The sequence below is a fragment of the Amphiprion ocellaris genome, chromosome 1 (genome assembly GCF_022539595.1).
Source record: "Amphiprion ocellaris isolate individual 3 ecotype Okinawa chromosome 1, ASM2253959v1, whole genome shotgun sequence".
Lineage (NCBI taxonomy): Eukaryota > Metazoa > Chordata > Actinopteri > Pomacentridae > Amphiprion > Amphiprion ocellaris.
The window spans coordinates 901,440-1,045,618 of record NC_072766.1 but is presented as its reverse complement, the minus strand read 5'-3'; the positions used below and the strand labels follow the sequence as shown (position 1 = coordinate 1,045,618).

The 144,179-nt window shown below is 38.6% G+C and overlaps 2 protein-coding genes and 2 long non-coding RNA genes across 4 annotated transcripts; 3 read left to right on the top strand and 1 right to left on the bottom strand.

Moving 5' to 3' along the window:
• The first annotated feature begins 15,673 nt into the window (after positions 1–15,673).
• scamp2l (secretory carrier membrane protein 2, like) lies at positions 15,674–27,411 on the top strand. The gene is made up of 9 exons (XM_023269380.3): positions 15,674–15,844; positions 18,065–18,142; positions 18,748–18,834; positions 20,136–20,265; positions 20,955–21,083; positions 22,605–22,764; positions 24,325–24,426; positions 24,806–24,923; positions 25,875–27,411. Exons 1-9 carry the CDS (start codon positions 15,677–15,679, stop codon positions 26,028–26,030), a joined length of 1,128 nt encoding a protein of 375 aa, XP_023125148.1. The 5' UTR covers positions 15,674–15,676; the 3' UTR covers positions 26,031–27,411.
• Positions 27,412–28,507: 1,096 nt separating this feature from the next.
• On the top strand, positions 28,508–52,599 carry bbs4 (Bardet-Biedl syndrome 4). The gene is made up of 16 exons (XM_023269386.3): positions 28,508–28,702; positions 32,805–32,847; positions 37,041–37,120; positions 38,626–38,689; positions 38,886–38,997; positions 39,190–39,262; positions 39,698–39,751; positions 39,839–39,966; positions 42,724–42,778; positions 42,863–42,931; positions 43,129–43,281; positions 44,419–44,590; positions 45,749–45,818; positions 45,916–46,060; positions 47,268–47,472; positions 51,883–52,599. The coding sequence occupies exons 1-16, from the start codon at positions 28,643–28,645 to the stop codon at positions 52,035–52,037; spliced, it is 1,638 nt and encodes a 545-aa protein (XP_023125154.1). The 5' UTR covers positions 28,508–28,642; the 3' UTR covers positions 52,038–52,599.
• Positions 52,600–57,428: 4,829 nt separating this feature from the next.
• Positions 57,429–139,423, top strand: LOC111567962 (uncharacterized). The gene is made up of 7 exons (XR_008599399.1): positions 57,429–59,565; positions 60,598–60,656; positions 91,592–91,723; positions 93,429–93,569; positions 94,324–94,398; positions 103,316–103,440; positions 138,910–139,423. It is a non-coding gene; the product is annotated as an uncharacterized LOC111567962 (long non-coding RNA).
• On the bottom strand, positions 59,571–61,857 carry LOC129347359 (uncharacterized). The gene is made up of 2 exons (XR_008599433.1): positions 61,506–61,857; positions 59,571–61,362 (listed from the first exon to the last, which is right to left on the bottom strand). It is a non-coding gene; the product is annotated as an uncharacterized LOC129347359 (long non-coding RNA).
• Positions 139,424–144,179: the final 4,756 nt, after the last annotated feature.

The following is a 144,179-nucleotide window of genomic DNA, read 5'->3' as shown; positions in this document are numbered from 1 at the left end:
TCTTTTACTGTAGGTTATTTCTTTAATCTTTTTTTGTCAAGATTTTAACCCCAACCTTAAAGATGAAATAAACCCTTAAATCACAATGAAAATACTTCTGTTGTCACAATCATGAGTTAGTCAGTTATACAGTTTATCAATTCAGCTTTATTTGTTTAGCACCTTTAACACAGATTACAAAACTAAACAAGCAAAGAGAAAAAACTATGCTAAAACTATGATTAAAACTCAAAAACAAAAAAAAAAAAGATTTAACATGGTAATAAAATATGTTGTGTCCAGGGGATGGAGGGAGTTTATTGAAGTCTTCTTGGGCTCACATGGTAAATCATTTAAAATATAAACTTGATATTCAGTCTAAGGAAACTGCAGAGTGACAGAAGAAGCAACAATATCTCCTGTTTTCTCCTTTAATGAGTCGACTCTTCTTGTGCTTTCAGACCAAAGAACTACAGACTCTTCACAACCTGCTCAAACTCTTGGTACAGGACCTCACCACACGGGTTAAGAAGGTTTCTGTCTCATTTCTACTCTGAAGCTCACCTTCTCCTGCTCAAACTGCTGACAAATGTTCCTGCTGCTCTAAAGTCTGGTCTCCAGAACTTCCTAAAAACTCTCAAAGTCTCTTCTGCTGCAGGTTGCTTTGTAGAACTGTTCCAGAAAACCTCACTAAACCACATGGAGGGGCCTCAAGATAGTCGTCCAAATGAAACCGTACAAAAACCAAACTAGCACAACCCAAACACTAAAGTCTACTGCAGCCTACCAGAGAACCTCTGAGAACAGAGAATCAGGACAGGAACTCTTACCTTCTGGACAACCAACGTTGGTTCTCAAACAAGAATACAGAATGTGTCTGACCAAAAACCTCTGAAGACTCACTACAGCCAAGATAAAGACACAACTCAGCTGCACCAAATCCACTAATCACTGCACACATTAGCACCATGTGCTAACTGTGGCTAAAGAACCACATTTACCAAGACAACTATCCAGTACAAAGCCCTAAAACACACCAAGAAACACATTAAAGACGATTTTACTGCTGGAAGCTGCAAGCCAACGCCTAAAGAACAAACTAAAGCAACGGAACCAAACCCGGTTCAGGGGTGGAGAGAAGCAGAGGAAAAGTTTGTCTGCAGCTAAATAAAGCAGGAAGACACTGAGCTGCTCAGGTGTTCCTGATAACACCAAGCAGCCACCTGGACAGCCAATAGGAACACAGCTTCCTGGAAGTCCAGAGGGCTGGCTTAGTGAAGGAAATTTAGTTTAAAGTTGAAGCAGAAAGTTAACAAAGAAAGTTGAAAACCACCTTCTGATCCCTGAAATCTCTGAGTTTTCACACAAAGAACACCTGAACATGTCAAACTGGTTCCATAGTAGAACCATCATTGTAAAAACGTCATAGTATGGTGTGTTGCTCAAAAAACATTAGGACCCAGCTGTCAGGGGACAAACATGTAAGAAACATGAGAACAGAGAGAACCCAACCAGTAGGTCACAGTTTATCATCATCTAATCATCTCCTGAAGTCCATATGGTGAGAGACATCAGTATCTGGTTGTTAATTTACCAGAGGATGCTTATAATCATGCTGATGTGGTCTGTACTCTACAGTATTTTAGTGACTCAATAAATGCCTACGTTGTTTTTTTTTAAAATGCTTTTTAGTTTTTAATAAACATTTAACAGCCTATATGTAATCAATAAATGGCCTTTGCCTATCTTAAGAAAAATTCACTCAGAACTCTATGTTAACAGTACTAAATAAATCAATAAATACATGCATACACACAAAAATAAGTTAATACATTAACTGTGTTAAGATAAGATTTAGATATAAAAAAAGTTGTTTATATTTTTGTAGAATCCAGTATTGCTCACTGGTTGGTCATTACATTTTGTTAGTTTGATTTCACTGTTTAAAATGATGCCACCTCTTTTCAGACAGAACCTGTGATAATAAAACAATACAAAATTTTTAGTTCCGTGTTAATAAAGCACTTAAAGCTTTAAGTATGGCTAAATGCTTTTTTCAAAATTAAATATATCACTCCTTAGGTGGTAGTGGCCCCAAGTTCAGTAAAGTTGGAAAGATATTCACAGATTCGAACTTCCAGCATCAATAACTCATTAGATATAGGTTGTCAAAACGTAAACGGTGCCTCTTTCCCATTGTTGCAAGGCAGACAATGTGCTACAAGCCCAGTTTTATCAACAGTATGTAACCGGGGTGAAAACTGAGGTTGAAATACATTTTTCCACTCGATTTTAGTTTTTCCCACATTTTCCCTGCCCCTGAATGGCTCATGACATGTGACCAGGTCACATGACAGCAATCATCCAATCGGTGACTTCTCTAGCCCTATATAAGCTGCTCTGACTCCACTCTCCTCAGTTGTGTGGGAGAGGAGCCAGAGACAGCAGCTGCTCAGGTAAGTTCTAACATATTGAATTTTCAAGCTTATCCATTTGCACAGTTCTAAAACTACTGTTTTGTAACTTTTTGTAGAATCCAGACCTGTACTTTTGTGTTGGGACTCTGCCTTGTTTTGTGCTTTGTGATCATAAGGAACTGGTGAGTTTGAATCTTAACAATTTTTGCTTGTTAGCATTAGCATGCTAATGCTAACTGCTAATGCTAACTGCTAATGCTAACATGAGGCTCCAGTGTTACTTTGATGTATATTGTTTTGTTTTATTGATGTAAATTTAATGTTAGCATGCTAACTATTAGCATGCTAACGCTAGCATGCTAACTTGACCCGAAATGATCTTATAAGGAAATGTATCATGTCTGGCAGCGATTTTGGCTATGTGTGACTAATGCTAATGCTAGCTTAGCAATTAGTCAACAGCTAACAAAGGCCTAAAGATTGGTATTTTGATTAATCTAGGCCAGGTGCCCCTGATCCACTACGGATTTCCTGTATCTATTCGATGGCGAGCTTCGATCCCAAGCCAGGAGCCTGAAGAAATCCCAACCCTTTGTCAACATCCCATGGTCTGGTAGGAGGCTTAGCAGCCTGCTCATTCTCCCACCTTCTCACTACTGAGCCCTTTCACATCCACCTACTCCCCCTCTGGACAATTTGCGCGTTGGAAACTACCCCCCTCAAACAATAAAAGCCCTAAATGAACAATTGCGCTCAGTATGCGTTTGGAGCCACCCAAATGCTTGGTCGGACCTTGGGATCCATTTTGTTTTCTTTTTCTAGTTTGATTTATTGAACTTCATGAGAAACAGAAGCAATTGTATTGTTGACTGGTTGTTGTTCTTTTGATTGATTGATTAATCTGTGCACAGAAATTACTGCAGTTTGTAAATACGTTTTGCTTTATTTTGTTCACATTCTTACAATATATTTCCACATTTAAAATCAAATTACTATCTCCTGGTCTCATTTACTGCACTGCCCTCCAGTAGCCGAATCTAACCTTCTGACAATAGCCCAGTATATATTTTCACCTAATTCAACCACTTTTAGTATTATCATTATTTAACGCTACACACTCCTGGTTGTAAGTAATTACATAATTACATTGTAATAAGGCAAACCCTTGCTACAAGTAGCTGTCTTTCAAGCTACAGGAATAACATTGGTGTCTATGGAGTGAACAGGGTCCGTCTGCAATTTGCAAAACCGCTGCAACAGTAAAGAGAGACAAATATTCAATAACTTCACTCTTATACATTGTAGTGTCACTAAAATCACTGCAGCCTTCAACTGGCTCCTGTTGACAAAGTGTTTTAACAGAAATGTAAATGCTGTAATTTGATTCTTTTAATGAACCATGTAACTTGAATGGATGTGATGCTGGTGTGACCACAGTGCACACGTCTGATGTTGCTCACAGTGGTCCAAGGAACGCTCAGGGAGTTTGTGTGTTTGCTCAGACTCAGGAAAAATTACAGGGAACATTGGTCAGAAGGCCTTCAAGATGGACTTAACTGTAGATAAGCTACTGTATTTAACTCAGGATGGATTTTCAGCATACAGCGGAGCTCCTAGGACACATTTCCTGGAGCTCTTTTTATCAATCTTTGTTTGCTGTACCAAGTATTCACACATCAACGTCTTTATGCATTTCAGACTTTGATAACTGTCAGTTTCATGTTACAGCTTTAGTGCCTGCAGTTCTCGTCAGTTTTTAGCCGTAGAGATCTGTTGTTTCACTCTGGCAACTGAAATAAGAGCTCAGTTTGGGCTTCTTCCTCTTGTACAGACAGGTAATGCACTGTGTGCTTTTTCTCCTTTCTGTTGCTGGTCGGCTCCATGTTCATTCATGCATGAAAAGCCAGATTATCGACCCTGTGAATCACTGAAAACCTACTACGTTCCCCACAGTTATTGGTTGTTCTCAGGCTATGAACTCCTAGTTGGTGGGTGAGGAGAAATACCTTGAATAAATCATGTTTGTGGAGTTGGGGGGTGGGTGTGTGGGGCAAGGGGGGAGTGAGACTTCACACCTGGGGCATGGCAGAGGTGTGAAAACTAATTAGCATCTAGCCTGCCTGTCTAGCATGACTCAGGACACCGATTGGATGAAACAAGACATGACAACAGAAAAAAACTGTCATGATTGGTTGAAAGATCTGTTGCTACTGGTAAAATCCATATGGCGGAGGCCGTACTATCCATCCACGCACCCCGTCAACGCTGCCGTCCTCTTCATCTGACATCATGTCAGTTGTGATGCCCTTCCAGAAGTCCTCTTCATCTGACATCATGTCAGTTGTGATGCCTTCCAGAAGTCCTCTTCATCTGACATCATGTCAGTTGTGATGCCTTCCAGAAGTCCTCTTCATCTGGAGCAAGGACTGTCTTCCTGGCATCCAGCAGCTGTGAACACAATCAGTACAGGAAATCAATACATTTCATAATTTAACAGAAAAATAATGTCATAGTGACCAGCAATACTATTCTAACCACATTTTGTATAAAACACACAATGTAATGAATCAAACTAATATCTCTTACCATCTTTCTTCTGTGGTGACTCCGGGCAGAAGACTTCATGGCCTCCGCCTGATCCGCCATGTTGAGTTGACTGTAGCGGTAGTTCCTCCATAGAGTTTCAAAATGCTTTTTACAATCAGCTGGAAAACAGTTAAATGAAGCCGTTATTAGCTTTATTATTATTTCCTGCTATTTTCAGCTATTGTTAGCTTTTGTTGCCGTTGATGAAATCGAAAAATTTAGAACAATTTTAAACAGGATACTTACATAGAAGGACGGCTGTCTCCACATCCTCCACATCTGGACTTCAGCCAAAGTTTTAACTAAATATGTCCTGACTGTCTCATTGTGAGGTGAGCCCAGTCTGTGAAAATAAATCAGAACATTCATTTACTACTCACAGCAGAATAACTGCAGAGTCAACTGTAAAGTCATTTAAAACAGTTTTAAATTAGCAGACAATTTGAATGGATGCATGAATTGTTTACAATCTACAGTACAACAATTTAATTGTGTGCATTCAGCTGACAAAGAATTATTATACATGCTTACAGTAAACATTTTTTCTCACAAAAAAGAAACGAAAAAGAATAAACAGTAGTGATGTTACGCTCGAGCCAGTTTGCTTGACACAGTGCCGAACTTTTGAAGCAAAAGTGTCCCGAGACAGTGTTTCGATCCCTGTTTCAGCACGCCCACAATCACGTGACTACCGAGAGTGAGGCCTCGTTACGTCCCAGCGTGTGTCGCGGTGCTTCGCGGGAACTTTGAAGGGGTTGGACATTTCAGTCTGTCCAGGTCTTAAAAGGGGTCTGATTCACTCCTCAACGGTTTTTAAGAAGAGATTACGCTAGCGCATTTGTCATTTTGAAAGAGGTTAAGGAGAGCATACATTTAGGTAGAATTTAGTTTAGATATATTTAGTTGCATTTCATACATTAAATAACACGGATATGGGATGGTTCTCCCTGCTGACGTCTGACGTTACGGTGAGCGTATTGCGTATTGCGTCACTTCCTGTTGTAGCGCTGTGTTGTGTTCTGTGACTGTTGTAGCTTATCCACTCCATCTAATTTGATATTCATTAAATCTGTGTGTAGCGGTAATATTTGAATCGTAACATACACTCGTTTTCTTCACGCACCCTCTCAGTACTTAATTCTAAGTTAATCTGTTATCTCTGTCCGCTAGCCTAGCACTTAGCAGTTAGCATGGCTTCTCCCTCTTCCTCTCCTTCTCTTTCCTGCTCAGTGTGTCACATGTTTAGTTACTCCTCTGCCTCCTTCAGTGATAATGATACCTGTAATAAATGCAGTCTGTTTGTAGCTTTGGAGGCGAGGCTCTCTGAATTGGAAGCGCGGCTCCGCACCATGGAAAACACCCCGCTAGCTGTTAGCCAGGCTCCCTTAGCCGGTGCGGACCGCAATAATATAGCTGCTAGTGTAGCTTCTGCTAGCCGTACCCTAGCAGCTCCCGAGCAGCCGGGAAGTCAGGGTAGCTGGGTGACAGTTCGTAGGAAACGTAGTCCTAAACTCAAGCCCGCTGTCCCGGCACACCACAAACCGCTTCACGTTTCTAATCGTTTTTCCCCACTCAATGACACACCCGCTGAGAAACCAACTCTGATCATTGGCAGCTCCGTAGTCAGAAACGTGAAGCTAGCGACACCAGCGACCATAGTAAAATGCCTCCCAGGAGCCAGAGCGGGCGACATAGAAGCAAATTTGAAACTGCTGGCTAAAGATAATCGTAAATACAGTAAGATTGTTATTCATGTCGGCGGTAATGACACTCGGTTACGCCAATCGGAGGTCACCAAAGTTAGTGTGGCATCGGTGTGTAACTTTGCCAAAACCATGTCGGACTCCGTAGTTTTCTCTGGACCCCTGCCTGATCTGACAAGCGATGATATGTTTAGCCGTATGGCATCGTTTCGCCGTTGGTCGTCTACGTGGTGTACTGCAAACGACGTTGGCTTTATAGACAATTGGAGCTCTTTCTGGGGAAAACCTGGTCTGATTAGGAGAGACGGCATCCATCCCACTTTGGCTGGTGCAGCTCTCATTTCTAGAAATATGGCTGATTTTATTAGAACTCCTAAAGCATGACAACCCAGAGTTCAGACCAGGATGCAGAGTTGTAGTCTTCCACACCTCTCTGCAGTTTCCTCTCAGCTGTCACCCTCCAGTAAATCACTTAGCTTTATTGAGACTGTGTCTGTCCCCCGACCACCAAAATTCAATAAATTAAGCAAATCAAAACTAAACAAAAGACATAGTAACCATAAAAATCTAATTAAAATTAATACCACTATTTCAACTGGTTGCAGCAGGAAGAATATGTTAGTCTAAATGAATCAACTCCTACTAGTCATACTAACTGTCATGTTCCTCGAATCACGGGCCGAGGAGGAGGAGTGGCAGCAATTTACCTCTCTAGCTTAAAAATGAACCAGAGACCTAAACCTAGTTACAGTTCATTTGAAAATCTTACTCTCAGTCTCTCTCATCCAGATTTAAAAGCTCAGAAACCAGTTTTATTTGTTGTTGTATATCGTCCTCCTGCTCCTTACTCTGAGTTTTTATCTCAATTCTCAGACTTTTTATCTGATTTAGTGCTCAGCTCAGATAAAATCATTATTGTGGGTGACTTCAACATTCATGTTGACGTGGACAGTGACAGCCTTACGACTGCTTTTAATTCAATATTAGACTCAATTGGGTTTTCTCAACATGTAAATAAACCAACTCATAGTTTTAATCATACCCTTGACCTCGTTCTGACTTATGGCATAGAAATCAAACAGTTAACAGTATTTCCCCGGAACCCTCTTCTTTCTGACCATTTTATGATAACATTTCAATTTACAACAACAGATTGTATAGGAGTTAAGAATAAATATCATTACAGTAGATGTCTGTCTCACAATTCGGTGACTAAATTTAAGGAAATAATACCCTCTCTATTTAGTCCAGCACCACTTACTGATATAATGGAAGGGAAATATTATAATTTTACCCCCACAGAAGTGGATTATATTGTTAATAATGCTGCAGCCTCACTGCGTACAACACTTGATAGTGTTGCACCTGTAAAAAAGAAAGTTCTATCTCAGAGAGGACCTGCTCCTTGGTATAATTCCCAGCTGCGGACTTTAAAGCAGGCGTCCCGAAAGCTGGAAAGGAAGTGGTACTCCACTAATTTAGAGGAAGTTTATGTAGCTTGGAAAAAAAGTCTAGTAATTTATAAAAAAGCTCTTCGTAATGCCAGGACAACATATTATTCATCTTTAATAGAGGAAAACAAGAACAACCCCAGGTTTCTCTTCAGCACTGTAGCCAGGCTGACAAAGAGTCAGAGCTCTGTTGAAACTTGTATTCCTTTAGCTTTGAGCAGTAACAACTTCATGAGCTTCTTTACAAATAAAATTATTACGATTAGAGAAAAAATTAATCTGGCCCTTCCTGCAAATGTCACAGATGTATCATCGATTACAGATACTTTAGAATTGGCTGTAAGACCAGATGGATATTTAGAATTTTTCACCCCCATACATCTCTCTGAACTCATTTCAATAGTTTCTACATCCAAACCATCAACATGTCTTTTAGATCCTATCCCAACTAGACTGTTCAAGGAGGCTTTACCTTTAATTAATTCCTCAATGTTAGATCTGATTAATCTCTCTCTAGTAACAGGTTATGTACCACAGGCTTTTAAGGTTGCTGTAATCAAACCTTTACTTAAAAAGCCCACTCTAGATCCAGATGTTTTAGCCAACTATAGACCAATTTCCAACCTCCCATTTCTCTCTAAAATTCTGGAAAGAACAGTTGCAAATCAATTATATGAACATTTACAAAGGAATAGCCTGTTTGAAGAGTTTCAGTCAGGCTTCAGAGTGCATCATAGCACAGAAACAGCTCTGGTGAAAGTTACTAATGACCTTCTCATAGCGTCAGATAATGGACTGGTCTCTATACTTATTCTGTTGGACCTTAGTGCAGCATTCGATACAATCGACCACAAACTTTTATTACAGCGACTAGAACATTCTATTGGCATTAAAGGGACAGCACTGGACTGGTTTAAATCCTACTTATCAGACAGGTTCCAGTTTGTGCATGTCAACAATGACTCTTCTGAGCATACTAGGGTTAATCATGGAGTTCCTCAGGGTTCTGTCTTAGGACCAATACTGTTCACATTATACATGCTTCCCTTAGGCAACATTATTAGGAAGCACTGTATTAATTTCCATTGTTATGCTGACGACACTCAATTGTATTTATCTATGAAGCCAAATGAAACTAATCAGCTAGCTAGACTGCAAGATTGTCTTAAGGACATAAAGACCTGGATGACCTATAATTTCTTACTACTAAATTCAGACAAGACTGAAGTCATTGTATTTGGCCCCAAACATCTTAGAGAATTGCTTTCAAAGCATATAGTTACTCTGGATGGCATTACATTGGCCTCCAGTACTACTGTGAGGAACCTCGGTGTTATCTTTGACCAGGACATGTCCTTTAACTCGCACATAAAACAAATCTGTAGGACTTCCTTTTTCCACCTGAGAAATATTGTGAAAATCAGGAACATCCTGTCTCAGAGTGATGCAGAAAAACTAGTCCATGCATTTGTTACTTCTAGGCTTGACTACTGTAATTCCTTATTATCAGGTTGTCCCAATAGCTCTCTGAAACATCTACAGCTGATCCAAAACGCTGCAGCCAGAGTACTGACGGGAGTTAGCAAGAGAGATCATATTTCTCCTATATTGGTTTCTCTTCATTGGCTCCCTGTTAAATCTAGAATAGAATTCAAAATCCTTCTTCTGACATATAAAGCTCTTAACAACCAATCTCCATCATATCTTAAAGACCTGATAGTACCATATTACCCTAGCAGAACTCTTCGCTCTCAGACTGCAGGCTTACTTGTTGTTCCTAGAATCTCTAAAAGTAGAATGGGAGGCAGAGCCTTCAGTTATCAGGCACCTCTCCTGTGGAACCAGCTCCCAGTTTGGGTTCGGGAGGCGGACACCCTCTCTATTTTTAAGACCAGGCTTAAAACCTTCCTTTTCGACAAAGCTTATAGTTAGGGCTGACTGGGTGACCCTGACGGGGTGAGCTGGTGTTTTCATTTGCACAACTGACTTCCCCTCTTGACGTCCCTTTAGTTTGCCCCTAGTTATGCTGCTATAGGCCTAGGCTGCTGGGGAACCTCTCTGGATGCACTGAGCCCTTCTCTAACTACCTATGTATTTACTATATATACCATTATTGCATTACATTCACTCTGTTTCTTTCTGTGTCCTTTCTCCGAGTGTCCCTGGTCCCAGAGCTGGATGCTGGATGCTTCAGATGTGTGGCTGTGTTTTATGGTCCTTGTGTCCCACCCCCCCACCTCTCTATCTCTACCCCTCTATCTGTATCCCTCTATCTCTATCTCTACCCCTCTATCTCTACCTCTCTACCTCTTCTGTCCCTCTCAACCCGCCGGGCCAGCAGGCAGATGGTTCCCCCACATTAGAGCCGGGTTCTGCTCGAGGTTTTTTTCCCTGTTAAAAGGGTGTTTTCCTTGCCACTGTCGCCTTTTGGCTTGCTCTGGGGGTCAGGCATATGGGTTCTGTAAAGCGTCTCGAGACAATTTGACTGTAATTGGCGCTATATAAATAAAATTGAATTGAATTGAATTGAAAATAGATACATACACAGAGATTCTCACACACACACACACATATCACATTATTTAGATAGATAGATATATATATAGAGAGAGAGATATGTAGATATAGATATATATAGATAGTTTGTGTGTATATACATACACACAAACATACATATATACCGTTTTAAAATATTTATTGCAAGTACAAAGCAGTGTCAGACAGGCAGTCCTGAGGCTTTTTCAGTTTTCTCCACTTAGATGCAGTTCTTACACAGAGCCAGCAGATGTCACTCTTCTGGCTGTGTCAAATGCTTCGAAGCAGTGTGTCATTCTTGATGCAATTGTGTCAAAGTGGTTCATTGCTTCATGAAGCTTCGATTTCACCATCACTAATAAACAGTCACCCTTGTTCCTAAAAGTACAAAAAGGCAAAAATAAAGTCACGTTTGTTAACAAAGATGGAGGACAACATGCTATCACTGCTTAACGTTACCAATTCAGAGCATTGTGCTAAAACTCACTAAAAATATCCTACAAATGGAATATATTCTTACCGCAATTTTAGGACTGTGCTCTCCTCTTTTCCACTGAATTTCCTCGCCGCTGGAGAAAGTGTTTAATTTGGCTTCCATGGCGGCTATCCTCTCCTCCAGCTTCTCCTTCAGCGGTCCTCTCTGACCAGACAGCCGGCTGATAACGCTCAATAGTTTCTTCTCAGAGTCTGTCGCGGGTCTGACTGGAACCAGTCGGTCATGTCCAGGCTGTTCTATGCGAGGAGTTTGTGGTGAGTCGGAATGGCGATACCGGGCCGCCATTGTAGAAACTCACAAAGACGACTTCTTTGTCTGTTCGTGTATCGCGCGGTTCTTGCGAGACGACGCGTGTGATTGGACGAGCAACTCTAACGTGATGACGTCAGTGACGCAGCATTCCTTAAAGTAACATGCCGACTTCTCCAGGTCAACAGATTTTCTCTATGCCTGCAAGATAAACTTCTTTGATCAAAAGAAGAAAAGGCTTTGCCCCTTACAGTGATGCCTCTGTCATATCATCCTAGATGAGCTTGATCTACACTACCAGTCAAAAGTTTGGACACACCTTCTCATTCAGTACATACATACATATGGAATTATGTTGTAAACAAAAAGAGTTAATATTCAGTATTAATCTCAATGTATAAATAATACAAATAACTAAAAACCATTGAATGAGGTGTGTCCAAACTTTTGTCTGGTAGTGTGCATGCAGTGTTGATAATGTATCATCAGATGAACCCTGAACACTGTAACTACAGTTGATCATTTTGCCATTTCATGCAAACTTGTAACATATTTGAATGACAGATTTAGAGCAGAAAGGTCAGCATCAAGCATGCCCAAACGAATTTTTGAAGTGATTAACAAGAACGGTGGAGCTACTCATTACTGAGTCCTACTGAGAACATTTTTTGTTCTGGTTTGGAGAGTTTTTTGTAATTTTTTGAGCGATGGTCTTAAACTTTTGATCAGCTGATAAACAGCCTATTTCAGTTTACTTGTTGTCTTCAATAAATTACTTTTTCAAAGTGCTTTTTGTCTCACTCCCCCTTCTTGCTTTTGCATATTGTAGCTCTACTTAAAACCTCATTAAGATCCAAATGTGCAAAAGGTAAATTCTAGCTATTTTTCAACTGGTCTTAAGATTTTGATCAGGTCTGTATTTGCTAGATGGTGTTTTTTAAGGAATCCATCCTTGAACCTCTGACAGAAACAAGACCAGCCATTATGAAGCAGTTCATAGCTATTAATGTCAGGTCAGAGAGTACTATATATAGACGCGTAATTGCAGGAGTTTCCAGGCTTCATCACCATCCCAACAGACATTTTTATGGAAAGTCGGTAGAAGTTTGGAACTTGAGGGGAACAGACACCTCATGTCCATCATCATTTCTACCTGTTGAGGGCATTGCTGGAAGATGTGTGGTAAACACATCCACTGTACAGGAAAGCAACATAAGAGAAAATGTGACTGTAGTCATGCTGCTCTGCATGGTGTTTGAGATTTAGGATTTTGACAGTGTTGAAAAGTGCCTGTGATGTGCTTTTATTTACTTTTATAAAAGCTGTATGAACCCTGATTCAAATAAAGTATAAACTCTATAGTTTTGTTTGTGTGTCCTTTTTCTCTTAAAAAAACTAATGCAAGTGTGAAAAGTCAACCCCCACCCCTAACCCCCCTACCTTACACCTCCACACCCACCAACCCCCCTACCTTACACCTCCACACCCACCAACCCCCCTACCTTACACCCTCCACACCCACCACTCTGATTTGCATTTGTATAGCTCACAGCATTTTCACTGACACTGGAAAGCTCCCCCCCTGGGACATCAGCCGTCCACGTTAATTCCTGGCATTTCTCGGTAGTTTTTTGTGCTGCCTGCAAATTGCAGTTCACTGCCATTAACTTGAAATTCCACGGAAATGTTCAGTGCTGTTTACAGACAAAAATCCCTACTTTCATGCAGTGTTCAGTGCTGCTTCTAACCTGAAAACTAATGTGACTGTTGGACCTAGACGGGTAGGAGTTACCCAGGGTTTATTTCTGCATTTTTGCTATTCGAGAAAATTTAATTTCTGATCAAAAATTGAAATGGCTTTGCAGTTCAACCCTGAGAGGAACCTCGGTGTTATCTTTGACCAGGACATGTCCTTTAACTCGCACATAAAACAAATCTGTAGGACTTCCTTTTTCCACCTGAGAAATATTGTGAAAATCAGGAACATCCTGTCTCAGAGTGATGCAGAAAAACTAGTCCATGCATTTGTTACTTCTAGGCTTGACTACTGTAATTCCTTATTATCAGGTTGTCCCAATAGCTCTCTGAAATATCTACAGCTGATCCAAAACGCTGCAGCCAGAGTACTGACGGGAGTTAGCAAGAGAGATCATATTTCTCCTATATTGGTTTCTCTTCATTGGCTCCCTGTTAAATCTAGAATAGAATTCAAAATCCTTCTTCTGACATATAAAGCTCTTAACAACCAATCTCCATCATATCTTAAAGACCTGATAGTACCATATTATCCTAGCAGAACTCTTCGCTCTCAGACTGCAGGCTTACTTGTTGTTCCTAGAATCTCTAAAAGTAGAATGGGAGGCAGAGCCTTCAGTTATCAGGCACCTCTCCTGTGGAACCAGCTCCCAGTTTGGGTTCGGGAGGCGGACACCCTCTCTATTTTTAAGACCAGGCTTAAAACCTTCCTTTTCGACAAAGCTTATAGTTAGGGCTGACTGGGTGACCCTGACGGGGTGAGCTGGTGTTTTCATTTGCAAAACTGATTTCCCCTCCTGACGTCCCTTTAGTTTGCCCCTAGTTATGCTGCTATAGGCCTAGGCTGCTGGGGAACCTCTCTTGATGCACTGAGCCCTTCTCTAACTACCTATGTATTTACTACATATACCATTATTGCATTACATTCACTCTGTTTCTTTCTGTGTCCTTTCTCCGAGTGTCCCTGGTCCCAGAGCTGGATGCTGGATGCTTCAGATGCGTGGCTGTGTTTTATGGTCCTTGTGTCCCACCCCCCCACCTCTCTATCTCTACCCCTCTATCTGTATCCCTCTATCTCTACCTCTACCCCTCTATCTCTACCTCTCTACCTCTTCTGTCCCTCTCAACCCGCCCGGGCCAGCAGGCAGATGGGTCCCCCCACATTAGAGCCGGGTTCTGCTCGAGGTTTTTTTTCCCTGTTAAAAGGGTGTTTTCCTTGCCACTGTCGCCTTTTGGCTTGCTCTGGGGGTCAGGCATATGGGTTCTGTAAAGCGTCTCGAGACAATTTGACTGTAATTGGCGCTATTTAAATAAAATTGAATTGAATTGAATTGAAGATGAGAGAGAGCAGGCCATACACTGAACAAAAATAAACACATCATGTGCCATTTTATGAAATATTTTTAATTTAAATTTGAATACAGCTACCTTTTCAGATGGCCTTTTATAGACAATGGTCAAAGGAATGTACACTTTCTGGTCACTATCTGATTATTGTGCGTCAAGGCCACACCTGACAAGCCTGTGGATTAACTGAACTGTCAAGAATTTGCTAAATTTAGTCTTCAAATAAAAGATAAGAGATTTTGACCTTTTTCTCAGTCCAAAAAGAAGACAGTTTGCATGCTGCATTTATATTGTTGCTCATAACACGACAAAAAAAGATTACATTTAGAAAAGTTAAAACAAAACTGACTTTAAGTTACATGTAGTTTTCATGGTGCAGATGAAAGATGAGCTTGAGTCAAAAGATATTCTGAGTGATTTCTTATCCCCAAATGTAATGCCTTTTTAATTTTCTTTTCACCATTAGTCTTCTGCACCATGTCTTTGTCATGATTACTAAATGTATTAGAAGGTAATTTTTATGCCACAGATTTTAATACCGCTGATAAGGTTAAAACTATTTTTTCTGTAGGTCCCACAATTGTCAAAAAACTGGCAACAATCAAACTTTTGAAAATAGAAATTCTAATTTCTATTTCTTTTTATCTAACAGTCATGTTAAAGTAATCAGTTAATGTGATTAATTTAAATTTAATTTTAAGCAACAAGTTTGTGCCTCAAGATTTCACTTTTAGATTTATAATTATTTACCTACCAGATTTGTTGACTGTGCATACTTCTTGTGCACATATTTTACTGACAGTCAAATATATATATATCTGAACAGAATAAAAGGCATTTCTCTTGAGGGGGGGCGTTTTTCCCCCGGTTTTTCCCCTGTTTTCTTGCCTAACTCAGATGTTTTTAATTATTTCGACAGCACCTGAAGGCACCTTAAAACCAGAATAAATGCTCTAAAACGAGCTCCACTTTGTGCGTTTACTGCTGCAGACTGCAGCTCATTCCAGCAGACATGTGGGCCGAGCAGACTGTCACGAGAACCGCATGTTTGGCACCAGTCCGCATTATTTCTAAAAATACAGGCCGGCTAATTGATTAGAAATGACCCGGGACAGGCGGCTTCCCGAAACATGACGCGGCCCACCAGGCGAGCCACGCATGCGCAGAGGCCCGGGAGGGCGCAGCACCATCATCAGCAGCAGCAGCAGCCGCCGGGAGACTCAGGAGTGTTCGGTGTGTTTGTTTCACCAAGATAAGCTTCTCTACACCATGTCGGGATTTGACACCAACCCCTTCGCCGACCCGGTGGACGTGAACCCCTTCCAGGTGAGCGAGCTGCTCGGTTTTGTGTCCGTTAGAGGAGTTGTGGAGGCCGGTTTGGTGTAAGGTGAAAGCGATATGCTGCAACTAAAACCTGTTCGGTCGGTTGCTGGGTTTGGCCTCGACGTTTCCTGGCTAAGAACCGTCACTGATATGAAGTAGGACGCGTTTCATGCTGAAGATAGTCTCTTTGTATATTTTGTAATTGGTACAGCGGTGTGTTTAGGTTGTAGGTGGGCTGTGAACTCACCTGCGCAGGTGAGCAGAGCCAGCAACAGGTGAGTGCATATTTAGCTGGCACCTGGGGCTACCTCCTCTCTAACCCAGCACTGATACAAACAGAAACACAGATCTTCAAGTAGGGGTTTCCAGCGTTTTGTTGTTTCTATCAGACAAAAAGATAACAAAAACAACATGAGGAAAAAGGCACAATACAAAACAAACGAGACAAAAATGAGAAACAAAACAACAAAAACACGAGACAAACAAGTCAGACAACAAAAGACAAAACAACAGCAAAAACACAACTAAATATTACAAAAATGAGCCACAAAATGACAAAAAGCACAACACAAAACAAAAAAAATTGACAAAAAAGTTACAAAGCGACAAAAAAACCGGATAAACGACGTAAAATTACACAAATGACACAAACAAGACAAAAAAATGACAAAAGCAAGAATCAAAATGACCAAAAAATAGACAAACAACACAAGTCAGACAAAAAAACACAAAACCATAAACAAAACAACACAAAGTGAAACACAAAATGTCAAAAATAAGACAAAAAACACAAGCGAGACAAAAAGGAAACAAAATGACAAAAACTTGAGACAAACATCAAAAGTCAGACAAAAGACAAGAAAAGCAAAGCAAAATAAAACAAATAAAACACAAAAGAACAAAAGAACAATAAGTTTGAGCAGTTAATGTCTTCTCTGGAATTTTTCCACTTTGAGGGACGGATTGGACCCTCTGGAGGGCTGCTTTTGGCCCACGGGCCGCATGTTGGACACCCCTGATATAGATGAACATATGTCTGTGTGGTGTGTTTACTTACAGATAAATTTGGTTGTTCACACATAAGAAGTTGTGTTGTAACTGAAGAAAAAGTGTTTCAGGGCCAGAGGTGTATGAATAGTGTGTGAAGACAACAGGAGGGCTGTTGTCTTCATTTACAGGCACCAAAAAATATAGTTTCCTTGTCTGAAAAAAAATTTAAAATTTAGCAAAAAATTCCCCAAATTTCTGAAAATTTGCAAAACCTTCAGGAAGAAAATTCCGATAATTCCTTAAAAGTTTCCCTTAAAAGTTTTATTTAGAAAAAAAATCCCCCAAATTTGGCAAGAAAATTCTTGTAAATATTTTCAAAAAATGAGTAAAAATCTTACAAAAAAATCCTAAAAACATCTACAGTGATTCCATATATATCAGTAAAACTTCTAATATTTTCTTAAGAACATTCACATAAAAATAAACCAAAATCCAGTGAAATTTGCTGGATTTTTGTTGATTTTTATGTGAATGTTCTTAAGCATTTTTAACATTTCTTTTATTCCAGCCAAAAAATGTTCAAAGATTTCCCAGAAATGTTGAAAATGTGGACATCAGAAGTTTCACTGTGAAAATATAATTTTTTCTCCACATTTTTAAACTTTAAAACGGGTCAATTTGACCCACAGGACGACACGAGGGTTAAAATAATCAACTGTACCTATACATAACAAAAATCTCAATCCGGCCGCTTAAGTTTGAACATTTTCTGGTTTTGTTTGTTTGTTTTGGACTCTACACTGAAAATCTTTAGGTTCACACATGTGAAGATGTCATCTTTGGCATTGTGAAAAGCTGACTGACTGATTTTAAACTTTTTTCTGACATTTTGTCAACCTAACAACAAATCAACTGTTTGATTAATCAGTAATTGAAAACAATCAGGTGCTGCATCTTGAGTATTGATTTGTCTCATGCTCGTACACAATGGTGGTAAAATACAAAGAGACGAGGACGTGCAAACACAAGACACGCTAGAAAACATTCTGTCTAAAAGAAAAAATGTCCTACATTATGAGGAGTAAAGAGACTGTGGCAGTAAAGTGCAGAGTTACAGTTGTGTGTGAGGACGTTATGTGTGAATGCATCTGTATATTCTGTTTGATTTAGATTCAGTCCTTTTCACATCATAAATCTGCTCTGAAAGTTCCAACATGTTTGATCTCTTTTCAGGATGCGTCGGTCAAACAAGCCACCGGCAGAGCCTCTGAAAACCTCGGGGAGTTCAACCCGTTCTCTGCTCCTGACACGGTCAGCTCTTGGTTCTGTTTTTAATCTGACTCCTGATGTGATGTGAAGGTGTTCCACCACGGAGAGGTCTTTTAGTTCCACTATCAGTCTAAAGTCTGAACACAAACTTTCTCTTTCAAATGAGTGAGAAAGTTTGGCTGGGGATTTTCATTTGCAGCTGGATAAACCCTCTTTGTTAGGCACCAAAATGGTAAAATAATCTGGTAATTTATGTATAAAATGGTCTTTACACTGGATTATATTCCAGTTTATTTGTGTTTTTACGACTTTTCTGCAAGTTATTACATGAGTTTACACTGTAAGATAAGCTGAAATAACAGCGTTATTAAGAGAAAAATGTGCAGGAATTTGCTATTAAACACATACAAAGTGAATGCTGTCATCATTGTGGCTCATTTGGAACTGGATAAACCCTCTCAAAAACGACCTCTGTGCAGGGAAATGGTGAAATAATTAAAATAATCTGCTAATTTATGTATAAAATGAGTCCACCAGGTGAACAAAGTGGTCTTTACGCTGGATTACGTTACAGTTTGCTGGTGTTTGTCTTTTTTGTTGGACTGGTCGTGCATTTATAAAGATTTAACACTTCGATTGTCTCTCAGGTGAATCACTCGGCCACCACCATCCCCGTCTCCGCTGCCTCGTCTCAACCCGCCGTGCTGCAGACGTCTGTGGAGCAGAGCGCTCAAGTGAGTCAGAAAAAGGAACTCTAATAAACTGTTATGGAATCGCATTCCACCGTTTTCTACAGAACATCAGCTGACTTTAATCAACCGAAGCGCATCAGACTTACGAGATCTGCAGATGTACGAAGTAGAGGATAACTAATAGTTTATTTTTGAAGCAAATATTGATGTTTTTTTTCTTTAACTCTTCCAGCAACATATTTGTTCAAGTAGTTTTCTTACATAGAAGCAACATTTAGTGTCAGATCCTTTAACCCTGGTGTCGTCCTGCGGGTCAAAATTGACCCGTTTTAAAATTTGAAAATGTGGGAAAAAAATATATTTTCACAGTGAAACTTCTGATGTCCACATTTTCAACATTTTTAGGAAATCTTTGAACATTTTTGGTGGAAAAAAAGAAATGTTAAAAATGTTTCTTAAGAACGTTCACAAAAAAATCAACCAATGGTTGAATGTTCTTAAAGAAAATGTTAGAAGTTTTACTATATATATGGAATCACTTTAGATATTTTTAGGATTTTTTTTGGAAGAGTTTTACTCATTTTTTGAAAATATTTCCAAGAATTTTCTTGCCAAATTAGAGGATTTTTTTTAAAAAATGAAACTTTTAAGAGAAACTTTGAAGGAATTATTGGAATTTTCTTCCTGAAGGTTTTGCAAATTTTCATAAATTTGAGGGATTTTTTTTTTTGCTGAGTTTTTGGACTTTTTTCAGACAAGGAAAGAATATTTTTTGGTGACTGTAAATGAGGACAACAAAAGGATTCTAAAGTCTGTCCTCTGAGAGACAGGAAGCCGGTGCAAAGACCTCAAACCTGGAGGATGTGATGGACTTTTTCTTTTTTCGTTCTGGATCAGCTGCAGATGTTTTATGGACTTGTTAAAGGCACTGTTAGAGTAATCTAATCTACTGAAGATAAATGCATGGTGCAGTTTTTCAAGGTGCTGCTGAGACATAAGTTCTCTAATCCTGGAAGTATTCTTCAGGTGACAGTAAGCTGACTTTGTAAAGGTCTTAATGTGGTTTTATAGGTGAGGTCTGAGTCCTTAAACAGCTGAATGTGGTGTGGGGTGGAAGTACTCCTGCTTGTAGTCTGGTTTGTAGATTTCCCATCACAGGGAGGAAAAATGCAGCAAGGGGTTTTAGGGATTGAACCCACTGGAGATCTTTGACTTTATTAAACCCCTATTTCCTCGACTCCTCCACCTGCCTCTCTGGTGAGAAGGACTGAGATGAGAGAATTGAGGACGTATGAAATAAAAAGCGACGGTGTTGAGAGTACGTTTGTTTCTTCACCCTCCAGGCGACTGCAGCCGCCGGCCAGGCCAACCTGATCAAACAGCAGGAGCAGCTGGAGAGGAAAGCAGCCGAGCTGGAGAGGAAGGAGCAGGAGCTGCAGAACAGGAGCACGAGTGGAGCAACCAACTCTGGGAGTGAGTCATGTTCAGTAGGGGTCGGCTGATTATCAGATCTGATATTCAGCTGCTGTTTCTTTTACTTATATATACAATTCACAAAAAAATTTACTTTGATATGTTGACTAATCTTGAGCAATGTCCCTCGAGTAGCACTGTGGTGATTAGTTCCAGATATAAAAGATGTAAAAATATTTAAAAAAAAAAAAAAAAAAAAACATAGCAAAAATACAGTAAAAATATAGAAAAAAATACAGTAATAATATAGAAAAAATATTGAAAAAATGTAGCAAAAATACTGTAAAAACAGAAAAATACAGTAAAAATATAGACAAAATACTGTAAAAATCTAGTAAAAATACTGTAAAAATATATTAAAAATATTGTGAAAATATGGTAAAATATATTGGATTTATCATTCATTTAATGGTATCTTCATTGAAAAAAACTGCTTTTCTTTTAAAAATTTTGAATGTTAGTGTAGATTCGTGTCATTAAATTTTGTCATTAAAATTTTTAGTTTTAATGCAGATTTTACAGTAAAAATTGCCTACAAATATTGGTTATCATACTTTTTTAAGACTAATAATTGGTCAACCTCTAGTCTGAAGTAGCTGCATGTGAGGAATGTTGTGTAAACATATGGACAATGAGGATTAAAACAAAAGTCAAAATGATGGTCCGGTTGTGAAATCTCTGTCTTCCAGCTAAAGAGAACAACTGGCCGCCTCTTCCAAAGTTCTCCCCAGTGAAGCCCTGCTTCTATCAGGACTTTGAGGAGGAAATTCCCGAGGACTACCGCAGAATCTGCAAGAGGATGTACTACCTGTGGATGTGTACGTAACCCTTCCTCGCACCAAGACCTGTTGGTCAAAAGAAATATGTATGCATTTATTTATTAACCCTCTTAACTCCAACTAATTTCTGGGCCCTTTATTTGCTCCTGTCACATTTTCACTAACTCTGGACTTCTTTTTTACTGTAATATAAAGTTACAGCACAGCTACAGCTCCAAGTAGAAATAACTCCAAATTTATCTTTTGTGCAGTAAACATATAATAAGAAAAATGAAAATTTAATTTATTTGATCATTCATGTGAAGAAAATGAAGAGTGCCCATAGATGCAACCAATACTGGAAAAAAGATTTTAGATCTCCAGTTATATTTCTGTTTGAACACAGCCTGCAGTTCATCCAAAAAGTCACAGAATAGTTTTCACATGATTCTCAGTCATAACTGAGACTCTAATGGTTTCATGATTGCACCAAGATGCACAAAATGTTCAGTTTCTTCTTACAGAATTTGGTTAGAACAAATTACTTTTTCTGACACATTTTTAAATGGGATTTTTAAAAGTAGAATGAAGTGATTTTGATGAAATGTGCCGATTTTAAGCTTCAGTTTGGTTAAATTATTTGACTGAAAGACAAGTCAGATGGGAAGTTCAAAGAAAGCTGAAAATGTGACTAATCTGTCTGATAAATGGTGTAATTTTAGCTATTTTTTGTTTGTTTAAAAAAACAGTTTTACACGCATGCTGGTGGGTTTTGAGGTTCAGAGGATTACAGGAGTTCCTCGGTTAAACGTACGGCGTTTCATTGTTACATCAGAACTGGTTACGTGGAACTAGTAATGAGTGCAGCGGATGAATACGTCGTCACACGGCGCTATCAGACAGCTTTGTTTACATCCACCTTGGATTGTGCTGCATTCACTAACTTTTTGTCCTTCATTATGGTTCCCAGTGTAAGTCAGACTCTTCTGATGCTTGGAAGAAAAGAAAAGCATCTCCATGGAAGTGAAATTAGATAGAATAAAACGCTGGGAACAGGAAGAAACACCGACCAACATGGGTCCAGTTGTAAAAACAGGTCAACATATTGTAGCAACCCTCTGTGATGAATGAGTGAGACTTTATCTGGTTCTCTGCTGGTTTATTGAACCTTCACACAGGTTACTGTGGACCGTAGTCAACGCCAGAATAACTAGAAAAACCCCAGAACTTAGCTCCAGAATTAGCCGCCGTTCCCAGCTCTCTCTACTGCTGAGTGCTATTGTTTTGTTAGCTTAGAATGAGCCTCTACATCTACAGAAGGAGCATGTCTTCTTCCAGATACATCAACACTGGTTCTTGAGACGGTCTTCTGCATTTTTATCTATATTTTTGCCAACCACTATAGGTTCTCCTACATGCTTAGAAGGAGAGGGTGCAGCTGAACTAAAGGATCGATATTCCCAGCGTTCTGTAGAACTCATTATCTGGAGCTCCTGTCTACGTATTGACATGTTCGTGCTGCAGATTGAGACCTTTCATCACCATCAGTCCAGCTCATTGGTTTCCTGTTTGTCTCCTCAGTCCACAGTGCCACTCTGTTCCTCAACGTGTTGGCCTGCCTGGCTTACTTCACCGCAGACACGGCTTCCGGTGTCGACTTTGGTCTGTCCATCCTCTGGTTCATCCTCTTCACCCCCGTGGCCTTCATCTGCTGGTACAGACCCGTCTACAAAGCCTTCAGGTACACAGTCGTATTTTGATTTGCACACAGGACTGGATGTTTTGTTGTACAATCACTACAGACGGGTACAGATGCAGATTAAACCGTGTTTTCACTGTACTTTAACAGAACTCTTATCTTCCAGTTCACTAAATAGGTTAAATAAAAAGCAACTTTACACTCAATGTAGTGTTCTTCCTCTTGCTTACAATTCAGTGTTTTAGTAGTTTTTTCTGCAACAAATGTTCTCTCTGAGACTTAAGCAATGCCTGAAACAGCGTTTAACCCTCCTGTTTTCTTCATTTACAGGCACCAAAAAATATTGTTTCCTTGTCTGAAAAAAATCCAAAAATTCAGCAAAAAATTCCCCACATTTCTGAAAATTTGCAAAACCATCGGGAAGAAAATTCCAATAATTCCTTAAAAGTTTCCTTTACAAGTTTTATTTTAAAAAAATCCCCCAAACTTGGCAAGAAAATGCTTGTAAATATTTTCAACAAATGAGTAAAAATCTTCCCAAAAATATCTAAAAATATCTGAAGTGATTCCATATATATCAGTAAAACTTCTAATATTTTCTTTAAGAACATTCACATAAAATGTGATTGTGACTATTCTTAAATAAACATTTTTTTTCATGTATTTCTTTTTTCGACCAAAATGTGACAAAATGTTGAAAATGTGGACATCAGAATGTGGACAAAGATTTGAAAATATATTTTTTTCCACATTTTCAAACTTTAAATTTGCAAAACCTGAAGTAGAAAAATTCAAAAAAATTCCTTGAAAAGTGGGCAAAAATCTTCCAAAAAAATCCTAAAAATATCTAAAGTGATTCCATATGTATCAGTAAAACTTCTGATATTTTCTTGAAGAACATTCACATAAAAATCAACCAAAATCCAGTGAAATTCGCTGGATTTTGGTAGATTTTTATGTGAATGTGGACATCAGAAGTTTCACAGTGAAAATATATTTTTTTCACGTCTTCAGACTTTGAAACAGATCAATTTTGACCCACGGGACGACACGAGGGTTAAATCCTCACTGGACTCCAAAAACACGTTTGCAAAAATATCTAGAGACTCTTTTCTAGAGACTGTTGTTTGGTTTTTACACCCACAGACTTCCAGTGGGTTTTTTCACTCATGTATGTAATATGTGTAAAAATATTTACATTTTCTTGTACAGTTTTTACTATTTCATATCATGTGTGTGATATTATTTTATTACCTCAGTTACTTCTTACTTTCTATTCTATAGCCTTATTATAGCTTATTTTATTTTTCTGTAATGTTTCTTATATCTTATTGCTTTCTACAAGGCACTCTTATTTGTGTGTTATATTGTTTTGTTTTCTAAGCAATAACTGGTTAAATAATTTGCTTCATGATACATGAAGCTTTATCTCACATTATCTCATCTTAAGCTTTTAATTTTCGATCTTTTCCTGACTCATTTATGCTTAAATGTCAGTTGTACTACTTAAATCTGTTGCCTAATATTTTGGTAAAACTCACCTCCTAAATACAGAATGATATTAAAAACGCGTCCTTTGTTTTGTCTTTTTTTCCTTCTTAGGTCCGACAGCTCCTTCAGCTTCTTTTTCTTCTTTTTTGTCTTTTTCTTCCAAGTGGCCGTGTACATTATCCAAACGGTGGGGATTCCCAGATGGGGAAACAGGTCAGTTTTAACTCGATAGTTACCTGAAACCCAGCGTGGGTCTGCACGGGTTGGCATGTTCCTTCCTGGACTATTCCCCTGTGTCTTCTCTCTTGCATTTCTTTGACAGATTCCTGCTGACCTAACCTGTCTGGGTTGCTGCTTTGTAAGTGTGTGGATCTTTTCTCTTTGGGCTTCTTTTCTATATCATATAATACTTGATTTTCTTCCATCTTTCATTTTCTCCTGCTTTTCCATTGATCACTGGGGCGGGCTAGGATTCAAATGTCTTTGATCCAGTAAATTAATAGATGTTGTTTCATGCCAGAAAACACACTCACTGTAAAGAATCGTCAGATGACCTGTGGTTGTTGTGTTTTTGTGCCTCTGGTTTCAACAGCGGATGGATCGCATCCATCAGCATGATCGGCACTAACCTGGCTGTGGCCGTGGTGATGATGGTAGTGGCCGGATTTTTCACCGTAAACGCCATCCTGGCTGTCATCCTACTGAAAATCGTACGCTGAACATTTATTTTTATTTAGATCCCAATTACTTACTGTCTTCCAACAAATACTAAGTTAAACCTACACCAACTGAAAGCCTGTCTAATAAATAGAATAACTCTATATAGCAAGTTAATCTCTTCTATAACAGAAAAATAATCAATTAATTCTTCCGTTAAATTAAAACCATAAGTGAGATTCATGGCTCATTAAATCCCAGCAGCATCTTTATGTGGAGAACAAAAAAACATCCTCATAATATTAAATGTCCAATAGTGTGCCTGTTATCTTCAAAGTAAATTTTTCTGCTTAAAATATTGAAAAGATGGTTTATTTCACCATAACTGTGACTCCAAAATTATCCCAAAGACACAAAAATGATCCAAAATGACAAGAAACGATCCAAGCTGACATAAAACTTGTTGAAAATGACTCAAAACTTGTCCAAAATGACTCGAAAATTGTTCAGAATTACTTGAAAATGATCTATAATTCCAGAAAATTTGTCCAGAATGACATGAAATTTGTTCCAAAATGACTCAAAAATTATCCCAAAGATACAAAAATGATCCAGAATGACAAGAAACGATCCAAGCTGATATAAAACTTGTTAAAATTGACAAGAAAATTGTCTACAATGACTCAAAAATTGTCTGGGTCAATCTATAACTGAGGGACTTCTGAAGTCCATGGCATATATCTGCATACTTTTTTTTAATTAAAAGTTTAAAAACTAATGATTTTATGTTCATTATGATCATGTCTTTACAAATTCCATCATTATTTATTATGGAAACCATCACTTATTAATAAAAATGACTGGATATCACTAAAATGTCATCTATGATACAAAAAGTCCTGTAGTTATGTATTGACCCAGATGTGGCTAAAGTCGGGCCTGATTCATCGTGTGATCAGATGAACCATCCACCCCTAACTGTCTCCGTGTCCCCGCTGTCCCAGGTCCATTCTAAGTACAGGAGGACCGGCGCCAGCTTCTCCAAGGCCCAGCAGGAGTTCTCCCAGGGAGTCCTGACCAACCGGTCCTTCCAGAGCGCTGCATCCAGCGCCGCCGCCTCCGCTGCCCAGGGAGCGTTCAGCAGAGGTCAGGGGAATTAGACAGTTTCCCACAGCCTCAGAGCCTCGGGAACCTCCAGCATTATTCACGGGCTTTAGGAGGGCTTGGTTATTTAAAGAAAAAGGGCAAAAAAAAACAAGGATGAACTTATGATGAGATCAGCCTAGTGAGGTGTCGCTATCCACCACTCCTGCTATGAAACTTTATTTACTTCCATGATCTTCTAGATGTAATGCCTGGTGCATGTCCTGGTTATTAATGAAGTCCCTCATCAGTAAACAATGCGTTTGAAGTCTGCTATAGGAAATGTACTGTAGGAAACTGAAACCAAGTGAAGTTAAACAGGAGGCAGAGTGGGTGTAAATGGAAAAATTATCAGAACTAACTCCTGAAATGCATTTAACACGACGACATAGAGGTCAACGTGAGATTATGTGCAGGGGAAAAGTGCATTTAATTCCTGTCATTCTTAATGATGCTGGCAAAGAGAATTTAATAATCTCTGGTTTATGTAGAAATAACTCTCTGGGCCTTAAAAAGTAAACACTCTTTGGATTATATTAGAAGCATATTTGACATGAGAATGTTTTACCATCAGTGAATGATGGATCCACGTAATGTGTGTAGACTTATTTAATCACAGCAGCAGCATGTAGAGCCTTAATTCTGACCCTCATATTTTAATAATATCTATAGAACACTTTACATTTTCTGCTTCCTTTCCTCTGAGACACACTGGATGATGATCCTGTTCCACTACTGAACTCTCTGAATCTGATGATTTCCAGATGATTATTGAAGTTGACGGGATGAAGTTTTTTTTTCTTTGTACTGTTTTAATCAGATTTTTGATGAAGTGAGGTGAATGAAGCTGAGTTTTAAACCGGGTGTTACGTTTATGTTTTCTGTCTAAGCCTGGCTGTGGTTAAAATGAAAGACGGGGTGCAGGTTTATTCATGTAACGTTACTGACATAAGTTTAGATGGATTTACTTTTTCTAAAAAAGTGCATTAATGAGCAGAAAGAACACAATATTTGTCTGTCAGTTATTTATTCTTTTACCTTTGTACCGATAGTAAATACACTGCAGGCTAAAGTCACATGTTTCTGACACATAGCTTGTATTTTCTAACTACTTGTTTGGTATTTTCATGTCTTTCCGTGTGTGTGTGCATATAAACGCTGTCTGAATCGCTTCATTTAGGGTTAACCTCGGTGCCTTTAAACAGATGTACCCTACCAGGGGATTTAAGCAAAGGGCTGTTGATTGTTAGTCTGATTTTTAGAAGAAGTTGTATCACGGTGAAGTTTCCCTGTCATGATCTGAATGTGTGTTGAGTCATCTGGTACATATCGGTGACTTATTTAAGGGTATTTGTTGAACTTTCTCAGTCTTAATAATAAATAAACTGTTAAATTGTTCGTCTGTTAAAATGTTTTAAGATTCACGGACAAACGGCAGATGTTGCAGCGACATGATGTGGAACCGCTTGTAGAAGTAGGTGCATGCATCTAGCTGGATAAGAGTGAACATTTTGGCAAGTAAAGAGAACAAAAGGTCAAACTGAAGGCTCATGTTACTGAAACATCTGGCCATCAAATCACCTCTGAAAGCTATAAACTGCGATTCTCATTTACTCTGGAAGTTTTCTTTCTGTTTTATTGGTATGTAAATTACCAAACTAGCTCTTTTTATGTCAGAAAATACAGATAGATTACAAAATGGAGCGAAGTGTCTCGATGAACACTTAACCCTGGTGTCGTCCTGCAGGTCAAATTGACCCGTTTCAAAGTTTGAAAATGTGGAAAATATATATATATTTTCACAGTGAAACTTCTGATGTCCACATTTTTAGTATTTTTGGGAAATCTTGGAACATTTTTGGTGGAAAAAAAGAAATGTTAAAAATGTTTCTTAAGAATATTCACATAAAAATCAACAAAATCCAAATTTCGCTGGATTTTGATTGATTTTTATGTGAATGTTCTTAAAGAAAATATTAGAAGTTTTACTGATATATATGTAATCACTTTAGACACTTTTAGGATTTTTTTGGACGATTTCTCCTCATTTTTCTTGAAAATATTTACAAGAATTTTCTTGCCAAATTTGGGGGATTTTTTTTTTTTTTTAAATAAAACTTTTAAGGGGAACTTTGAAGGAATTATTGGAATTTTCTTCCTGAAGGTTTTGCAAATTTTCAGAAATTTGGGGAATAATTTGCAGATTTTTTGGATTTTTTTCAGACAAGGAAATAATATTTTTTTGGTGCCTGTAAATGAGGACAACAGGAGGGTTAAACTCTTATCAGCTGTTTTTGTTATCATTAGATTTGTCCAAACAAATGCACCTTTAGTGGTACCAAGCATTAAAATGAACAAGAAAATGAAGAAAACAAGGGTGGTCTAACATTTTTTTCCATGACTGTGTAAATATTGTGTATTATTGTGATGACTGATAGTTCCCTCCCTGTAGCAAAGCCGCAGATATTTTATATTCTTCTCTATTAATTCACCCACTGGCTGCTCCAGCGGTATGTTGTGAATGAGATCGTTGCATAACCACCATGTGACTGAGCTGAAATCAGGTTCTAGGTGGAGGATCACCTGAGAAACACAACCAACTGCACGTCCGCGTTCCTCTGACGTCTCCATGGCAACGGCTTCTAGTGGCGATCACCCCAAGATGGCGGACGAGGAGAAAAGCACGTCGGTGAGTTCAGAGCCAAACATTCTCCTTCTTTTACTCCAGTCACCACAAACAGGCCGCTAAACGAAGAGACAGAGAGGCTGGAGGTGAACGTAACGTCGGGCTGGTGTTCGGCTTTTATGTGACGCTTAATCTGGCCGTTACTTAGCCGCTATGCTAACCCAGTTTAAGTCGGAGCTACGTTGATTAAAGCTACAGCTAACTGAGCTACAGCTAACTAATACTACTGCTAACTGGGACTAATCTCAGTCATTCCGAGGACGAACAGAGAGCTATCGGCTGAGGCTGCAGTCAGAAATACACCGTTTTACTTCGCATACCGTCAGGCTGAAAACGTTAAAATTCAGCTCTGCAGGAACAAACCACAGCTATACTATTAGCTTTTATTATGGCATGAAATATATGTGTTATTTATAAGCTGCTCTATAAAAAAAACCGTCAGGGTTTGAACTAGAAGTGATCCACAAGTGAGAGAAATATGGGGAATAAACATTGGATACAGAAGGGATTGCGCATGCGCGGGTAGCCCACTAATATGAAGCAGCTGTTGTAAAAACAGCAGAACACGCATGTAATCGGAGCACAATCCTGGGTTTTAGTTCGGTTTTCATTCAGTCTGGCGCACAGAACTGCATTCTGACAATGCTCCTTTTATAGAAGTGCTAATTAGGGAAACATTTCATTGTATTTATTGCTTTCTCATAGATAAATAATATAAACCTTACAAAGCTACCTGACAAGTTAAATATCAAAGATTTTACCATACTGTTTATCACATACATTTACCAGACTAATTTAAATATATATGTTCCTTTCTAGCTTGTGTATGTATATATATATATAGAGAGAGACAGAGGCGTGTGTGTGTGTGTGTGTGTGTGTGTGTGTGTGTGTATATATATATATATATATATAAAGATAGATAGATATATTCATCAAAAACTATTGTTTCCTTGTCTGAAAAAAATCCAAAACTTCAGCGAAAACGTTCCCCAAATTTCTGAAAATTTGCAAAACCTTCAGGAAGAAAATTCCAATAATTCTTTCAAAGTTTCCCATAAAAGTTTTATTTTTTTTAAAAATCCCCCAAATTTGGCAAGAAAATTCTTGAAAATATTTTTTTCAAAAAATGAGTAAAAATCTTCTGAAAAAAAACCTAAAAATATCTAAAATGATTCCATATATATCAGTAAAACTTCTAATACTTTCTTTAAAATCGAATTTCACTGGATTTTGGTTGATTTTTTTATGTGAATGTTCTTAAAGAAAATATTGAAAGTTTTAGTAACTTTAGATATTTTTAGGATTTGTTTTGGAAGATTTTTACTCATTTTTTGAAAATATTTACAAGAATTTTCTTGCCAAAGCTTTTAAGGGAAACTTTTAAGGAATTATTGCCTTTCTGCCCTTCTGTTTCTCTTATGTGCCCTAAATGTAAATCAGCAGAGGGCACCTTTTCTGGTTCTGCCCTAGACTAAACTAATTCTGCTCTGACATATTCAGTTGCTTCTCCGATATATAAATATATATAAACGCGATGTTTCACCTGACCCATACTGCGCCGTTCTAGGCATTAAACATAACCTTAAAACTCTTACACCCTCACAACAAAAAACAATCCACAGTGGTGTGGTCGTTGCAAAAAGGAACATTTTATCCCTCCAGAAAAACGAAGACGTGGTCTCATTTAAGACTTGGTTATCAGAGATCACCAGCTTGTTAAGTCTGGAAAATATCAGATCTACACAGGTTCTCTTAAATCAGCAGCCTTTGATAGAATGTGGAAACCTTTTTTTGTCTTATTTGTCTAGAACTATTTGATTCTTATGGTGCAGTTCTGAGTTTATATCTCCGGAATGTACTGCTGTGTGTATACAGACTGTATTCATGTCGTATGACCCCACTGATTTTTTTTTTTTTTTTTCATTGTTATTGTTATTTTTGCTTCTTTTTTTTCAACTTTTCTTCTTCTGGGCTCTGGGGGAGGGATGGGCGTATGTGTTTGATGTTATTTGTTGTGTCCTTGATTGTTCTCTTTGTAATAACAAAACTTAGAAATAAAATATTTGGGAAAAAAGTATCATGAAACCAAAACATCTAATTTCCACATCTGTCACAGGGTTCTTGCTCCTATTTAAATTTTTGTATACCTGTCAAAAGCTAGTCAAACTTCACATATGAAATAATAAATGCTGTACTTTAATCAGCTGTTAATCAGTTCAGATGTTGTCTATGAATGACACAAAAGTGTTTTTTTATTAATGATTACTGATCTGTATAACTTTGGTCTTTATTAACCAACATTAAAAAATATTATTCACAGCTTCTAAGCCATTTTTAAAGATACTTTATCAGAAAGGGTTTTTTAAAGATAAATTTAACACAGTTTTTTTCTTTTTTTTAAAGCAGCACTGAGTACTGTGAAGTTATGAGGTTTTTGATTAATTAAATCTAACATATTTGTCTCGGCTTCGAGAACTCATTAATTTCCTCGACTTTCTTGAATGTAGAAATGAATTCATAGAAATGAGCACAGAGCTGAATCACCACATCCCTGATACCCAACAAAAAGTCTGCATCCTTTGATCAGAATCAAAAGCTTCTGGAGTGTCGTCCTTTCCTTCATTTGATTCCTATTCAGACCAGATAGAATGAGAACTGAGCCTGTCTGCTGAAGATAAACAGAAAAACCTCCGCAGCCCACTCAGCGGCTTACTCAGTCCTACCTCTGATGAATGCCACCTTTTAAAGTAAACCTTCATTGACAGTAAAAGCATCGACAGACTCTTAAGCGAGCTTCGAGTCAGATATGCTCAGTCCTTTATCAAAAGCTTGCGTCAATAAATAAATATGGCACATATTAGAGAGGACAAATGAGCGTCTTCTTATTATATGGGCATCGGATCAGACAGCTCCATGAAGTCTTTGTCTAGAACAGGACTGTCAAACTCATTTTTGTTCAGGTTTCACATTCAACCCAGTTTGATCTCAAGTGGACCGGACCAGTTTTTACTTTATGATCAAACCAACAAAAGTCAGAGAAAAAAAAAGAAAAAAACAACAACAAGACAAAATATTGTGAAAATGAGACAGAAAACATCCAAAAAATGAGACAAACGGCACGAAATAAAGCAAAAAAGAGACAAAAAATTAGACAACCAGATTACAAAGCAACAAAAAAAATGGATAAATGACAAAAACGAGACAAAAAAAACACAAAATGGCACACAAAACAATGAATAAAGCAAAACACAAAATGATAAAAATAAGACAAAAAGCACAAGTGAAACGAAAAATGAGAAAACGGCAAAAACATAGATGAACAACAAAAATCAGACAAAATATTACAAAAAAGAGACACGAAATGACAAAAAATTTTATAAAACGACACAAAAAAGAGACAAAAAATTCGACAAAAAAATTACAAAGCGTCAAAAAAAATGGACAAACGACGAAAATGAGACAAAAACACAAAATGACAAGAATAAGAAACAAAACAACAAAAACATGAGACAAATGACAAAAATGAGACAAAAAAACACAAAACGACAAAAATATGACAAGAAACATACAAGAGACAAAAAGAAAACACAAAATGACAAAAAACAAGAAACAAAACAACAAAAACATGAGACAAATGACAAAGGTTGGACAAAAAAAGCAACAAAAACAAGAGAAAATATTGTGAAAATGAGGCAGAAAAAGACAAAAGAACAATGAACAATCTAGTATTTTACTTTATGATCAAAACAAATTGTCATGGTCTAGAAATTATTTTAAATTTATAGTTTTACTAATTTCCAATCTGCAGTTAATGTCTTTTCTGGAATTTTTACACTTTGAGGGCTGGATTGGACCCTCTGGAGGACCACTTTTGGCCCACGGGCCTCATGTTGGACACCCTGCTGTAGATCTTTATATTGAGCTGAATGATGCAGATAAAATAAAACATCTGACTCCTCTGTAGAACATTCCAATCTGTGGGGCGAGGCTGATCTGTTCTGGTGTGGCCTCTCATTCATGGAAACACTGACCTATAGATAAGCTACATATGGACTCGTTGGTGTCGTTAAATATTTATCTGATTGCGTCTCGTGTGTTTCAGCTTCTCGCTTCAGCTGAGGCCAAGAAACGTCGTGCACCCAAAGGTATGGTAAGACCACTGCAGAGCATTTCACTCAGTGAATGAATGAATGAATGAACGAATGTTTTATTTTGGGAGTGTGAGGGGAAATAAAGCCACTAAAACTAATCAAAATATTCAAAACAAAATAAAACACAACAAAACAAGGCAATAAATAATAACCTAACATATCAAAAAGGAGCAGGATCATCAGTACCTCCACCTCCATCAGTCATCAGTACCTCCATAGTTATTCATGTACAGATTTGCAATCAACACAGAAAACAAATAATATAAATATACAAAGATTAAATAATCAGCGATATACCTGTGTCAAAGCCCCTCCTCCTCCCTGTATATCTTTGTCCTGCTGTTCACCCCTTTAACACCTAAGGGTCATACAGGCCGCCTGGATTTTTTTATTTGGGCTGTAAAAGAGTCAGAAATCATACTATGATTGCTTTTACCCCTTTTATCAGAACAACCTAAGATTTCAATATTTGGCAAAATCTGACGCATGTTTAGGCAATCTACCAATACTTTAAAGTGAAAAAAAAAACAAACAAACATTGACTTGACTAAATTAGGAACTGGAGTTGAACATGAACAAAATATAGACAACAAACGTAAAATATGAACTGATATGATAAATATTTACATAAATTTTAATACTTGTAAAATGAGAGCACTGCTGCTCCCGTGGGATTTTGCGATGGACGTCGTTGCACGTGGTTCCTTTGACATACCGTAATACTCTGTAAAGTGCATCTTCTCTTCTTTCAGGAACCATTTGAATTTTCTCTCTAGCGCAAATGGTTGAGTTATGGTAATTTAACCCTCCTATTGCATCAGATGATAAAAAAAAATATGTATGAAAAATAAGAATCCTTTCATTCTTCACATTCAACACATTTCCTTTACAACACCCACAGTTCTGTCATTCATTCGTCTGATTGGAGAACAATAGTCAGAGTTTAGGGCTAATCGTCCTGCAGAGGTCGCCCTCACACTTCCGTCTGTCGTGTCTTAAAGGAAGAAGCTGCCACTGAAGCGTGTTCCAGATACTTCTGAGTGGAAAATGTTTGTTGCTCATTAAGGATCTTTTGTCATCATAATTGCGGCCTAATGCCCCATTAACCAGTTCATGCTGATGGCCGTAGATTACGCCTTTTTTGCTTTTGTTTTAGTGCTTTGTAATAATCATCAGCAGGCCCTCTGGAAGCAGTTAAATACATGCTACGGTATGCTATGGTATGGCATTTCCCTGCAGCGATCCTTCACATGACACCAGGCCCTGACTGCAGCGTTCTGAGTGGAGAAATCAGATGAAAACCTGTAGATGTTAGAGCAGATGTCTGAGGAATGAAGCAAGAAAAACAGAAGGTCAGGATTGGATTTTAACCGTCCTGTTGTCCTGTGGGTCAAAATTGACCCGTTTTAAAGTTTGAAAATGTGGGAAAAAAAATATTTTGACAGTGAAACTTCTGATGTCCACATTTTCAACATATTTGGGAAATCTTTGAACATTTTTTGGTGGAAAAAAAAGAAATGTTAAAAATGCTTCTTAAGAACATCCACAAAAAAATCAACCAAAATCCAGGGAATTTCGCTGGATTTTGGTTGATTTTTATGTGAATGTTCTTAAAGAACATATTAGAAGTTTTATTGATATATATGGAATCACTTTAGATATTTTTAGGATTTTTTTGGAAGATTTTTCCTCATTTTTTGAAAATATTTACAAAAATTTTCTTGCCAAATTTGGGGGATTTTTTTAAAAATGAAACTTTTAAGGGAAACTTTGAAGGAATTATTGGAATTTTCTTCCTGAAGGTTTTGCAAAATTTCATAAATTTGGGAAATATTTTTGCTGAATTTTTGGATTAACTGCTTCATGTAATGGAGGTGAAACACTAAAAACTTCCCAAATAAGTCAAATTTCAGAAACATTTTATCATTGTGGAAGAATATGCAAACATCTGAGAACACACAAGCACTGAGGGTGTATGTAAAGGTGTATATCGTAGATTTAAAAGACATTAGAGTTAAAAATAACGTGGATGTCAGGTGCATGTACTTCATAGATAAATCTGCAGGGAATAGTGACTTTATTGTGCCGCACACATAAAAACAGTCATACAACAAGTTCTCGCCGTATAAATTCTGTGGCAGTTTATTGCTCAGGATTCAAACTGTGACTAGATGAAGAAATCTGGTCCAAAGTCACATAAATGCAACCACCTTGTTACTCACAAGTCCAAACATTTGTAATAATCAAATAAAAAGCAGCAGACCACAGTTTAATTGTGTCCATAAGCTACCAAAGTCCCACTTATTCTGTAATTAGCATCATGAAATGTAATTAGGGTCATTTAATGCACATGCAAACTCAATTATGTTATGCTCAACAAGTATATTATGTTATTTAATGCATTTTTTCCACATTCTTTGCGGTTAACACCCAGAAATGTATGCCTGCCCACTGGAAAGACCTAAAAAAGCTTTAAAGCTGCAAATCAAACTGTCCTGTCACCTGTTTAACACAATCAAGTGTCACTTTCTTGACACTAATGTAGAAATCTGTCTTTTCCAGATGCTGATGCTCTTTTTCTGTCGCATTCTTTAAATAAAAGAGTTTTAGCAGCTCGATGTGAGACTAAATGACTTGACAAGATGAAGGCTTTTTTGAAGTTTTTCTTTTTGTGGTGGAAGAACTTCCAAAATAATTTTCATCATAAATTTCATTACGTTCTCCCCATGTGTCTTTTGATCTCAGCATGCATCTCCTCTGCTCTTATCCCCTTTTAACAGATGGTTGCAACGCAGGGAAGGCAAAGCTGTCTTAGCTTTAGCCAGATCAAATATAACAATGAGAATATTCATCCGGGTTTGGGATGAACTTTTCCACAGGAGCATATTTAGGAGGCCTCCCGCTGGGCTTTTCTTCTCTGCTCCTTTCTAACTGTCTTTCTGCAGTAGTTGCAGGAGTAGATGTCGCACATGCATCCCACCTCTCCTCTCCAAATCTGCTCTGGCTTTTTGAATGTGGACAGTGGAGCACCACAGGAGCACAGCTGAAACCCGGAGACAAGAATATTATTGCTGTCTCAGCAGGAAGAAAGCGGATTAGGTCTCTACAAATAGGACCATTCCGAATCTCGACGCCGCCGACGTGTGAAGCAGCTTCACACTCGGCGATGGAGAGGATTTCTGTGAAGTATCTGGAATAGGCTCCAGTTCTAGCAGCAAATCAGCAGAGCAGCGCTTGAAGTGCTGACAGATAAAAACAGAAGGGAGCTTTGGTGTAATTCACACTGTATTTTTAACAGAGGCTCTTGGTTAATGATATCCCCCTCCTCCTCCATGTCAGCAGCAGTCTCAGAGCCTGGCGCTTTATTTCACGTCGCTTGAATCTTATTTTTAGCCTCAGAGGAAGGTAGTAGGTGCAAGATAACAGGATTACCAGAATCAAACTTGCTTGAATTGGAATTACGTTTTCTTCCTTGTGAAATGAAATGTTGTACTCCACTGGGAAGGAGACTTGGAGCATTGTGGCTCGGTTCTAGAGGTTACCTAACCCTTCCTTAAGCTGGCTCTGCATTGTGCTGCTCTTTCCTCCAGCCTCCCTGTCTGAGAACGTCTCTATACCCTCTCTGTCTGTCACAAGCACCTGGCTTGCCAGAGACATTGTTGCCCTGGCAACGAGAAGAATATCTCAACCTCCAGAGACGTTTAAAAAAAAAAAAGAGACAGAAAAAATACGGCGTGTTTGTAACGAAAAACTTGCTTGCAAGGTGACATTTCGAGTGGCTGGTGAATTGATTTAGTTTAGCCTGAGGCTTCTGGTTGAAGTGTTAACATCTATGTTCACCGTCACATCAAAGACCTGCTGCTGACAGCAGAGGGAGGCGCTTTCAGGACGTCAAATTAAAAAAGACTGCATGCATTAACAAACAGTCCAAACAGACGTAGCTCTTAGTAGTCTGAGCTGTCTGTTCATAAATAAAAACTCACTAACAAGCTGAGATTTACAGTGTGTCTGGTGACTTAAGTTTAGCCTCTGGATCTGTGTTAACTGTCAGATGAGAGACTCACTAATGGCTGCAAAAGGAGGGCACATTCAGGATTAATCACTCAGCTATCAGCTAAATAAGACATCATTTGCGCAGTGAATAAGATTAAAAATGAATGTTCATTTTATTCTGTTTGTCCGTCCAGCTCCAGAGCTTCCGATTGTGGAGAGGAGAAACTGGCTCATCCACCAGCACTATATCCGCAAGGATTATGAAACCTGTAAGGTAAAGTACCTCCGTTCTCCCTGTGCTTCAGTCTGACTCACTGTGAAAATAAATAGAATTCTGCAGCTTCATTTAGCAGTTTTTATCCAAGGCAATCTGATAGTAAGGAAAATTAAGGCGCTTTTCCACTCGCACCTACTCGGCTTGACTCGGTTTAGGTTGTTTTCCATTCCATTGAGTACCACCTCATCATGGGTTGAGTCGTCATAGCACGACGGCTCAGAAGTCCCTTAACGTCATTTGTGTGCGACACAAACGCAACACAACAATGGAGGACATGGAGGTGATGGTACACCTGCTGCTCGCTCATATTCAAATTTTACCAAGTTCCATGAAAAGCAAAGCGAACTGTCGCTGTTGCCAGTCTTTTTGTAAAAATGGCTGGTTTGGTTTTCATGAAAGAGTCGCTCTTGTGTGTCATCACTCCCTGTCCAATCAGTGGCCTGCACTCTGTAGACGTCACATTATGGGCTCCACTCAGCTCACTGGGAACCCCGGCCCAGTAGGAACTAAAATAGTAGCTGGTACTACGTCCTGATGGAAAACCTCACAAACCCAGTAGAGTCGACTCTGTTTAGGTGGTTTTCCATTACAGCTGAGCACCACCTCATCGTGGGTGGAGTCATAAAACACTCTCAATCCTCCAACATGGTCTCCAATAATCCAGCGGTGGAGTCGAGGCCACTCTCTCTCCCGTTGTGTCCATAAATGGCGTCCATTTGGCTAAAGCACTTCCATCACCTCTGGTTTGACCCACTCCGTCCGTTGTGGTCCTTGATGGACCGATAGTCACTTTAGAGCTTTTTCAGCTTCTCCTGACACTACTTCGTTGTCCTGCTGTATCTGTGGACGACCATCCGCTAGGAGACCTCCTGATAAACTTTCTCCGTCCAGCTCCCTCTGTATTCTTTGTTCTGTCACCAAAGACAAAAAGTCTTCATTCGTCCATGGTACAGGTCTGGTGAGTCGTCGCTCCCTGTCCAATCAGTGGCCTGCACTCTGTAGACGTCACATTATGGGCTCCACTCAGCTCGCTGGGAACCCCGGCCCAGTAGGAACTAAAATAGTAGCTGGTCCCAGGTACTACGTCCTGATGGAAAACCTCACAAACCCAGTAGAGTCGAGTAGGTGCTGGTGGAAAAGTGCCATTCGTGTCTGCCATGTTCTTTGTGACATCTCTTCTGGCTGGTCAAGCATTAACCAGAGTATTCCCACATGAAACTGGTAGAAACTAAATAAATCTACATTTGTAAAACATCTTGCTGCAATACTATAAATTGGAAGGTGTAATACATGTAAGGCGATCGTGGTGGTGAAAACTTACAGAACAGGCTGTACTGTTCCTCTATAAGCTTTAAGTCTCGGCCAGGACTGCAACTTGTTTAGAAACTCATTCACCCCGCTGGTATTCAGCAGGGTCTGAATAATAGCTTTTCATTCTCCACATGTTGGAAATAACGTTCACCTCAGTTGTAGAAACTGTCTTCCATACTGTGTCCTTGTAGGTGATCATCAAAGAACAGCTGCAGGAGACTAATGGCATGTGTGAATATGCCATATATGTTCAAGGTGAGCCTTCATTCCCTCTCCCATTGTGTTTGGTATTAATTAACAGCTCCAGGAAGCTCCCCGCTACATCATTTGGTTTTCCAAAATCTTCTCTATGGGCGCCACGCTGTGCCTTTGATTCTTAATGTTTTTTTTTTTATCTCCTCAAGTAGATGAAGATCGTTTTTTTGTGTGTGTTTTTTATGTCTTGCCACAGCATTAATCTTGCGTCTTGAGGGTAAGATCCAGCAGTCCCTGGAGCTATTTCAGAGCTGTGCCATCCTTAATCCCAGCAGCACCGACAATCTCAAGCAAGTGGCCCGATCCCTGTGAGTCTGCTGCCTTCTCCTTTAGCAAACTGTACAGACCTGTAAGAGAACCGGTCAGAACTTTTAGAGCCGATACTGTGTGAAAAATGAACCCCCCCCAGTGACTGGAGGTGGGAGGAGTAGTTATTCAACACGCTGTGATTAAAATGGGTCGATTTCTGACGTGGATTATTTTGTTTATTCTTTCCATAGATTTCTTCTGGGAAAGCACAAAGCAGCTATTGAGTTCTATCATGAAGCTGCAAGGCTCAACGAGAAAGACTGGGTAAAAAGAAGAGAGTTTCTGCTTTTTCTTTAAGTTTCTAAGGGAAAGTGTTTAGCAGCCCTGGAATCTTTTTGCTCTAAAAACACAGCATGAAATTCTCAGAACAGATTCTCCCCACATTCAGGTTGGAAAAGCCCCGACTGAATCTCTTTTTCTAGCTCGTACAACAATTTATCAGAAGCAGCTTCATGGTTGCACTTCCAGACTGACCCAGGGCTGTTTTACTGTGACTGAGACTATGAAAGTTGTGTTAAACTGGTGTGGCAGGACCATTAATCACTCTCACTCCTGGAAATGTAAACCATCCTCTCAGCCAGTGATACTGCAGAATTTGTATTCCACAGAACTGTTATATTTGGAAATGAATTTCAGCTCAGCCTATTCAATTAGCGAGCGACAACCATCCATGTCAAATGTGACGTTTTCTCACCATAGGAGATCAGTCATAATCTGGGCATGTGCTACTTCTTCATCAAAGACTTCAAGAAGGTAAGCATGTTACATTTAACAGCAGTATTCAGTTTAAACCAGAGTCACACACAGAGGATTTAATCATTTTGATCTTCTGTCTGTCAGGCTGAGGAGCACCTGAACATAGCTCTCCAGATTAATAAACACGACAAGACGTTCATGATGCTGGGGAAGGTCCACCTGCTGGCCGGAGAAACCGACAAGGCCATCGACGTGTACAAGAGAGCAGTGGAGTGAGTAAAGTTTACACGTTAACACAGCTAGCAAGCACTGGGGACATAATTAAATACTGTTTATTTACCTTTAATACATTTAATATTTCTATAGATTTTAAATTAGAAGTGTTTTTTTATAGTATTTTGCAGCAAGTTTTTCAGTGTATTCTAACCTTTAATCTTACCAACCTGACTGTCCTGTCGTTTTGTTATTTCTGTTGTTATATGTAAGCTGCTGAACACTTAAATTTCCCTCTGAAATAATAAAATATCTATCTATCTGTCTCTGTCTGTCTATCTATCTATCTATATCTATCTATATCTATCTATCTATCTATCTGTCTCTGTCTGTCTGTCTATCTATCTATCTATATCTATCTATCTATCTATCTATCTATCTATCTATCTATCTATCTATCTATCTGTCTATCTATCTGTCTGTCTGTCTGTCTGTCTGTCTGTCTGTCTGTCTGTCTGTCTGTCTGTCTGTCTGTCTGTCTGTCTATCTATATCTATCTATATCTATCTATCTATCTATCTATCTATCTATCTATCTATCTATCTATCTATCTATCTATCTATCTATCTATCTATCTATCTATCTATCTATCTATCTACCTGTCTATCTGTCTATCTGTCTGTCTGTCTGTCTGTATATAGTCCATCCATCCATCCATCCATCCATCCATCCATCCATCCATCCATCCATCCATCCAATTAAATCAGAATTTATGGATTGTGAAAATCTAGTGTTTAACCTGTTGGAATATCTATAGGGTGTTCTTTTTCTTATCTGCTAATTTCCCCCTAATGAGTGAAATAACCAGTCAACACCATGACTTAGCATTTCTGAATCTGACCTTCATCTAAAACATACATTCAGACTTCCAGGGTTTTGTACTGATCAAATCTAAGGATCCAGTCCCGTCAGCCTGCAGGGCTGAGCTCACTCTTCCATTATTCTTCTTCAGAATCGCTTCCTGGTTCTGACATTTGTATCTAAATTACTCCATCTTGCTGTTGTGTTGTAAAGAGTGGTTTTGGCAGAGTTGTAGGTGAGCTGGTGTTGAAGCTGGACCAGCTAGAGATGTTGTGAGTGGAGAGAGACGAGGACTTCATAGAGTCACATTTTAATTAGTAGAGTCACATCTAAGTCATTTTAAGGCAAGAAAGGATTATTTTCATGTAAAAAACATACTCATTTGCCATTTTTTGTGGTGATTTTAATAGAAAGAGGTGAGTTTTAGGGGTAAAATCGATGACTGGTAAGTCTTTAATTCAGTATGTCATATGATTGACTACCACTGTGGTTCTGTATGTATTTTTAAATATTCTCCACCTACATATACATCAATCTGTTTTAATTACTGTGTTTCAAGCTCAGGAATTGAAAGTCAGCACATTTTCTTCACGATAGCATTCTGTCAATACATCCAAACCGCCCCAGACTGCCATTAAATATGCTCTTTGAGAGGCGGCTGGTTGCTTTTAACTCGTTCCATCTTCATTTATCTGATGATTTTCTGTCTCTGGAGCTCACTTCACTAAGTGGTCGTCCTTCGATTCCCACTCACAGCTCCAGCTTTGGCACATTTTAATCATTCTCTTCACTTCTGTATGAGTTCTACTCCTTTCCATCTTTATTCACATGTTGAATATTTAAACATTAGGCCACGACGCAAATAAGGAAACGACATCAGTGTCTGTAATAGAGCTCATTATGGCTACCTCCTGTTGGGGGTAAATGAATTAATCAAGTTCTCCTATACTGGTGTCGCTTTTAATGAGACGTACCACTGCGAGTCTTATTTTAGTGCTGATCCGAATCTTCTCCAGCGTTTTTCTTGGAGCCACATCGTCCCCCCACAGGTCATGATTAATACTCCACAATTATGCTGTATGAAAGCCTGATTGAATAATCAGCAGATTCCCTGAATATCAACGATGTTTGCTCAAGAATAAGTGCAGGCATTAAATGTAATTACAGCCAGAGACAGAGTGACGTTTTCTATTCAACTTAACTCACTCTCTGTTTGGATGGATGGATGGATGGATGGATGGATGGATGGATGGATGGATGGATAGATAGATAGATAGATAGATAGATAGATAGATGGATAGATGGATAGATGGATAGATAGATGGATAGATGGATAGATGGATAGATAGATAGATGGATAGATGGATAGATGGATAGATGGATAGATAGATAGATAGATAGATGGATGGATGGATGATAGACTATAGATAGATAGATGACTATAGATAGATAAAATAATAACACACTAATAAAAATATAACACATAAAAACACACTTAAAACACCAGCTCACAAAGTACAGATGTCTAGCAGCCGATAAAAAAAACTATATGTAGTGTTCAGTGTCTTAGTTCATTCTGTTCAGGGTGGTTACTGCAGTGGGAATAAAGGGTTTTTACAGATGTTTATGTTTATTTTATTTGTAAAATGGGACGGTTCATATTAATGAACATTTGAATGTAAATACAAGAGATCGTAGCCATAGGGCTCATTTCCATCATGAGTCCCATTAGCAGGTTAAAAAGCATGTTTCCTTAACGGTTCTATGAAGTCACCTCTAGAGCTGCTCTGGTTGATCTGCTGGAGTTCTTTTTAAGGAATTCTTGTAGCGGAGGCGAAGCTTGGCCATGAAAGATTTAGTAAACCACGAGAGAATCTGTGTATTTTACGATGTTATCCAGGTTTAATTGCTCATATTTCTCCAGAATATAACAATGAGGATGCATTTCTGTTTAGATTCTCTCCAGAGAATACCGATCTCCTGACTACTCTTGGACTGCTGTTTCTGCAGGTAGGTGTCATTTTTTATAACCTTTTCACTGATATTATGAGCACTGAAACATGAGTGACAACAGTGTTTAACTGTTTTTGTCAGCTTGGGAAATACCAAAAAGCATTTGAGCACCTCGGGAACGCCCTCACTTTTGACCCCAACAACTATAAGGTATGTGGGCGCTTGAACAAACATCACACTTGGGCATAAATTCAGCTTGTTATTAAGCTCCTGGAGGACAGTGAGAGGGACTTTTCTAAAGCAGTTCATATCAGGTTAGTCATTGTCAGATGTTACAGTCGTACTTTCATCTTTCATCAAGGTCCCATCTTCCTTTAATATCTCTGTAATCATTGTTTTTCTTCCAGGCCATCCTGGCTGCAGGCAGCATGATGCAGACCCACGGTGACTTTGATGTGGCCATGAACAAGTACAGAGTTGCAGCATGTGCTGTGCCCGAGAGCCCTCCTCTCTGGAACAACATTGGCATGTGCTTCTTTGGCAAAAAGAAATACGTAGCTGTGAGTAATGCTGTTTTCGAGTTTGCTTGTTTTTTTTTTCCAAGTGAGGACTAGAAAACTGCTGAGACAAACACACAAATCAGGGCAGCTCACTATAATTTGTACACCAACCTTGGACTGGACCTTTAATCTTTATAGAAAACACGGTTCAGGCACTTTATACTGCAGTACTTCAAGCAGGCCTGTGTGTATACAGAACAGTATTTAACAGAAAAGCTTCTCTAGGTCTGCTGTGCCAGAACCTGTCAACTAGCAGACCAGTTACTCTAAAGTTATTCACCAAAAAAGATGTTGAAGTCACTAATCAATCTGAGAAATACAGCAGGTACAGTTAAGTCCAGAGTTATTCAGTTATATCGATAACTGAGGGACTTCTGAAGTCCATGGGATATATCTGCATACATTTTTATTAAAAGTTAAAAAAAACTAATGTTTTTATGTTTATTATGATCATGTCTTTACAAATTCCATCATTATTTACTATGGAAACAATCACTTATTAATAAAGGAAAACATCAGGCAGTCTGTAGAGAAAATTGGCTTTGGGCAGCGTTGGACCAAGACAGTGATCTGAAATGTCCAATCAAAGTGGTCTAGAAATGGTTAACAGAAGACAGTCTGAACTTTCTGGAGTCTAGACCTGAATCCATGGAGGATCTGAGGAGGAACTGAGGACCAGAGAGACAGCAGAGAATCCTTCAACCTGGAGACCATCAGAATAAGAGTGGTGATGTGCAGAACTGTTTGGTTGACATGGTGGAAAATAAAGGTTTACAGACAAATGGAATGAATAACTGTTTACATGACGTATTTATGAAAATGTGAAAAACACTGAAATAGTTCAAATATATCATTATCATCTGTTTCACACTATCCTACTAACTTTTTTCACTTGTAGTCAGAAGAAACCTATTGGTCAAATAAAATCAAAATGTATTATCAGCATGAATACTTTACAGCTCATCTGTATAGAAAATAATAATAATAAGTGTAAGTGTAATGTGGTCTTTATGTCCCTGAAGTGTTATGAATCCACTCTTGCTCAGAGCCTCCTGTTCCTGAGGTTGTTTTTCTTCATATATTATTAACATATTTGTGTAACGGCACTGAGACTTCCCTCTTCCTTTCTCCCCGCAGGCCATCAGCTGCCTGAAGCGAGCCCACTACTTGTCTCCTTTTGACTGGAAAGTGTTGTACAACCTGGGATTGGTCCACCTGACCATGCAGCAGTATGCCTCCGCCTTCCACTTCCTCAGCGCAGCCATCAATCTGAACCCACGGATGGGGGAGCTCTACATGCTGCTGGCAGGTACTGACAAAGAGAAAACAACAAGTCAGTCATGATGAGCAAATCTGTGGCGGCAGAAAATGCTGCAGCAGTTTGATTTTGCATTTTACCGAAACATCCTGCAGTTTAACCCTCGTGTCGTCCTGCGGGTCAAATTGACCCGTTTTAAAGTTTGAAAATGCAGGAAAAAAATATTTTCACAGTGAAACTTGTGATGTCCACATTTTCAGCATTTTGGGGGAATCTTTGAACATTTTTTGGTGGAAAAAAGGAAATGTGAAAAATGTTTCTTAAGAACATTCACAAAAAAATCAACCAAAATCCAGCAAATTTCACTGGATTTTGGTTGATTTTTATGTGAATGTTCTTAAAGAAAATATTACAAGTTTTACTGATATATATATGGAATCACTTTAGATATTTTTAGGATTTTTTGGAAAGAATCCATCCATCCATTATCTATACACCTCTTAATCCTCACTGGGGTCATGGGGGGGGCTGGAGTCTATCCCAGCTGACTCAGGTGAAGGCAGGGGACACCCTAGACAGGTCACCAGTCTGTCACAGGGCTACATACAGAGACAAACAATCACTCTCACATTCACACCTACGGGCAATTTAGAATGATCAATTAACCTCAGCATATTTTTGGACTGTGTGAGGAAGCCGGAGTACCCGGAGAAAACCCACGCATGCACAGGGAGAACATGCAAACTCCGTGCAGAAAGATCCCGGGAAAGCCGGGATGCGAACCAGGGACCTTCTAGCTGCAAGGCGAAAGTGCTAACCACTACGCCACTGTGCAGCCCTTTGGGAAGATTTTTACTCATTTTTTGAAAATGTTTACAAGAATTTTCTTGCCAAATTTGGGGGATTTTTTAAAATCAAACTTTTAAGGGAAACTTTTAACGAATTGTTGGCATTTTCTTCCTGAAGGTTTTGCAAATTTTCAGAAATTTGGGGAATTTTTTGCAGAATTTTTGGATTTGTTTCAGACAAGGAAACTATATTTTTTGGTGCCCATAAATGAAGACAACAGGAGGGTTTAAAAACTTCCTTGCAATGAATGTCTCTTTGATTTTAACATATTGACAGTGTTTGCTCATGCACAGCTAGAATGTCTTGTTGTCCAGTTCTGGTAACTGACAGTACTTCCTGTCACATATCTGTGATTGTCAGTGGCTCTGACCAACCTGGAGGATGTGGACAACGCCACCAGAGCGTATGAACAAGCTGTGACTCTGGACCAGTGAGCCCGTCTGACGCCTTACCTCAGATATTCCATTACTCTTTAGTTGAAAAGGTACCAGTTCACTGATTTTTATTTTTTTTTCTCTCTCTTCCAGATCGAACCCTCTGGTAAACCTGAACTTTGCAATCTTCCTTTATAATCACGGCAACAAGAAGGGAGCTCTGGATCAATATCAGGAGATGGAGAGGAAAGTCAACCTGCTTCGTGACGGCAGCAGCAACTTTGAATTTGATTCTGAGGTAAAATAGATCCTGTTGTTTATGTCTGTAAAGCAGGTTCCACATTCAGCCCAGTCTGATCTCCAGTGGACCGGACCAGTAAAACCACAGCAGAATAACCTAGAAATAACCACAACTCCTAATGGTTCCTTTGGTTTAGTGCAAAAATGTTCACGTTTAAGGAATTATCTTTTTACAAAACATCATGAACAACCTGACATTTCTGAAGAAAAATAAGTTCAATTTCACCAACATTCAGCCTCAGTTTATCATTTCCACATTACAACTTCCAGGTCACAGAGTGTCGACAAAGGAACACAACATTTAGTCACAGCTATCTTAACTTTATGATCAAAATGACAAAAAAGACAACAAACAACAAAAACAAGACAACATATGACAAAAATGAGAGACAAAACAACAGAAGCGAGAAACAAAATGACTAAAAAATAGACAAACAACACAAGCGAGACAAAAAAGAAACAAAACGACAAAAACACGAGACAAATGACAAATGTCAGACAAAAAGAGACAAAAAAAACTACAAAATATTACAAAAATGAGACATGAAATGACTAAAGAACAACCTAGTATTTTACTTTATGATCAAAACAACTTGTCACTGTCTAGAAATTATTTCAAATTTATAGTTTTCACATTAGCAGTCAATGTCTTCTCTGTAATTTTTACACTTTGAGGGCCGGATTGGACCCTCTGGAGGGCCACTTTTGGCCCACAGGCCTCATGTTGGACACCCCTGCTGTAAAGCAGAGGCTGTATATAAAACACTGACACCATCCATTGGTTTGTGCACTACGGTTCTGAAGCCTTGTGTTTGGAATTTCCTTCTTTCTGTTTTCTGTTTTTTTTTTTAATACAGAAGAACAATTTGCATGCCTGTATGGTAGCAATAAAGCATACCCAGCTTTATCGTCTATTTTATTCTAAATGGCATCATCATTTACCAAATGAACATCATGTTGTCTCAAAGGACACTTTAAACTGATAGCAGAGATCTCATTACAGAAATGTTTACTGAAGTGACAAATCAAGTAAGAAATCGGGTCATTTCCTCATAGACAAAGTCTTGTTTTTGCAGCCAGAGGAGGTGCCCTCTGCTGGCCATTAGAATGAATGCAGCTTTAAAACACCTTCACACTGGCTTCACTTCTATCTACAGTCTCTGCTCTAGAGTCAGCTGTCCTTTTTATCTTTTCCTCACTAACAGCTGATGGACATGGCTCAGAAGATGGGAGCTGCCCTGCAGGTGACAGAAAGTCTGGTGTGGACCAAACCAGGCAAAGACTCCAAATCCAAACCAAGCTCTGCACCGTCCACCAAAACCCCCGGAGCTCCTCTGGGTACAAACCAGGCCCTGGGTCAGGCCATGTCCTCGGCAGCAAGCTACAACAAGAACATCCAGCTGCCAACAGGTACGCAAAACCTGACAAATCCAACCAGAAATTCAAAATAAGGATAAAAATATTCATCCCTGAAGTCCAGTGTCGCCTCACAGTGCAGGTGATGACAGATTTCACAGCCTCCACCTCTCTCCATTAAACCAAAGCCCAATTTTTCATTAAAGATGAGAACATAGTCTCAGTCCCTCAGCGCTGGAGCAGATTGAATATATGGGTTAAGGCAGAATGGAAAATGTGAAAAAGAAGCTAACCTCACGCCTGTGTACTGTATATTTTTGCCACAAAAGAAGCTCAATAGTGTGGAAAAATGACACGCTGGTAAGCTTCTAAATTCATGGCTACAGTGAAGTGATTGCAGCGGCTTCCAGCTCTTAGAGGTGAGTGGACACGAGGGCTTTTCTTCACTAGAGCTTCATATGGGATGCTTTTCCACCACTTATGTTTCAGCTGTTAGTGAATAACACCAGAGCAATGCATCCACGCTCAGTAACGACAGTGTTTTACAGAACTACACATCTCTGACATGCTTTCGAGCACTCAGCAGCAAATGTTTAACAACCGACTAGTTTGAATATACACATCCATCCATCCATCATCTATACACCTCTTAATCCTCACTAGGGTCATGGGGGGCTGGAGTCTATCCCAGCTGACTCAGGTGAAGGCAGGGGACACCCTAGACAGGTCACCAGTCTGTCACAGGGCTACATACAGAGACAAACAATCACTCTCACATTCACACCTACGGGCAATTTAGAATAATCAATTAACCTCAGCATATTTTTGGACTGTGGGAGGAAGCCGGAGTACCCGGAGAAAACCCACGCATGCACAGGGAGAACATGCAAACTCCATGCAGAAAGATCCTGGGAAAGCCGGGACGCGAACCAGGGATCTTCTAGCTGCAAGGCGAAAGTGCTAACCACTACACCACTGTGCAGCCCTGAATATACACATGTAGAGTGTAAATATTCTGGATTTACAGTTCATGCTAAGTTGTATGAAAATTCCTGACTGTTTATGGCAGAGAAGTCCAACGCATTTTTAGTTCAGGTGCCACATTCAGCCCAGTTTGATCTCCAGTGGACCGGACCAGTAGAACCACAGCAGAATAACCTAGAAATAACAGAAAATCCCCATTTTTCTTTTTAGTGCAAAAAAGTCCTTTCTGAAAATGTTCACATTTCAAGAATTATCGTTTTACAAAACACCATGAACAACCTGAAATTCTTAAGAAAAATAAGTTCAATTTCATCAACATTCAGCCTCAGTTTATCATTTCCACATTACAACTTCCAGATCAGAGTGTCGACAAAGGAACACAACTGACACACAGAGGAGTTACTTTATGATCAAAACGACAAAAGTCAGACAAAAAAAGATACAAAACAACAAAAACAAGACAGAATATTACAAAAATGAGTCACAAAATGAAAAAACGAGAGACAAAATTACCAAAAATTAGACAAACAACACGAAACAAAACAAAAAAGACACAAAACAAACAAAAAAATTGACAAATGACAAAAACGATACACAAAACAACGAATAAAGCAAAACATGACAAAAATAAGACAAAAAAACTCAAGCGAGACAAAAGGGAAACACAAAACAACAAAAATATGAGACAAAAAAAGTCAGACAAAAAAGACAAAACAACAACACAACAAAATATTACAAAAATGAGACACAAAACGACAAAAGAACAATGAACAATCTAGTATTTTACTTTCTGATCAAAACAACTTGTCATGGTCTAGAAATGATTTTAAATTTATAGTTTTCACATTAGCAATTAATGTCTTCTCTGTAATTTTTACACTTTGAGGGCCGGATTGGACCCTCTGGAGGACCACTTTTGGCCCACGGGCTGCATGTTGGACACCCCTGGGTTATGGAAATCAGATTACTGCTAAAACTTGTCTTGGTTTGTGCAGAACCATTTTCCACAGTTAAGTGCTGTTAGGAAACCAGTGTAAATCAATGAATCATTCTGCAGGTATTCAGCAGCTTTCTACAGCACATTGCCCAGGGAGCTGTTCTAAAAGCTGACAACAGTTTAGCCGAGGGGTAAATTTTGTTGGTACAGATGTCACAGATGTGCTGTTATCATCATCAGAATGATCCTGCTTGAGGCTCCAACAACTTTTTAATGAGACAGAATGGCACTATTTAAACAAGCCAGTTTAAATCACACATCTGTGGAAGTCACAGCAGGAAAGTGTGATATGTGAACCCGGATCTCTTACGTTGGCATTTTTAGGGCAGATTTCACTTGAACAAGAAGCAGCGTATCTCTGGAGAGTCTAATTAAAGAGAGGTTAAATTCACTTTACAACCATGCACCGTAATGACTTCAGTCTGTTTACTAAATGTTATTTGTGCTGCCATTACAATTTGCATGGGGCAATTTGTACGTATTAGCCAACACTATTCCTGAAATATGTCGCCCTGACAAAGTGTAGATACACAGAATGATGTTTATTTGTGAATATTTAATAGGTTTGAGGGTATTTAAATATTGAACCGCTGTTGTTTGGTTTAGCAGTTTATAGATGAATAACTAAAGAAAAGTCAAAGCTCTGTCTGCGTCTTCACTCTGCACCTACAGACTGATGTCTTAGTGTGGTCAGTTTAGACTTTAATCAGTATTTAGAAGCTTTTGAAATCCCAGAATGACCTCCCTGCTCACTATCGACGTTTCAGAACTCTGCTGTGAAGCGAACCAAGATCCGTAACGAGAAACTGGGAGGAAATTTGAAGGGAGTTTTGCTTGCAACAACCAAATCTTGGAGCGTTTTTGAATATATTTTACATGATTATTACAGTTCAGCTTCAGAAAGACCAGTTTCAGTGCAGGGATTTTTGGACAGTTTCGGTTTAAATGATGAAATCAGTGACTGTCGTAGCAGAATAGTGGATTAAAAACTGGTCACGTTGCAAAGTCTGGGGCTGTGCATGGTAACGACTTCAGTCTGTATGCTAAATTTAATTTGGGTTGCCATGGTGACACTAAGGTTTTGTAGTTTTCAATTAAAGGGTATTCAATATAGGCTCTTTATACAGATAGACTATGAACTGTGCTTATCTTTGACCTGTTATACTCTATTATTGCTTGTATTATACTGTATGTCCACCAAACCCTGATGGCAGAAACGTCGTCCCAGATCCACACAAGAAGCATTATTATACATTACACTAAAGTCTACAGCCAGCTAAAGTTAAAAACAGAAGGCTATTGGTAAGACAAGATCATAAATCTGTAATATGACAAATCTTCTCTCTGCCTATTGGGGCTCATGTTAACAGTTGACGTTGAACTAAGCTGAACTGCGACCTGCAGGTTGATATTGTGTCAGAACAGATTTGTGTTGTGAATTTACCTTAAAGATCCAACAAATGACCACCCCTCACCTCCCTGTTCTCAGTCCACCTTAAAACTCACAGACAGAAATCTGCAAGGGTTTAAAATGAGATACTGAGAGCACTTTGTGATGTACAGTTGTGGAAAAAAAGTTTTCAGATACTCCTAAAATTTTACACAATCTCAAATATTATCATGAAATATTTGTGGAAAAATCTTTTTTTGTGTTTCTGAAGGTGTTTCTGCATTAGACAGACACAAACAAACACAAATGACATTTTCTTTGTTTGTTGTTGACAAGAAAAACAAACAAAAACTTAACTACCAAAATGACCCAATACTCAAATGTTCTTATTTTTATGGAACCAATTAGTTTTAAGTTTTTAATGACTTTTTTTATGTGTTTAGTTTTGTAGCAGTGATTGGACTAAAATAAATCACACTGGAAGACTTCAGAGTGATTCTTAACCCTCCTGTTGTCCTCATTTACAGGCACCAAAAAATATAGTTTCCTTGTCTGAAAAAAATCCAAACATTCAGCAAAATATTCCCCACATTTCTGAAAATTTACAAAACCTTCAGGAAGAAAATTCCAATAATTCCTTGAAAGTTTCCCTTAAAAGTTTTATTTTAAAAAAATCCCCCAAATTTGGCCAAAAAATTCTTGTAAATATTTTCAAAAAATTAGTAAAAATCTTCAAAAAAAAATCCTAAAAATATCTAATATTATCTAAGTTTTTTTGTGAATGTTCTTAAGAAACATTTTTAACATTTCTTTTTTTTCCACCAAAAAATGTTCAAAAATTTCCCAAAAATGTTGAAAATGTGAACATCAGATGTTTCACTGTGAAAATATATTTTTTCCCACATTTTCAAACTTTATAACGGGTCAATTTTGCCCCGCAGGATGACATGAGGGTTAACACTGTTACACATGGTTCTACTGCACAAAGCCCACGTCTACACATTTAGTTCAATCCAATTCCAGTTCAGTTAAAGACCTTCTCCTTTCAGCTTTTACTGGAACAAAATATCTTCAGCTCTCTTGTTCTTTCAAGGTGTTTCCAAAGGCCCCTCCACAGACCCGGACCTGGAGCCTGATGTGGAAGATGCCCCCAGTCCACCCAGCGACCCCCCAGGATCCCCAGAACCTGTAGAACTGGGCGAGTCCAAACCCAGAACCTCCAAGAGGAGATCTAAGGTGGAGGAATGACTTTAAGGAGTGACTCCACACCTTCATCATTGCATCACTCTCATGTTTTGGAGGCAAATTCTTTACCAAGCTGCTGTGTTTGTGCTTTTCTAGCTCATTGTAGTTTACATGAAGCTCTGGGTTGTAGAAACAGAAACTTCATCTACTTTCCACTGAAAAGGGCAAAGATCCATCCGTCATGTTTATCTCAGAAACACTGAATGTCGCTGCGTCACTTCTTCTCACTTTGAACCAAAACTCTGAGATAACCGAGTAGTTTTTGTACTCGTCTGTAGATGTGGCAGGTTGGGGGAAAAACCAACACTTTAAGAATGTCTCTTTTCAACACAACCAGTAGGTGGAGGTGTTAATATCTGGATGAGCAATAAAGTTCTGGTGTTGGCATTCCTAAACGCTCCAGAAGGAAGCGCTGAGACAATCACTGCTGGAACGAGATGCTTCTGAATGTTTGTATGATAGGACCTGAGTGTAAATAGTGAAACAGCTTTTATATGTGGATAAATGTTACGTTTATAGAGAGTTCTGTATTTAAGATTAAAAAAGAGACTTTAAGTGAAAGCGGCTTCCTGCTTCCTGCTGCTTTTTCTCCTGTGGAGGTCATCAGGTTCATCACACTCCACCAACAGAAGACACTGTTGGTTAACCCTGGAAAACCCACTGTTGCTAAAACAAAGCATTAGCTATTTTTATATATTTGGTTTTATTTAGTTTATTATGATTTTGTTTTTGCTCATTTTTTTCTATATTTGGGTCTTACAGGGTTACCGTCTTTATCAAACACACAATCATGATCTGAACAGGAGGAATGATTCACAGATCTATACGTCTTCCAGCGTCTTCTATAACAGCTTCAGTCTTTAAACGTGATATAATTATGGATTGATAATATTTGCCTGTTGCTTCCTCTCTCTGTAGATCCTGAGCTGCTTAACAAGCCAAAGATTTCCTTCAGTCGTGTTTCTATCCTGTAACTTTTGAGGGCTGAGTGGGGGTGAAAACTTATGAATAAGGAATGAAACTGCTCCGGTTTAAGATAGAAGCTCATAAATTATCTGCGCTGAAGGTCACATACAAACTGAAATTATTCATGTGTGTGAATTACAATATGCATGGGGCAATTTGTACGTATTAGCCAACACTATTCCTGAAATATGTCGCCCTGACAGAGTGTAGATACACAGAACGATGTTTATTTGTGCATATTTAATAGGTTTGAGGGTATTTAAATATTGAACCGCTGTTGTTTGGTTTAGCAGTTTATAGATGAATAACTAAAGAAAAGTCAAAGTTCTGTCTGCGTCTTCACTCTGCACCTACAGACTGATGTCTTAGTGTGGTCAGTTTAGACTTTAATCAGTATTTAGAAGCTTTTGAAATCCCAGAATGACCTCCCTGCTCACTATCGACGTTTCAGAACTCTGCTGTGAAGCGAACCAAGATTCGTAACGAGAAACTGGGAGGAAATTTGAAGGGAGTTTTGCTTGCAACAACCAAATCTTGGAGCGTTTTTGAATATATTTTACATGATTATTACAGTTCAGCTTCAGAAAGACCAGTTTCAGTGCAGGGATTTTTGGACAGTTTCGGTTTAAATGATGAAATCAGTGACTGTTGTAGCAGAATAGTGGATTAAAAACTGGTCACGTTGGAATATGACGGCAAAAAAGAATCAAAGACTTGTTCTTGAGTTTAATAATAATGGTGTCTGGGAGGTTTGAGTACCGACTAAATTGTAGCATTTTAAGACCCCTAAAAGTGTGTTTTTTTTCTTATTTGTCGCTCATGGACCTCACAGATACTTCTAAAACTGGATGTCTTGAGGACAGAGCTTTGATAGAAATCCTGACTTGTTGTCACCTATTTTTGTTTAACTCGTGTTGAGTGTAAATCTGTATTTTCTCCTCTGGCTCAGGACAGCTTCAGGTCAACACGGTTCATCCATTCTGTGCCCTCGTAGCATTGGTTGTGTTGCTTTGTCGACCTGAGACCAGAGGTTGTGAGTGTAGAGGAGTGGTGTTGTTGTTGTCGAGCTGCAAAAAAACTTTTAACGTTTGGTTGGAATAAAGCAGGAGTTGATTTAATTTCATGCAGAGTATTCGGCCCCAATAACTTTCACACTGGAAAAAATGCCCCTCTCAAAACAAGAAAAAAAACTTATTTCAAGGAAATTTTACCTTGAAATAAGTGAAAAAAATCTGCCAATAGAACAAGTGAAAAATGGCTTGGTAAGATTTCTAGAAATAAGATATGATATTTAGAATATTGAGATCTTAAAATTAGCTGAGAAACTTATTTTAAGCTCTATTTTACCAGGATTGTCAAGCTTAGGAGTCTTAAAATAAGCCAGATATGCTAAAAAATAGCAGTTTTTCACTCAAAAATACATTTTAGCTTTCATGTAAGCTCCTAATTTGAGATGATTTAACCCTCCTGTTGTCTTCATTTACAAGCACCAAAAAATAAAGATTTCTTGTCTGAAAAAAATTCAAAACATCAGCGAAAAATTCCTCAAATTTCTGAAAATTTACAAAGCTTTCGGGAAGAAAATTCCAACAATTCCTTAAAGTTTCCCTGAATAGTTTATTTTTTTAAATCCCCCAAATTTAGCAAGAAAATTCTTGTAAATATTTTCAAAAAAATGAGTAAAAATCTTCCAAAAAATGAGTAAAAATATCTAAAGTGATTCCATATATATCAATAAAACTTCTAATATTTTCTTAAGAACAACAATTACAGCTTCTAACAGACTAGTTTGGCAGTTCAAATCCATTTCACGGCAGAAATGGTTCATTTTCATATAAAGAAAACTTTCTAAATGTGTAACTTTGCTGCACTGAGGTGAGTTTTTACTCTTTAAATCAGGCACCAGAGAGTCATGAACTTTCATCAAAAGTTAAAAAGAGAGTGAAAATGTCTGTTTTTAACTTTTTAAATGTGGATTTCCTAAATAATACAGTTTTTATGCACCTGCAAGAACAAATAAGACTCTTTGGATGCAAAACTAATTGTTAAACTAAATGAGTCGGTTTTTCTGGGGCTGTTTTTCTTCCTTGAAAACCAAATTTCCCAGGAGAGAAACAGCAAAGATTGTAAAGAGGGTTTCTGCCCCTTCAGACTGCAGTAAACTGACAACAATTTCTTAAAACATGGATCCAGACTTTTGGGGTTTTAAGCTGAACAAACACACGGAAACCATCCTGTCATCATGATTGTTCTCCAGTATTGATGCCGTTTTAAACATTTGGCTCCAATATTACAACTTATTACTGTGAAGTGTGAACTAGTATGGCTCTTTTAATCCATTTCAAGGTAGAAATGGTTTATTTTAAAAGAAAAAAACAATTTGTAATATGTGACTGATTGGCTGAGATTAGTTTTTACTGGTTTAATCAAACACCAGAGATGGATTTCAGGTTTTTACACATAAAAATGTTGATGAAGATTTTTTTATGCACCTGTAAACTCAAATAGACTCTCTGGAGGACAGAACTTGGTGCTAATTGTTAAACAGGAATAAATCAGTTTTTACGTGTCTTCTGTTTTCGCTTGCAAACCAAATTTCCCAGGAGAGACAGCAGAGATTGAAGTGAACACCTCTAAATCTCATTTATCGCTCCCATTTATCTCCCACAACTCAGCGTTACAAGTTTTAGACTCAAAGAATTCCATTAATCATTTATGGAGACAAATTAAACTTAGTGGAACAGAAAAATGAAAAAGTCTGAAATCAAGTGTAGAAATTCGGAGAAATGATATTTTTCTTGGTCACATTTATGGATGTTTTTCATTTTAATTTTGACGTTTTTGATGCATAAAGTTCAAACTTTTGCCTTCATTTTTGAACTCTTCGTGTAGCTTTCCTCGGTTCAGCTGATGTCCAACACTTGAGTCCAGATTTAATCCAACCACAGCAGCGTTGGACCCTGGAGATGCTCGCAGCAGCTCTCATTGATCTGCGTTCCTTTTCCCTCATCTTTTTATGAGAGAGAACTTCTCCATGCTCTGCTGTTGCTGCCCACAGACTGTAGTTTTTTCATTAGCTGCTTGTTAAACTGTGCATGTTGGTCGTAACTTTTACAAGCCGGCTGATGGCCTGAAGTTAGAGCTCCTGCTGCAGTTATATTTCAGCGCCGCTGTGCGAGATTGCTTTTCCATTTCTCATCTTTCTGCAATTCAAATCGCCTCTGGAAGCGTCGCAGCGCCGAGTGGAAGTTCCACACGAACCTCTGAGGCTCCGGGGGAAAGTAAAATGTGCCGGATTTTTTTCATTGTGGGGTTTTTGTTCAGCTCTTGCATTCTGTTAAAGACATATCAACCCTCCTGTTATCCTCATTTACGGCAGTGTTTCCTCTACATTCATTCAGCAGCGGCGGGTCATCATTCCTAAATCCCAGCCGCCGCTCCTTCAAATTTCTTTCTTTTTTTTAATTGTCGTAAATCCTCCACCGCCGCATGTCTCCACCTCCACAGCAGAGTTCTGCACTGTGTCAGGTTCTCACGAGTACTAAGGTAAACTACAGATAACTATCCTGCTCAGTATCTACTCTTTGATACGTCGGGTTAATATGACGTTAATTAGTCGCCTTAAAGTGACGTCACATCCAGCATCCAGGCAGCAGGTCAGAGAGTCAGAGGAGTGACGTCTTGGAAAATAGAGCAGCGACTTACCAGAGAAAAGTTATTAGCTGAAGATAACTCATAATAGATTCTACAAGTTAAACAGGCATTCTCTAAATATTGCTGTCCAGCTAACGGTACGTAGCATATCAGTAGCTTCGGTTAATTGGACCCAGTGCCAACTCTGTGTAGGTAACGTGAGTAAACTATTGATAGCATTAAGCTAATGTCTACACTCCATGTATGAATAACTGCTGACTGCATTTTCAGATGAGTTTGTTCAATTTTTTTTTTTTACATTCAACCTTTCCAAAGCCATTTTCAACTGGCCATTCAATAAATAGGTTGTACAAGGAAAATCTGCAGTGAAATGTCATTTGTTTACGTCGCCACGGCTCCCGGAGAACCTGCTGCCGCTGCTGGAAAAAATCCAGGAGGAAACACTGTAGGGGCACCAAAAAAAACATTGTTTCCCTGACTGAAAAAAAAATTCAAAAATTCTGCAAAAAATTCCCCAAATTTCTGAAAATTTGCTAAACTTTCAGGAAGTAAATTACAATAATTCCTTAAAAGTTTTATTTTAAAAAAATGTGGCAAGAAATTCTTATAAATATTTTTCAAAAAATGAGTAAAAATATTCCAAAAAATCCTAAAGAATATCTAAAGTGATTCCATATATATCAGTAAAACTTCTGATATTTTCTTTAAGAACATTCACATAAAAATCAACCAAAATCCAGTGAAATTCACTGGATTTTTGGTTGATTTTTATGTGAATGTTCTTAAACATTTTTAACATTTCTTTTTTTCTACCAAAAAATGTCAAAAAATTTCCGGAAAATGTAGACACCAGAAGTTTCACTGTGAAAATATAATTTTTTTTTCATATTTTAAACTTTAAAACGGGTCCATTTTGACCTGCAGGACAACACGAGGGTTAATGTTCCTGAATAGGTGCAGCAGCGTCTTCATGTTGATGCTAAACTGTGGTTGTAAGCGTTGATTCACTTTATTTCCTCCTGGAGTTTGTTTTTCACTGCAGCTGTTGTTGACAGACTTGTTTGCTGAGATGCTTTCAGCTGTCAGCTCCTATTTTTGTTTGTTCCCTCACAGTGCAGAGTTCCTGGACAAAGAAGAGGAAGAGATGTTTTACTACTCGTGTCCACCTGGTGTTTCTCATGTGAAGAGCATTGAGGCTGATGTCTGAGGATTCCAGCTGTCTGGATGTCAGATAAAAGCGCTGCTGTTAACCTTCACCTCCTTCCTCGTCTGTGAGCTCAGCCTTTAACGTTAATGGCACCTAAAACTATTATACTTCTCTCTGCAGTTCCGGCTTCTCGTCTGGCTCTTTTAAATTGATCCCCAGATCATCAGAAGTGTTCAGAGGGGAGGTAGAAGTCGTTCTCTTTTCTTTTCTCCTCAGTTACACATCATCTACTGTAGGTTTAGCTTAGTGCTGCTGGCCCACTTCCTGGATTTATAGGAACTGCATTAAGTCGACAGGTTTAGTTTGAAACAAGCCTCCCTGTGTTGGTTTCCTGTTGAATACAGAGCTGGTTTAAAGTTTTTCTTTCATTTGTTTGCACCTCGGTACATTTCAGAACCGTACAGCATCTGTTCCTCTACAGACACTACAGCAGGGAGATCACGTTTTAGCAGCGGCAGCTCCATAGCTTTGGAATAATCTCCCTCTTTTAATCAAATGTTCCTTCTCTGCTGATACTTTGAAGGAAAATAACAAGGCATCCATGTTCTCAGAGGCTTTCAGGTGTTCTAATACTTCAGCATTTTGTGTTTATTTTGTTTTTCATGTTGTCGTCCTGCTTTGTCTTGTTTTTCAATGTTTTGTTATGTTGTACAAATTGGTTTTCTGAAGTTTTCATCCTGTTTTGTGTGTTGCTTTTTTGCACTTTGGTCAGCTGTAGCTGTTTTAAAACTCTTCCTGATGAGTAGCTGTCATGACTCTGAGATGAACATCAGATCTGTGGAACATCATCTAGTGAGCTCTGCTGGGTGCATTCAGGGTTTCATCATGGAGCCAAAGACTGTGTTTGGTCTGTATGATGGTCATCAGAGTGGAGAACAAACATCAGCAGCCTGAGATGGTCCAAGCTCCATGATGAGGATCATCTTGGTGGTGGAGAGATGTGGATCTACAGCTGCAGCTACATTTTGATTCCAGTTCTTTTTCCAACTTTTGTAAAATATTACATTCTTTTTTTCATGATTCATGGCAGGGCTGCACAGTGGATCAGTGGTTAGTACTGTCACCTTGCAGCTAGAAGATCCCTGGTTCGCATCCCGGCCTTCCTGGGATCTTCCTGCATGGAGTCTCCATGTTCTCCTGTACATGTGTGGGTTTTCTCCAGGTTCTCCAGCTTCCTCCCACAGTCCACAAACATGCTGAGGTTCATTGGTGATTCTAAATTGTCTGTAGGTGTGAATGTGAGTGTGATTGTTTGTCTCTATGTGTAGCCCTGTGATAGACTGTTACCTGTCCAGGTGAACCTGTGATAGACTGTTACCTGTCCAGGTGAACCTGTGATAGACTGTTACCTGTCCAGGTGAACCTGTGATAGACTGTTACCTGTCCAGGTGAACCTGTGATAGACTGTTACCTGTCCAGGTGAACCTGTGATAGACTGTTACCTGTCCAGGTGAACCTTCACCCTCAGTCAGCTGGGATAGACTCCGCCCACAGTGACCCTAATGAGGATTAACCCTCCTGTTGTCTTCATTTACAGGCACCAGAAAATATTGTTTCCTTGACCCGCAGAATGACATGAGAATTAAACGGTGTGTAGATACTGGATGGATGATTTCTGTTTAATGTTTTCTCTACTTCTAGTCTTGGTTGTTCTGTTTCCTCAGAGGTGCAGGAGTTTATACTGCCGTGAAAAATGAGCCCACAGTGAGTAGAAATGTATTCATTCTTTATTTTACCAAATAAGATCAGTTGAGAACAATTTCTCATTTCCAGTAATGACCTGGCACGAGGATCCAGCAGGAAGAAAGATAACAGATAAAGCATACATATACAAAAAAGGACACACAAATGTTTAACCCTCGTGTCGTCCTGTCGGTCAAATTAACCCATTTTAAGGTTTGAAAATGTGGAAAAAAACATTTTCACAGTGAAACTTCTGATGTCCACATTTTCAACATTTTGGGAAATCTTTGAACATTTTTTGGTGGAAAAAAAAATGTTAAAAATGTTTCTTAAGAAAATTCACAGAAAAATCAACCAAAATCCAGCGAAATTCACTGGGTTTTGATTGATTTTTATGTGAATGTTCTTAAAGAAAATATTACAAGTTTTACTGATATATATGGAATCACTTTAGATATTTGTAGGATTTTTTTGGAAGATTTTTACTCATTTTTTGAAAATATTTACAAGAATTTTCTTGCCAAATTTGGGGGATTTTTTTTTAAAATGACCTTTTAAGGGAACTTTTAAGGAATGATTGGAATTTTCTTCCTGAAGGTTTTGCAAACTCATAAATTTGTGGAATTTTTTTGCTGAATTTTTAGATTTTTTTCAGAGAAAGAAACAATATTTTTTAGTGCCTGTAAATGAGGACAACAGGAGGGTTAAACACAGATTAAAAACAGCCTAAATTGGGAAATGTTTCACCCAGAGACTATTTTAGGCTCAGAAGGTTTAAACTTTTCCAAAAAACCTCGTTTTGTTTTAGAGATTGTCCTGCAGCTGCTTCACCACAAACATCTAATCAGGTCCTTGTCCTCCTCAGCTCAGCAGAAGGAGAAGTTAGTGTTTAGTGGGTCAGATTATTGATTTTTACAGTGATTTCAGATGATACTGGGATGCAGCGCAGATCTTGGTAGGTAGTGTCTGACAGTTAATGTGACATTTTTGGAAGAAGGTTGAATAAAGATGCAGCAGGTTCATAGTAAACTTTTCTTCTGTTCTCATCCATAGTTTGCTGGGAAGAGTCGGTGGATTCAGCGTGATGCAGAAAATCAACATGCTTCAACAAAGTAAGCATTTCTGACAGTTTCAGATCCCTCATTAATGGACCTGTTTGACTGGATATCAGATGATGTAGTTTCTCAATCAGAGCTCCAGCCTTAAACTCTGTGTCCTGAATTCATGTTCAGAAAGCTGATGGGATGTGCAGAAATTGCCCGATCCATCATTTATTATAAAAGAGACACTCTAATGAATGTTTAATGGAATCCTAAGATCATTTTTCACTCCGTCCGTGAGTTTGATTTACGAGGTTAAACCAACGGAGCTGATTCTGCCCATTTAGAAAACATGTTGTGCACCTGTCTAATAGAAACCACTTTGGGAATTTGCTATAAATCTTACACTCCTCTCAGATCAATTTACACATTTTCACGCGGCACCGTTGGCATCTTAATGTAACGCTGCACAAGCTGAGAATTCAGTCATGAGCCCATCAATTTTCTTTGACGTTTAAACTTGTTTTGAAGAGTAAGAACCAGCAGCATCACGATCTGAGGCCACTTTTAGGGGCTTTCGACCGGGGTGGAGCCCGTTCGGAGTCGGAGCCGGTGCCCGACTTGGCGCCGGTTTTCTGTCTTTCCACCACCGGAGCTGCGGCTCCGGGCTCCAAAAACTGGGGCTGTTTCGGGCACCAACTCGTTGCTGGGCCAGAGGTGGCCAGAGTTGAGAGCCGAGCACGTCACGGGCAGGGGGCGGGGTGACATCTAAAAACATCTAAAAAGATAAACATAGATATGATCATCAACTTATTGCGCGTGTTTAACCGCTAAGTAATCAATGCAAGCTAGTCGAAGCTAAGTAGCTAAGCTAACGCTAGCACGTTTACTGTTAAGTATCCAAACGTCTTTGATAATTACCTTTCTTCTCAAACGTGATCGCCGGGCATTGGAACGGCGACGCCGATGGGTAACCTCTAACAGAAGGTTTTGCTGTTAAGCGATGGCGAGACACACTAGTAAAGCCATGAACACCACTCCAATGAAGTCCTCCATTGTTGTTGTGTGGGTTTCCGTACGGCGTGAACGCTGTTGAACGGCTACGTACGCAGTGACGTACACACGTTTTGTGGTGGGGCAATGACGCAGCTCCAACTTTGCTCCTTCCGAATGGAAACACAAACCCGTTCTGGGGCGGCACGAGATTTGAACCAAAAAAGCACTGGCTCTCAACTTTGAACCAACCTAGCACCTGGTGCTCTTTGGTCGAAAGCCCCTATTTGTGTCGGGATGGTCATGCAGCCGGCAGCCGGCTCTCTGTGGGGGTTCGGATGGGAAGGAATGTGCTGCTGCAGACAGAAACCTGGTTCAGCCTCGATGCATGTCAAGCTGATGCTTCACGGAGAGCGAGTGGTGAGAGCAAAGATGATTCTGAGGCTTTCCTACCAATCGAAGCGTAGTTTGGGAAACATGTTGTCTGACCTTGTGAAAAATAAAGTGAAGTTGTTCTGAAAGATTGAAGGATGGAGGAGGGGTGTGGTATTGTTTAAATATGGAGAGAACTGTGAACATTTCTGCTGGAATTCAAGACTGGAGAAAGAAATAGAAGAAGTTCTGGTTTATTTCTGACCGTTGCTCAGCTAGAGAATCTTGATGTGGACGTCAGATTGTTGATACGGAGTTTAAAGTCGTCTCAAAATGACCAGTTTCAACATTATTGGTGACTAAACTACGAGAATAGAACTTCTGTTTCCTGTTGGTTTCATTAGCTGGTGCAGCAGTTATATGTTTCTATTTGCCATTTGCTTTATATATGTAAAATAGACTGAGAAACCTCTGCGATCTCTGTGGGCAGCAGCCAGATATGAGTTTTATCTCATCATCTGTATTTCCAGTATTTTAACCTTTACTCAGCGACTGACAACGTTTTTCTTGGTGACGATCATAAACCACAGCAGATTAAACTCAAGCTGTCCCAGATGTCGTCATCATGATGGATCAGATCACAGACGGTTTCATTCCTGTATATATTCAGAATTAAATGTGTTACGACTTAGCTCCTCGCTGAGGGAAAAGGGCAACTTCTAAACAAGCAGACGTTGAACCTGGATGTTTTGTAGTGAGAGGAAGGTTTTATGGAGGCAGCACAGGCCGTAAAGCAGGAATACAGGCTGATGGGTGCTTTTCAAATAAATATGAACAAAAGTGGAGCTCGTCGCTGGAAGTTCTGACAACAGAAACTGCAAAATGAAACCCTGCACTGCCTTAGATCCACCTAGTGGCCAAAACAAGAACTGCAGGCAGCAACAGTACCTCTAAAGCTGGTGTGGTGAGACATTTACTGAACCTACAGAGCAGCAGAAACAGAACCTCAGGACATGGACAGGCCTTCAGGGACGACCTGAAGTGTACGAGCTAAAATCTAAATACCAGAAAACACAGCAGTAAGAAGCACAGCTGCTCTGAGTGACAGTTTGGCTGAACTTTGAGCAGCTGCAGTGATGACAGGAGCAGCTTTATTGGAGGTTCTGGTCCAGTTCAGTCCTTCAGAACAGCAACAGGATCAAATAGAAGTGGGTCAAACTTCAGGCCAAGTGTCAGCACCAGTCCAGGACTAAGGAGGGCAACAGTTCAGGGTTAGTTTCCACTATAGACTGCAGTTTCCACGCAGTTGTGCTTCATGCACTGGAAAAAATGCCCCTCTCAAAACAAGAAAAAAAAATATTTCAAGCAACTTTGAAACTTTGAAATAAGTGAAAAAAATCTGCCAATAGAACAAGTGAAAAACAGCTTGGTAAGATTTCTTGAAATAAGATATGATATTTAGAATATTGGGATCATAAAATTAGCTGGGAAAACTTATTTTAAGATCTACTGCTTTTATTCTCTCTCTGTACTTCCTGCCTGCTGACCATGTCGAGGTTCAGAAGTGAAACTCGTCAGCGAGTCTGAGACGTGTTATTAATTCATGACCGCTCGCTGTAACCTTCAGTCGTGTTTCTCAGTAACTGGGTGGAGACTTCAAAGCAGCCGGGGGATATGAATCTGTTTCATCACACAGACACATAAAGGGCTGTAATCAAACCTTATTAGCAAGGCACGGGAGATCAGGACTTAATTTGTTCCACTCCAGCTCTGCTCTGCAAATCTGTGATCAATGGCTGATTAAACCCACTGAATCGAGTACGTTAGGACTCATCTTTTCTTTGGAATTCCTGAACAGCTCTTGGTGGCATGTAGGAGGCTGCTAGTCCTTCCAGTAGATGTGCTGATGGAGCTGGTTGAGTTGCTTTGCCTCCTCTGGATGTGTGCATCATGTCTGTGATCAGGGACAACAAACAGAAAAAAGAATTTCCCAGCGGAGTCCTTCGTCTTCTTGATCCGGCAGCACAGAAAAAGAAGAAACAAGTGTGAGCCAACAAGTGAAATAAGACATCGCTGCTGACACTTTAGAAACATATATACAGTTTACAGCTGTGTTTTATAGCAGAGCATCTCTATCCTGGTGAAATACTGTGCTGCTGGAGTCTGGAGATGTGACCTGATTTTACTGTTCTATCAGCTTCAAAGGGAGGCTTCAGCCCAAATAGTAAATAGGTCTAAGGCTGCTCCTATCACCGTTCAGTAAACAGCAGGAACTTCTCATCAGCATCGGTTTGCTGTATGTGGGACTGTCTGGAGTGATGCTGCACTTTTTCATTTGTTGAATCCGCCTGTAAATCTTTTTAAAGTGTCTTTATGGAAGAGAGTGAGATTGGAGAAATATGTGTTTCCTTTCTTTGAGATTTAGATGAGAAGATGTCGGGCAAACTTTTAGTGAGCGAAGTCACTCTACGTTAACCCTCGTGGGTCGAACTGACCCGTTTTAAAGTTTGAATATGCGGGAAAATATATATATATTTTCACAGTGAAACTTCTGATGTCCACATTTTCAACATTTTGGGGAAATTTTTTAACATTTTTTGGTGAAAAAAAAAGAAATGTTAAAAATGTTTCTTCAGAACATTCACAAAAAAATCTTTATGTGAATGTTCTTAAAGAAAAGTGAATGTTCTTCAAGAAAATATTAGAAGTTTTACTGATATATATGGAATCACTGTAGATATTTTTAGGATTTTTTTGGAAGATTTTTACTCATTTTTTGAAAATATTTACAAGAATTTTCTTGCCAAATTTTTTTTTTTTTAAATAAATCTTTTAAGGGAAAGTTTTCAGGAATTATTGGAATTTTCTTCCTGAAGGTTTTGCAAATTTTCATAAATTTGGGGAATTTTTTTGCTGAATTTTTGTATCTTTTTCAGGCAAGGAAACAATATTTTTTGGTGCCTGTAAATGAAGACAACAGGAGGGTTAATAAATGGCATTTTGTTGGGTTTGCTGGGCAGCCAGGATTTAATCTAAGGCTGATTTTTTTCCTTGAAATGGTTAATTGGAGTGCTCTGCGGGTACTTTCTATTACTTTTAAAGGTTTAAAACTAAATCCCAGAATCATTTGACTTGACATCGTCCTGCTGCCCTTTTCTAATTCCTCTTGGCTTAACACAAACCAGTGTTTGGGATTTGTGGAGGCAATACATGGATTAGAACGTAGAGAGAGAGAAAGATGAGCCTCATATCCAGCGGTGCCTTTGAGATGCTGTTTCACGTAATTAATCTGCCGACTTCACTAGATTCCTGCCATATTTCACCATGACACTAATAACGCCTAATTATATGATGTTGTGAAATCTTAGTTGGTGTTTAAACATGTAATTTAGGTAGAGCAATGGTGCATATAATGTATTTTACTTTTAATCACTGCGGGTTTTTCGTGAGGAACTGAAGGAGTGAGGCTTTGCATTTCAATAAAGCCACTTGATTAGGGAGCGCTGTTGTTGCTGTTGTTGTTCTTCGGCTGATACTGTTTACTCTGAGCTCTGCCTCCCCAGCATTCCCCCCGTCTCCGCTGCTTTCCTGGAGACAACTCAAAGACCCCCCGCCAGCAGCTCAGCAGAGCAGCTTTATCTGGGTTCTTCGCTCTCCCGTCTTTCCACAAGCCTCCTCTCATTGTGTCACCCCAATGTGTCAGCCACAAGCTGCAAGTCATAGCCACAAACTGCATCTGAAGGATGAGAGAGCCATTCATTAGAGCATCACCACCAGCCCCAGCAACAAAGGTTGGCTGTTTCATTCCCCATCACTCTGTATGCATGTAAATTAATAGGAATAAAGAGGCAGGAAAGTGGATGTTCTGCTGGCAACAGTTCAGGGAATTTATGTGCAGCAACAGAAATAATTTTCAAAGTTATCTCTTCAAAGGGAGACTTTGAGGGGGAGAAAATGCTGCTTCCATGCAGAGCTGAGAGTCAAACATTTCCCATAGCTGTGTGAGATGTATACGATGAGTACACTAACCAGAGAACTCATGTTTTCAATGTCACCTTAGCTTTCACATTTGTAGATTAATGCCCGTTCAAATGTTTGTGTCCTGGATGAATACAGATTCCAGCTGCTCTGTTGGGGAGTTTTTTCCCTTTGGTTATTTTAGACGATGCATGGAAGCAGGTCTTTGATTAGTTTTGGCGTCGAGAAGATTATGGTGCTCAACCAAAGGCCGGGGAGTCAAGGGAGCCTGATAACAAGCACATTTAGGGGGAGTTGTACATTTTTATGGGAACCTTTCTGAACTGTTAATGTGGAGTTTAGTCATGATTTTGCTTTACCTGCTTGTAAAGAGAATATTGAGCATTTTGACTGAAGGATTTCATGCTGTAAATACAAACGCGCGCTTATTTTGATGAGGATTGATTCCTGTTTTTGACTGGCAACCAGAGACTTAAACTTAACTTACATTTGAGAGAACTCTTGATGCATATCTTCAGAAGGTTCTCTAATCCAGCCGTTATTTTATCAGTTTTCATGATGGGCAAAAAATCCCAGCGAACAATATTGACCGATATTTCATTTTTATGCCAATATCGGGTCAATAATATCAGTGGGCCAGTAACATTGGACATCCCTAGATCATATTTCAATTTTTTCCATAGTTTTTAGTCAGTATCTCCTTGTCACAACAGCCTCTTACCTGATTTTCCTCAATCCGAGTCCCATGGCCAAAGCAGACATTCAGGCGTTGTGTTAAATTACGAGTCTACTGGCTGAAGCCGACCACCTGAATCATGTTTACTGCCCAAGAAAGCAACATCTTCCTCTCATAAGCGGGCAACAGGATGAAATACTGTCCTCTGACTGAATGAAGCTGGTTTGCTGAGTCATATAAAAGGAATTGGACATATATCAGCACCTCGTCCGTCCCTCATCTATTCATGTTTGCCCAGATTTGTATGAGAAGTCGGCCTACAGGAGTCCACTCACACTCTTCCACTTTACTGTTTTTACATCTCTGTTCCCAGAAACACGGCAGAATGAATTTTACTCATGTAAGCAAAACACTGTGACTGCAGTGGTTGTGTAAGAGAGGCTATTCATTCTGTTGCTGTGTGGTGGTATTGATCTGTGCAGCTATCTGAGGCCTGTGGAGGGATTGTATTCCACCCGGCAGGTAGCAGGACTGCAGCAGAGGAAACCCACATGTCAACCATCCTGTCATCCAGCAACACCCCCCCCCCCGCTCTTTAAACGCATTTAAAACAGATTTAAATGTAGCACTCCTGTCCCCAAAGCTTTACTTGTGTGTTTGATAGCTTAAGACTTTAAAACTTGTTTTCTCTCTGTGTTGGATTGATGGAGACAACACTCCACTGTTGGCTGGTTTAGTTTATTAACAGGGTATGGAGGGATTCTGGTGGTAGATTGATGACTCGTATCACCAAACAGATACTCTACAAAGTGATTCCTGATTCCTCTAAGGCTTCCTTAATCCATCGTTTGTATTTGTTGGTCTCCGATGTTAAAATCTTACCCCTGTCCCAGTCCATGATGTGGTTGTTTCTTCTACAGTGGTCCCTGATGGCTGATTTTAAGTTTTCTTGTTTGGCTTTGTCTTTTTGTGTTCTTGTGAGTGGTTCAACTGTTTCCTTCTAAAATGTAACACTATCTAAAGGAAGAAACGACAAAATGAACATAATCCATCTGTAATTAAAGTAAGGAGAAAAAATGGACAATTTGGAACTCAGCTATGTTTACCGTGTTTACGAACATAACTTGGCGTGTTTTGGCGTGCTAGCATTTGCTATTTGACAAGGCAGATGAAAACCGTCAAACCAAACCATCCCAGAAAACACCCATGGCTGCTGCAGAACTGATGGATCCAGTTTACTGATTGAAACTCTAATGTCCAGGTTTCAGTGAATGTGACTGTGGCGTTCAGGTGCACATGAAAGCAGCATTAGATGCTTGTAGCTGCACAGGAGACGGTTTGTAAGCCTTTAGTACACAAACAGACCTCTTGAAAATCAGACAACACCTTTCTTGTTGGTTGAGTTTCGCTCTACAGTTTAACATCTACTGCAAACTGAAGTGTCTGTAAAAAGAAACTTTACTGCAGTTATGCTGGTTTGGTTTGTTTATTCCAGCTGTTTGCAGGAGTCTTTCCTCTAAGTTAATTAAATACCTGCAGGATTCATATGTTCACTTGGTTAATGGGTTAAAATTGTAGCTTATTCCCCGTGTGTATAGACGGGAACATTTAGGCTCTAATGCTAAATGACAGCATGCACTTTCCTTCACCTCCGACAGGTGAGTCGTCACACAGAGTCACAGTTTGTCAGCTACAGTTAAATCATTTGTCACAGCTGAATCCTGAACTCATCACAGCTGGGTGTTACTTTACTGTAAAAGTCTGATCCCTGTTCTAAAGGCTGAATATTTTTCTGTCATTTCAAGTTAGGAGACTTTTCCATTTAGCAGCAGGATATGTGACTATACTGTGCATATGGATGTGTTAAAGACTGTAATCTTTTTAATCATTAAAGGAACTAAAATACAGCAACAGGAAGCTAAGTAACCACAACAACACATTTTATTGAATCATTAACTGTAGTTAGACACATTATCATCACACATGGACTGGATGCCCTCAGTATAGGACTCAATCATCCAGGTTTATCACTTGAACAGAGTTTTGCTAATGTCACACATTCTGTTATTTTTCTTGGAAGAACAGTCCCATTTTTGCAGCTGTGCACGAGTGGAGCTGAGGCAGGAAATACAAATATCTCTGGGCCGCGGGGTTATTTATGACGGCCACATTGTTTATTATTCATAACTTTAAGCCTTAACCCTCCTGTTGTCCTCATTTACGGGCATCAAAAAAATATGGTTTCCTTGTCTGAAAAAAAATCCAAAAATTCAGCAAAAAATTCCCCAAATTTCTGAAAATGTGCAAAACCTTCAGGAAGAAAATTCCAATAATTCCTTAAAAGTTTTCCTTAAAAGTTTTTAAGAAAATTCTTGTAAATATTTTCAAAAAAATGATCAAAAATCTTCCAAAAAAATCCTAAAAATATCTAAAGTGATTCCATATATATCAGTAAAACTTCTGATATTTTCTTTCAGAACATTCACAAAAAAATCAACCAAGATCCAGTGAATTTCACTGGATTTTGGTTGATATTTTTTTTTGTGAATGTTCTGAAGAAACATTTTTAACATTTCTTTTTTCCACCAAAAAATGTTCAAAGATTTCCCCAAAATGTTGAAGATGTGGACATCAGAAGAAAAGATATTTTTTTCCACATTTTTACAAACTTTAAAATGGGTCAATTTTGACCCGCAGATCGACATGAGGGTTAACTTTCAGCCTAACATGAAGAAATATTTGGAACAAATCTAAAATAACTGAAAACAACAAAATAAAATAGGGATCAAAAATAATAGCACTCATATCTGCCCATTGAAGAACAACTGCAGGTTTGAGGTAGTCCAGAGGTTAATAATGGGTAACAGAGATTCATGTAAAATGTGTTTTTCAGACTTTTTGGGATGAGGTTTATAGTTGGTCATGAAAAACATCCTTTTCACACTTTCTGTAAATTAAAGTAATGCTGTATCATGCGTCTGTCTTTTGGAGAGAAGCACGTTTCCCATCGTTTCAGGTGTTTATGCTAAACCGTGGAAACCATCTCAGGCTCCAGCTTCGTGCTGAAACAGCAGATTTGAAGGTGAAATCAAGATTCTCCTCTAATGCTTCAAAAGCCTTTACAGTGATAAAAAGAACAGAAATCAGGTCTGTTTCTTTAGAAGATGTACAGTATTCTAGGTAATTATAGTTCTGCTGCAAGAATCCCAACACCAAAATGATGCAAATAAAGTAGAATGTGCAAAGTTAGTTCTCTAAAGTTAGTTAACTGATGACGGAGGGACGGATCAAAGTAGCAGCTGTTCAAAGTCGACCACTTGTCATCTTAAAGGACTCCGAGATGTGAACCAGTGATCAGAGACAACGTGTCCTCGACTGTAAGAGCCGTGAGATGTTAGCTTAGAGTGAAAGCAGAATCAAAGGCTGGAGCTGTGATTTTAGATTCACAATTTAAACATTAAAACGCTGTGATACTCACACACTGTATGAATGTTAAAAGGACTCGTAATAAGAGCTTTGTTGCAGCAGGCGATAACATCTAGACAGGTTGGATTGGAGCAGACAGCCTTCTGTAGCTCACAGATTGTAAACCTGAGCGAATCAAAGTTGGATAAATCAACACCAGCAGCAGGGTAACATTTCAAATGTTTCTGAACCAACAGCAAGGCTTCCTTCAGGGCCACCGGTCTTAAGGAAAGCTGCTAGTTCGTAATCAGGAGAAGAAAGAGCATGTTAAGTCATAGAGAGAAACGTTTGAAACGGAGGAAAAGGAAGCATCAGGGGGTTTCTTTCTAGATAAGATGAAGAGGCTGCACAGTCTAAAGATTATATTCCAGTATGAACAAATACAGTACCTATAACACTAACAAACTACAGTAGCTGTAGCTGTCCTGCTACACTGACTTGATTTAACCCTCCTGTTGTCTTCATTTACAGGCACCAAAGATATTGTTACCTTGTCTGAAAAAAATCCAAAAAATCAGCACAAAAATTCCCCAAATTTCTGAAAATTTGTAAAACCTTCAGGAAGAGAATTCCAATAATTCCTTAAAAGTTTCCCTAAAAGGTATTCTTTTTTCTCCTGAAGCTCCTACAATTTAAAGGTGGAACATTTCAGGTCATGAACCTCCTCATTAGTCTTTGTGATAGTGCCTGTTGCTGCTAAACTCCCACAATGCCCTCTGCTTGAACGTGCACTGCCCATCGTCCAAAATGACGCACGAAACGACAAAAACGAGATGCAAAATGGAGGTGAGCTAACTAAACATGGCACATTCACTGACATTAGGTAAATCTGGAACTGAACAATAAACACTGAAAACTCAACATCAACAACAATATCAGTCTGTTACAATATTCTGTTATCTTCCAGTAAAATGATTCATACATGCATGAAAGTCGTTGGAATTCATGACTTTATGAAGAACTGATCGATATCGTGATACACAGAACGGATTTGGTTGCATTTTCTACAGGGTTCTGGTTACGGAGAAAATCGACTTACATCGATCATCAGGAACAGAACTCCGACGCAAGTCGAGGACCTTCTGTAATGTTTGAAAGTAAAGTAGTTTGTTGAGGATGGGAAAACACCAGAGTTTCACAAGAAGTAGCAACTTTGTGAATGTTAGAGCTGATTTTTTATTTTTTATTTTTTTATTTTTTGGTTGTAGTAATGAACTTGTGCTTGAAGTTAGGAGACATGCCTGAAAGCAGTGCATGTGGGGAAAAAAAACATCAATATCATGCTAAAGTCTGACGATTTTCTGTCTACCCTGACATCCCCTCTATGTGGATGTCATCTTATTCCTGCACTCTCTAGAAAGGTTGAACAGAAATGTTTCTTGTGCTGGGGGTGGATTTGCGAATGTCACACATTCTGTTATTTTTCTTGGAAGAACAGTCCCATTTTTGCAGCTTTGCACAAGTGGAGCTGAGGCAGGAAATACAAATATCTCTGGGCCGTGGGGTTATTTATGACGGCATCAACCGGTTACTCAAAGCAGCCACATTGTTAATTATTCGTAACTTTAAGCCTTAATATAGTTTAAACGAGTGAGGAGTAAATGTAAATCTGCTCCTGTACATCTGTCGTGAAGGGAGAGATCGCTATAGAGACTAAAACGGTTTGATTCCAGACTGTAAAAGTGTTTATTCCTGATGTAAAGTTTTAAGTATTTTAAAGTATTTTAACACTAAGGTCTATGAGGATTGACTTGCTTTTGGAGTCGGCCTCAAGTGAGGAACTGCAGTTTCTGGATTCATTTTTCATCACAGGTTGCAGTTATTATAGGATGTTTGGAAATATTGTGGCATAAAAACCCCTAAACAGTGTGCATTGCTGTCTGCCATGGTGTCTGTTTATGATGCAATCTTTGGAGGTTCAGACCATCACACACAAATAACAGAAATAATCAGCATGAATTCTTCTTATATTTTTTATAGCACATCACCATTCTTTACATCATCATAACAAATCTGTTTGTTCAGAGTTCGACCTGCAGTCGTGCATAATCTGAAGCCATCTAGCTTCATCACATCCCACAGTGGGAGCTCCGTGACGACTTCAGCTCCACAGAGCGGCTCAGGGGAACTTTTACATTTCGTGACATGAATTCTGATGACTGTAGATCACATTGAGACTTCCTCCGAGCTTTTGTTTTTCATGAATTCAGCAGTTAAGAGGTATAGAGAGAGCAACAGTCAAAGAGTTGAACCGCCTCAGGCCAAGGGCGAGGGCCGGTGAATAATTGAAAAAGTCTTGGCAGGCATGAGTCAGGCGGTTTCCTCTGCTGGGATTGGTCGCTGGCTGATGGTGCGTTCAGGTGACATGACACCGGTCATCCTTTTGGGATGCAGATTGTCACAGGTGTGTTCACTTTGTGTTAAAAGACAGCTTGAACAGTTTTCGGTCGCTGTAGTAATTTCTCTTTGCCCTTCTGGTTGTAAAGAAAACTTTCTTCATGCAGGTGTTTAGTAAATGATGGGAGACTAAACGGACACTCCTCATTGAATGTGGTTCAGAATCTGCGATGAAGTTCAGCTGAAGCTAATATTTAAGCCCAAACAAACTAATTTTTTGCACCAAATGACATCTAGTTGCAGTGACAGAAGCTCTCACCTTCTCAAAAGTGAAGCATTCCAGCCTTAAACTGCATTAATCCTCCTTCCAGTGTTGTGTGAGTGTAGCTGGGTTTGTGCACCCTGCATGCTGACTGACTGACATGTTTTCCCCTCTGGCCTGATTGTAGCTGTACACACTCTCATATACTTGACCCTGCTGCTGATTCCAGCTCTCGTACTCGCTGCCTATGACTCTTCCATCCACGCCAAACTGCTGCTGCTGCATCCAGGAATCCTGAAGAGACCGCTGGAGGCCTTTAGGACTCATTAGATTCATTCATGGCAGCAGATTCGCTGCTCATTAGCCGGTAGTGAAGCCTCTTTCTGGCTGCCTGTTGACCAAATACTGGAATCTGGTTTGTGCTTCAAATTTGGACATAATGATTGTTTTGCACATTGATTTATTAGCGACTGGCTGTCTCTGAAATCATCCACTCAGTCCCTATCTGTGACTGGTGAAGTATGTAGAAGCTCCTCAGCAAAAGGCACAGCGAATAGTACATAAAATACAATCACTGAGATGCAGATTCACACAGGACTAGTATTATCACAGGACGTCGTTGTTTGGTGAAATATGGGAGGTAGTTCACGGTGGAGTTTTTACTTTATAGATTACAGACATGACGCATTCACACGAGATTAAGGTCACAGACATCCTCCACAATTATTACAGATCACCATTGGTCCAGAGGTAGTACTAACCCCATGCCAATAGGACTGAAGTTTCCTGAACCAAACAGCTGATCTTCACGTCCACTTTCTGCTGTGACTGGGTTTGTAAAAAATATTGAATTACAATTTCTCTTACAATTACTGGGAGCTGATTTGCAGGATAAGTCAGACTTCAGATCGCGGTGGCCATCACTCAAAGAGGACAGTTTAAATTAGCAAAACCATTGAAGGTTTAACCCTCCTGTTGTCTTCACCTATGGGCACCCAGAAAATATTGTTTCCTTGTCTGAAAAAAATACTAAAGTTCAGCAAAAAATTCCCCAAATTTCTGAAAATTTGCAAAACCTTCAGGAAGAAAATTCCAAGAATTCCTTAAGTTTCCCGTAAAAGTATTATTATTATTTTTTTTTTAAATCCCCCAAATTTGGCAAGAAAATTCTTGTAAATATTTTTTAAAAATGAGTAAAAATCTTCCCAAAAAAATTCTAAAAATATCTAAAGTGATTCCATATATATCAGCAAAATTCACTGGATTTTGGTTGATTTTTTTGTGAATGTTCTTAAGAAACATTTTTAACATTTCTTTTTTTCCACCAAAAAATGTTCAAAGATTTCCCAAAAATGTTGAAAATGTGGAAATCAGAAGTTTCACTGTGAAATTTTTATTTTTTTTCCCCCACATTTTCAAACTTCAAAACAGATCAATTTTGACCCGCAGGACAACACGAGGGTTAAACCCTGCCAGACGCACTGTGTACCATATAATGATAATAACTTTATTTATATAGCCCCATTTAAAAACAGCTTACGAGCAGCCCAGAAAATAAGAGCAGAGAAACAAAAGAATAAAAAGATAGATTGCAAAACCATAAAAACAAGTGGTATAATAATAGTAATAATAATAATAATAATAATAATAATAGAAAAAGTACAATATGGCAGGCCTATTTCTAGCCCATTTAAATAATGTAGTAAACTAGATATGTGCTAGTACAGAAGTTTATAGTTTTGCATTGTGCAGGTACTTTATTCTGATAAAACAGCAGGTGAATGTAAACACCGGCTGCTGGAGGCTTTTATGGAAGAAGGAATAGGTCTGTGTTTTCTTTCAAGCATTTCTTAATGCTGGACAGGGTGATAATGATAACACTAAAGGGGTAAAATGAATAAACAACATAAAAAGAGCATAAGAGAAGAGAGTAGGGATTAAAATGGGGGACATCGCATATAAGCAAGTCTACGAAATGAGTTTTAAGAAGCAAATTTAAAGAACACATCTCCTCAGGTAGGCTCTGTATTAGAGTCTTTACTGCATTGTTTCACATTTATGATTCTGATTTAACATCAAATAATTGTTCAGCTCTACTGATTGGACATAAAGCTCTTATTCTAGCTCTGTTTTCAATGATTACGTCAATATTTGTGGCTAATTTCATGTGGAAAACCTCAAAGTAACAGAATCATTGTCTGTAGCGATTGTCTTAAAATGAGCATAAATATCTACATAATATTGTAAATAATGTTGCACCGGGGCGACATGTCACCTGACCTAGTGGAGCTGCTGTTGTTCCACATCTGATTTCAGGACAACTTCACTCCTACATCTGAGAAACGACATTCTAACTTGGCCCTAAAGGTCTCCACACACTGTGAGATTTTCTGCCGTCCCAGACCAAAGATCCCAACAGTGAGAGAATGGTGGTGATATCGTTGGTCTTGGCTCTAAATCGGTGGTCCTACGTCGCACTGTGAGACAGGTTCAAGGACAGTCGTTGTCATGGCGACAAAAGACAAGCTGCCATAAAATTCCGTTCATGAATTGCTAGTTTCCCTGTGATTGTAGGGTTCATGTTTGGCTAGTTTCCCTGTGAATGTAGGGTTCATGTTTGGCTAGTTTCCCTGTGATTGTAGGGTTCATGTTTGGCTAGTTTCCCTGTGATTGTAGGGTTCATGTCTGGCTAGTTTCCCTGTGATTGTAGGGTTCATGTCTGGCTAGTTTCCCTGTGATTGTAGGAGCTCCGTTCATGTTTGGCTAGTTTCCCTGTGATTGTAGGGTTCATGTCTGGCTAGTTTTCCTGTGATTGTAGGGTTCATGTCTGGCTAGTTTCCCTGTGATTGTAGGGTTCACGTTTGGCTAGTTTCCCTGTGATTGTAGGGTTCACGTTTGGCTAGTTTCCCTGTGATTGTAGGGTTCACGTTTGGCTAGTTTCCCTGTGATTGTAGGGTTCATGTCTGGCTAGTTTCCCTGTGATTGTAGGGTTCACGTTTGGCTAGTTTCCCTGTGATTGCAGGGTTCATGTTTGGCTAGTTTCCCTGTGATTGTAGGGTTCACGTTTGGCTAGTTTCCCTGTGATTGCAGGGTTCATGTTTGGCTAGTTTCCCTGTGATTTTAGGGTTCACGTTTGGCTAGTTTCCCTGTGATTGTAGGGTTCATGTCTGGCTAGTTTCCCTGTGATTGTAGGGTTCATGTCTGGCTAGTTTCCCTGTGATTGTAGGGTTCATGTCTGGCTAGTTTCCCTGTGATTGCAGGGTTCATGTTTGGCTAGTTTCCCTGTCATTGTAGGGTTCACGTTTGGCTAGTTTCCCTGTGATTGTAGGGTTCATGTCTGGCTAGTTTCCCTGTGATTGTAGGGTTCATGTCTGGCTAGTTTCCCTGTGATTGTAGGGTTCATGAATGGCTAGTTTCCCTGTGATTGTAGGAGCTCCGTTTATGCTTGGGTTGTTTATTTTTCATGGATGGACGGCGCACATTGATGACGTTTTATTCTTCATTCACATCGACTCACGTCCATCGTAGGCTGAGATTCTGCTACGTTTTCATCGTGCAAACAGAGTAAACTTTACGTCGTGCCCAAAGATTTTTACATTCGTGTCATACAGCGTTGCAAGTTAGGAACTTATAATATTGTTGACGTCACACAGCGTGGAGAGAGAGGCCCTAACATGCATTCTGCACAGATCAAAGACACCAGGTTTTGTCCCTCATTGCTGAAATGTCTGTCAGAGGGGATCTCTGGACGAGTCAGGGTTGACAGGAAACACAATTACCGCTCCATACGGGCATGTGGGTGTTTTGCATTAAGATCGGCAACACAAACCTATCCGTTAGCCATAAATGCCTCCAGCAGTCAGTGTTTACCTTCAGCTGCTCTCCTGTAAGAATCAACGACCTCGGAAAACACCATGTAAATGAAAACCTGCGTGCATGTGCATGCAGACGTACACATATCCACCCGAGTTTGCCCTGTTATTCAAATGGTTAATAAATCGACCCTGACCTGGGTTTAATTGCCCCCTGAGCTGCCGTTCCATTGTTTTAAATGCCTCTCCACTGCGGCGTGGCAGCACAATAACTTCTTGCAGAGAAGCTTTTTAAGACAAGCCAGTAACAAATGCTGCCGCCGGTGCTGGAATTGCTTTCTGGAGACGAGCTGAACAACCAAGCATCGCATTATGCTCCTTCACGGAATCGATCCCTGCAAAGGATGTTCCTCGAATTAGGCGTCTTGCTCTGAGTGTGTTTCTAAGCACTAAAATGCTCCAATGTTTATTCATCGAACTGTTTATCTGCGGGATAGGAATCAGTGGGTGGAAGAGAATGGGTCCATTTGAAAGAATACACTTAATTTTCTTAATTTACTTATCTAGTCAGGCAAATTCGGAGGAATCAAAAAATCCTTTAAACTATTATTCCGTCCCCACACCTCATTTAGTCCTTATTAGTGCTCAGTAAATATTGGCCCACCGGCTCATTCTCCACACATTCATCATCAGAATTAAACTGGACCTGAATAAAATTATTTTAATTACATTTCCCCCTTTTTTTTTCTCAGAAACTAATACTGTGCAAAGATCATTAAACATTTTATTACAGCTATTTTTTCCTTCGTTAAAATAACAACTTGATTGGTAAATACATTAAAAATAATTACGTTGTGGCACTAATTACAAAGAAAATGTTTAAATTGAAATAGTAATTGTTATGGCATTCATATAGTAGAAATAATGCTAATTTTAGAAGATGGAGGCTTTTATGTGTGTGCAGTTGATTTTTACACATGTAAGAAAATAAGAAAATTTTCAAAAATGTACGTTAATTTAAAGCTGCTTTGTAATTAGTTTTAAGGCCTAATAATGAATATTATGATGATTCCACAGTTTCATCATCTTTTTACATTTATGCCACACCGTTTACTGAACTGCTGCAGCTCACACACTGTTTGTCTTTAATAATAGCCATAAATACCAACATTTTTTATTTCACTTTATTATGAATTTCATTTATACGTGGTTTAGTTTGCCCTCAATCTGAGAAAGAGAGAGAGATAAAGAGCACAGCAGAGAAACCCTGACCTTCACCGGCTGTTCTGTCATCATGTAATTATAGTGCATATAACATGGGTTCCTGCTAGGACCATATGGTGAACATGGAGCCTCCTCTGTCTCTTTTAATAACACGTCATTACTAAAATGGTAATAAAGAAAAGCCCTATTTACATTCTTACATGTCTGTGACATATTTTACTGATATAGACGCTGAAGCTGCAGTGAAAGGTGTCAATATGACGATTAGCAGATCGTTCTTTGCCTCTGACGGGTGTTTAAAAAGTTCTGAGACAAGAAAAAATGATCAAAAACTATAATTCAGACTTGGTTGCTGTCTCCAAGTACCGTAGTCTCTTTGTCCAATGATGTGCTGCTTCTGAAGCACTCCCTAAAAGTAGGTGCTGCTTTATTACTCCGCCAAAGAACGAAGTCATGTGACGATTATTACATTTTTCCATCTGTTAGTCCGTTTTTTAGTCATGTTGCTAACAGATCTGGATGAAATTTCCAGTGAAGGTCAGAAGTGACTCAAGGACCAAGTGATTAGGTTCTAGTAGTGATGAGGCTTTGAGTCTGGATCCACGGATTGGTTAAAGATTTCTGTATCATTGCCGGATAGATGGATAAATGGATGGATGGACGGACAGATAAATGGATGGATGGACTGATGGATAAATGGATGGATGGATGGACAGATAAATGGATGGATGGATGGATGGATGGATGGATGGATGGATGGATGGAAAGGGATTTCATTTCTTATTTTCCATACAAAATTTGATACATTGCAAAAAAGAAATATCTGTCATGATTATCTCAACTTAATAAAAGAACACAATCCAAGCTATTTCTGAATCAGCTCATTTTATTATTGTTTAGCTCATTAGAAGGTGGTTGGTATTAAATTCAGATGGTTATTTAGTTGACATTTTAGTGATATCCAGTCATTTTTTATTAATAAGTGATTGTTTCCATAATGAATAATCATGGAATTTGTAAAGACATGATCATAATGAACATAAAAACATTAGTTTTTTTTAACTTTTAATAAAAACCAATGCAGATATATCCCATGGACTTCGAAGTCCCTCAATTATAGATTGACCCAGAAACACTTTGAACTCTAATTACCAAAATGCAGAATGTGGCTCCATCAGATACGTGCATATTAAGAATCATGTAAATTGTATTGGAATATGACTTGTTAGCTTTCTTATCAACGTAGTTTTCAACCAGCCTCTGTCTCATAACAGCATCAGTGAATTCCTGATGTTGGTCTGTGGTTTTTGTGTTCAACCACGAGGTTTCCGTCGCCATGAGTCAGCTGCTATGAAACATTTCTGGAGGGGAGACTGAACCTCAGAGCTTTAGCTGCTAAACCAAACCACAAAAGAAGCACAACTCCAACAATGCAGCTTTTAGTGGAATCTGATCCTTCCAGAAACGTTCCCCTTAACCCTTGTGTTGTCCTGTGGGTCAAAATTGACCCGGTTTAAAGTTTGAAAATGTGGGGGGGGAATATTCTGATGTCCACATTTTCAACATTTTTGAGAAATCTTTGAACATTTTTTGATGGGAATAAAAGAAATGTTAAAAATGTTTCTTAAGAACATTCACATAAAAATCAACCAAAATCCAGTGAATGTCGCTGGATTTTGGTTGATTTTTCTGTGAATGTTCTTAAAGAAAATATTAGAAGTTTTACTGATATATATATGGAATCACTTTAGATATTTTTAGGATTTTTTGGAAGATTTTTACTCATTTTTTGAAAATATTTACAAGATTTTTCTTGCCAAATTTGGGGGATTTTTTAAAATAAAACTTTTAAGGGAAACTTTCAAGGAAATCTTGGAATTTTCTTCCTGAAGGTTTTGCAAATTTTCAGAAATTTGGGGAATTTTTTTTCTGAATTTTTGTATTTTTTTCAGACAAGGAAACAATATTTTTTGGTGCCTGCAAAGGAAGACAACAGGAGGGTTAAATCAGAACTGACCGAAGACATTAGAAGTATAAAAACAGGATTAATAGGAGATGAGGGTGAAAATAGGTCACTGTTGCTCCGCTAGTTTCCAAATAATGCAGGTTTATGTTGTTGCTTTTCTTTCCCGCTGCTCACAGAGACGATGTGAACAACGCTCCACATCGTCAGAGTGGTGATTTTAATGAGGTCGCATGTTTTCTTTACTGCGAGTGTCTGCAACCCAGAACGAACTCGGCAGTGAGGTCAGAGATTGAGAGGAAGTGCTGCAGCAGCTTTCTGAAGCCAGACCTCCCGCTGAGCGTTTTCTCTCTGCCAGCCTCCAGCAGCTCTCAGAGATGAGCTGTCTGGAAAAGAGAAGCCAATGCAGCCCTCCTCGTCTCATCTCCCCTAAACCCAGCAGCCCTCCTCCTCCTCCAGCCGCTCAGCGACACTTAGCACCGGACAGTCCCTCCAACATATTCCACATCCCATTTCACCTCCCACTAATTGGAAACCTGGAGTCTCTCCATGTTTCTTTGTCTCTTTTTTTCTTTCTTTAACGTCTCCTTTGTTCTTTTTCCCCCTCAGCTTTATTCTCTATCATCTGAATATGAGAGACAGACAGTAAACCAAAGCCTCAGATGTGGAGAAACGAGTGTAACCTGTGAAACCAGCCCTTATATTGGTTCATCTGCATGCAGTCGGAGCCCAGAGACCGCAGGCTTTATGTTTCATACATCATTATCACAAAGACAGTTTGGCTTTTAAATGCATCGAGCACACAAACACACTTTATCTCCATCTTCATTCCTCTTTTCCCCCCTCACTAACAGAGTGGAGGAAGGACAATGTGCCGGGAGGGTTTTAAGTCGGGGGGCTGCTGGTCGTGCACTTAGACTAACAGCAATTACCTGATGTGCAGCAGAGAGCGTGTGGAGAGTCCTGGGGAAATCCATCAAAATGCAGTCCACCCGGTGGGCCTGTAATGAACTGATGCTTTCCCAGCTGCAGCGCTGCAGATCACATCAGTGTCTGGAACACTGTATTAGTCATGGCCAATAAAGGCCGAATCCAAGCGGGTGTGTATATTTAGGAACTGGTTGTGGAGAAGAAAAGTCCATTCTGATCTGCTAATGGCTTCTTCTTTTTTTTTTTGTTGCAGTGTTTAATTTAGTCTTTGCTCGGCTGCATCTTTGAATTTAAACTGAAGACCTGCCTGCAGTTTATGTTAAAGAGCTGCTGTGGAGTTATTTCTGCTCTTATCTGCAGATCTGAAAGCTTCACAGGAAGGTTGGAGTTTAATAAAACACACACAGATCGGTACGATCCATGATTCAGATGACATCCAGCACAAAGAGCTTCACAGGACAAAGGAGTAAAAACAATCAGATCTTTAACTGTACTAAGAGCTTTATGTTGTTCTTCTAACTCCATGGTTAATTATTATAATCTTAAAATTAGCTGTCAGGAGGTCAGAGAGCTGATTCACTGCTCACTGTTGATAATTTACAATATATTAAAGTCATTATTTTAACTGAAATCAGTCCCTCCAGGATTTAAGGGCGTTTTTCCAGATTGTTTCTCCCTAAAATGTCTGAATTCATGGCAGCTTTTCTAAAAAATTGCGACATTTAAAGCGTCTTTGTTGCGATGAAATTGCAGGAGACAGTGACAGTTCCTAAAAAGTTTCATTTTTTTCAGTTTTTAGAACACGTTTCAACATTTTAGTTGACAATATTTCTTCCTAAACTAATTCTTTAACGCTCCAACCCATTTCCACCAGCTGGTACACCACGGTGGGAAACTAGCAGCAGCCAGATACTGGTTTAACAGGAAGTGGTTGGTAGATTTAAGCCACTAAATGATCATTTACTACTGAATGAATCATATTTGGACATATCTGTCAGTGGCTTAAAAAGTTAATTTCACATCCTGGTATTCACACACGTGTTCACACGCTCACGGCTCGTTACGTCCATTAATGAATCTAACTTCCCTTCATTGTTTCAGAGCTCCAACAGATCTGGATCAACAGCTTCCATCACGGTGATCTGTCTGCTCTGTTTCCGCTCCTTTCAGACGTTCTCCTGATATGTTTGGTGGTAGAAAAGTGTTTGTCAGTCGATGGTTTTCGTTTGTTTTCCACCACAATATTTCACGGGTGTAAAACAGTTTAGCTCTGCTTTGGTGAAGAACATCAGGAATTGTTTTTCACCGTCTTTAGCAGTAATTTTTGTTGGTAAATGAGAGACATTAGAATGGGACATGTCTGCATCTTCAGACCAGAAACAGGAAGTGAATTCAGTGATGTACGTGCGTTACGTTTAGGACTGCTATGATTGGTGGAACTCACGGAAGGCGGGACAAAATGGTGGAAAAGTTGCAGTGATTGGACAGAATTGGAAGGCGGTCCAGAATTCATGGAGATTGATTGAATTTGTGTTCATGAATTCCTGGAGGGACTGTGTATTAAGGGCTTTAACTTGCGTCCAGTTTAAACTTTACAAAGTCGTCCTGAGGGCTGGATTGGACCCTCTGGAGGGCCGGTTTTGGCCCGCGGGCCGCATGTTTGGTACCTCTGCTCTAAAGCATTTAATCGGGAAAAAAAGCCTAATTTGCCTAACTTTTATTGAGAGATTTCAAAAGTTTGCTTCAGATTCACTTGAGACTCATATGGAAACACTTTGAGAATGTTCTGAGCGTTTAAACAAACTACTGATCTCCAGCAGAGAATATTCTGCACCGATGGTACAAAAAAAAGATTTATATTTCTTTTTGTATTAGAGAACAGACATAAAAACATCTTAGAATGCACATCTCAAACACCTATAGACCCCAGGATGCTGTACGCTTGTTAGTCTCGACTGTTGTTGTCTCGTCTGTTGTTTCTGAATGTAATTAATTTGAGATTTGTATTGAGGACGACGTATTTGCCCTTCAGCTCCTCCATGTCTCTGGTTGTTTTTCTGGTTAAAGGCCTCTAACAGGTTTTTTTTTATGCAGTTTGACATGTTCTTTTGACACTTTTGTGGGTAAAACCGACAAAAGAATCTAAAGAGCAGCCTTCTGTAAAACAATATTTGATTTAAACAGCACTCCAGAGGTGATATTCGGTGTGTTGGCGGGGTGCATGGTGTCGCAGGGTCACCTCTAAATCACAGACTGCTCTTTGACAGTCAGTTTTCGTTCAGCAGGAAGTTTCTCGGATTCATTTTCTCTTCATGACATCCCATTTTGGGATTAGCTGGGGGAGTATTGTGTTGCCATGGACAAGTAACCCCCTTTACTAATCTGTCAGTTGGTTTCTATTTGGGATATAATTATTCAGTTAAGCTGTCAGTCAAAGTTTTGTCAGACGTCAGGGTGCCCCTGAGGTAAGAAAAACCCAATATACTCCCGGCAAAGCAGACAAAAGAAATCACAAATGAAATTAAGCATGTAGGAAGCTGCTTTAAAAAATTAAAATGAAGGAAAAACTGAGCTGTAGATCAAATATTTTTTATATTTTCATGTAATTGGGTTGAAGCATTGAAACATTATGTATGTAAAGTTGTTTTCTTTGCTTTAAATGCAAAAAAAAAAAAAACCAAGCCTGTCATGCTTATTCTCAAACAGAATTAAAATAATGGATTTAAAATCATCACTTCTGTGTTGGAAATGATAATAATGTCAGAGTAGAAAGGATTATATTAAAGCGCAGCCATTAAAACAATGCTAATGCCCTTCTCTGTGTTTTTATGTGGTTGCCTGGAATGTTTTTTTAATGATCCGGGATCATTAAAACATTCTAATGTCTGTTTTGCATATTCAGTTTCCTCACATGTTTGATATAGTTGCTTTTATTAGAAGTGCAATGATGTGTTGCTCTCATTCTGAATTTAAAATGGCTGAACACGCAGGAAAAGAAACGAAGGCAGCAACTCCTCCAAGAAATCTTTAATGTCCCTGGAGACTCCTGTGTCCCTGAAAGGCCACTCCAATTAAAAACTACAGTTCCCATAATACACAGGGATTAAACAGAAGGTGTGTTGTTTGCAGGGACTTCAGTAAGTGTTTATTTCTTTATATTTGGCAAATTGGAGCAATTAAAATGCACTGAGTGGAGTTTTCAAACAATCACAGCTTTATAGTGCCGTTAAAGTTCCTGATTGAATTCAAAAATATGAGTTTCATGTCCGTGAGTTGAGATTTTATGTCTCGAGTGTAACTTTCTCCACGTACACATGGACTGTAAAGCTAAAATATCGGCTCCTCACTTCTTCTGCTTTGCTGTGTTTTCTGCGTGACAGATCAGGTCTAATTGGTGTCTTGTGGGTTCAAACTGACAGAAAACAGAACGATTACTGGTTAGAGAGCGTCATGGACGAAGTCAACATGAGGAAAACGGATTTACTGAGACAGAGTGCAGCTGAGGTTAATAGAAATGTCATTTTAGCAGATATGTACTCATCAACTAAAGCCCTGACACACATGTAAACCCCCTTCGGATGCCCACCTGCATCAACCAATGGGAAAATCTGCCAAATTGAATAGAATATTAACACTTCCTTAAAAATAGCTGCTGGTACCAGCAAAAAACGGCAGCATCTGGTTTACGTGATGCAAAGAAACGTTTTAAATGTGAACTGCAGCAGAGGAATATACATCAGAGGGAGAATCAGCCTCAGATAATGTTTGAGTGTCTTAAATCTGTCGCTGTGTCTAATGTGGATAAAACTAAAATGAAGCTTCATAGTAAAACACAATCTACAATGAACTTTCAACACACATACATGGACGAAAGTATCGGCACCCCTGGAAGTTTTTCCAGAAAATCCGCCTTTTCTAGCAGAAATGTTGTTGGTATACACGCGTTTATTCCCTTGATGTGCATTAGAAAAACAAAAAGCAGAAGAAAAAAGCCAAAATTGACATGGTTTTACATAAAACTCAATAAATGGACGACATCAAAATGGGTTTAACCATATTTTTCAATAACTTGGGTAAATTGACAAACAATATTGTAGGGTTCATGTAAATGTACCTTTTCATTGGCCAGGTAAATCTCCATAGTTAGTAATATTGTGGAGTCTTAACTTTACTGTTTAATGTAGCCTGGTAAAGTAGTATTTAATATAATTTTGTAGGGTTTAACCATAATCTTTACTTTGGGAAATTCACATAATAAACAATATTCTAGGGTCTTACTATTTAAACTTGTTAGGTAATTTCACAATCACACAATACACAATTATACGAGCATCTGAGAGAAATATAGATAATAAACTAAATCTCACATTTTCTGTGTGACAGGCGAAGAACTTTAATAAGCCATCATGAAAGTGAAGCGCATCGTAGGAGTGAGACGTAACAGCGTTCCTCTAATTTCATCATTTCTCCCTCGCAGTGATTCACGCTCTGAAAACTGGCAGAAATATCATTTAAATTTCACCCAGACGTATAATGATCGGCGTAAAGGTTCTGATGGCTGCTGGCCAGAGAAGACACTGAGGCGTAATAATTCATTGTTAAATGGACACATGGTGGAATCCACATGTGTCCTGGATGCCCGGGGACCCGCGGAGAGCCGGGCTGATGCCGGACGGAGAGGCGGGGACTCTTGGCTGCTGCTCACACACTTCCATGAACATACAGACTCACACCAGGTTTTTTTAGAGGCATTATGGGATGGAGACGGGGGAGTCTGCAGGGACATCTGCCTCACACCTGTTACACATCATGTCCGCTAGAAAACACACAGCCTCTCCAGTGAACCTCAGCAGGCTCTGAGAATTAACAACCCGACCAGCTGGACCAGGGGTGTCCAACATGAGGCCCGTGGGCCAAAAGTGGTCCTCCAGAGGGTCCAATCCTGTCCTCAAATTGTAAAAATTCCAGAGATGACGTTAACTGCAGATTGTAAATTAGTAAAACTATAAATTTAAAATCATTTCTAGACCATGACAAGTTGTTTTGATCAGAAAGTGAAATACTAGATTGTTCATTGTTCTTTTGTCGTTTTGTGTCTCATTTTTGTAATATTTTGTTTTGTTTTTTTTGCTGTTTTTTGTCATTTTTTGTTTCATTTTTATCACTTTGTAACATTTTTGTCTAACTTTTTGTCCCTTTTTTTCTTTTGTATTGGTTGTCTCATTTTTGGTTGTTTTTGTCATATTGCATCTGATTTTTGTAATTTTTTTGTCTTGTTTTTGTTGGGGTTTTTTTTGTCAGATTTTTGTCGGTCTCATGTTCTTTGTCGTTTTGTGTTTCCTTTTTGTCTCGCTTGTGTTTTTTGTCTTAGTTTTGTCATTTTGTGTTTCGCTTTATTTGTTGTTTTGTGTAGCGTTTGTCTACTTTTTGTTGTCGTTTTGTTTCTCGCTTTTGTCTCATTTTTTGTCTCGTTTTTTGTCTCATTTTTTGTCGTTTTGTGTCTGATTTTCATCATATTGCATCTAATTTTGTTAATATTTTGTCTTGTTTTTGTTGTTTTTGTGTCTTTTCTTGTTTGACTTTTGTTGTATTGACCATAAAGTAAATCCTCTATGGTTCAGTTCCAGATAGCTGTGACTAAATGTTGTGTTCCTTTGTCGACACTCTGTGATCTGGAAGTTGTAATGTGGAAATGATAAACTGAGGCTGAATGTTGATGAAATTGAACTTATTTTTCTTCATAAATTTTAGGTTGTTCATAAAGTTTTGTAGAAAGATAATCCCTTAAATGTGAACTTTTTTTTTTTTAACTAAAGCAAAGGAACCATCAGGAGTTGTGGTTATTTCTAGGTTCTTCTGCTGTGGTTTTACTGGTCCAGTCCACTGGAGATCAGACTGGACTGAATGTAGAACCTGAACTAAGATGAGTTTGACACCCCTGCTCTAGAATATCTTAAACTAAACCCAATGATTCACACGTTTGTTTTTATTTCTCAGAAGCCATTGTTGAAGCTTTAAATAAATTCCTTGCATGTCATTTGCTTCGGCGCAGAGTGTGAATAATGGCTGCTGGAACATTATCAGGTCATTAATTAAAAGCGCAGAATGATTATAAATCCCCCTGAATTGAGAAATTCAGTTCATTGACTGTGCTATTCATCCAGAAAGCCTTTATCTCTGTGTGAATTCACCATTGAATTATTCAATTTTCTGTGTTCTACTAGTTCTCTTTTAGCAGAAAAACACCTCGGTCCAATATTTCACATCTGGGAATGCCTTTAATATTAATCATGGAAGAGAAATGGGAATGACAGTCGTGTTTTGGTCTTATTATCAACGCCCCACAGTTTCATTAGCAGACAACAAAGAAGTCTCAGTAAATCATGAATAAAGACCATCTCTCCTGGATTGCTGATGTTCCCTCATAGGAATAATTCAACATTATGAGAAACTCAGTGCCTTGCAGAGCCTTAGATGAGAAGATTGAAACGTGTCTCATGTCTGGAGATGTGACCGCTCCGTAATGCTTCCAGAAAAGCTCAGGCTGTTCCATAATCCATACTACAATACTATACAGGAAAACTGTTAGCATCCCAACACCTAATGTCAGTGAACGTGCCATGTTTAGTTAGCTCACCTCCATTTTGTGTCTCGCTTTTGTCGTTTTGCATCTCGTTTTTGTCATTTTGCATCTTGTTTTTGTTGTTTTGCATTTAGTTTTTGTCGTTTTGTGTCTCGCTTTTGTCGTTTTGCATCTCGTTTTTGTCGTTTTGCATCTCGTTTTTGTCGTTTTGCGTCTCGTTTTTGTTGTTTTGTGTCTCGTTTTTGTTGTTCTGTGTCTCATTTTTGTCTTTTTGTGTCTCGTTTTTGTCATTTTGTGTCTAGTTTTTGTCATCTCATGTCTAGCTTTTGCCATTTTGTGTCTCGTTTTTGTCAGTTTGTGCCTCTATTTGTCATTTTGCATTTGGTTTTTGTCAATTTGCATTTCATTTTTTTCATTTTGTGTCTTGTTTTTGTTGTGTGTCTCGTTTTTGTTGTTTTATGTCTCGTTTTTGTCGTTTTTGTTGTTGTGTTGATGTTTAGCAATGGTTAAAATTTCATTGCAGCTTTATTGTCAGCATATACTGACAGTTTATTTTTTCATCCTTAAGGCCTCTATTTATCCAACCATGCTCATGTAGAGGGATCATACAAATAGCAGTATTAACAAATTAAATTATACAATATCACAATTTAAATAGATCAGAACACAGCTACATTCCTATAATCAATAGATTACACAAAGAAATCACCTTTTTCAACTGTGCATTATTCAAAGTAGATTATCTGAGGAGACACCAGCCAGTGTCCAACATGCAGAATATGTTGTTGGTTGATTATTTATGTCTAATAATCTTCTTGGTATGCCAGCTAGCTTCCCAGCTCTGCTCAACATTGGAGATTTACTTTATTTATTTATATTTCACTTGTTTCACATGCTGTGAGAAAGCGGAGAAGGTAAAAAGTGCATTTTGTGGTGCCATTTTTATTTTAAGAGGATTAGCCACGAAGCCACAATGTTCTTTCTCTCCGACTGTAGATTTACATAGTTTTATTCCATCTTGTTTACTGTTTTTTCACTTTAACTTGATGTTGTGCAAAATAACAAGTGAAGGAAAGTGTTTTTTCTGACAAAACATCTGCAGCAGAGTGTCTCCTGGGTTCACTCAGCTTTAGGCAGCAGTTTATCCTCAGCGGTACACACAATGATAGTATACTGTAAGACAACACTAACACAATCCAAGGTGTTTAGAAGATATTTCACATTATATTCAAGGATGTGTGTTCTTTAGTCTGTAGTAAAATGAATTTAACTCTCCCAAAACTGAGTAGTTCAGTGAGAAGTGATTAAACTCAAAGTGTTCCTAAATAACTATACGTGGAGGATTATAAAGCAGAAACTGATCTGGAGATGATATTTTAACGAATCATCGGGTGATTAATAGTTCATAGATGTATGTACATTTGCATTTCTTTCATGAATCACTCCTGATTAAGTCTGAATCTGCCTCTGAGCTGCACAAAACTATTAGCTCCTCATTAATTACTCATTACTCAAACATTAATATTTTTGTTCCCCCTCAAGTTGAGTTATAATTCATGCTCAGGACTTAGACATGCATTAAAAAACAAATTAGACAGCAAGAATTAGAAAATAAAAAAGTGGTGATTGCCATATTCAGAGCACAGATAGATATGAGACCTTTATGCATTTAATTTTTAATTTAGTACAATTTTCTTCATTGCAAATGTTAAAATCACCCTGACAATTTCATGGATGAATCTACATTACAACGTTTCACTATAAAATTACACAATTTCATGTATTTAAATCAGCAAATAATATTATTTTACATATATTAAAATTGAAAATTCGTACATCATTTTTTTAACTGAAATTTTACTGATTTTCCCTGTTTTGTTAAATTACTTCTAGTAAAATCACAGAAAAATCTATTAATTTATATTTTAACCACAAAAACTGATCAAAACTGTAAATACAGTCTGCTTTAAAAATGGCAAATTTTTACAATATTTAACCATAAAATTACACTTTTTTTTACTGTATTTTAATCAGCAAAAAAAATTCAAAAAATTATTTGCTAATATTTAATTTTTTAATGTGAAATAAGAATTGAAAGAATGGTACACAATTTGAAAAAAAATTCTGTTATTTTACAAATCATAAAATCATAGAAAAAAAACAAGAATTAAAATGTCTCTATTAAGTAATTTTTACAACATTTGACTGTAAAATTACTCCATTTTACAGTTTTTAAATCAGCAGAAAATATTGTTATTTCACCGGTATTTGCCGTCATTGTGACTTTTGTTACAGTTTTGGGACTTTAATGTATTGAATTGTGTTCTTCAACAGGTTTTTCTGGTGTTTTTGCTGTCAGATTTGGATTTTTTAATCTGTGTTTTCATTCTCTGTCCTGTTGGTCGTTGATCCATCGGTAAATCTGACTTTAGTCTGTCCTCTGTGGTGAAACGCTGCTGAAACCTCCCAGACTGTTAGTTTCCCTCCTCTCGGTTCAGAGACGCTGCTCGTCCTCAGAGACAGACAGGATTTCTGCTGATTGAAGCCTTGCATCCTTCATGTGGTAAATTCCGTATCCGTAACTGAGTTTCTTCTCCGTCTGTTGGAGAACAGAGCTGATGTATTGATGTTGTGATGCTGCAGCTCGGCCTGATCGTGCTCCGGATGCAACAAATCCAGTTTCCTTAAAGTGTTCCAGGGCGCCTCGCTGCCCTCTGAGATGCCTTCAGTCTGGTCCTGATTTGATGCTGAAGAAGCTCCTTTTTGCTCAGAATAACAATCTGACTTCTGATGCCTGTTTCCTACATTTTACCAGAAGTTTTTTTTAAATGTTTCTAAAGCCTCAAACTTTGTGATTATTTCCAGGTTTACATGAAAATCTGACGGATTATTGTGGACATCTGCGGGTTTCTGTTCCTTCCAGTTGGATTTGGTTTGATTGTTTTTGGTTGTTTTGTTCTTTTATTGTGGATTTATTTCCTTTTTGCTTCCATGATGCTGTGGTACATTTGAAATTAATCAAATAAAGAAATATTTTTGACATATTTATGATATTTGATATCATAAATATGTCAAAAATATTTATGATACTTTATTGTCATAAAATATCAAAATACTTTAGAATGCATCAAAGTTTTTGATACTTTATGGTGCATTTTCCAATTTGGCACATTTTTTATTCATAGTATATTTTACACTTTACTGTGCATTTTGTGTTTTGGTCTATTTTTCCTAACCCTAACACAGGAAATGTTAATTCAAGATCACATGACCTGCTCATTTTGTTTCTTTTTTTGGTCATTTTAGGTCCTTTTTGTAGTCATTTTGTGCATTTTTGTGGCTGTTTTCAGGCTGTTTCTGGCAATTTTAGTTTTTTTTGTCGTCATTTTGCAACTTTCTGTAGTTAGTTTGTGTCTCTCATCATTTTGTGTCTTTACATGATAATTATGTCTCACTGAGTCACTTTGTGTTTTTCTGTGGTCATTTTGTGTCATTTTTTTGTCATTTTGTGTGTTTTTGTGGTCGTGTTGTGTCCTTTTGTGGTTGTTTTTGTGTCTTTGTGCTCATTTTGTTTCTTTTTTGGTCATTTTCAGTCTGTTTTGTGGTCATTTTGTGCATTTTTTTGTGGCAGTTTTCAGTCTGTTTGTGATCATTTTAGGTGTTTTTTGTAGTCATTTTGCAACTTTCTGGAGTTATTTTGTGTGTCTCATCATTTTGTGTCTTTATATGATAATTAGCTGTCTCACTGAATCATTTTGTGTCTTTTTGTAGTTGTTTTGTATGTCTTTGTGCTCATCTTGTTTCTTTTGTGGTTATTTTCGGACTGTTTTGTGGTCATTTTAGGTCTTTTTGTGGTTATTTTGTGCCCCTCTGTAGCCGTTTTCAGCCTGTTTGTGGTAATTTTAGGTGGTTTGTGGTCATTTTGAAATTTTTTGTAGCTATTTTGTGTGTCTCTTGTCATTTTGTCTCTTTTTAAGATAATTTTGTGTCTCATTGAGTCATTTTGTCTTTTTCTGTGATCATTTGTGTTATTTTATAACACACAACAACAAATTGTATCTGTGTTTGAGAAATTCCTTTCCACTAAGTTCCCCGTTCCAAAAACACGTGAAGTGTGTTAATTCTAGATCACATGACCTGCTCCACATGATGTCATTTCCTCCTGAAGAAAAGACTGGCCAGACTCCAAGGCTTTCAGACATATTTAATAGAAAGTAGTCAACAGGTTTACTACAGTATCTGTAGAAATAAATTCTATATCTAATATTTAGAAGAATCTTTCTCTAAAATACCATGTGGTGTTTGGTTATAGGTGGTCATGTTGATTTTAGGCCTGAAAACAGCTAAAATGTCAACTATGATACACAAAGTCCTGCAATCACATACTGACCGGTTTTGTCGTCTCTTAACAGGTGTAGCTGCTGACGGAGTTTTTCTCCTCCACTGGTTTGCTTTAATGATGTCAACAGTTGCAGTCCTGTTTCCATTCGCTAACACACATCTGCAGAGGAAACCAGACTTTTCCACGGCTGTCCAGAGCACAGGTAAAGCCCAGAGAAGGCCGTGGAGAGTTGGAAATTATAGAGTTATTTTCATGAAACATAAGGCCTATGGCAGCTAATTTGGAGTTTGGTCCTTGAAATATTTACCAGTGTAGAGAGAGGAGAGTCGAAGGAAGAGCTTCTCTGTTCATACATACAGGAATATAAGATAATCCTTTATTACGTTCTGCAGTCAGAAAATACGAAATATTTGGAGCACATAATGTATTTTTGTGGTGAATTATAGCTCAGAAATGAATTAGGCTTCATTAAAACTGCAGCACAGGGGTGTCCAGCATGTGGCCTGTGGGCCAAAAGTGGTCCTCCAGAGGGTCCAGTCCGGCCCTCAAAGTGTAAAAATTCCAGAGAAGACATTAACTGCAGATTGTAAATTATTAAAACTATAAATTTAAAATCATTTCTAGACCATGTCAAGTTGTTTTGATCATAAAATACTAGATTGTTCATTGTTCTTTTGACATTTTGTGTATCATTTTTGTAAAATTTTGCCTTGTTTTTTGTCTGACTTTTGTGGTTTGGCTCATATTGTTGTCATTTTGTGTCACACTTTGATCATTTTTTTTCTTGTTTGTCCATTTTTGTGTCACTGTAAGTTTTTGTCTAATTTTTTTGTCTCTGTCGTTTTGTTTCTTGCTTTTGTCGTTTTTTGTCTCATTGTTGTTATATTTTGTCTTGCTTTTGTTGTTTTTTGTCTTTTTTGTCTGACTTTTGTCGTTTGTCTCACGTTTTTGTCGTTTTGTCTGATATTTTTGTCGTTTTTTGTGTTTCCTTTTGGTCTCACGTGTTTTTTTCTCATTTTTGTCATTTTGTGTTTTGCTTTATTCATTGTTTCTGCACATTTTTGTCATTTTTTTGTCTTGTTTGTCCGTTTTTTTGTCGCTTTGTAAGTTTTTTGTCTAATTTTGTCTTTTTTGTCATTTTGTTCCTCGCGATTGTCGTTTTGTGTCTAATTTTTAAAAGATTTTGTCTTGTTTTTGTTGTTTTTTTATCTTTCTAAAAGTGAAATCCCATATCATTCAGTTCCAGATAGCTGTAACTAAATGTTGTGTTCCTTTGTAGACACTCTGTGATCTGGAAGTTGTAATGTGGAAATGATAAACTGAGGCTGAATGTTGATGAAATTTAACTTAATTTTCTTCAGAAATGTCAGGTTGTTCATGATGTTTAGTAAAAAGATAATTTCTTAAATGTGAACACTTTCAGAATGTACATTTTTGCACTAAAACAAAGGAAAAATTAGGAGTTGTGGTTATTTATAGGATATTATGCTGTGATTTTATTGGTCTGGTCCACTGGAGATAGAATTGAGCTGAATGTGGAACCTGGACTAAGGTAAAATAAATGCAGAAACATCCTCAGATCTATTTTTTGTTTGCTCCGTGGATACGTTAAATATCTGTCAGATTGTATCATAAACTGAAACACTGAAATGCAGCCGTGTGAGATGTGTTCACGTGTCTATATATCTGGATGTTGTAAGATTCTTTGTGCCTTTCAGAAGAAAAAGCCTCTTTTCCTTTCCTTTCCTTTGCCTCAGTATCAAACCGATTCCCCAGCAGACTCCGGCTCTTCCAGTTAGCGTTGCCAGCTGCCCCAGGTGACTTTAACCTGTCGGAGCAATGCACCTGTACAACATTAAGCTGGGATTGTGGCGCTCAGGCTCACTAAATCTCTGTCCACTCAACAGGTATTAAACCCGAGCAGCGAAGGGCCTGACGGGGGGCTGCTCACATCTCCTCCTTCCTTCCTCTGTCCTGCCTGGCAGTGCCGTCGTAGCCATGCGAGAAGAACCGTCGGTGCAGACAGCAGATTACTGCCGGGCCAGCAGGTATCATCAGGTGTCACAGGAACAGCTTCCAACATTTCACTCACTCCATCATACACCAACCCCGTCCTCTCCACATGCAAACATCATGGCGTCGGTGAGCTGAGATGTTTCGGTGACCCAGGCTGGATCTACCCTCCAGAGGGTAGCGTTGTGTTTTCCCTGTGCTCTGGATGCTTCTGATTATGAAACCGTGTGTTCCTCCTGATTCATGGCTGAGTCCTGCAAACATCCTGTCCTATTTCAAACACGCCTGGTGTTCTGCTCACAGATGTCCAAGTCCTCTCATCTTGTTTATCTCTGATTTACTCTGCGGGCTAAATTACAGACACACGTGTTTATTTTTATATCCTCAAGCTGTGATTGATTATTCTGTTAGACGTTTTATCCCTGAGGCAGCCTGACGTACATTTACCACCTTTATTCACAAGCCTTTTAGAGGTCTACACTGCGCATCCTAACCTGTGAGACTCAAAAATTGAAATAAAATGAACACACACATATATGTATATATGTATGTGTGTGTGTGTGTGTGTGTGTGTGTGTGTGTGTGTGTGTGTGTATATATATATATATATATATATATATATATATATATATATATATATATATATATAAAAGGGATTTAAAAAATAAAACTAATGTAGTTTTGCAGCAGTGGACTATTTTACAGCGTTGAAGTTTATGTCACTATTTCAGCTCAAAATATGAACAAAGACGGTTAATTGTATAACTCCTGGTTCACCTTTAAATACAGCTGACCTGCTGCTGGCCCCGCCTCCTTCAGGAAGAAGACTCTCTCTGTTGACCACATGGCAGCTGACAAAGTTGAGTAAGTGACATCAGGACTTTCTGTTTCTTCTATCTTTCCTCTGAGTGAACATTTGACATGGGAACGTCTCTGAATCAGAGCACAGATTCTGTTTTTAATCAGGTTGTAAAATGAGTCGTTTGAACAGAAACTGACTGCAGCTTAACATGTGGTCTGGATGGACAGGGCAGTCAGGGGCAGTTTAAATAGCAGCGTTTCTCCATCGTTCACAGTTATTTGTTATTTTGGACACAAAATCAAGTTATTTTGAGAATTTCACATGTTTTCATACCTACAAATTTTGTCATCCTCAAAAACATGTCTGATCTGAGAAGACATTGTAGTGACACATTTTGGCTCAAATTGATAAAAACCTGAAACCTTGGCTTCCGTTCAAACATTACTGATGTTAGAGGCTTTAAAAGTTGGTCAAATGTCCACCAAATACTGTATTCTTAGTGGGAAATATTCACACATTCATCTACAGTAGACTACAGTTAATATTATTATTATTATTATTATTATTATTATTATTATTATTATTATTAATATTATTACCATTCAAAGGTTTGGGGTTTGTTATTTTGGGGTCATTTTGTGTCTCCTTGTCGTAGTTTTGTGTCTTTTTGTAGTTGTTTTGTGTGTCTTTGTCATTATATTGCATGTGTTTTGGTGGTTTCATGTCTCTTTGTGATTGTTTTGTGACTTTGTGGTCATTTTTTACCCCTTTGTGGTTATTTTTGTGTTGTTGTGTTGTGTGTCTTTGCCATCATTCTGCATCTGTTTTAGTGCTTCTCTGTCTTTTTGTTTGTTTGTTTTGTGTCTCTTTGGTTGTTTTGTGATTGTTTTGTATGTCTTTGTGGTTGTTTTGTGTGTCTTTGTGGTTGTTGTGTATGTGTTTGTGGTGATTTTATTTTTTGCTTTTTGTGTTTGTTTTCACTCTGTTGGTGTGTATCTTTGTGATCCTTTCCAGTCTCTTTATTTATCTTTTGTGTCTATTTCTGGTCATTTTGTTTTGTGTGTCTTTGTCATTATTTTGCATCCATTTTATTGGTGTATTTCTATTTGTTTTCATTTTGCATCTCTTTGTGGTTTTTTTTGTGTCTTGGTGGTTGTTTTTTTGGTAGCATCTCGTTCTTTTTGCCAGAACTAGGAGTTGAATCTGCTCTGATGAATTCGTGTGTTGACAGTAAATACAGCTTGTAGATGGTGAAACAGCAACCAGAGTGATTTGTTCATGACACGGAGACATTTTCCAGATTAGGAAGGAGATGTGACTTTCTGGATGACGATTTTAAGGATAAAAGAAACAAAAAGGTGCAGAGATTAAGCAGATTTAAGTGTGTTTGTTGCTACAGACGGGCTACAAACATCGACAACCACACCAAATCTCCCAAAGATGGAATGGGAACAGATTGGAAGGCCCATTCCCATGTGCTCCACGTTTTTATGAACTGTTGCTGCAGCTCATTACAGCCTATAAGGTGGAGTGAGAAGGTTTGGAAGGCAGCACCACCTCCCATCCAGCCTTCCTGAGGGGCCTTTTCCCCCTCTGTAACCTGAGCCCAGCAGGTATGAGCTGGACGTGACCTTTCACTGTTTTCACACCCTTTCAACAGGCTGTTAGAATCAGGTTTAGGTCAGAGTAAGGCATTTTGCAGTGGCTAAAGGGTTAAAGGAAAGTATCATGTCCTCACAAAGATAGCTTTACATAAGTGTGTGCTGCACAGCAACACTAGAGAAAAGGAATAAGAGTTTAAAACAAAGATAGAGCTTGGATAAGGAGCTGGGTTTTACCAAAGCTGGTTCAGATGCATTAATGCTCGCGTTCAGGGAGACTTTCCTGATACTGGCAGGTTGAGCTGCTACGACTGCGTTCATGGAAAATTTCAAAACACAACAATTTTCACCTCACAGACTAAAGTTAAAAAGGGATGAGCAGCACTTTTTAGACAAACGCGTCACAGTGATTTCAGCAATTCCAACCTGTGCTGCAAACTGAGGAGTTTACATGACGAACATTAAAGTCTCCTATGGTGTTAAAACAGATCAGGAACAAGTGGATTATATCTATTGATCACTGGAGCATCATTGGATCTCAGATCATCAGATGCCCTCTGCTCCAAATCCCTGACTGGTTTTCTTTTTAATCATAAACTTTGGATATTAGATTGATATGTCAAGTCATTTCTGTGATTAGTTTCTTATTTTAAATTGCTAGCTTTATTGTGAATATCAGCAATTTTTGCACCTTATTGGCACAATGGCACAATATGCATGTTAATTGCACGTTCCTCTGCACCTCATTTTTCTTAATTGGAACATGGGAGCTATTTGATACCTTGAATTTCCCCAAGGGGATGAATAAAGTATCTATCCCTCCATCTGTCTATCTTATAATTAAATCACTAAAAAGTAGAACTAAAATAAAGTAAAGTATCATCCACACATGGTGTTTTTCGACTTCAGTCAAGCTGCAGAATGTAAAATCCATATATATTTACACTACTGTTCAAAAGTTCTTACTTTTGAAAGAAAAGCATTTTTTTTCAATGAACCCAAACATTTAAACAGTAGTTTAGATAAATGTCATATATAATGTAAATTCGTCCAATGAGAGATCAGTAAAGTTAATCTTATATATTCTCTGTTAGATCGGTATGTCTCTCTGTATATAGTCAGATTTAGGATTATAGTTTAAAACCAACACTGACTCTTTTATCAGAACAAAACAGACTTTGGAGGGGAACCTTGAAGAGACGGGAACTAAAAAGAAGTGTTTCTACAGCAATTTACAATGTTACAAAAATGTGTTTTTGAGCATTAAAGCATGTAAACATACTCCAGAAGACCCCAAAAATATTCTTCTAAACTTGTAGATCTGCGTAGTAAGGGCTCTTTAAGATCTAAAGGTACTTTCTGATCTGACACATCATCAGCAGGTGATCTTCTACAACATAAATGCCAGAAGTAGCAGCTTGGATCGATACTGTGAGCATGAAGTAATTAGCCGATGAGGGATGATGGAGTTAATAGAGTCGCAGAGGGGTGTAGAAGCAGCGTAGAGCTCACTGCTGTTAACCCAGAGAGCCTAATGTCTGATATCTTACGTTAGTGTAGGAAGACGTCAACCTGTGTGAAGGAACCACCTGTTTACCGTCAAACAGGAAGACGTGGAGTCCCTCAGAGCGCCGTTCTTGGACCTCTTCATTCCTGTCAGCTTCTTGAAACGTGGACAAAAAGTGGACATTTCTGGAGGCTTTCCTGCTCTCCCTTCATAACGCTCATTAATCATTCTCAGTGTAGTCAGAAAAGTATCTGCAGCTTGAAAGACTCCACAGGTTCCTCTCATTACAGCAGCAGGGAGGCGTAAGCACAGAGAAAGCCGCGATAAAGGATCCAAAAAAAGGAATCTGCCAAAAATGAGGGGATATTATGCCGTTCATACATGAATGATGGATGGAGTTCTAATGTGGTCTTAATGAGAAGCTTTTATGAGCCAGTTGAAAGTTTTGCGATGAACAAAATCAGCAGAATTCCACTCAGAGAGGAGCAGATTGACGTTTTATCCAGAAGAAAGCTGCACTTAAATGTGCTTTGCAGTGAGACTCCTTTATCAGGTTAAAGCAGATGTCTGCACTGCTTATTGTCACTGTACTTCTGATGTGGACGTGTCAATCGTATCATTGATTAAGAGTCAGGTAATCCATCTGACGTAGAGATTAGTGGATCAGTGCAGCACCTGCTCCGGGCCGATTCCCGTGAATAAAATGAGTCCGTTAATCCGTATAGGAAGCAGTCCTTCAGGCTGAAGCAAGGACAGGTGGTTTATAGAAGATGCAGATATGGAGAGGAGGCTGAGCTGGAGCTGCTTTCTCTTCATTTTTTTGTGGAATTGGGGGTTTGTGTGGAGTGGAGGAAGAATGGGGGACTGTGTGGCTCTCAGTCAGTCATACGGGGTAATTTAAGCCAGATTTAGGTGAGCTGTCGTCAAGGTCACGGCAAATAGAGGTACAGGGAGGCTGGGGTCGGCAGTGCAGCCTGGGAAAGGAAGTCCCTGTGACAAATCCACAACTCGTCAAGTAGAACAGCTTTCTCAGCTTTCTTTGTGTTGCTTTTACCGTTTTGAGAAACGACAGACCGATTATCGTAACCAATGTCTGGCATTGGTAAATTATTGACCGATTATTGATGAATTAAATGTGATCCTTCATTTCTGATGCACCTCCCTCTGTCTGTAGCAGGGATCGACCGATATGGGTTTTTCAGGGTTGATATCAGTTATTAGTAATTAAGAAAGGCAGATGACTGATATCCATTAGTGTTTTAACAGCATGTGATATCAGAGAACCTGTCGTTCATAACTAGGTTTCTTTATGAATAAGGGTGATCATAACTGAATATGTTAAATAGGTAAAGCAGTGATTAAATCAGGATGTTCTCCTCTGTTAATGTGAGATCGACTGTTTGTCTTCTGCAGTTCTTCTCTATTTTCTTAATCTTTCTCTGTCACTTTTATTTCCCACTAAGGTCCAAATTTTAAAGCATTATTTGCATCATTGTCTTCCAGACTCTGTTTCAGGTTAATTTGTAGTTTACTTTAACCCTTTGATGCGTAGACCACATCAGGAGATACCCATTTTCCATTGGATTTGGGTCACTTTTGACCCATGTTATGCATCAAAGGGTTAACTTAGCCGCTAGCCGTTAGCTTAACCTTAGCCACCGTGAGAGCAGCTAATCCTGGTTAGCTTGTTTCCTATTCAGTCTTGTTATTTTCTTGTTTTTACTGTGAAGCACTTTGGTCACCCTTTGGGCTGTTGTAAAGGGCTATACAAATAAACTTTGATTTTGCAGTTTCTGCTTTAGAGACATTTGTTAGACCATAGAGTGACGACAGACAGAGAGAGAGAGCTGCATTAGACATGAAGTAGCGTATCGCTTAATAAAAATACCAGAAAAATGCTAAATATCAGCCATGATAATCGGTCTATCCCTTGTCTGTCACTCTGTGGTCTCAGAAATGTCTTTCAGCTAGAAGCTGCAAAAACTGAACAAGAAACACAAGCTATTGCCACAAACTGGAAATTAGCTTCTCTCACAGTGGCACAGTTCTATTTCTATTTTCCATCTTCAGTTATAGTCACCTTATTAATGAAGAAGCCTGTTACAGGTTCTCTCCTATCACTTGCTGTTAAAACATTACATTTAATGTATATTGACTCCAAAAATAGGTCATCTGCCTTTCTTGATCACCAATAATCTGCATTCTTGTTGATCCTGGAAATCCCATATCGGTCGACCACTAATTCTGAGCTGTGTAATGAAACGTGCTCTTACTGAAAGGCTCGCCTGGAAGCAGCCAAAGTTTGACTTGTTGCTTCATTAGTTGGAACATAGCAAGTTTGTTAAACTCTTATTGGCTTGGAAAAGTGGGAGTCAAATGGCAGAAGTTAAACGTCTTCATATCTTAACAGCTTTTATTTTATAGCGACCATAAAAACAGGATAGAAATGGATCTCCACCACGGGGGACCTTCATGTTTATATCAACTAATATCTTATTCCTCCAGAAAGCTGCTGAATACTGCAGAAAACACATAATGGCACATATTAGCTCTCTATAGTCTTTGTGTCTGAGCTGTTGGGCCTCCTCTATTTTATCAGAACAGAAACCACCAGGATGCTGGTTGGTAGATGGTGGTCGTCATGGTGACAGTTGTTTTGTGTCTCTTTGGGTTGTTTTGTGGGTCTTTGTAGTTGTGGTGTGTGTCTTTGCCATCATTTTGCATCTATACATCTACAGACACCACCAGGATGCTGGTTGGTAGATGGTGATTGATGGTGTGTGGTCGTCATGACGACAGGAGGTCACATCCACCAGGGTAACGTTCCTCTCCTTCGACTGACACTCCTTATCTGAAATCACCTTTCCTCTCATGTACATTCACATGTTTTTAGTCTGGGATCATTTTGCATCTCTATAGCTGCTCATGAGTCTATTTGTGGTGTTGTTTTGTTTGTGTGTTTTTTGTCTGTTGTTTTGTGGTCATTTTGTGTATCTGTGTGATCATTTTGCATCGCCTTGTGACTATTTTGTGTATCTCTGTGATTATTTTGTGTCTCTTTGTAGTTGTTTTGTGTCATTGTTGTTGTTTTGTGGGTCTTTGTAGTTGTGGTGTGTGTCTTTGCCATCATTTTGCATCTATACATCTACAGACACCACCAGGATGCTGGTTTGTGTGGGCGTGTTTTTTTTTGTCTCTGGCTTTGTTTTGTGGCCATTTTGTGTATCTTGGTAATAATTTTGCATCTCGTTGTGGTCATTCTGTGCCTCTTTGTGGTCATTTTGTGTATCTTTGTGATAATTTTGCATCTCTTTGTAGTCGTTTTGCCTCTCGTGGTCGTTTTGCCTCTCATTGTGGTCGTTTTGCCTCTCGTTGTGGTCGTTTTGCCTCTCGTTGTGGTCGTTTTGCTTCTCTTTGTAGTTGTTTGGCATCTCTTTGCGTTGTTTTGTGTCTCTGTGATCATTTTGTGTCTCTGGTCATTTTGTGAATCTTTGTGGTCGTTTTGCCTCTCGTTGTGGTTGTTTTGCGTCTCTTTGTGGTCATTTTGCATCTCTTTGCGTTGTTTTGTGTCATTATTGTTGTGGTGTGTGTCTTTTGAATCTATACATCTACAGAAACCACCAGGATGTTTGTTGGTAGATAGTGATTGATGGTGTGTGGTTGTCATGGTGACAGGTGGTCAGATCCACCAAAGTCTTCAGTTATCAATGGAGAAGCCTAGTTATGCTGTTAAAACATTCCATTTAATGAATATTTGTTCCAAAAACTGGTCCTTGGCCTTCTTCGATCACCGATAATCTACATTCTTATCGGCCCTGGAAAACCCATACCAGTCGATGGCTAATGAAAGGTGCAAGCTGCTAGCTGTTGGAGATATAAAGTGACCATGAGGAACGTGGGTTAAGTGTTTGTTTTCTCACTTTAAACGGCTAAAATAAACCCCAGCGTTCATTAGAGCGTGGCCATTACTTCCAGACATGTCATTCACGAGTGCCACAGTCACATCTCTTAGGTTACTCTGCTACTGTCAAATGTCATGTTTTACAACCGCTGGGTTTTATTATGGGCCCTGTAGCCTCCATTCAACGGGCCTCACTGTGGAATTCACCGCAGGAGCTTCGCTGCTTGGTGCATGTGTGCGCTCACATGCAGCCACGGTGACACTCTGTAATGGAGACGGTTATATCAGGGCAGTGTGGACACGCCACTATGAGTGTATTCTGTTATTGGAAAAAGCTGCGAGCCGAGCGGGGTCACGGCTGCAGCGTAGCACCTCATCAGTCAGCCAGCAGCCCACAGGACGGATTGTTTAAATCTGGCTCCATGCCTCGTCTTGAGTTACGTCCAGATGGCTGATGAGACGTTGAGAGACGGGTTCTTGCTTGGCCAAGCTGCGGCTTCAATTTTAAAAACAGCCAGCCGTTTCACATGACATCCTGTGGAAGCTTTTTTTCTCCCAAAGAACAAGTGAAGAAAAAAAAAGAAAACGCTGCTGCTGATGCTCATAAATTCACTGTATTGTTTGAGTTCACTGCACAAGGTCAGAGAAATGTGTTCTGGCTTCTATCATCAGAATGGTGCTGGATAATGCTCCAGATGGCCTTCTGGACCACATGAGAAGTGGTTTTACCTGCGATGCAATCAGACAGCCAAGCCCAAAGGTTCTCACACATTAAAAACAGCCTGACATGTTGCTGCTCATGTCTTCTATCACTAAACATGCACTGAATGCTTCCATATGAGTCACACAGCGTTTCTGTTTGCTGCTCCTGAGTGCTGTATTTAGCTGTAGCTTTAATTTGGGACTACTTCGCAGATTTGCTCATGTTTTGTTAAATTCCAAATAAAGATAGGTAAAATAATCATGGAAAAAAGCACTAATTTACATGTTTACCATTGGGGAAAAAACATGACCAAACTGTAAATAATGCCCCATAAAAAGTCAGTATTCTTACAAATATTTCATTCTTACACAACATTTACACAAGATAACAAAAAGTAACATTATTTAATGAATGTATGTACAATAAGTTAAATAATATCAATCATTAGTGTACTCGTTAACATCTATAAACCGTTTTTGTTTCAAATATAGGTCTTTTTTAGCCTTGTGCATCCCCTTTTTCCTTTATGTTGTTAAAGACTTGTTAACATAAAGAAACAGAGACAGGTCTAAAAAAGTGATTTGCTGATTATTTTCTCAGTGAATTAATTTGTTATTCGGTGTATAGAGTGTCACAAAATGGTAAAAAGAAACTGTTACTATTTCCCAAAGCCTACAATGACATCCTTAACCCAAAGACATTCAAGTTACTGTTGTAGAGGCAGAAAGAAACCAATTTTGATAAATTACTCAAGCTCATTTGTCAATTATTGAAATCATTGTTGATTAATGAAGTAGTCGACAACAACTCTAAATAAAGCTTTTTTTTCTCCGTGTCTTTTCCAGCACCAAACAGCTTTTAATGCTTCTATTAGATTCTCATATCAGAGAGATGACGACATGTTTGGGAGTGAAAACTGGGGTTCATGAAGAGCATCTTAACCTGTAATTAACCCAACAACTTAATAACAAGATGAGTGCAACCATTGTGTTGTTCAACTTGTTGTGACAATAATAATGATGTAGCTGTAAGAAAGAAAAGAAAGATCAAGTCAGGAGGTTCAACTGGCGTCTGCGCTGCTTTTACTGCACGTGGTTTAATTACTAGGATGACTTTGCTCTGTTGATGTGATTCATCGTGTTTCAGTCTTTTTCTGGTAATATTTCGTTTTCTTTGCATGCTTTTGCTGTTTTTGTGGAATGTTTCTTTCAGGGCAGATCACCTGCAGCTGTTCCTAATTCTAAATTCTCTTGTCTGTTTTGGTCAGTGACGGCTTTAACTGCAGACGACGGCAGACGAAGAGCAACACAAGAGCTGTCGGGCCTCGAAATGTGCTGGAGAGCTGTGCATAGAGATAAGAGGAAACGAGGAGCCTCTAGGATGCAGCAGCTGGTGAGTAAATCTGCCGAACCAGATGACGACAATGATGCTGATGATGATGATAAAGGTGTAGATAAACATGAGAAGCAGGACTGAGATGATGATGAGGAGGTGGAGGAGTTTTGGTTGTGAAAAGAGAGAGGAGAGACGGAGTGAAAATCAAAGTCCTTGCCCACTTTAAGTAGACACACAGCAGACCTCAGAGGAAAGGTTTTGAAAAGAAAACCACACGAGAAGCAGCCTCGAGACGAGACAAACCAGATGAAAGTGAAAGGGAGAAACATGGGACCCGTCTAGGAAGAGGAGTGTGACGGATCCCTGTATGACTCCATTCACTGATATTATATAAGAAGCGTTTGTTTCATGTGGGAGTTGCTGTAATTAAAGTTCCCATGAAGCGGGGAGCAGAGGGATGTTTGCTTCTGCATATTTCAATGTTTGTTGTAAAAACACAAGCTAGAAAAACCTTTCCTGCCTTTCCCCTCCCAAAAACATCCATTTGCCCTGACTGGTCATCTCCAAAGGCCTCAGGAAGACTTTCATTGGATGCAAAGTTAGTTTATGCCAGGGCTGATAAGTGAAGCTGATGCTAAGACGCCAACAACTGCAGTTCCTCAAATGGCTACTTGAGGCTGATTATAAAACTGAGTCTATCCCCATAGACCCTCATGTTAAAATGTCCAACTTTATAGTGGAAATCAACATGTTTATGATGATTGTAGGGTGATTGTAGGAGTCGTGTACTGGGTTGGAGCTACCACTCTGGGTTCAAAATCATTATTTGAAGAGTCTGGAGAGGCATCAGTATTTTTAATTGTTTTCCAGGAAATTGCAAACTCAAAAGTACCATTAAGAATGCTCACTAACAGACTTTTTTTGTCGTTGTTGGGTTAGTTACTGGAGTAGAGGCAACTTATATAAAACAATCATCAAGATCCAGGTCAGTTGTGGCTACAGGAAAATATCGGATTTGTCTGAAGGCTTACATTTGTATGACTTGGTGCAAAAACCAGACTAGATCTAACATTAAGGCTTCATTTGATACACGTCTACATAATTAAACACTACTTTAATGAGTGTACTTCTGTGTTGACAACACAAAGTATTTTTAACTCCAACTAAACCAGCTCGGCGGTAAACACAATCAGCTTGAGTTGAGGTTGACATTAGAACCCACAAGTCGTAAACATCCCACTGGTCTCTACCATCACTGCTTCCCTTCCCACAACAGCTAAATGTGATTTAAATTAAACTTTTAGAAAGTTGAGTGGGTTCCGCTGTGTGATGGACTCCCCAGCCAGAAGGGAATGTTCTCACAGCACTGGATTACATTACCATCAACTTCTAAAAACTTTTTAAAGAAAATGTAGTTGTGTTCCTATAAAATTAACTGAATGTTTAACATCAACATTCAGGGGATGTTGTCAGTCGGACAGAATGTTTTCCATGACAATGAAGGAAGAACACTTTTTATACAGAACGTTTTATAATGTTCCTGTAATGTGATGTATTAAAGGTGGAACATTTTGTCTTTTTGTTGAGGGAGCACGTCATAGAACGTTCTTCTATAAAACGTTTGTACAATAATAACAAAGGAAGGATATTCTCAACGGAACATTCAGAATTTTTTTTAAGATGTTATTGAGACCTGAGATGACAAAATGTTCTTTATTAGAGGTTCCTGTAACGTTATATATTAGCAAACGTGGAACATTCTGGCTGCAATGTTCTAAGAATGTTTTGGAGATGTTGTTGAGGAACACATCATAGAACACTTATTTTCATAGGGTTCCACAATGATAACAATGGAAGAATGTTCTCAAACTAACATTCAGGAAAGGTTTTCAAGATGTTATTGGGACCTGAGATGACAGAACGTTCTTGATAAGAAGTTCCTGTAATGTTGTATAATAACAAAGGTGGAACATTCTGGCTGCAATGTTCTGAAGATGTTTTGGGGATGTTGTTGAAGGAACACATCGTAGAACACTTAAATTCAATACAGTTCCACAATGATAACAAAGAAATAATGTTCTCAAACTAACATTTTGAAAATGTATTCGAGATGTTATTGAGACGCCAAATGGCAGAACATTCGTTGTACAACATTCCTGTAATGTAAAATTCCTGTACTGCAAAATGTTTCAAAAAGACACACATTCTGGATGCAATGTTCTGAAAATGTTTTGGGGATGTTGTTGAAGGAACACATTATAGAACATTTGTCTTTAAAATGTTTCTAGAATGAAAACAAAGGATGAATGTTCTCAATGCAACATTCAGAGAATATTTTTAAGATGTTATTGAGACCTCAGATGACAGAACATTCTTTATATAATGTTCCTGTAATGTTATATAATAACAAAGGATGTTGTTGAAGGAACAAATTATAGAATCTATAAAGCGTTCCCATAATGTTCCATGATAACAAAGAAAGAACGCTGGTGTCGGTTATTGTTGCTTTCAGAAGAACATTCTGGGAACTAAAAGAAAACTTCCCCCTGAAAAATTAGCAGAACTTTCTCAGGACGTTTGTAGAACAAAAAATGCTAGCTGGGTTATGACTGGTGGTAAATACAGTATAATAACATGCCGGACACATGAATCAGAATCAGAAATACTTCATTAGATTATCACATTAGAGCTGCCCCCATCCAAACGCAGAAATGTAAGCAGTAGGAAAATACAAGATAAACAAAATATAGACATAGAAATGTACATTTTACTAGGAAATAGCATACAGCGCAATAAATAATAGACTTATAGAAGAGAAGTTTTTGTTGTGTGTCCTCTGTACATATTCTACATAATTCAGTGCTGCTACAAAACATTATTTTCTTGTATAATAAACAGAAAAAGTGTTGCAGAGAATCATAGCGCAGACTGCATGTACTATAGAGCTGTGACAGTATGCTAATGTCTGAACACGATGTGACTCTAAGCACTTATTATAGCCTAAAAAATACTGAATAAAAGGACAAAGGTTGAGCTTTAAGATCATAGAGTTACTAAAAGGCGCTTCTTTAACTATCAAAACCAACAATGAGGCGGCTTGTTAAGACACTGATGAGGAATATAATTTCATCCAGAGAGCTGTGATTTAGTTTCATTCACAGCGTAATCATTAACTCCTCTGCAGACGACTATCACATGAAAATGGCACATTTGCTGTACGGGCATGCCCTCCGTCTACACCAAGAGCAGATATTTAACTGATCTGAGTCTCATTCATCATGGTGGAACACATTTCCCTTCTTCTTCTGTCTGTAAGATGTACACACTGGAAAAAATATCCCTCTCAAAACAAGAAAAAAAACTTATTTCAAGGAACTTGTACCTTGAAATAAGTGGAAAAAATCTGCCAATAGAACAAATGAAAAATGTCTTGGTAAGATTTCTTGAAAAAAGATATGATATTTAGAATATTGAGATTGAGAAATTAGCTGAGAAAACTTATTTTAAGCTCTATTTTACCAGGATTGTCAAGCTTAGGTGTCTTAAAATAATCCAAACATGCTAAAAAAAATTGTTTTTCAATCAAAAATACATTTTTGCTTTCATGTAACCTCCTAATTTGAGATGTATTGAACTTATTTTGAGTTTTCTTGTAAAATACAACTCAAAACAAGATAATTTCAAGATTGTTTGACTTAAGATATTTAAGATGCATTGTCTTAACCCTCCTGTTGTTCTCATTTATGAGCACCAAGAAATATAGTTTCCTTGTCTGAAAAAAATACAAAAATTCAGCAAAAAATTCCCCAAATTTCTGAAAATTTGCAAAACCTTCAGGAAGAAAATTCCAATAATTCCTTAAAAGTTCCCTTAAAACTTTTATTTTAAAAAAATCCCCCAAATTTGACAAGAAAATTCTTGCAAATATTTTCAAAAAATGAGTAAAAATCTTCCAAAAAAATCCTGAAAATATCTAAAGTGATTCCATATATATCAGTAAAACTTCTAATATTCTCTCTAAGAACATTCACATAAAAATCTATCAAAATCCAGCGAATTTCCTTGTTCTCAAGAAATGTTTTTAACATTTCTTTTTTTCCCACCAAAAAATGTTCAAAGATTTCCCAAAAATGTTGAAAATGTGGACATCAGAAGTTTCACTGTGAAATTTTTTTTTTTTTTTCCCCCACATTTTCAAACTTCAAAACGGATCAATTTGACCTGCAGGACGACACGAGGGTTAAAATAAGTCCCTCCATCTGCTGAAATGTCTCTTGTTAAGTGAATTTATCTTAAATCAAGTGCGATGAGACTGAAAATAAGACAAACAGGCTTGGTAAGATTTTGAGTTTTTGCAGTGCAGCTTCACTGGTTCGTATTATCTCTCCTCTCAGTGTCTTTGCTGTTGGAAAACACCACGGACGCCTCTCCAACTTCAAGCTGTTGGCTCTTAGCTTCTATTGTAGAGCTGGGATTAATGCTGATGGCCGGCATGTTGTTCACACAGAGATTAAAGAAGCATCGCCTCGCTTCTATTTTTAAAAGTAACCCTTTTTTAATCCGACAAAGTGAACAACAGTCTTTGAAATCTGTGAATGTAAATCATGTCAACTTCCCACCGCACCGCATACTTCATGCTAATGAAGACATCCAAAAGCCTTTTCATGTGTGTCTAACATGCATCTGAAAGGCTTCTGGAGTAATCCACTTTGTTACTGGCTTCTCCACAATGTAATCTGAAGAAATAAAGTACAGATAAACTGGTGTGATCTTGTTCGCTTCTTGCTAAGCCAAGGAACACGGAGTTAAGTGACGGTCGATGCACGTTTGTCTGTAAATCCGTCTGTCTGTCAGCAGCATTACTCAAAAACAGACTAACAGATTTGGATAAAATTTTCAGGGAAGGTCAGAAATGACTCAAGGAACAAGTGATTAGAGTTAGGCAGTGATGCGGCTTATAGTCAGGATCCATGGATTTGTTAAAGATTTCTGTATCATTGCCAGATAGCAGCATGGCGTCACTGTAACCATGACAACAAGTGAACACTACATCAGCTGATTGTGATCCTACTACAAATCCACCACTGAGGACCAGAAATGTTTATAAAACTGTAACTGTGAATAAGTCCCACTTTTTAAAGAAAATTTTAATAGTTTGAAGACATTTTAAAGTCATTTTGGGCCCATTTTTAGTAAGTTTTTCCCCTTCTCAGCCATCCCAGACCATTAAGTCATCTTGGACAGGTTTTGAACAGTTAAGGAGGATTTTTTTTTTTTTTTTTTTTAGCAAGTTCTGGACAAATTTCAGTCATTTCTAGTCATTTTGCACACATTTTCAGTAATTTTTGACAAATTTTAACAGCATTTAGAGAACACGCATATTTTCTGAGGTTAAATTAGTCATTTTGGACGTGTTTTTATTGTTTTTAGTCATTTTTGGAACCCTTCTAAGCCATCCTAGATGTTTAACTCATTGTGGACAGATTGTCAACAGGAAAAGAGGATTTTTTGAGCAAGTTCTGGACAAATTTCTGATAATTTTGGATAAATGTGGAGATTTGTTCAAGATTTCTGTATCATTGTGAGATAGCGGCACAGCGTTACTGTAACCATGACAACCAGTGAACACTACGTCAGCTGATTGTGATCCTACTACAAATCCACCACTGAGGACTTATCAGGACTTATCCATCAGAAATGATCCAAGGAACAACTGATTAAATTGTGGGGGTGTTTCTGAATCCCATCAATTCCTGCTGCCTGCTACATATTTAGGTCACATGATTCGGTATCTGTACGTAACGTACACATGTATAATACACATCTGTGCTCAGTGCAAGGTCATTGTGTTTGTGGGTTCATTGATATTAACTGGACACATTCTATGGTGCCGTGATTTCTGGAACAAATTTTTTCAAGATTTTATCCATCAGAAATGATACAAAGACTGAGCAGCCTTGGAGGAGGACTGGGCTCTATGAGTCCTTTTCTTGTTAATGTTGTAGCGTATTGACAGTGATAATGTTCAAGGTTAAACTGAATCCTGTATCAAAAGAAGAATCTACTTCAGTCAGATGTAGTATTGTGTTAAGAGGCATAGATTCCTATCAGCATCATCGGACCCCAAACTACAGCACAATAGTTTCATTTCAGTACAAAACGGTGTCTTTATTGTCCACAGTGACGGGCGACTTCAGCCCTTTTCAGACATGGGGAGCTCAACACTGTTGCTTCAGCTGTAAGTTTTACATTACTGTTACTCACAGCATCATTCAGACACAACAATAAATCTATAAGAACCAGAATACATGTGCAATATTCACCATACATGTAGAACTGGACAGTGCTTTAAGTTACATTGCACAAATAGACAAAATAATAAGCTAATAGCGAGCAGTCTGGTTTGTTTATCATTTCCTAAACACTGAAAAAGTGCTAAAACAATATTTCTATATCTGTGCTTTTTAATATTTTATTGTTATCCAAGTTTATTTGTGTGTCAACATCTTTAGTTCTTTTACTCGAGAACAGCCTCAATGTGATGTAAATAAAAGGAGAATAAATAAATGAATATGTTGACACTGGATCTAGTCATAGACTATTCATAATACACTAACAGACTAAAAGTTTAATCTAAACTAAAAGAATGCACATCAGAAAATAACTGACAACTGTGTTTATAGTTTTCTAAAACCCTGAAAATGTTGTCCATGTGTGATGATAAACTACAACTCTATCCAAGCAGCTGAGATGCTTTCAATCTGAAAATATCCGCTGCTAAACTGTTCTGCTGCAGCTGGTAAAATGTGATCGTGTAAAGAAAAGTCCACAGTGTGACATGTTAGATCCTGATTAACCCTCCTGTTGTCCTCATTTACAGGCACCAAAAAAATATTGTTTCCTGATCTGAAAAAAAATCCAAAAATTCAGCAAAGAATTCCCAAATTTCTGAAATTTTGCAATACCTTCAGGAAGAAAATTCCAATAATTCCCTAAAAGTTTCCCTTAAAAGTTTTATTTTAAAAAATCCCCCAAATTTGGCAAGAAAATTCGTGTAAATATTTTCAAAAAAATGAGTAAAAATCTTTCAAAAAATCCTAAAAATATCTAAAATGATTCCATATATATCAGTAAAACTTCTAATGTTTTCTTTAAGAACATTCACATAAAAATCAACCAAAATCCAGCAAAATTTCCTGGATTTTGGGTGATTTTTTTTGTGTGAATGTTCTTAAAGAAACATGTTCTTTTACATTTATTTTTTTCCATCAAGAAATGTTGAAAGATTTCCCAGAACTGTTGAAAATGTGGACATCAGAAGTTTCACTGTGGAAATATATATTTTTCAACATTTTCAAACTTTAAAATGGGTCAATTTGACCTGCAGGACGACACGAGGGTTAATCCAGTCTCCATGTCAGATCATTTATAGTTATAAGTAATTAAATAATGTCACTCTGCAGGTTTTTAATCAGTTCAGAGGAAAGACTCCAACTAACAGCCGGAAGCAACAAACTAAACTTCAGCTCCTGCTAATGTTTATTTTTGTTTTTGGTGAACCTCATTAATCTGACCTGTTGAAATCCATCTTCATGGCAGGAAAGTTTTATTTTCAGCTCGCAGCAGACAGAAAAGTGTTTTATGACTTTGGCAGTAAATGGTGTCTTTGGCTCTCTGGGATGTTTTTGGGCCAATATTGCTGCTGAAAGGTGGAAAAGTCTCTCCACAAATCACTTCACATGACTCAGAGTGTGCTGGGACTTATTCTGTTAATGCAGTGTTTCTCAAATAGTGGGGCGCGCCCCCCTGGGGGGCACAGAGGCATGTCAGGGGGGCGCGGGCGACTGGGAGGAAAAGGTCCTTCAACACGGAACTAATTAGCTGAACTATTGTTTTAACGTCGGCCTGTTTTTCGCGGCGTACAACAATACTGAAATTGTGCTGGCCCATAGACTGTATATGCCATAGATATAAAAAATATTAATAATAATGATCTTCTATATATATCTATGGTATATGCACTGGCCGTTCAGACTCCAGAGAACGGGAGAACGCATCGTTAATGTGCAGTCGGAACACCAGCGTACTCGATCACGTCACGTACTCGGCTCATCTCCTCCGATTATTTTTACCAGCAATGTCAAACATACGGCCTGTGGGCCAAAACCGGCCCACCAGACGGTCCATTTTGGCCCGCGGGGACGACTTTACAAATGATCAAAATTACAACAACATTAACTGTAAATTTGTAAAACTGTAAATTTAAAATAATTTCTAGAACTTGACAAGTTCTTCTGATCATGAAGTAAAATACTAGATTGTTCAGTTCCAGATACCTGTGACTGAATGTTTAGTGTTTTTGTAGATAAACTGTTACCTGGCAGTTACAATGCATGTGTAAATGATGAACTAAGGCATAATAGGCTACTGTTGAACTTGTTTTCCTTAAGAAATTTCAGGTTCATGATATTTTGTAAAAAGATACTTCATCAAATGTGAACATTTTCAGGATGTACTTTTTTTTAACTAAAACAAAGGGGAAAAGTTGGAGTTGTGGTTATTTATAGGTTATTATGCTGTGATTTTACTGGTGGGGCCCACTGGAGATCAGATTGGGCTGAATGTGGCCCTGAACTAAAATGAGTTTGACACCCCTGATCTTTACTGTGAAAAACAACAAAATGGAATCAGATAAAATCACACAGCCCTGCATATTCATGTTTTCACAGTTTTTTATATATATATATATATATATATATATATATATATATGGGCTGCACAGTGGTGTAGTGGTTAGCACTTTCTCCTTGCAGCTAGAAGATCCCTGGTTCACGTCCCGGCTTTCCCGGGATCTTTCTGCATGGAGTTTGCATGTTCTCCCTGTGCATGCGTGGGTTTTCTCCGGGTACTCCGGCTTCCTCCCACAGTCCAAAAATATGCTGAGGTTAATTGATCATTCTAAATTGCCCGTAGGTGTGAATGTGAGAGTGATTGTTTGTCTCTGTATGTTTCCCTGTGACAGACTGGTGGCCTGTCTAGGGTGTCCCCTGCCTTCACCTGAGTCAGCTGGGATAGACTCCAGCCCCCCCATGACCCTAATGAGGATTAAGCAGTGTATAGATGATGGATGGATAATGGATATATATATATATATACACACACACACACACACACACACACACACACACACACACACACACACACACACACACACACACACACACACACACACACACAAAGTTATTGAGGGGGTACGAAAGTTTTTGGTCCTCCGAAGGGGGGCCCGACAGAAAAAATTTGAGAACCACTGTGTTAATGTGACTGCATGCAGTTCAGACTAACGTCAAAAGATCCAGAATCGTCTCCGTGGTCCGACCTGACAAGACTGTTTTCACAACTTTTCTGGAAAAATCCTCATTCAGACGCCTCCAGATTAACGGAAGGCAGAGCAGATCTTAGAGGGGCTATAAAGAAGCATCTACGATAAGATAAGATAAACGAGGCCTCCTACAGTGGATGCCACAACATAAATGAGTCAGTCTGGGATTACATGAAGAGACAAACACTGAGCTCAACGGTTCCTCTGAGAATCGCTGTTATTTCAAATCCAAAGGGTGCTCACATTAAATATTGATTTTTTTTCTCTATTTGCTACTCTTTTTTGAAGTTACTTGATAAATAAAAACTACGTATGGCGTTGTTTACCAGCCCTGCTTCTAACAGCGTTCGGATGTAAATTCAGTTAAAGAGGCTCCATTTAGCTGAACTCCCTGCTTCACAATCAGTATCCTCTTTTAAATCCTTCTTTACCTGCTTACTGCTCACATAATTATAAAGGAAACTCACTGTATGGTGTCATATAGGGTCAGATACTTTAACTGAATAACTGTGGTAACAAAGCCACCAGGCTGCTGTCATGCTCTGGACTGTTAATTAGCATGTGATCAGTGGACATGACTCATTGCCGTCCTACTGAGAGATGATTGAGGTGGACTCTGGACAGATCTGTGATCACTGAACGGTTCAGGCTCCTGATTGATGGCTGCTGATGTGTCAGAACCGAGCCCAGGTTCTGCATCTTCCTCCCTCTCCTCCCTGACCTTTCTGTTCTCCCCTCAGTGCTCTAATGAATCCTGTTCCTACAGCATGTTAATGAGTCCACAGCGATGACGGCTGATTGACCAATGAGAGTCTCATGTTTTGAGACGGCTCATCTGATCATTAGTTACGATGACTTATTTAATACAGAATTGACCAAAAGAGGAAATAATTTAGTTTTCTACATGATGATTTGATGCTCTACAGCAGGGGTGTCCAACATGTGGCCCGCGGGCCAAAAGCGTTAAAGTGTTAAAATTCCAGAGAACACATTAACTGCAGATTGTAAATTAGTAAAACTATAAATTTAAAATAATTTCTAGACCATGACAAGTTGTTTGGATCAAAAAGTAAAATACTAGATTGTTCATTATTCTTTTGTTTTTCACGTCTCATTTTTGAAAAATTTTGTCTTGTTTTTGTTGGGGTTTTTTTTTTCTTTTTTTAAAGTAAATCCTCTGTGGTTCAGTTCCAGGTGACACAATGTTGTGTTCCTTTGTAGACGCTCTGTGATCTGGAAGTTGTAATGTGGAAATGATAAACTGAGGCTGAATGCTGAAATTGAACTTATTTTTCTTCAAAAATTTCAGGTTGTTCACGATGTTCTGTAGAAAGACAGTTCCTTAAATGTGAACATTTTCAGAATGTATATTTTTGCACTAAACCAAAGGAAACTTTAGGAGTTGTGTTTATTTCTAGGTTATTCTGCTGTGGTTTTACTGGTCTGGTCCACTGGAGATCAGACTGGGATGTATGTGGCCCCTGAACTAAAATGAGTTTGACTCTCCAGCCTCATTCCTTTGTTTGCGTGTGTCTGAGCGTTTTTCATGGCTGGTTTGTACGTTTGTTGCGTGATTGTTTCTCAGAATATTGTGTCCTGTAACGGTGCAGACACACACCGCTGCCTCTCCCAGGACTGCCCTCCCTTCCATCCCACCTGGCCGAGCTGTCGGAGGCCTGGCTCGGTGCCGTGGCGTTCAGCCGGCGTCTCCCTGGCACGTCCTCCGGCTGTGGGATCGAGGGATGGGTCGCTGCCAGCCGGGGCTCCTCCCATCATTGTGGTTGTCCACTCTCTGGATGTCAGGATGCCCGCAGGCCGGCGCTTCCACCTGTTCAACGGGAACCTGAAGCGCACCTCCAGCAGCCCCCATATGTCACCCAGATCCAACCATTCACTCCCCAGCGCTGTGACAGGTGCGTCTTTATTCCTGCTGCAGTCACGGCACAAAGGAAACACACGGGTTAAAATGATGGAGCAGCTCTATGATCCAACCACATAAACTAATGCCAATATTCCAGATTGCAATTACTGCAAAACTGAACACATTATTATGCATCTGAGGTTGTATTTGTGAAATTGTTAAACTAGTTTGCATGTTATTTACTCAGCTGATCATGTTAGTTAGCACTGAAATTAGCAATAGGACAGGTTGAGTGTGACTAACCTTCTTAAATCAGGCTTTAAATTCAGTTTCGGGCGTCTCTATTGACATTAATTGCACATTATTGACATCAAAAGAAACACATGGGTTAAAATGATGTACCATTTCTTCATACTAAGCTTCTTTATGCTCCAACTAAATAAACCATTTTACTTTCAGATTTGAATTATTGTAAAACTGAAAACGTTGCAGCTAATCTTTCATTTGCGAAATTGTTTAACTGGTACCCAGTATTTCTTTATATTAAACCTCTTTATGCTCCAACTAAATAAATCATTTTACCTGTACACGCCAGCATTCCAGTTTGATGCATCTGATCTTGTCTTTGTGAAACTGTTAAACTAGTCTGCGTGATATTTCCTCAGCTGATAAGGTTAGCTATGAAATAATCAATAGGACAGGTTCAGAGTAACTAACCTTCTTAAAACAGGTTTTAAAATCAGTTTTAAGTGTCTCTGTTGACATAAATTGTAATTTTTACCACACTGTGGCAGGTACGTGTTTATACATGTTCAACCATGGCACAAAGGGTGAACGTGATGTAATATTTCTTTATACTACGCCTTTTTATACACCAACCAAAAAAGCTATTCTACATGTAAATGCCAATATTCCAGATTTCCATTTGGCACACGACGCCACTATAACACCAATCTAATCTTGCATTTATGAAATTATTGAGCTGGTGTGCAGTGAACCGTCTTAAATTAAGTCAAACATTTGATTTACTGAGCTGATATTAGCTATCACTGAAATAATCAACAGGACGGATTCAGTGTGACTAACCTTGTTAAATCAGGTTGTCAGTGATGACTCTGACATAATTTACACTTTTAAAGAAATCCACACTTCAGAATACAGAAAGATGCAGTAAGATGAGATTAAACTTTATTAATCGAGAAGGAAATTCTTGGCCTGATATAACTCAGAAAAAACAGATGACAGAACATAAGAAATGCAGTGCCTGAAAGTAATCCAATTACTACAATTTAATTTATCATAAGATATAAGTGCGATACATAACTGAAACAAGCAAAGCACTGAGAGAGCGCAGTCCTCCTCCAAAGCTGCTCAGTCGTTGGATTATTTCCGACAGATGAAATCTTGAAAAAATTTGTTCCAGAAATTACGGCACCATAGAATGTGTCCATTTAATATAGATTGTCCCACGAACAAAATGACCTTGCGCTGAACACAGGCGTGTGTTCTGCATGTGTACGTTATGTACAGATACCGAATCATGTGACCTAAATAAGTCGCGGGCGGCGGGAACTGATGGGTCTCAGAAACACCCCCACAATTTAATCAGTTGTTCCGTGTATCATTTCTGATGGATAAGTCCTGATAAGTCCTCAGTGGTGGATTTGTAGTAGGATCACAATCAGCTGACGTAGTGTTCACTTGTTGTCATAGTTACAGTGACGCCGTGCCGCTATCTGGCAATGATACAGAAATCTTTAATAAATCCGTGGATCCAGACTATAAGCAGCATCACTGCCAGAATCTAATCACTTGTTCCTTGAGTCATTTCTGACCTTCCCTGAATATTTCATCCAAATCCGTTGGTCTATTTTTGAATAATGTTGCTAACAGACAGATGGACGGACGGACAAATGTGCGCCGATCATCACATAACTCCGCCGTTTCTTGGTGGAGTAATAAGCTAAAATAAGGTTACAATACAACAGTAAAAAGTGATGCTGGGGACAGTAGATCAAATATTTTCACTTAAACAACATAAAGAAATCCAGTTCTACATTATTCTTGTGTCATTCTGTTGTGTTCTGCATGAAATACGGGTTTCCAATAACAGAACTTTGATTAAATTCTATTCAAAACGACAATGCTCTTAAAATAAAAAGCAGCAGAATGCTTTTGATGGTACACTCATTTATAATGGAGTGAATGCTGTTGTTATGGTCTGTTTCTCTCTCATGTTTTCTTTTCTCCTGTCTTCTGTTTGTGTCTCTTTATGTTGTCTATGAGTGTTTCAGTGTTTTTACTTTGTGCTTATTTATGTCGTAGCAAAGCTTTCCAAAAAAGAGGCTATTTCGGCAGTAAGAGTGAAAGAAAAGAGCTGAGGGATGCACAGCTTTGCAGACCATGATGATAGAAACGTCAAACTACTTTTTCCAACATTATTTAATGTGAAGCGATCCTGGTTTGTCTTTTAAGTTGGCAGTGGGCTATAAACCAACTGAAACAGATATTTCAATCAATGATTTTGTTGGCTTTTCTTCAATAGGTGGGTAGACAGGAAAACAGAGAGAGTGGGGGACCTGCAGTAAAGAGCCGTGAGCTGATTTCAGTCAATGATAAACTCAGTATATCTTTCACTGCTTTTATATTTTTGTCTCTGGGAGATTCATTGACAGAAATGTTTATTATAATAACTGTGACGTTCTGTGTCATTCATTCATGGAGCTGGAAGATGCAGTGAAGTCTCATCGCCGTTTAATTCAGTTCGGAGCCCTAAAACTGTCCGATCACGTCCCCGAAGACGTTGACGGAGGAGCTTGGAGGAGAAAAAGTGACTTAGCAAGAGGCCAGACAGGAGTAAATCTCAGATCGGCTCCTTGTCGTTGCCAGAAGCTTGGTGAAATAAAAGGCCAGGGGACAGATGCCAAGCTGGCCTCGTTGCTGTTGGACTAATGTTGGCTGGCCTTGCTTCATGTTGCTGCACCGTGATAGCAAAGTCCTCGACTCGCTGGTTTCTGATCAAGAGCCAAGTTCTGACAGAGGTTCAGAGAGACGTCTCGATGGAGGAGATAATGCTGCTTTATTCAGCCGCTGACAGGACTTCTGTTTGAAGAGTTGGAGTCACATTCTGCTTTTGTTGCTGTTTGTGGCTGTGAGTCAGGAGGACGAACGGTACGAAATCCACTAACGTAGAGTAAACTAGAGAGCAGAAGCACATATAAAACTCTTTCATCTTTATTAATCTGACAGCATTTTATGTTTGAACTAGAAAAGCACTCCGAGAGCGCAGTCATCCTCCAAGGCTGCTCAGTTGACATATCATTTCAGATGGATGAAATCTTTGATAAAAAAATGACCTTGTGCTGAGCAGAAGCATGTGTTATGCATGTGCATGTTATGTATGGATACCGAATTAGACCATCTAATTTTATCTTCAGTAACTTCTCATTTATTTTATCAATAATTATCTCCAACATGGAGACAGAATGGATCAGGATCTAACATCAAATGACATCTTGTACTTTTCTTCACCTCAGACAGGTGAAATTCAGTTTATCAGCTACAGTTAAACCATTTCTTCCATAGCAGATTTAAATTATTAGTGCATTATTATACATTTTTTAATATTCTATCCAGTCTCATGTGTATGGCGTACATACAGTGTGTGTTTAAAGTCTCTCTCTGTTACTTTTGTACGTCTGAATGACTAAATGTTGTCCCTTTATGAGACGGGTGGTGTTAAAGTGGCGTTTCTAATGTCTGAAAAGGTTTTAGTTAGTGCACCATAATGCTGTAATTACCACATGGGGCCACAGAGGTCGCTGTTGCCACCATGTGTTCTTTTAGTTCAGTTAATATAACCGATATGTTGGTACATTCAGTAGAAAAGTGATTCTTTCTAGACAACTTCTGTCATTAAAGAAGTTTAAATCATAAATATACAACACTGAGCATACAAAACATTCTTTATCCGCTGTCACTTGCTGTTATTTTGGCTTATATAGAAATGATTTTCCTGTTTCCAGTTGACATATTGGACATTTTGCAGTTTTATAAGCAGGACACCAGGATTTTTGGCACAGATGATTGTGACATTTCAGAGCTCTGTTGGTTCTCTCTTGTTGCTTTGAAGGCTCAAACTGCCAAATGCTGATCGCCAGACGTCTTTTATAACCGACAAATGCTGTTAACTGGCACCAAACCGAACATGGCTCAGCTTTGTGAGAGTGTTTGCAATTGTGATGAAGTTACTTTTCATACAGCGTGTCCAGTATTATATAATAGATAATACATAATATATATAATACCAATAAAGGTCCATCCGTCCGTCCGTCCGTCCGTCCGTCCGTCCGTCCGTCCGTCCGTCCGTCCGTCCGTCCGTCCATCCATCCATCCATCCATCCATCATCCATCCATCCATCTATCATTTGTCCATCCATTCGTCCATCCATCCATTCGTCCATCCATCCATCCGTCCATCCATCCATCCATCCATCCATCCATCCGTCCATCCATTCGTCCATCCATTTCTCCATCCGTCCAGCCATCCATCCATCGTCCGTCCATCCATTCGTCCATCCATTCGTCCATCCATCCATCCATCTATCAATCCAGCCAACCAAACAACCAACCAACCAACCATCCATCCATCCATCATCCATCCATCCATCATCCATCCATCCATCCATCCATCCATCCATCCATCCATCCATCCATCCATCATCCATTAATCAATCCATCCATCCATCCAACCATCCATCCATCCAATCAACCATCCATCCATCCATGCATCATCCATTAATCAATCCATCCATCCATCCACCCATCATCCATTAATCAATCAATCCATTCATCCATCTAACAACATCCATCCATCATCCATCCTTTGATCCATCCATCATCCATCCATCCATCATCCATCCATCCATCCATCCATCATCCATTAATCAATCAATCCATCCATCCATCCAACCATCCATCCATCCAACCAACCATCCATCCATCATCCATCCATCCATCATCCATCCATGCATCATCCATTAATCAATCCATCCATCCATCCACCCATCATCCATTAATCAATCAATCTATTCATCCATCTAACAACATCCATCCATCATCCATCCTTTGATCCATCCATCATCCATCCATCAATCCATCCATCGTCCATCTATCATCATCCATTAATCCATCCATCCATCCATCCATCCATCCATCCATCATCAATCCATCCATCATCCATTAATCAGTCCATTCATCCAACCATCCATCATCCATTTTACATAAAAATCAACCAAAATCCGGTGAAATTCACTGGATTTTGGTTGATTTTTATGCGAATGTTCTTCAGAAACATTTTTAACATTTCTTTTTTTCCATCAAAAAATGTTCAAAGATTTCCCAAAAATGTTGAAAATGTGGACATCAGAAGTTTCACTGTGAAAATATATTTTTTGCTCACATTTTCAAACTTTAAAACGGGTCAGTTTTGACCCGCAGGACGACACGAGGGTTAAAAAACATGCAGAGTTGAGGAGTTTTCAACCGATCAGTTGCAGATTGTGACTGAATAGTTCCATAAACAAAGGAGCTGACATCTATCCAATCTATTCATCCACTAATTTGTTCTCCAAACTGCCAGGTCTGTTTTAGAATAACAACGAGGAAAGCAGAGTCCTCCCTGTCAGCAGAGTCTTCCTCAGCTCAGAGACCTGATCCCCGCAGGGAGTCCTGGTTGGCCTCAGGGCCTCGGCTCAGCTGTGGAGCCTTCAAACCTCTGAAGGGAGACACCCGGGGGCATCTTATCACCTGATAAGCCCAACTCTGTTTTATCTGTCTCCATGTCGGCGCTGCAAATAGGGTTCTTGAATAGTTTCACACAAGACTGAGTTCTCCAACAGTCCAGTTTCAGTGACCTAAAGCTGCATTAGTCAGAAGCGGCTGCATTTTATAACCACCAGTGTTGATGTGTGCCAACGCCTGGGGCTCATTCTGGTTGTTAACACGTCTGCCAGCTCTGCTCAGCTAATCTGCATACTGAGATTTGAACACAGCGCTGGCACAATCAAAATAACATGAACGTTTACACATTTTAATGCAGAGACTCAACTCGCTCAAATGCTAGGTTGCAAGAAAAATAATCTAATTTATAGGTCATTCCAGAAGTGGAGGATATTCTACATCCACTAATCCATGTTTTAAACTCTAAAACATGCAGCAGTTGTGTAAATGTTCTCGTCCTGAGACCAAATCTATAAAAACTAGGAGAAAAGAATGTTTGAAAATATTTTAAAATACCAAATAAGTCTGGAATTCCCCCTAAAATGTCATTTTTCTCTTGTCCACCCCCCTGATGACCAAACTGAATCTCTAATAAAACAATTCAAATAAAATTTAAATCTCTCTCTTTTTTTTTTTTTTTTTTTTGTTTTTTTGAGACCAAACATTTATTGTGAATATCCAGATTGGGGCTTCGTACCAACATGCTAAAATATGGCAGCATTTTACAATAAACAGTTTGTCAGGGACTTCTGTTTTTGTTTTAACCCTCGTGTCGTCCTGTGGGTCAAAATTGACCCGTTTTAAAGTTTGAAAATGTGGAAAAATATATTTTCACAATGAAATTTCTGGTGTCCACATTTTCAACATTTTTGGGAAATCTTTGAACATTTTTGGTGGAAAAAAGAAATGTTAAAAATGTTTCAGAAGAACATTCACATAAAAATCAACCAAAATCCAGTGAATTTTGCTGGATTTGGTTGATTTTATGTGAATATTCGTAAAGAAAATATTAGAAGTTTTACTGATATATATGGAATCACTTTAGTATTAAGTATTAAGTATTTACAAGAATTTTCTTGCCAAATTTGGGGGATTTTTTTCAAATAAAACTTTTAAGGGAAACTTTTAAGGAATTACTGGAATTTTCTTCCTGAAGGTTTTGCAAATTTTCAGAAATTTGTTGAATTTTTTGGCTGAATTTTAGGATTTTTTTCAGACAAGGAAACAATACTTTTTTGTGCTCCTAAATGAAGACAACAGGAGGGTTAAAGTCTGTACCGTCCTTTTAGGTGTTTAACTCAATAGTAGGGAGGTTAAGTGACTTTTGACTTCAAATCATGATGCAAAGGTCCCCTTTGGTATGGAAGTGGTTTCCTGCTGGCCTTAGTGACAGACTGCATGACTCCAAGTGTGTGAAGGAGTGTTACGACAGGTCCTTCCTTCCTGCTGGTATCAGACTTTCTAATCATCTTCCAACAGACCACACAAACTCACTTAATGACAGTTAGCAAACTGTCATGTGCAATAAGCTAAAGTGCAATTCATTTGTGTATATATGTATAATAATGAAGCTAACTAACTAGCTAGCAAAATGTAGGCTATGTGCTTGCTTCAATATTAATGAAGCTAACTAGTTAGTCGCTAGCTAGTTGTAATGTAGCTAACCATTTACTAGCTAGCTAATTACTAATTATCTAACCTTAAAATTTTTTTTCTATTCAATGAGAAAGTCATACGAACCTGAAAGTGTCAGTCTGTCACCTTTGACCTTCAACAGCTGCTACAGCTGTTACAGCCCCTGGTGCATCTAGGCATATACTACTCCTGACCAGCTGAAATCTCATGCTACTTAGGACAAATGTAATGTACAGAAGTAGCTGCACTGCTTAAATACAAAACTTTTTGAAGGAAAAGATAAGTAAAGTCACTGATGACACAATTTTTGATGTGAAATGTGCATATTTACCCCCAGTTGCCATGGTAAGGGAAAAACTGTTGGTATTTTAAACTTGAAATCTATTTTATTGGATTCCTTGACCCCAAAAATGTACACTTTGACACCAAATGTGTCATTATACCTATAACAGCAGCAAAGATATGGGCTCTAGAATATTTTCGGCGCATTGGCGGCCATTTTTGAAAACATTTGTTTATTTCCAATACAAAGCGTGATCTCACTTGTGTCTTAGGATAAATTTAGTTGTATGACCCTAAGGTACTTCCATACCAAAGGGGACCTTTGCATCATGACTTGAAGCCAAAAGCCTATTTTTTGGGCTTAACCTCCCGACTAGAATTACAGCAACAGAAAATGTCAGAATATTCAGTGTAACAAACGTATTCTGGTGATGCTGAATCTTCTCTATTAAAAAATAATTTCCAAAATATTGAAAAAAGTTTCAGATGCAGAACTAAGTCGTCCCTATCCCTCCATCTGTTGCAGCTGTAATGACAGCTCATGTCAGCCGGTGTCGGTTCTTGAACACCACCGACTGATTCAACAGCATCAAGTCCTGACGTTTTAAAGATCAGACCGACATGCTGAAATATTCTCTTTGTGCTTCACAGGAACGAGGATTTTCTCCCTCTTGGTGACTTCTGTTTATGACTCTCACTGAGGGCTGCTTCAATAATTAAGAAATTTCCAGAGCATGAATTAGCAAAGCTGATCTTAAAAATACATACACACTTCATAACAGCTCTGCTTAAGCTGCTGGAGGGAGTTTTGTTGTCAGAAGAAGGATCTGCTGCTCTGATCACACTAATGTGGAACAGAAGGAGCAGAGATGTTCCTAAAAGACCTCAGCAGAGAGGAAAAAAAATGTGTTTTCCAACAAGTGACGGCAGCATCCAGGCTCTTTATGAGTCCAATCCTCCCTCTGGGGTTCTGAACGGCTTAATTGGCAGCAAAGTGTCACAGAGGATGTCAGCGGTGGAAGGAGGCGACTGAACAAACTCCCCTGTGAGGTGATGAAGTCAGGAGAGTTTCTGTGCTCAGAGTTTAGGTAACAGTCTGGGTTGATTTCATGTCATTGCAGCCGCGTAATTACTTCTGTTGTGAAGAAGAACAAAGAGCGGCTCAAAGTCAGGAGAATATTCTGCTTTTACTTTAGCAAAAAAGTAAAAGCACACAGGAGGTCCTCGGTTTATGACATCCTCGACCTACAGCGTTACATCAGAACTGGTTACATGGAACTAGTTGGTGCGCGGAGCGGATGAATACGCTGTCATGCAGCACTATCAGACGGCTTTGTTTACATTCTCCGGTTGTACTCCACCTTGGATTGTGCATTTTCAGATGCAACAGTTTGCTACAGATAATTTATTCAAGACCCAGTCCATAGTTTCTGCTTTTGATAAATGATGTATTTGCTGCTTTTTTGCATGAAAAAAGATAAAACACCTTTCAGACCTGCTGGTTGGTTTGATTTGATTTTAAAGAAATATTCCAATTTGAAGCTGAGGTTTGGTGAAGTTTTCTGACGGAACCAGGAGTTACAGATGATTCATTCAGGGACAGTTGGAAAGTTTCTCTCCAATTTCTGGTTTTGGTTAATAATAAACATTGAAACCTCAACAAACTCCTCCAGGTCCTGATGATGGTAGCAGCATATGCATTATGATGATGAAGTGGTGTTTCTTCATCATAATGGGACACTTTCTGCATGGAACAGTTCGTATTCGGTGAAGACAGCTGTCTTCTGTACTTACAGTAAAACAAAGTATGCAACATGGAATCCAGCCTGAATGTGTTTCCCGACGCCTTCTAACTTGATTAGTCCAAAAATGGGTAAAGAATTGGAGTAAAGACTGGAGCTGAGGCGAACTGTGCAAACATCTCTGGTTCATGAACTTTAAGCCCTAAAACAACTGAAACCCACGAGTTAAACAGTCAGTCAGTTGTCATGAGCAGGATGGGGCCTGTTTGTTGCTTCTTTCTGCTGTAAAGTTGCTCTTTTTAACATCGGATGTCTACGGGGATTGGCTTGCTTTTGGAGCTGTTGAAGGAACGGCGGTTTTTGGCACTTTCTGTTGGCTTCATTTTTCAGCTCTGGAGGTCGGCGTTTGGTCCAAGGTTGGAGGGCTAAATCCCTGAACCCAGGAGAAGTCATGCAACCTTCTGAATAATCAGTGTTACAGCATGTCTACACTGCTGTGTAGCTAATTTTATAATAATCAGGCATTAAAGAGCCCATCTTCTGCTTTTTTGCTGGGTTTTCTTTTAGCTTCAATGTGCTGGATAGCTTTTTAGTGCCGGTCTGTTAATTTATATGACAAATAGAAAACAATGCTGATCTTTACCTGAAACACCTTGGTTGAACTCCAGGCTTTTCTTCTGCTACGTATCAACATCAACACGCTCCTGCCTAGTAGCTAGTTTGGCCCTCAAACAAAGACTGAGCAGTTTCCTCACTATAAACACTAAAACAAAAGCTAAATCTCTATATTCCTGAGATCTGAGGTTACAGTAAATAACCAACGTTGCCTCATTTTTGTCTGACCAGAGAGGCCTTAACCCTCCTGTTGTCCTCATTTATGGGCACAAAAAAAATGGTTTCCTTGTCTGAAAAAAATCCAAAAATTCAGCAAAAAAAATTCCCCAAATTTCTGAAAATTTGCAAAACCTTCAGGAAGAAAATTCCAATAATTCCTTAAAAGTTTCCCTGAAAAGTTTTATTTTTAAAAAATCGCCCAAATTTGGCAAGAAAATTCTTGTAAATATTTTCAAAAAATGAGTAAAAATCTTCCAAAAAATCCTAAAAATATCTAAAGTGATTACAGATATATCAGTAAAACTTCTAATATTTTCTTTAAGAACATTCGCATAAAAATCAACCAAAATCCAGTTAAATTCACTGGATTTTGGTTGATTTTTATGTGAATGTTCTTAAGAAACATTTTTAACATTTCTGTTTTTCACCAAAATTGTTCAAAGATTTCCCAAAAATGTTGAAAATGTGGACATCAGAAGTTTCACTGTAAAAATATTTTATTTTTTCCCACATTTTCAAACTTTAAACCAGGTCAATTTTGACCCGCAGGACGACACCAGGGTTAAAGAGACGGGAGCAAAAACGAAGCATTTCAGACGGATGCAGAGGGAGTGCTGCAGTTATTTGCAGTATTACCAAATATAAAGTGCTTTCTGAGCATTAAAGCATGTAAACATATTATAGTAAATCCCATAAATGCAATCATAAGCCCATAAATGTGCATAATATGGGCTTTTTAAAGGGATATACTTCAGTGTTATTGTATGCTAATTTCTTGGCACCGTGTTTGTATTTTACTGTCACTGGTCTCCCTGTTTTGACAGCTTATTGTTGAATTATTGTAGCTTTGGAATGGATTATAGGGAGTCCACAAAGTAATTAAACTGTTCACGAAGCGGCACAGAAAGCCAAGAGCGCTCTAAAAATAATGTTTGTCCTGAACAACAAAAACCAATCTTGTTGAGTTATGACAGATTCTGATAAAATTCTGTTCAACCAACAAACTGTTATGAATTAGTGGAATTAATTTATCCCACTACAGTCAGAATTAATTCTTCTTAATCCTAACCATCTGAAACTGTCCAGGCAAGTTGAGAGAAAGAAAGAAAAATTAGGTTATCACACTAATTTTTTAACCCTGGTGTCGTTCTTTGGGTCAAACTGACCCGTTTTAAAGTTTGAAAATGTGGAGAAAAAAATATTTTCACAGTGAAACTTCTGATGTCCACATTTTCAACATTTTTGAACATTTTTTGGTGGAAAAAAATGTTTTAAAAAGTTTCTTTAAGAACATTCACATAAAAAAAAGATTTTCATGTGAATGTTCTTAAGAAAATATTAGAAGTTTTACTGATATATATGGAATCACTTTAGATATTTTTAGGATTTTTTTGGAAGATTTTTACTAATTTTTTGAAAATATTTACAAGAATTTTCTTGCCAAATTTGGGAACTTTTTTAAAAATAAAACTTTTCAGACAAACTTTTAAGGAATTATGGGAACTTTCTTCCTGAAGGTTTTGCAAATTTTCAGAAATTTGGGGAATTTTTTTGTTGAATTTTTGGATTTTTTTCAGACAAGGAAACAATATTTTTTGGTGCCCGTAAATGAGGACAACAGGAGGGTTAAACAGCTTCAACTTGAATTTAGTTTCAAATCAGCTAATGTAAACTTGAATTACCAACCTTATTATGTCAATCCAACACATTAAAATAATGTTAGCAACTTAAATAGTTTATCTAAATTAGATATTTATGCATTTAATTAGGAGATGGAAGGAGGTATACAACCGCTACTATATTGTTTTCTGGAGAAAACCCAACATTGTTCTATTTTTTTATGACAGACAACTAATCCAGACATTTTCCCGCCATATTTAATCCTAATTTATCCACATTAACCTGATTTTTCATCTGATCCTTTGCTCAGATCAACTTATCCTCCTGAAATTTTACGAGACTGACGTTATTCCATATAGTATTCCTGCAACGTTCAATTGTACCAGAGACTTAATATTCTCTTAACACAATTTCAAGTGTGAATATATTTCTGCTATATTTCACCTTCAAAGCCAGCAACCGCTCAGTCTCCTGGGAGCGTTTGTCACACCACGCTGCACAAACGCCTCGATTTATGCAGCAGCTGGTGCAGTAAATGTGCTGTAATTGCACAGTCACACATGGGCTGGGTGTGTTCGTAGCATCACACCAGATCTATTCATCTGCAGCCCGCCTGCCATAGCACCAGAGCTTCACCTCTCTCTGCATGTCATTTCAGGCTGTTGTTGTTGTACGTCCCCTCCGTGCGTTTCTGCCTGATTGGAGGAAATGCTTCGTGTTCTGATCCGGCCGGGCGTCGGCAGTAATGACCCGAGCTGGGAGGTGTTGCAGGAGCAGATTTGGAGGCGCTATCCCGTTAACAAGGATCCTGCTGAGACGAGCTGCGAGTAACACCAGCCAGAGACGTGTGATTTCCAGCAAGGCCCGACGTGTTAGACAGCCGGCGATCTGCCTATCACCTCCTCCTTTAGTGTTACTGAAAATCTAGACTGCTTTAACTGAGAAAATACAGGAAAAATAACAAGTAGATGTTCTGTAACCCTCATGTTGTCCTGCCGGTCAACATTGACCCGTTTTAAAGTTTGAAAATGTGGAGAAAAAAATATTTTCACAGTGAAAATTCTGATGTCCTCATTTTCAACATTTTTGGGAAATTTTTGAACATTTTTTGGTGGAAAAAAGAAATGTTAAAAATGTTTCTTAAGAACATTCACAAAAAAATCAACCAAAATCCACTGGATTTTGGTTGATTTTGCAAATGACCGTGCCTCGGCTGCTGATGGAAAAACTAAAAAACGAACATTGTTTCTGTACAAGAACAAAGGAAGAACTATCCATCAGCACTGAAAACAACCCCGGCTACCCCTGTACTCTGGAGGCTATATGCAGAGTAATTCTCTGGAGGACGTATTCCAGACATAATGAGGAAGAAACATCAGGGTAAACAAATCGACTTTTTTTTGCAGGCGAGTCTAATTACAAGGCAGGAATAAATAACTGCTGGAGAGGAGTAATGCATTGTAATGGACCGTGGGGAATTAATGCGTCATTTCTCTGTCTGACGTGCTCCTGTGTTGTTTTTTCATGTCACGTGGAGGTGCCGTGTTCATACAGATGTTTAGCTGTGATGTGTTCAGGTTCACGTGGAGGTGCCGTGTTCATACAGATGTTTAGCTGTGCCGCTTTCATACAGATGTTTAGGTGTGATGTGTTCAGGTTCACATGGAGGTGCCGTGTTCATACAGATGTTTAGCTGTGGTGTGTTCAGGTTCATGCGGAGGTGCCGTGTTCATACAGATGATTAGCTGTGGTGTGTTCAGGTTCACATGGAGGTGCCATGTTCATACAGATGTTTAGCTGTGGTGTGTTCAGGTTCACATGGAGGTGCCATGTTCATACAGATGTTTAGCTGTGGTTTGTTCAGGTTCCAGTGGAGGTGCCGTGTTCATACAGATGTTTAGCTGTGCCGCTTTCATACAGATGTTTAGGTGTGATGTGTTCAAGTTCACGTGGAGGTGCCATGTTCATACAGATGTTTAGCTGTGGTGTGTTCAGGTTCATGCGGAGGTGCCGTGTTCATACAGATGATTAGCTGTGGTGTGTTCAGGTTCACATGGAGGTGCCATGTTCATACAGATGTTTAGCTGTGGTGTGTTCAGGTTCACATGGAGGTGCCATGTTCATACAGATGTTTAGCTGTGGTTTGTTCAGGTTCCAGTGGAGGTGCCGTGTTCATACAGATGTTTAGCTGTGCCGCTTTCATACAGATGTTTAGGTGTGATGTGTTCAAGTTCACGTGGAGGTGCCATGTTCATACAGATGTTTAGCTGTGGTGTGTTCAGGTTCATGCGGAGGTGCCGTGTTCATACAGATGATCAGCTGTGGTGTGTTCAGGTTCACGTGGAGGTGCCGTGTTCATACAGATGTTTAGCTGTGGTGTGTTCAGGTTCACATGGAGGTGCCGTGTTCATACAGATGTTTAGCTGTGGTGTGTTCAGGTTCATGCGGAGGTGCCGTGTTCATACAGATGATTAGCTGTGGTGTGTTCAGGTTCACATGGAGGTGCCATGTTCATACAGATGTTTAGCTGTGGTGTGTTCAGGTTCACATGGAGGTGCCATGTTCATACAGATGTTTAGCTGTGGTTTGTTCAGGTTCCAGTGGAGGTGCCATGTTCATACAGATGTTTAGCTGTGCCGCTTTCATACAGATGTTTAGGTGTGATGTGTTCAAGTTCACGTGGAGGTGCCATGTTCATACAGATGTTTAGCTGTGGTGTGTTCAGGTTCATGCGGAGGTGCCGTGTTCATACAGATGATCAGCTGTGGTGTGTTCAGGTTCACGTGGAGGTGCCGTGTTCATACAGATGTTTAGCTGTGGTGTGTTCAGGTTCACGCGGAGGTGCCATGTTCATACAGATGATCAGCTGTGGTGTGTTCAGGTTCACGTGGAGGTGCCGTGTTCATACAGATGTTTAGCTGTGGTGTGTTCAGGTTCACGCGGAGGTGCCGTGTTCATACAGATGTTTAGCTGTGGTGTGTTCAGGTTCACATGGAGGTGCCGTGTTCATACAGATGTTTAGCTGTGGTGTGTTCAGGTTCACGTGGAGGTGCCGTGTTCATACAGATTTTTAGCTGTGGTGTGTTCATACAGATGTTTAGCTGTGGTGTGTTCAGGTTCATACAGATGTTTAGCTGTGTTGTGTTCATACAGATGTTTAGCTGTGGTGTGATCATCCAGATGTTTAGCTGTGGTGTGTTCAGGTTCATACAGATGTTTAGCTGCTCTGACATCAGCATTCTGTTCTGTAGCCACTTCTGGTATAATTAGTTTTTTTTCCCCCAGTTTGGCAGAAGCTTCTGAATATCATAAATGTGCCAAAGATAAACTGCCAGCTCGGTTTTGGGCGCATATTGCATCAAAGGGAATTGTATCAGGATGGAAACAAAGATGGGGCTATATTTGAATTCAGTCTTTGTGTTCAAATGGAACATATGGCTGCATAATGGCATCATCTTTACTTCACACTACTTCAAAAATACCAGTGAAATGGCTGGGAGCACCTCAGGCTGTCTGGCCCGAGTGTCACAGTGATAAGCGCTGGAACCGTGGAAAAATATTTTCACATTTATGCATTTCTAGAGGGGAAAACAGCCAGGAAAGCCTGTCAGGAGAGACGGGTGCATCCCAGGCATCATATCATCGTCGGGTTTTCATGTCCTGTGTATTTTGGGAGTTTTATTTTTAGGGCAACCACCCAACCTCAAACTACCTCCTCTACCCCTGCTTTAACTGTGTTTCCCAGAATGCCTTGCAGCATCAATGGGGCCCTGCACTTGTTGCTTTCACTCAAAGCTCAACGTGTTGCTGTGTTCAAAACTCAGCATGTCATGTGATCATTTCTTTCATATTTATGGTCTTCGTGGGATTACGACAGAAGGGAAATGTGAGGAGAAAGCTGACTGAAAGTAGGAACAAAGTTACACTGTAAAAAATGTTTGAATTTTACGGTGAAAAACTGTCAAACCAGAAAAAAAACGGAAAAATCTGTAAACTCTAAAAGAGTTTGATGCAGTTTATTTAACCCTGAATCACCGTAAATAAATTAATCAGGAGAAAAGTGTGTCTTTTTTAGATTTTTTTTCCTCTTGAAAAAATACATTTCCCAATTACTGCACAGTTTCTAACCCTCGTGTCGTCCTGCGGGTCAAATTGACCCATTTTAAGGTCTGAAAATGTGGAAAAAAACAATATTTTCACAGTAAAACTTCTGATGTCCACATTTTCAACATTTTTGGGAAATTTTTTACATTTTTGGTAGAAAAAGGAAATGTTAAACACGTTTCTTTAAGAACATTCACCCAAAAAAATTCTGAATGTTCTTAAAGAAGATAATGTATATGTAATCACTTTAGATATTCTAGATTCTAGGATTTTTTTTGGAAGATTTTAACAAATTTTTAAAAAATATTTACAAGAATTTTCTGACCAAATTTGGGGGATTTTTTTTTTTTTTTTAAATAAAACTTTTTAGGGAAACTTTTAAGGAATTATTGGAATTTTCTTCTTGAAGGTTTTGTAAATTTTCAGAAATTTGGGGAATTTTTTTGGCTGAATTTTTTGATTTTTTTCAGACAAGGAAACAATATTTTTTGGTGCCCATAAATGAGGACAACAGGAGGGTTAATGGAAAAATGCTGTAATATGTAGAACAATACTGTAATTTTTGCATTTAATTTTCAAACAGAATCCAGTTTTTCCACAGTAAATTCCCAGCAATGTCATCGTTTATTACATGAAAAAATACAGTTTGTTACCGGTCGGATTGATGTACTTTTGTGTTACTAACAGATTTGAATATTTATGACAGCTTTAGCTGCAATTTTTACTAAAAATACACGTTAAGTGTTAAATACACTAACTGTTGTGCTGATGATGGAAAAATACTGTAATATTTATATTAAATTACACACACTTCATTTTATATGGTATTTTCATGTAAATTTTTAAATTTTTAAAGGTTGAAACTTATTTTTACAGTAAAATATGGAATGAAGCATGTTTTTAACCCTAAAATCAACAATATCAATATGTTTCTTTACTGTAAATGTAGAAAATGTATTACCGTAATTTTGCGGTAGCGTTCTGGTGACCGTAGCTGCTGGAATTTTACCGTAAAAACATTTTTTTACAGTATACATATGATTTCATGACAATATTTCAGATTTTGTGTTCCTGAAAGACCAAAAATATCAATTCCCTTTGCAGTTAAAAAAGCAAACAAAATTACAATTCAATAACAGCAAACATAGCCTCAAGAAGTAGGAAAAATGATGAAATACGGAACCAAAACAACAAAATAATACTACTGTTTCCTCTTTTCAACTCATCCTTTTAGCAACTTGATCAGATTTTTGTTTATTTCTTAAAAAGCACAACAAACTTTACTGAATTCACTGGGGTTGTCCTTAAATTATACATCATTTTAAATATGCAGCACAGAATAGAAACTCATTAAAACATCTGAAACAACAGGGGATTACGCTCCTTCCAACAAACTGCGATACATTTTCTGCAATTACAGCTATTTTTTGAAAAGTTTGTTGTCGTTAACACTTTTGAGGTTTTTGTCCTAAAAGTACCTTTACTGTTGTTAACTATTTGTCCTTAACAGATGTCTCTGAAGTCTTTAATTCTTCGTAGTCAACAGAAACAGCTGCGACTTGCAGGTATTGACAAAAAACACTCACATAGGAACAACATGCAGTACAGTTATGGTTACAGACGTCTCTCCAGCTCCCCTCATTCATATTTTGTGATTAATTTGCCAAAAAAGAGACAAAACAGACAGTAAAGAAAGATAAAGCGATAATATCCCAAATCTTCTCAATGGAAATCCTTCGTATCTGCCAGCAGAGCATCCGAGGCACTCTGATTTTAAATATAAATATCCTTTATTCTACATGGATAAACCAGTGTGGTATGAATCAGAGTCTTCTTCAGGATGTGAGTCACCCCAATAAGAAGTGGGGCAGACATTATTTTTTCTTCTCTGCTGAATACTAGTAAAATCCTTACTTTTTTTTTTTTTTTTGATCCAGTGCAGAACTTCCTGTTTCACAAGTTAAAGATGAGTTTGCCTGATGGATTTTACAAATTTTCCCTAGATATCCTAATAATATCATTATTGTGAAATATTTTGGCGTGAAAATCTGATTTTGTAAAAGCCTATAAATACTGAGCTCAAAAATTTTACAGTCCTAGCTGATTCTGACAGTTTCAAAACACCGAATATTGGTTTCACAGATATTCCTCTCTCTAATCCCAGACATTCACATACTACAAGATGTGAAAATAATGGTGCATCACACTGCAGGATGTGAAGGTTCATGTTCCATAGAGAGCAGAGCATCACCGCATGTGATCTCATGGGGAAACAGATGGAAACTAAATGGAGATTAATACTATTCATACTGTGCATTGAGAGAAAACAAAATGACAAAATATGACATGAAACAAAACAAAAAGACAAAAAAATTGACAAAAGTTACAAAGCGACAAAAAGATGCGACACAAACAAGATAAAATTGTCAAAAGCGAAAAACGAAATGTCAAAAAACTAGACTATAACAACAAAAGCAAGAGAAAAAAACCCCAAAACAACAAAAATGATACACAAAACAACGAATAAAGCAAAACACAAACTGACAAAAATAAGACAAAAAACAACAAAAAAAAGAACAAAATATTACCAAAATGAGAAAGCGACAAAAAAAGATGGCACAAGTCAGACAAAAAAAAAAAACAACAACAACAAAAATGAGACACAAAACAACAGCAATCAAAACAATCTCTGACTCAAAGCCCAACTAAAAAGTTCCCAACCAGGTTTTTCCCCATGGGGATGATTTACTGTCACGTGACCTCAGTTCTATTCTGATGCCACCAGAAAAACTCATAAATTTGATCCAAAGTCAGCTAATAATAGCTGCTTTCTGTCTGGAGTTGTTTGGAGATGATTTTATTCATCAGCTGCTGATCTTATCATCGGTTGTTTTGCTTCCTCACAGATATAATTCATAAAACCAAGGATGATTCTAGATGCTACAAACATCACATTACCAGATAATTGGTTCAGACCAAGATCCTGGACCGGATCTCTCTTCTGAAACTCTTGTAGTCTAGACCCACTATAAAACCCATAATTGATAAAAAAAAAAAAAAAAAAAAACTAATAATCTAAGTAATTGTATTCAACTGGAGCCCCATCATAGTTCAATCTTATTGTTAGAGATGTAGGAGTAAAAAAGCCCCAAAACAAAAACAAAACAAAAAAAAATCAGCAACAATCAACAATATTGGATCCAAAGTCAGCTAATAATAGCTGCTTTCTGTCTGGAGTTGTTTGGAGATGATTTTATTTTCCAAGTGCTAATCTCATCATCGGCTGTTTTGCTTCCTGACGGATATAATTCATAAAACCAAGAGTGATTCTAGATGCTACAAACATCGCGGCATGTTTTTCCAGCGCCTGTTGCGTCTCATCTCCTTCTCACTCTGGTCAGAGCATTCATGCACTCCATGACAGATGAGGCTGAGAGGAGGAGGAGGGAAAGAAAAAAAAACCCAAACTGAATATTTTCCTCGCTGTAATCGCTTCAGTCTGTTCTGCCAGAACAGATTGCAGTGTTTTGCTTCCCTGTTGGAGAGCTGTGTATCTCTCCTCCCTCTCCCTTTTTTCCAATATTGCAATATGGCACTCTCCATTTCATTGTCAGTCTGTGCAGCGTTAGCATATAGCGTGGTAGCATGGAGCCCAGCCCACCGGCCTCCGCTGAAGGTAAATGATCATCCATCATGGAGAAAACATTACGCTACACCCATGTGGCCACGGGTTCCTGCTTCGCTTGGAGACGGGAGAGGAAAATATACTCACAAAATTGGCCACCTACTATCAAAATGAAACACTTAAAGAAATCTCTTCCCTATTTGTCAGTATAAATTGAATGCATTTTTCTGAACTGGAGAGCGTGGAGCATGCGAGATTAGGTGTTGCTTCTTGTTTGGTGTTTTTCCAGTGATCCCCGAGCCCCGTTTAAGGAGATGCAGTCTCCCCGTTGATTGAGAGAAGCCCTTTAAGTGGCCGTGGCAATTCCAACAGCAACAGTCGGCCTCCTCTGGCAGGAAGAAGGCCCTTAACCACAAGAGCTTCGGGGAGGAAGGTGGGAGGTGAGCCAGGAGGGGAGGCAGCTTGCGGTCGTACATCTTGGGAAGGCTGCATGTGTTGCCCAGACAGCCCCTAAAGTGACTTCACCTCATCTCGATGGTGCTCATTACCGGCGATAGAAAGCCATCCATTCAGGACAGCAGCATAAAACAAACCAGCCTCATCTGGAGGGAGGACAACAGGGTGTCAGCATGTTCGGTTAGCTGTACCACGCTCTAAATCCACTTTATTCCTGGCTGCATAGTTACAATTTTAATGAATCAACAGGGTTCTCACAAAAATCTCTAAATATTTACTCATAAAAAAAATAAAAAATACCTGGGATGAACGTTGGTTCAGACCAAGATCCTGGACCAGATCTCTCTTCAGATTGTTGGGAGAGGAGATGGAGGAGGATTGGCCTGAAACTCTTGTAGTCTGGACCCACTGTAAGACCCATAATTGATAGAAAACTAAAATCTAAGTAATTGTATTCAGTTGGAGCCCCATCATAGTTCCATCTTAATCTCCGAGATGTAGCATCAAACAATCCTCAAACCAACTCAGAAGCTTTCAACCACATCACATGGAGACGGTTTACTGCCACACAACCTGAGTTCTACTCTGATTTCCCCAGAGAAACTCAACAACGTTCAACAACATTTGATCCAAAGTCAGCTAATAATAGCTGTAATCTGTCTGGAGTTGTTTGAAGATGATTTTATTTTTGAAGTGCTGATCTTATCGGCCGTTTTGCTTTGTCAAAATTAATTTAAAATGCTACTCAACCTCTTATTACCAAATAATCTGGGATGAACGTTGGTTCAGACCAAGATCCTGGACCAGATCTTTCTTCTGACTGTTGGGAGAGGAGATGGAGGAGGATTGGCCTGAAACTCTTGCAGTCTGGACCCACTATAAGACCTATAATTGATAGAAAACTGATAATCTAAGAAGTTGTATTCAGTTAGAGCCCCATCATAGTTCCATCTTAATGTTAGAGATGTAGGAGTCAAACAATCCTCAAACCAACCAGCGACATAAAACAAACCAGCCTCATCTGGAGAAACGACAACAGGGTGTCAGCATGTTCGGTTAGCTGTACCATGCTCTAAATCCACTTTATTCCTGGCTGCATATTTACAATTTTAATGTATCAACGGGGTTCTCACAAAAATCTCTAAATATTTACTCATAAAAACCCTCCAGAGCCTCTACAGTTGGCTTCTTTAAACATATCTCAGTGGCTACAGCTCAAAGCGGGGCAACGTGGCGAAACTCGCACAGCATCAAGTATTCGTTTTGAAGTCTGTGTTTACGCTATTCGGTTTGTTAGCCTAGCGTCTCCAAGCAGGAGGCTCCTGCTGGGATGTTAAGGAAGCATCTGCCTTCACAAGACGGAGTCTATCGGAGAAGAGGGGGAAAGATGGGCAGTCGGCTCTGGAGACTGCATTATCCTCCCCTGTCAAATTCATTCCAAATGACAATTTTTACAAATTACACCTCCCTTCAGCCTAATATTCCCCAGGAAAGGCTTTTTTCTCTTTCAAGTATTGTGCTCCGATATACATGCATGGCTTTGGAGTGCAGAAATGCTCCATATTGGTGAAATGACCCAGAGATGGAGTCGTTCGTGCACAAACTCGGAGCTGTGAACTGCAGCAGGTTTGGCCAACAAAGAGCTGCTGGGCTTAATGGCTTTAATTTGAATTTCTATTCCTTTCATTAGAAACCGTTGACATTTAAAGCACACCTATACGCTATTATCCACGACTAACCTTTAAAAAGAAGAGTGATGCGTCTCCTCTAAAGAGACAAAAACCCAGAGAAATGTTTTTTCTTGAGTTGAATTGTAGAACAGACAAAACCATCTCATGAAAAATAGAACATTACAAAGAAGGAATAAACCTTTTAAAAGCATCCACTGTGGCAAAGCACGATTATTCCATCAACACAAATCCTTCTGACATAAAAAGTTTATTTCATGGTTTTACTCTAGTGTCTGATATTCCAAAAAAAAAACAACTGAATTGTACTGAACGCTTTAAACCATCGTGAAACTGTCTGGTCTACCTGCACCTGGGCCCCAAATTATTCACACAAAACCAAAAATTTGATTTGACCAAAAGGGTTTTTTTGGCTGGAAACGACACAAACAAAGAAAAAAGACACTAAAACACTGTGTTACACATGTTAGAACGGAGTTGAATAGAATATTTTTACAGACTTTTATTTTTGCCTAATATGTACAAAATAAATAGAAATTAGTAGAATTTAAATTGTTTGAAATTAATTATTTGAGAATTTAAATTTGTCAAAATGTTGTTTTTGTTTGTGTCATTTTTTGACATATTTTAACAATTTTTTTTTTTGCATTTTTCTAAATATGTCATATCCACAATTATCTATACTAGTTATTTCTACTAATCTTATAGTAATCACTGACGAAGCCTTTATTTGTCTCATAAGCTGAGCTGACAGGGAACATTCCTACAACGTTGCATTACATTACCAGCAAGTTCAAATAATATTTTTTCAAAGAAATGTTTTAAACAGATGTTTAAAGAATGCTTTCAGAATATTTTTCTTCCCGGTAACGTTCCTGTAAAGTTAATATAATGTTTATGTCGATATTCAGAGGATGTGGTTCGGCTACGTGATTGAGAAACGTTCTCAAACCAACACTAAAGAAACATTTTCAAATGTTTTTGTACAGGAAACTTTATAATGTTCTTGTCATGTGATTTATTAACTGTTGTGTCGTCCTGCGGGTCAAAATTGACCTGGTTTAAAGTTTGAAAATGTGGAAAAAAATATATTTCCACAGTGAAACTTCTGATGTCCACATTTTCAACATTTTTGGGAAATTTTTACATTTTTTGGTGGAAAAAAAGAAATGTTAAAAATGTTTCCTAAGAACATTTAGAAAAAAATCAACCAAAATCCAGCAAATTTCGCTGGATTTTGGTAATTTTTATGTGAATGTTCTTAAAGAAAATATCTGAAGTTTTACTGATATATATGGAATCACTTTAGATATTTTTAGGATTTTTTTGGGAAGATTTTTACTAATTTTTGGAAAATATTCACAAGAATTTTCTTGCCAAATTTGGGAGGTTTTTTTTTTTAAATAAAACTATCAAGGGACATTTATAAGGAATTATTGGAATTTTCTTCCTGAAGGTTTTGCAAATTTTCAGAAATTTGGGGAATTTTTTTGCTGAATTTTTGGATTTTGTTCAGACAAGGAAACATTTTTTTCGTGCCCGTAAATGAGGACCACAGGAAGGTTAAAGGTAGAACAACAGGAAAAATGTTCTCAAACCAATGTCCAAAAACTGTTTTCTCGATATTCAGATGGCAGAACGTTCTTTACAAGATGTTCCTCTACTGCGATATACAAACCAAAGTGGAACATTCTGGCTTCAACGTTCTGAGAATGCTTTAGGGATGTTGAGGGAACGTGTTATAGAATCCATAGAACGTTCTCACAATGTTACCTGATGACAAATGGAAGAATGTTCTCAGTGCAACATGTTCAGGCATAATGTTCTAACAGTGTTATCATCAAACCGTTTTAGAACATCTTTACTACCTTAACCCTCCTGTTGTCTTCATTTACGGGCACCAAAAAATATTGTTTCCTTGTCTGAAAAAAATCCAAAAAATTCAGCAAAAAAAATCCCCAAATTTATGAAAATTTGCAAACCCTTCAGGAAGAAAATAACAATAATTCCTTAAAAGTTTCCCTTGAAAGTTTTATTTTTTAAAAAATCCCCCAAATTTGGCAAGAATATTTTTGTAAATATTTTCAAAAAATGAGTAAGGATCTTCCAAAAATGCTAAAAATATCTAAAGTGATTCCATATATATCAGTAAAACTTCTAATATTTTCTTTAAGACCATTCACATAAATGAGGGTTATGTCCTCTTTTGGTCCCAAAGCACTCGTCCAACCCTGTGAACACTGCTGGGTCATATCTGTTTAGCTGAATCCTGATGTTTGACATTCATGTTGGGTCGCTGCAGCTCATGATTATGCTCCTCTCTTCTCCACTTTGACTCTGCTCAGCGTATGTTGCCAGGATTTTCCATACCACTCTGACTGAAAATAAATCAAGGCCTCCACCGACTCGTCTCTGCTCAGAATTTATGGTTGGAGTTTGTGTTAAAATCGACCCTCGTCAAAGCTGACTGTTACCCTTGACATATGAAATAACTTTGCGTCTCTGTTTTATTTTCTCAGATGCACCTGCAGTCGGCCTCGCTGCAGCTCGTGTTGCTTTGAAATGTGGTGAATCAAAGTGATGACTGCCAGACTTCACTAAATACGACCCTCCATCGCTGTTTCTGCTTCAGAATGACTCCAGTGTTTATATTCTTCTCCTCATTTGGCTCTCTCCCATGTGGTGAACACATTTCCAGACTCTACGTATGTTAGCTGATAAATAGCCTACCGTACTGGACATGGAGGTGGAATTATCTATCAGTTATTCTGGTTCAGTTTGACTGAAGCAGAAGAATGAAAAGCAGTGGTTTAGTTTTTATGGAGCATCCAGGCTGAGACTATTACTCACACTGGGGTGGCACAATGCCTCCTTAATGTTTTTCCACTAACCGCTGTGGGCCAAATATCCATTTTTTGGTCCTTTACTCATTTAATTTGCTTTTACAGGCAAGACTACCATTTGGAAGTACATGGGAACTCATGTGAGAGGCGTTTCTATGAAGCTTTCACTTTATTAAAAATATAGAATGTTTGCTTCAGTTCTACTTTGTAGTTCTTGATAAGGATTCTAGGATGATATCACATTAAGCTGCTTAAGATAAATGGATCTACGACACCATCTCCATCCAGGATTTAGTTTCTTTTGTTTTGGCTGCAGTTCTCGGTCATTTATATATATATATATATATATATATATATATATATATATATATATATATATATATATATATATATATATATATATATATATATATATATATATATAATATATATATATATGTATGTATGTGTGTGTGTATGTATGTATGTATGTATGTATGTATGTATGTATGTATGTATATGTGTGTGTGTGTGTGTGTGTGTGTGTGTGTGTGTGTGTGTGTGTGTGTGTGTGTGTATGTGTGTGCTGATGTTAAATATTCACTTTCTTGTTGTTTTCTGACTCTGTTGCTGACTGCTTTGCACACACTGTTTTATTTGATGCTTGTTTTATTTGCATCGGTGACGCATGCACGTTTGAATCATTAAAAATCTGGGTTTTGGTCCAGAAGAAGATGTTTGACTGAAAACCTGCTCCGATGCCCGTAATATCAGCTCCACTTCCTGCTTGGCTCTGCTTATATGTTGCAGTATAAAAGAATTTGATGCTATATTTGAGTTAGAACTGTGACTTTTCATCTACTGAATCTGAGCTGCAAAGATCTCACGTCGTCTCGCCTCTGCAGTGAGAACCTCCATTCTCGACCTTTTCCTGACTTCTGACGTCAATCAAGCCGCCGGTTTTGTCGAGCTGTTCGCCGCCATGTTTCAGCTGCACACTGGGAGCTAATTAGAACAATGATCACCTACCTCCAGGAGGAGAGCGAAGACAGGGGAAGGAAGTGCTGACATGTGAGGCGAGCGTTGCCAGGTTCTGAAAATGTGCCCGGGCAGGAACACGTATGACCGACTGCTTCCCATCCAGGCTTGTTGGCGTGTTGTGTAACAGCAGGTGGGAAGACCGTGTGCTAATAACAATCATAATTATGATAATAAACCTATTTATAAAGAGCTTTCAGTCAAAGTGCTGTACATAGAGAGAAAAACAATAAAAACATTAGTAATCTACGAACTTACTGAACCAATAAAAAGGACATCAGTAAAACAAACTATGTAAGCCTCATCTGTAGCAGGAAACCAGCAGGTCTCCAGCTTTGTTTTAAATCCATCAGTGGAAGATTCCTGCCTGATTTCAGCAGGTAGACTGTTTCAGAAAGAAAACGCCCCAACCGTCTTTCTATGTACCGTTGGGAGACATTTTTTGGAAATTAAAAAAAAAAAAAAAAAAAAAATCGAATTTAAAAAAATGATATATTTTTTATTTTAATTTTCTATTTTTAATAATTTTAATGTATATATTAAAAATGAAAAGTTTAATTAAAAATATGTATTTAATTTTTATTTTTAAAGTTTTCATTTTTAAAATATTTTTTAATTTTTACATTTAAATTTTTTTTAGAACTTGTAATTTTTTATTTTTTTAATTTGTTGAAAAATATATATATTTTTAAATTACTGTTTATTTTTTGCATTTTAAAATTTTTAATTTTTTTTTAAATTCTTACAATTTTTAATTCTTTTTTTCTATTTCTTTTTATTCTTATATTACTTGTTCTACATTTGTATACATACTTAACCCCGTTTGTTGATTTATGTTATCTCTAATTTCTTGTTTTTTACTCAATTTCTTGCATCTTTGCACTGCCTGCTCTATGTGCCTTTTCTAATTGCCCCCTGGGGACAAATAAAGTGTTCTGAATCTGCATAACAATGAGAAGAGATCCCAAAAGAATGTAGAATTTGACCCAAAGGTGTCAGAGAGAAAACAACAGTGGACCCAGTACAGAGTCCTGTGGTACTCCATGAATAACATGGGGCTATCATGCTCAACCCAGGGTTTGGTCCAGGTAGACAGCAGCTGTTTGCAGGTGAAACACCGACATACAGTCCTGTGCTGTCAGTCAGACTTTTTTTAAGGTTTTATTTTGCACAGAAGGCCTCATTAAACGACCACAGCTCCCACACCACGTCCACCAGGACTGTTGCAGACCGCTCTTTTGTGGTCAGCGGATGAGGTGGTGTTTCATTGGGAGTGTAAATAATCCTCAGGACATGCAAAATGCTACACTAAAGACTGCTCATCTGGCTCTTTGGGGAGCTGAGCCCTGGTGGATCTTAATCTGCTTCTTTATGAGATCAGGATCATGCTGAGATCACGTTCAGCTCCATAATCCCAACAGAACGGCTCATTTGGTGACGCTGTCATGTTTACTGGATAATATGGCATTTAAAAAAAAAAGGCAGAAAATGTGGAGAGAATTGAGCATCTATTCAACATGTGCATGGATTTCCCTTTAATGTAGCCCAGGGGTGTCAAACATGTGGTAAGTGGTCCAAAACTGGCCCTCCAGAGGGTCCAATCCGGCCCTCAAAGTGTAAAAATTCCAGAGAAGACATTAACTGCAGATTGCAAATTAGTAAAACTATAAATTTAAAATCATTTCTAGACCAGGGGTAGCCAACACGGTGCCAGCAGAGACCAGTGAGTTGCCAGCCACCATGTTCTAAAAATAACACTAGTCACCATGAAATTCCTTATAAAAAATTGTAGTTGCTGTTCTTTTTAAATCAAAAATACTTACATTAATGTAGATTTTAAATTACAATATTTATTTATTTATTTATTTATTTATTTATTTATTTTTAAACAAATATGTCTTCGGTGTAAATGAACTTTGACCTTGTCCGAGTCAGAGTTCACTGCGCATGTCAAACCACCACGTCACTATGAAGCGTCCGGACGCAGACACTTTGGGAAGCTAGATGTGGTTTTTACCCCCAACACACGACAGAGAAGTGAAAGAGAAAACGCTATTTTCACGGTGACTGGGAGGAAGAGTTGTTTTTCACGACAGTGAAAGATAAATGTATGTGTCCTATTTGCGGGGCGACTATTGCGTCGGCAAAGCGGCACAATGTGGAGAGACGCAACTTTAGCCGCTACAAAGCTTCCATGCTAACTAGCCACCTGCTAGCGCATATAGACTGTATGCGCACTACGGACAGGAAAACCCGGGACTTAACGGCAGCTTTGGCTTCTACTACGCGGCGAAAAGTTTCTTCGTGGAGAAAAATGTACCATTAGAAAAGCTTGTTTTAATGACGACGGACGAGGCTCCTCCATGACGGGTCGCCATGCAGGCTTCATTGTACGATGCAGAGGTGATCCAGACTTCCCAACATTCCTACATTACCACTGCATCATTCACCAGCAGGACATATGTATGTATAAATGGCTCCAAAGCCAGACAACCAGGACATTGAAGGTGCTGCTGGAGGAGCTGTGACCTGTTACTACACACAGAAACCCCATGGATCAGCAGGGGAACAGGTTTGCAGCGTTTTTTGTCACTATTAGCCGAAATCAAAGAGTTGATGGAATCCAAAGGGGAAGACATCTCGCTGCTTGAGGACACAGTGGATTCTTCACCTTGCATTTTTAACGGACATCACTGGGAAACTGAACCATCTTAACTGTGAGCTGCAAGGTAAAGGTAAGACATGATAAGCTCTGCAATGCCAGGCTTCCCACTAACACACATTTACAGACAAAGAGGTAACATATGTTGTCATTCAAAACACTGTGCCATTACACAAAAATGTGAAAAATAATTTGTTGAAAACATGTAATGATTTATTGTTATGATCTGTTAAAAATGCTGCAATGCTGGTGAAAAATGCTGATTAGTACTAATGTGATAGGATTCATTTCAAAATGGGAAAGAGTTGATTTTTTTCTTCCATAACTGATAATTTGTACAAACATGGGACAGAGTTCATGAATTGTTCAAAAATGTTACAAAGGTAGTGGTTTGCACAAATGAAGCATGATTTGATGACCGTTAATGATTTCCTAAAAATGTTAGAAGTGACAATTTGCACAGAAATGTAACTGGTGTGATTTTGAACAAAATGCTGCAAATATGTTGATTCATACAAAACTACCAAGAAAGATATTTACCAAAGTTTCAGAGATGGGATATCTCTGACTTTTAAATATTGGAACAGATTTCCATATATGTGTGTGTGTGTGTGTGTGTGTGTTTCCTACCGTCATTGTTGTGGAAATCGTCGTGAATAATTATTGTCAGGAATAATTAACATAAATGTGATCAGACAGTCTTTTTACATATTATTTTCATTATTATTGTTTAAAGATGATGGCACAAGTTTGCTATTGAGGAAGTTTGTATCAAACAAGATGCCCTTCGTGCTACTCAGTACCCTTGAAGTTGCTCTCAGGTTCAAAAAGGTTAGTGACCCCTGCTCTAGACCATGACAAGTTGTTTTGATCAGAAAGTAAAATATTAGATTGCTCATTGTTCTTTTGTCATTTTGTGTCTCGTTTTTGTAATATTTTGTCTTGATTTTTTGTCTGACTTTTGTTGTTTGTCTCATGTTTTTTGTCAGTTTATGTTATGTCTTTTTTTGTGTTGTTAGTCCATTTTTTGTCACTGTGCATCTTGTTTTTGTAATATTTTGTCTCATTGTCATTTTTTGTCTCATTTGTCCATATTTGGAGATCAGACTGGGCTGAATGTGGAACCTGGACTAAGATTAGAAGAGTTTGACACCCCTTCTTCTAACCAGACTTCTGCAACACACGACTGAACGATGTCTGAACATGCTCTACTCACATCTGGCTGCTACTTTTAACTCGCTTCAGCATATTTAGAAACGTTTGAAAT

Excerpts from the sequence above, each read along its gene's own strand:
- scamp2l (XM_023269380.3), top strand. The coding sequence starts at position 15,677 with ATGCGCAGAGGCCCGGGAGGGCGCAGCACCATCATCAGCAGCAGCAGC. Across the intron at positions 15,845-18,064 it reads TGGACGTGAACCCCTTCCAG|GATGCGTCGGTCAAACAAGC; the intron begins GTGAGCGAGCTG and ends ATCTCTTTTCAG. Across the intron at positions 21,084-22,604 it reads GATGTACTACCTGTGGATGT|TCCACAGTGCCACTCTGTTC; the intron begins GTACGTAACCCT and ends TTGTCTCCTCAG.
- bbs4 (XM_023269386.3), top strand. The coding sequence starts at position 28,643 with ATGGCAACGGCTTCTAGTGGCGATCACCCCAAGATGGCGGACGAGGAG. Across the intron at positions 42,932-43,128 it reads TTGACCCCAACAACTATAAG|GCCATCCTGGCTGCAGGCAG; the intron begins GTATGTGGGCGC and ends TTTTTCTTCCAG. Across the intron at positions 46,061-47,267 it reads ACTTTGAATTTGATTCTGAG|CTGATGGACATGGCTCAGAA; the intron begins GTAAAATAGATC and ends CCTCACTAACAG.